The 144,179-nt window shown below is 39.1% G+C and overlaps 9 protein-coding genes and 1 non-coding gene across 10 annotated transcripts; 5 read left to right on the plus strand and 5 right to left on the minus strand.

The window, feature by feature from the left end:
• Window positions 1–28,381: 28,381 nt before the first annotated feature.
• Window positions 28,382–29,008, plus strand: LOC141614646 (uncharacterized). Its single transcript, XM_074433393.1, has one exon. The coding sequence runs from the start codon at window positions 28,382–28,384 to the stop codon at window positions 29,006–29,008; it is 627 nt and encodes a 208-aa protein (XP_074289494.1).
• A 39,379-nt stretch (window positions 29,009–68,387) lies between these two features.
• Window positions 68,388–69,961, minus strand: LOC141614647 (transcription factor ORG2-like). Its single transcript, XM_074433394.1, has 3 exons — window positions 69,611–69,961; window positions 69,143–69,520; window positions 68,388–68,483 (listed from the first exon to the last, which is right to left on the minus strand). The coding sequence occupies exons 1-3, from the start codon at window positions 69,959–69,961 to the stop codon at window positions 68,388–68,390; spliced, it is 825 nt and encodes a 274-aa protein (XP_074289495.1).
• Window positions 69,962–72,420: 2,459 nt separating this feature from the next.
• TRNAL-AAG (transfer RNA leucine (anticodon AAG)) lies at window positions 72,421–72,501 on the minus strand. Its single transcript has one exon. It is a non-coding gene; the product is annotated as a tRNA-Leu (tRNA).
• Window positions 72,502–74,550: 2,049 nt separating this feature from the next.
• LOC141614648 (uncharacterized) lies at window positions 74,551–77,753 on the plus strand. Its single transcript, XM_074433395.1, has 11 exons — window positions 74,551–74,715; window positions 74,802–75,069; window positions 75,152–75,236; window positions 75,332–75,462; window positions 75,556–75,640; window positions 76,429–76,502; window positions 76,736–76,826; window positions 76,901–77,024; window positions 77,101–77,283; window positions 77,380–77,457; window positions 77,571–77,753. The coding sequence occupies exons 1-11, from the start codon at window positions 74,551–74,553 to the stop codon at window positions 77,751–77,753; spliced, it is 1,467 nt and encodes a 488-aa protein (XP_074289496.1).
• A 5,708-nt stretch (window positions 77,754–83,461) lies between these two features.
• Window positions 83,462–87,686, plus strand: LOC141614650 (uncharacterized). Its single transcript, XM_074433396.1, has 10 exons — window positions 83,462–83,558; window positions 83,647–83,748; window positions 83,889–84,017; window positions 84,128–84,200; window positions 84,681–85,078; window positions 85,180–85,617; window positions 85,715–86,261; window positions 86,352–86,905; window positions 87,042–87,299; window positions 87,418–87,686. The coding sequence occupies exons 1-10, from the start codon at window positions 83,462–83,464 to the stop codon at window positions 87,684–87,686; spliced, it is 2,865 nt and encodes a 954-aa protein (XP_074289497.1).
• A 245-nt stretch (window positions 87,687–87,931) lies between these two features.
• Window positions 87,932–88,318, plus strand: LOC141614651 (uncharacterized). Its single transcript, XM_074433397.1, has one exon. It carries the CDS (start codon window positions 87,932–87,934, stop codon window positions 88,316–88,318), a length of 387 nt encoding a protein of 128 aa, XP_074289498.1.
• Window positions 88,319–90,140: 1,822 nt separating this feature from the next.
• Window positions 90,141–102,131, plus strand: LOC141612288 (uncharacterized). The gene is made up of 10 exons (XM_074431027.1): window positions 90,141–91,798; window positions 92,293–92,742; window positions 92,839–93,140; window positions 95,285–96,019; window positions 96,412–96,690; window positions 96,800–96,961; window positions 97,066–98,007; window positions 98,108–98,323; window positions 99,040–99,300; window positions 101,445–102,131. The coding sequence occupies exons 1-10, from the start codon at window positions 90,340–90,342 to the stop codon at window positions 101,799–101,801; spliced, it is 5,163 nt and encodes a 1,720-aa protein (XP_074287128.1). The 5' UTR covers window positions 90,141–90,339; the 3' UTR covers window positions 101,802–102,131.
• A 384-nt stretch (window positions 102,132–102,515) lies between these two features.
• On the minus strand, window positions 102,516–104,407 carry LOC141612291 (putative glycosyltransferase At5g25310). The gene is made up of 3 exons (XM_074431029.1): window positions 104,253–104,407; window positions 103,749–104,100; window positions 102,516–103,277 (listed from the first exon to the last, which is right to left on the minus strand). The coding sequence occupies exons 1-3, from the start codon at window positions 104,372–104,374 to the stop codon at window positions 102,612–102,614; spliced, it is 1,140 nt and encodes a 379-aa protein (XP_074287130.1). The 5' UTR covers window positions 104,375–104,407; the 3' UTR covers window positions 102,516–102,611.
• A 1,088-nt stretch (window positions 104,408–105,495) lies between these two features.
• On the minus strand, window positions 105,496–110,713 carry LOC141612289 (putative glycosyltransferase At5g25310). The gene is made up of 4 exons (XM_074431028.1): window positions 110,409–110,713; window positions 109,285–109,463; window positions 106,753–107,104; window positions 105,496–106,337 (listed from the first exon to the last, which is right to left on the minus strand). Exons 1-4 carry the CDS (start codon window positions 110,640–110,642, stop codon window positions 105,672–105,674), a joined length of 1,431 nt encoding a protein of 476 aa, XP_074287129.1. The 5' UTR covers window positions 110,643–110,713; the 3' UTR covers window positions 105,496–105,671.
• A 4,076-nt stretch (window positions 110,714–114,789) lies between these two features.
• Window positions 114,790–120,525, minus strand: LOC141612292 (RNA-dependent RNA polymerase 6). Its single transcript, XM_074431030.1, has 3 exons — window positions 120,387–120,525; window positions 116,759–119,552; window positions 114,790–115,897 (listed from the first exon to the last, which is right to left on the minus strand). Exons 2-3 carry the CDS (start codon window positions 119,471–119,473, stop codon window positions 115,007–115,009), a joined length of 3,606 nt encoding a protein of 1,201 aa, XP_074287131.1. The 5' UTR covers window positions 119,474–119,552; window positions 120,387–120,525; the 3' UTR covers window positions 114,790–115,006.
• Window positions 120,526–144,179: the final 23,654 nt, after the last annotated feature.

A 144,179-nucleotide genomic window follows, 5' to 3' on the forward strand; every position in this document is an offset into this window, starting at 1 on the left:
GCTTGTTTTGCTCATCTCTCCATGCATGACGAGTTGACGACCTGTCAAAAGCTTACCGATACCATGAATCCGGTCCAAGTCGGAAATCCAACTCCTTAGAATCAAAAATTTAGATGAACCGAAGCAAACTCGACCCCACCTTTAAGTCCGGAATTTAGGTGAACTAAACCAGCTTTGATTGTTCCAACTCGCACCTGACCTAACACGACCCCTGACTTGATATTGTTGACTCAATTCACTCGATGACTGATAACCAAAATTAGCTTACAACTTATAAGACCAAATTACCCTTATCTTAGTTGTTTTCACTTTAAAAGTAAAATAAATACATTTACGACAGCCTGGTTCGATATAACCAATAATTAGCTTATAAGGCCAAATTACCCTAACTTCAGGTAAATTGTAATGACTTATTACTTCCAAGGTAAATTATACCCATAGTTACTTATATGTTCTTTCATATTTGACGGTTTTATATGCTTGTTGGCAAGGGGGGCTACAGAATAGTAAAGGCTGGTAACACTCCCAATCCAAATTCAAAAAAGTAATCAAAATTATCGATTTCTGCTACCCGATTGATTATGAACTTGAGGCTAACAAAGGTATAATATTACGAGAAGAAAGTTTGTCACCCCAAATTTTCATTTATTTACCGCTCGCTCTCGATCTCTCTTGTTACAATTTTAGTAAGTGTATTATTCACGTTAGACGTGGGAGACCTAGAGTATTAGACTAGTAGACTATGTGAGTATGTGACTATGTAGGTCCATGGAATTGTATTTGTTTGGTCTTATAAAGCGTAATAAAGTAAGTTTACATGCATGCATGGTATCAAAATTTGCCGTTATAAATGAAGAATTTTAACTGATTCACCTAACTACAGCTGGAACAGTAAAATTACGCAGCTTCATTTGCTTGTCCAGTGTATGTAATTAAGACTTATTAAGAACTATATTTGGTTTCATTGTCTTGGACATAGCACCCACATATGTGGTGTTGGATAGCAATAGCTTCATTTAATGTACTCCATCTATTGCTCGAAATTGTAATCGTTAAATCGTCTCAGGATATAATGTGATTCCGTAATTAGAAGAAAATATAAAAAAAATCTAAAGACGAGAAATGAAGATGATTTAAATTACGACAATAAAATATATAGTGTTAAAATAAACTCCTTTGTCCCGGTCAATTGTTGTCCTTTGGTTTTGCCACAAAGATTAGGAAGAGGGTCAATTATCAGATGACAAGTGGACCAATTTGAGTGTGAAGAATCAAATTGCTCTTCAAATGCATTTCTAAAATAGAAAGGACAACAATTAAAATAAAAAAGGACAACAAATGACCAGGACGGAGGCATATTGAATAATATTGAAGTTAATAAACCATGATAGATTGATAGCTAGGACCAGTAGTGGATTCAAAAAAAAAAATTCTATGAATTCCCTTGGAAAAAATAAAATTAAATGCCTAATTCTACTTGAAAATATAATTTTACTCTATTTTTACCTAAAAATTTCCGTTTGCGGTGTCCCGGGAGTCCAGGATCCCAGAATGAGGCCCCTGGCTCCGCCACTAGATAGGATGTTGCCGATAGTAATGACAGTCTGGGCTCCTTATTGTTACCACCCTCTCAAATGCCCTTATTGTAGAATCCATCATATTAAAGAACTATACACATTATACGTAAGAGGGTGATACAGTAGTAGAGTAGGTACGGAGATTTGATACTGTGACACTTTCTCATTTTCCAAAATATAATTTGAGACAACAATTCTAACGTACACCATTTTTGTACAACACAAATACACAATAATGTTGCACTAATTAATTAAGTATTTAGAAAAAAAGATGGATCATGTGGAAATTTATTGTAAGAGGGATCACATGCAAAAGAGAAAAGAAGAGCGAAAAGAAGCACCGGAAGAAAGAGGAAAGGCAACGGTGGCGGAGGAAGCGGTGGCAGAAACAACGGAAGCATCGTCAACGACGCCGTGACAAACACCATAACTATCACCATTAGTGCACTTGTCTTGCTAATTCTCCTACAAATATACATTTGCCAATAACTATGTGTTATTCTTCGACGAGATTGTCGTTCGACGTAGTTTTGTGTCGTCTTTACGGTTTCCTTCATTTGTCTTAGATTATTCTTTTGCATCTTCTTTGTATTTATTGTATTTATGGTGATTTTTTAAGTGAGAGAATAGGGATGATGGACTTATATATACTTATACAAACTTTGGAAAATACGTGTATATTATATTGCTAGTAGTAAAATACTCCGTACCTTGTAATAATAAGTATAGGTGCATTTGTGCACATAATAATGCTCACGTTCAAACACATTTAATAACGGCGCGATGTATTTGTGCATATACGGAGTAGTTAATTGTATACGTGAATTAAAATGAGATGACGCTGTCAGGTGCTACCAAGTCACAATAACACAATCTCGTTTAATTGTGTGATTAAGACAAATAAATGTACTTGGAATATTAGGTCGTAGGTATAATATTCGATTGGTCTTCTTTTATATTATACTGCTATTGCGACTCATTTGAGCCAAAAATCAAATATTAATCAGAAAATACAGCATTATTATTAGATTGATCAGGGAGTTTGTTAGGCATGCAAGCAAGTATTGCTAGAAGCACAAGAAGTATGAGAGGAACAAAAAGGACGTAAGACGGTGGCGGTGGTGAAACGGTCGGAAAAATGAGCGGTACACCTAATATAAAGGCAGCCACAGCCACCAAAAAACATGGTTGAACTCCAACCCAAGTGTAGATTATTAATACTCTTATTGTTGTTTTCGTTTTTTACCGTCATTTGATCAAAAAAAAAAAAAATACCAAATACAAGTATTATATTGTAAATTTTTCAATAACTCTTTTTTTTGTCATAGGCAATTGATAGTAAAATAACTTTAAACCAAACTATTAGTAAATATTGTTATATATTTGTATATATCCTTTAGATATATTGTTTCCTTAGTTGAGTTATTCACTCCTTGTAATTAGGCAATAGGTTAGCTCTTTGTAACTATATATATTGCATAATGAAATCATACCCATTCAGGGATTTATATTATTTACATGGTATCAGTGATTTGGTAACCTACTGCGTCTCTTGCTCACGGCATCGTCGCAGTCCCTGGTATCCTCGTCCAAAGCCTAGCCTCACGCTACAATGGCCCCGGACCCCAAAACTGACAATCCTAAATCGTCCCTTCATCCTGTGTACACGGTAACCAACATACAAAATAAGGTTCGTGTCCTCGATGGTCTTAAGGTCTCCTACTCCTTGTGGGTCGATCTATTTACGCTACATGCTCGCGGATATAAGGTTCTGCATCACATCGACGGCACCGCTGCTCCGCACTCGTCGGATCCGCTGTATGAGACGTGGTCCGAGGTTGATGCCATTGTTTTACAATGGATTTATGGCACCATGTCAGACGACCTCCTTCCCCGTGTTCTTGACCGAAACTCCACTGCTCGTCAAGCCTGGATTAGGGTCGAGAATATCTTTCTCAACAACAAAGGCGCGCGTGCTGCAAGTCTCGAGCATGAGTTTATAAATCTCAAACTCGGTAAGTTTCCAAATTTTGATGCATATTGTCAAAGGCTAAAAGAATTGTCAATTGCACTTTCGGATGTCGACGCCGCTGTTTCTGATAAGCGTCTGGTATTACAATTGGTCCGTGGTTTACCCAAAGACTATGACACGGTTGCGGCCTATATAAACCAAACCCTTCCAAACTTCGAAACAGCCCGTAGCATGATCGAGCTTGAGAACCACCGCCAAGATAGCCGTGAGGAACCCACGGCCTTGGTGGCTCCCACTACCCCCCCTGACAATCGGACATGGGATGATGCACCCAAGTCCAACCAGCCTCGTAGCAACCGTCCTCACGGAAATAAACGCGGGCATAAGGGAGGGGGAAATAAGCAACAAAAACAGCAGCAGTCCACGCAGTCCGCACAACCAGCTGCGTGGGGACCCATGCCCGGGTGGCCTCAGTGGACACCCCCACCTTGCCCGTACCCAACTTACCCAGGGTGGACCCCCCAATGGCCACCGTGGCCTGCTCAGCAGGCGCCTAGTTCTCGGTCTTTCTCTCGGAACACGAACAGCGGTAGTCGAGCTTCGCAATCTGGTTATGGACAAGCTCATGTCGCTGCAAATGAAGATGCTCAAATGACTGATCTCGGGCAGGCTTTTAATGCATTCAATCTCCAGCCCTATGGTCACGGTCCCTTCTACATGGATACAGGAGCATCGTCTCATCTGAGTGCGGACGCAGGTATGTTCCATTCTCCTCTCAATTCTAGTGCGATTCGTTCTATTTATGTCGGGAATGGTGCTAGTATTCCAGTACACGGTTCTGGTCACACAAACCTTGCCACACCCAATCGAACCCTTCACCTTCATAATGTCTTATATACCCCGAAAATTATTAAAAATCTCATATCCGTAAGACAATTCACCAAAGATAATCATGTTTCAGTTGAATTTGACCCACGTGGTTTTTCTGTGAAGGATTTAGCGAATGGGAATCTGATTCTGAGGAGCAACAGTGATGGCGACCTCTATCCCGTGTCAGCCGTGTCAGCCGCGTCAAAATCCACCGAGTCAAGCCCCACCTTACTTGCGTTTTCATCTGATGTTTGGCATTCCCGTTTAGGTCATCCGGGTGCCTCTGTTTTCAATTTATTAAAGTCCAATTCTCGTATTGATTGTAATAGCAAATCGAATTCTACTTTATGTCATTCCTGTCAGATAAGTAAGCATAAAAGATTGCCTTTTTTCCGATTCTTTATCATCTACTCTTGCCCCATTCGATATAATCCATAGTGACTTGTGGACATCTCCGGTTAAAAGTAAGGCAGGCTACAAATATTACCTCATTTTAATTGATAATTTTACACAATTTGTTTGGGTATATCCCCTTAAATTTAAATCCGAAACCTTCTCCAAATTCATTAACTTCCAACGATATGTCACTACACAATTTAATCGTCCAATCAAGAGTTTCCAATGTGACTTAGGCCGTGAATTCGACAATAATGACTTCAAAAATTTTGCCGCCAACCATGGTCTTGTGTTTCGATTCTCGTGCCCTCAAACATCGTCCCAAAATGGTAAAGCTGAACGCATGATCCGTCGCATAAATGAAATCGTGTTAGCTCTCCTACACCACGCGTCCGTGCCACTTGAATACTGGGTCGATGCTTTACACACAGCCGTTCATCTCCATAACATATTGCCCACCAAAATCCTCCACTTCCGCACACCCACTTCCGCTCTTTTTCACAAAAATCCCTCTTACTCACATCTTCGAGTCTTCGGTTGTGTCTGTTACCCCAACTTGTCCGCCAAAGTACCCCACAAGTTAGCCACTCGGTCTACTAAATGTGTCTTCCTAGGCTATCCCCAAGAATTTCGTGGTTACAAGTGTCTTGAGTTGTCCACTGGTAAACTTATAATCTCTCGTCATGTCACCTTCGATGAGTCCGTTCTCCCATTCGCTCAACCCTCCACTACACCAACCCGTGACCAGTCCACCTCCCAACTTAGCCCCACCCTCATCGACGCCTTCCTCAACACTCCTCATACCACCATCGATAACCCCACAACCCAACCCACATCACCCCGTACTCCATCCCCTACGACCAGCCAACCCAACTCACCCCATATTCCCCTGACCAACTCACCCCGAACCCCTGCCAACCCCCCTGTTTCGAATCCTACCACCCCACCCACACCCGCCACAGACCTCACTAGCCAACCTCAACCCTCACAATCCCCACCACAGCCGAGCCCAAGCCCTCACCATCACTCCCCTGACCCGCCACCATCATCCTTTCGGGATCACCGCATGACCACTCGAGCAATGAACGGGATATTTAAGCCTCGTGTCCTTGCCACTACCCATACCCCACCCATTTCCCCTCTTCCCAAAAACCCTCATGCCGCCCTACAGGACCGTCACTGGAATAGTGCCATGAACGACGAGTTTCGCGCTTTAATTGATAATAATACATGGGAACTTGTACCCCGTCCCGCTAGTGCTCCTGTTATTCGATGTATGTGGCTATATCGTCACAAATTTAAGTCCGACGGCACTCTTCAGCGATATAAGGCTCGCCTTGTGGTAAATGGCAAATGTCAGCAAGTCGGAATCGATTGCAATGAAACTTTCAGCCCGGTAGTAAAACCGACGACAATACGTACTGTTCTTAGCCTGGCTGTTTCTCGGTCTTGGCCTATTCATCAATTGGATGTGAAAAATGCTTTTTTACATGGGGACTTACTTGAAACAGTTTATATGCATCAACCCCCTGGTTTTGTCGATCCCAAGTTGCCATCTCACGTTTGTCGACTCCGTAAATCACTCTATGGCCTAAAGCAAGCCCCACGGGCTTGGTATCAACGGTTCGCAAACTTCATTATTTCCAAAGGTTTTTATAGCAGTGTTTCTGATCCGTCACTGTTCATTTATAAACATGGCACTGATATGGCATACATGCTCTTATACGTTGATGACATCGTCCTTACTGCCTCTAGCACTTCCTTGCTTCGTCGCATAATTGTTGATTTATCAAAGGAATTTGCAATGTCAGACCTTGGGAAATTACATCACTTTCTCGGGATTCAGGTCACTCGGTCTCGTAATGGGTTGTTCTTATCTCAGACTCAATATGCCCGGGACATATTAAGCCGTGCCTCCATGTCCTCCTGTAACCCCGTCGCCACGCCTGTCGAAGCTGGGTCAAAACTGAGCTCCACCGCGGGTCCTCTGCTAGCTGACGCGGTACTGTACCGTAGCCTAGCCGGGGCTTTGCAATATCTTACGATAACTCGACCCGACATCACATATGCAGTTCAACAGGTTTGTTTATTTATGCATGCCCCTCGTGAGCCTCATTTTCAATTTCTAAAGCGTATATTACGCTATGTTAAAGGGACACTTGAATATGGTCTTACCCTCACTAAATCGGTCACCCATCAGCTCACGGCTTATTCTGACGCTGATTGGGGTGGGTGTCCCGACTCACGACGATCCACTTCCGGCTATTGTGTTTTTCTTGGTGATAACTTGGTGTCTTGGTCCGCCAAACGTCAAGCCACTGTCTCTAAATCCAGCGCGGAAGCGGAATACCGGGGTGTTGCTAATGCAGTTGCCGAAACGAGTTGGCTACGGAATTTGCTGTTCGAGCTTCATGCCCCTATTTCCACCGCCAGCTTAATCTATTGTGACAATGTATCTGCTGTCTACATGTCCGGCAATCCAGTTCAACATCAGCGAACCAAGCATATTGAGATTGACATTCATTTTGTTCGCGATCAGGTTCGCATTGGGAAAGTCCGTGTCCTTCATGTTCCGGCCGAATATCAATACGCCGACATTTTTACCAAAGGTCTTCCCAAACATCTTTTTACACGGTTTCGCTCTAGCCTCAGCGTCCGTGCTTCTCCCGCTTAGACTATGGGGGAGTATTAGTAAATATTGTTATATATTTGTATATATCCTTTAGATATATTGTTTCCTTAGTTGAGTTATTCACTCCTTGTAATTAGGCAATAGGTTAGCTCTTTGTAACTATATATATTGCATAATGAAATCATACCCATTCAGGGATTTATATTATTTACACAAACCTTGGTAAAAATAATAATGAGTTACTGTTTGTAAGAGAAGATGAAAGGGGTTTATATATTGTAATTTTTTTCAATATTAATTGTTTTAAGCAAACCAACGTTCATCATAGACTATGCATGCATAGGTCGTAACCCATAGCCCAATTGAGCCATGCTCGGGCTTGATGGAAACCTACATATGATAGACAATTGTTACAGGTTTTAAATTCGGTTTTCTAAGAATGCAATCGTGTTAAAATTTAAGACGAAGAGCTTTATCATTTTATAGTCTAACTAGTATAGATACCGTGCTAAAGCACGGTGTTTTTTAAGTTGTATTGTTCGAGAATTAACTATTTATTAAAGAATTAAAATTTAAATGCCCTTTTTATCTTTAACATTTATAATTTCAGACGTGTAGTATGATGAGCAAGAATAGATAAAATTTGACAATCTTACCAGGAATAAAATTGACACTTTAACTAAAACTATTTTTGTGAAAATGAAAAGTTGTTACTGTAATTAAAACAACTTTTCATTCTTTTTTATCCATATAAAATCTTCTAGTGAATTATTATAATTTTTATTATACTACAGAGTAACTAATATAAAAATTTTGATTTTCAATTCCTTTTTGAATTCAGTCCGCTCATACAATTCCTTTTTCCTTGTTTTTGGCTTTTTTGCTGTTATTATGGATTCCGACTACAAAGAACAACATGCGCGCATGTAATTTCATGAATCCTTTGCTTTTTAGGTTTTTCGTTCTTCGATTTCATGTTTCATTGATGTTAAATTGATGTCGCTTTGCAGTTTCAGTCGATGTTTTTTATTCCTACTATTAAGTTTCAATTATCATTAAGAATCGTGTGACATAGTGTGCAATTCTGTTATTTAAACTCGAGATTACGCTTTTTCGCTTATTCGCACCAGATCTAGGCTTTTTGCTTGTTCGTATGCAATGTTTGGATTGAATTTATGTAGGTCAATCAATTCAAGCTCACTCCCGCTACATGGATCAAGATGGAACATCAAGACAAGCTTCTCGGGTCCAAGGATGGATTCCAAACTTGTATTTATTGTTCATTTTGATAGGATAGGCCACACTAGGACTTTTACTGTTTTTTACGTTTTTCATTATTATTGCGTTTCATTCACATGTTAGTAATTGCATCATTTTCCGCCTAAAACCAAACCACCTACTACTAAAATGCATGAAAATTGACTCATATAGGTTGTATGTTAGTTTTCATGGACATGCAGATGTCACAGACTTTAAGCCATCACTTTAGTTTAATCATTCTCGCATGCTAGATTATAGTTCACTTAAAATGAATTTAAATAAAGTTGATGGGATCTTCCTCTAAAACGGAAATTGAGATTAGTCTTTATAAGGGCAAACATCTATGAATCCCTTCTTCGTCGGTAGGCCTAATATGACCCCTTCTACGTTGGGTAAGTAGTTGTGTTGACTTAGTTTACCTCAACATCATAGTCCGAAGAGTTTCTCGTGATTATGATGGACTAAAGATAATATTTACAGAAATTTATCGACCAAGAATTCTAACGGTAGAATTAGCTAAAATGTTAGCTTATCAGTTTACAGAGAATTGAGTCTTGGGGTCATTTATATAATTCTTGAGGGAGGTCAATTGTATAAATGTTTTGAGTCTTCGCGTTATGACATTAATTCATTAGACTTAAAATAAAAATGATGCACATGCTTATTATTTTATTCTTCTTTCGCAGTGTAGAACACGTTTATTATCAATAATACTTTATTACAACAAATGGCCGGAAATAACGCAATCCCAATGCCTAGTGCCACACTAGATCGTTCGTCCTGGCTTAAAATGTTCATGGACCAAATGAATCAGTCCACTCGATCAAGAATGATGGGTCCAATTTTGCGGATCGGGAGGCGGCACTACGGAATGCGCCACCTGCGACGGTAAGCTCAAGTATTTAACCGAGCCAATACCGGTCAACCCAGGCCCAAATGCAGGAGCCAACGAGTCACTCGCTTATAGTGATTTCGTTATGGAAGCGGGTGCGATAAAGAACGTACTCATCTTTGCAATGGAAACCAATTTGCAGAGACGCTTCATTGCCCAAGGTGCAAACAAGATTTTCACCACGCTCACTAACGAGTTCTCAAAGGCACCGAGAATCGTTACATGTGAGCATACCTGTCGCTTCTTTGATGCGAAACTCCAGAAGGGCCAACCGGTTAGCCCACACATTCTTCACATGATTGAGAATGTTGAGAAACTGGAGGCACTGAATTGTAAAATCAGTGAGAGCATTGTCATTGACCGAATGCTTCATTCTCTTCACGATGGTTTTGCCCTTTTCAGGGCGAACTACTATATGAATGACTTGAAAATGAGTCCTCATGAGCTACACTCCCTTCTCGTACAGACCGGGAAGGATATGAAATTGAGTGGGAGCGTGAAGCAGGATGTTCTCACGATTTACAACAAAGGTAAAGGTAAGGGCAAGGCTCATGGCGACCTAGCTGTAGGTAAGCCAAAGTTTAAGAAGCCAGGAAACGGTAAGAGTGCGCCTGGTGAGACTAGTGGCTCACAGGGCAAGACAAAGAGCAAGGGCGGTGACATAGAGTGCCACCATTGTCACAAGACTGGACATTGGAGGAGGAACTGTCCCGTCTACCGTAAGGACATCAAGGCAGGCTGCGTCGTTCCTGTTGGTATGTCATCTTATATTCATATGATTGAGATTAACCATGCAAGTTTCGAAACTTGGGTACTAAATACTGGTTGTGGTTCTCATCTGTGTAATCATTTGCAGGGCCCAAAGAACATCATACCTCTCGAAAAAGGTGATGTGGACCTGCGAGTCGAGAATGGAGCACGAGTTGCTGCTGCCTCGAAGGGAACATATGTAATCCAACTCCCTAGTGGTTTTGAGTTATCTTTAAATAACTGTTACTATGTACCCAGTTTATCTAAGAATATTATTTCTGTTTCCGTACTTGCTAAAGACGGTTTTACATTTTCAATAAAGGATAATAGTTGTATTTTCTCTTTTAATGAAATGATTTATGGCAAAGCAGTTTCCATGAATGGAATTTATATCTTAGATCAAACCACGGAAGTATTACACATGAATAATAAGAAATTAAAGGTTGGTGACAAAGATCAAACCTATCTATGGCATTGTCGAATGGGACACATAAATGAGAAACGCGTGAAGAAACTCGTCGATAATGGGACTATTCCCACATTCGGATTTTCTACATATGGCACGTGTGAATCATGTCTCATTGGCAAGATGATTAGAATTTCCTTCAAAGGTGTTGGAATGCGCGCTAGTGACCTATTAGGACTCATACATACGGACGTATGTGGAACTATGTCAATTACCGCTAGAGATGGCTATAGATATTTTATCACTTTCACGGACGACTTGAGTAGATACGGATATGTCTACTTAATGAAGCATAAAAGTGAGTCCTTTGAGAAATTCAAAGAATACCAGAATAGGGTACAGAACCAACTGGGTAGAAAGATTAAAGCACTCCGTTCAGATCGGGGTGGCGAATATCTTTCAAATGAGTTTGATCAACACCTGAAAGACTGTGGAATCGTTTTGCAGTTAACTCCACCTGGAACACCTCAATTGAATAGTGTGTCCGAACGGAGAAATCGAACCTTACTTGATATGGTTCGATCCATGATGAGTCACACGGTAGTGCCTGATTCATTATGGGGTTATGCTCTTTTGTCAGCCGCTCTTATACTTAACCGAAGTCCGTCTAAAGCTGTCGACAAGACTCCATATGAAATGTGGAAGGGAACGGTCCCTAACTTGTCCTTTATTCGGGTTTGGGGCTGCGAGGCTTATGTCAAGTGGAGACACGAGGATAAGCTCGGCCCGCGATCGGTCTAGACATACTTTATAGGTTATCCAAAAGGAACATTTGGTCATTACTTCTATTCGCCTACCGAACATCGAGTTTTTATTGCGGCTAGTGCGACGTTCTTAGAGAAAGAATTTCTCGAGAACAAGTCGAGTAATAGAACCTTCGAGCTGTCGGAGATTCCAGAACAAACAACCGAAGAACAGATGGAGAAAGCTGTACCTCCAACTGATGATACGGTTAATATTCCTGAGGAACCTAGGAGGTCGGGTAGAGACTCTCATCCTCCGGACAGATACATTGGTATGGTCGAAGAGAATGATATTTTACTTCTAGAAAGTAATGAACCCGCAACCTATAAAGGTGTTATGGCCTGTTCCGACTCAAAGCTATGGCTCGAAGCCATGCAATCCGAGATGGACTCCATGTATGAGAATAACGTATGGGATCTAGTTGATTTACCTAATAAGGTAAAACCTCTACAGTGCAAATGGCTTTACAAAATAAAGCGTTCTGTAGACGCGCAACCAGATATCTATAAGGCATGACTTGTGGCAAAAGGTTTCACTCAAGTGCAAGGATTGCATTATGATGAGATTTGTGCACCTGTAGTCATGTTACGTTCCATTCGGATAATCTTAGCGATTGCCGCATTTCATGATTATGAGATATGGCAAATGGATGTGAAAACCGCCTTCTTAAACGGTTATTTGGAGGAAGAGTTGTACATGGTGCAACCCGAAGGTTTCATAGATCCTAAACATCCTAAGAAAGTATGCAAACTTAAGCGTTCCATTTATGGACTTAAGCAAGCTTCTCGGAGTTGGAATCATCGTTTCGACCAAGTGATAAAAGAGTATGGTTTCACTCGATCGGTCGAAGAACCATGCTTGTATATCAAGTCGAGTGGGAGCAAGATTGTATTCTTGATATTGTATGTCGATGACATACTCTTGATTGGGAATGACATTCCTCTCCTATCTTCGGTTAAAGAATGGTTGAAGAACCATTTCCAGATGAAAGATCTGGGTGAGGCACAGCGCATTTTGGGAATCCGTATCTACCGAGATAGATCACGACGGACGTTATCACTTAGTCAGGAGTCTTATTTGGATAAGATTATTGAGAGGTTCAGCATGACCAACTCCAAGAAGCGGAACCTTCCAATGACGTCTGGGATGCAGTTGAGTAAGTCTCAGTCACCCACGACGCCTGAAGGGGTTGAACGCATGAGTCGTATTCCTTATGCATCTGCAATAGGATCGATCATGTATGCCATGATATGCACACGTCCAAACATGGCATATGCATAGAGTATGACGAGTCGGTACCAAAAGAATCCAGGTACCTACGGAGGACTATGGATTGGGTATTGACTTATGGAGGAGATACTAAGCTATGCGCAACCGGTTACGCAGATGCTAGCTTCCAAACAGATCTCATTCCGGGTTCGTCTTCAGTCTTAGTGTTTTGTAGCAGATTCTACTACTGAATCGTTGAATTATGATAAGCATGTAGGGCATGTTATTTCCATGGGAATTAAACGTGTTCCTGAGTTATGGTACTTGATTATCAATTTGATACATTATCGTTTTCATATACTATTTATAACTTCATCGTTTAATATATAATATTTTGTTTTCATGTGGATTGTACTGACAACATTGAACGCCACAAAGTGAACTGAATTACATTATATTTGTTTTGGTCCGTAATCGCCAATGTGAGCTGATAACTCCGGCTATTATATTATGCAGTTGATTGATGGTGGGTTCAATGAGCCATAAGTCAAACGGTTGACTGATCGATCACAGATGCGAGATTATGACGATACCTCGTAGGACAACTTTTTGTGACAACGTAATGGAGTCCTAAATGTTTAATAAACATTCGGTGCCAGGTCGTGGATAGGACATCCATTGTGTTCCTAGAGTCGATTATTTCGACTATCGACTGTCTCTTGAGATTAAGGCAGTTTTTGGGTGACTTTGGTTTCTTTCTCACGGTCTGCCGTAACTGGAGGCTAAGTAGATTTTTTCTGGGTCATTTCATACTGTGCTTACATCTGCAGGATTCGAGTTGAGGAAAATATCCAACCCTTATCAGGTATAGTTATTTCTCAGGGCCACTCGAGGAGTTGTAACTGAAATGCATGGCCATGCTCGAATGTTGATTCGTTTATCAGTGAAGTTGCTCTGTAGTCGGGGAAACCACTCTTGATATTGATCGCTTGTAAAATACGACCTTTGTGAATTCGGATTTGCAAATTGTTTTACATTGAGTGGGAGAAATTTTATAGGATATGAGAATCGGTTATCGCACATACACTTGTGAGGACAAGTGGGAGTTTGTTGGAGCTTGTGTCCTCCACAAATTAGTGTGATAACATTTGTAAATCTCTTACAGGTTCACAAGGGTATACTTCGTATATTTAATCAGTTGATTAACATTTACCTAATAACGGTTGGCTTGCTAGAAAGTTTGACGTTATTATCATACAGATGGCGGTGATCAACTGGTCCCTAAAGGTCACACCTATAGGACGTGTTTGAGAAATGTGGTTATAGAAATATAATCACATTGATGCCCAAAATGACTAAAAGTTAGTCAATGTGTTGATGAGATAATTATTTAATAAAATTAAATAATATTAAGTTGAGACGAATTAACTGTCAATTCGTAAATTAAATATAATAAGTTATAATTAGTTAAATATATTTAATGTTAGCTTGGACGAATTAATCTGTTAATTCGTAATTAAATATAATCAGTTATGTTTAATATCAACAAGATGAATGTGTCATAGTGGTAATAGTGAGGGTACACAAACCAAGAGGTCATGGGTTCGATCCTCACTAGATGACAATTCAACACACTTTATATATTTTTGGAAAGACCAAAAATAAGGAGAATAATCTCCTTATTTCGGTCATTTGGCGAATTAGGAAAGACTTTTCTTTCCTAATTGACTCCAAAATTTCGGTCTGTATAAAAAGAAAAGGTAGAGAATTATTTCTACCCTAATGCTTTTTCTTGACCTTGCCTCCTCTCTCTCATCACAAGAACACAAAAACAACTAAATTTTACAGAAAATTTTAGATCGATTTCTAGCATAATCAAAGGACATATCTCATATCGTCTTGGGTGCAACTAATAGGCGAATATCAATTTTGATATTGTTCTTAGGCCAATTTTGCTAGGACCGAAGGTTAATTCTAAATCCTTTATACTTTGTTTATGTATTTTGTTTATGACTATTGATCATCATTGTTAAATCGTTATAATCCTTCTAAATTAAGGGAAGTATACAGATTATTTCCCACACTTCCTGTGCCACCTTCCGCCAAGAAATCCAAGAAGACCAACCCTCTTGGGTCCAATATCATTAAACGTGATGGAAAAACCCTTCCTGGATTGCTCTCGCCTCCTCGCTCCACATGGTAGTGAAGAAATAAATGTCCTCGAAGACGAAGATATCCAAAATGGAATGCTCATGCTTTCCATGGCCTTCAAAAATAAATTTTCTAAATAGAGGGAGCTATTGATAGCCTAAACTCTCGGCTTTCCAACATAGAAAACCAGTTCGCCGAAATGGGTAAGAAGCTTGATGCCCAACCTCTCAAAATAAAAAGTGTCCAGACAAACTCTCAACTTGATAGTCCTAAGGAGAAAGCAACAAATGGACAATCTATTCTTAGTTCTTATCATCGAGGAACCAAAATAAATAAAGGCATCCTCATGGATCCTTCGTCAAATAAACCTAACAACCCTCCAAGGTCATTTACAAAGGCTTCCGAAAATAAGGGCACACCTCCTAGGAAATTTACCAACATTGGTATTAGATACGCCGATGCCTTTCAGAGACTCATGGAACAACGAATGTTGAAGCCTATAGGACCTACACCCGAACCAGAAAGGAAATCCAAGTTCTGGGACGAGAACTCATACTGCGAGTACCATAGAGGCAAAGGGCATGATACAGAGAAATGTTACAAATTAAAAAACGGCATTCAGGATATGATCGAAAATGGGAGGTTGTCCCTCTCAACCTTTAACCCACAAGGTAGCTTAGGCAATCCTCATGGATGTACCACTTGTCAAGAAACTTTTCTTGACTATTACCCTTTCAGTGTTTCCAATGATGAGGACGAGGTGCTCAAATGGGTGAATGCTCAAAGTCAGATGCCGAAGCCAGTTGCTGGAAGGGAAAATGCTCAAGCATGGGTCGATGATTACGAGTCTAGGTCTAAGATCGCGTCAAAGTCCGGGTCCGAGTCCGAGTCTTAGGCTTTCTATCCCATATTTTTTCTAGTATTTTTCTTTGTGTCCATTTCATTCCTAGTGATAACCTGGGGGCTGTCCCATGAGTCACGTGTCTTCTCATATCTATGTTAAATACATTTATTATCCATTTCAATAAAAGCACACTTTTCAATCCACATATTCTATCATATCTCTTCCTCTACCCTTTTCCTGTGACAACAAGAATTGGTTTGAGACATTTTTAAAATGACAATAACAACACATGACAGTCAATGTGAGTGCACTTATATGATGTTCCATTCAAAGTTGTAGAGGACCTGAAACTCCGTGTTCTTTTCTTACCTATTCCATGTCTGGCAATAGAAACCACAATATAACCCTAGTCTAGGACGAGCATATCTCAAGAGATTCTAGGACGAATCCAAACCATCTCCCTTGTTAGCGATCCATGACGGAAGGCAAGCCCATTCCCCACAATAAACAACCCGTGTTACTAAAGACCAACCCGTTTCACACTAAAGGTGCTAGTCTGACCCAAGTCCATCCAAGACGATGCGAGCCATGATCAAAGACAAAAGGCTCAATCAAGAGAAATGAACCAAGATCAATATCCAAGACAAAAGAGACAAAAGAAGAAGGCTCAATCAAGCAAGTCAAGTCAATATCCAAAGTTAAAGTCAATGTTATCCTCAAAAACCTGATCAAAAAAATCTGAGCAAAAATTCGAGATATATTTTAGACCAAGAATCTGAGTCTGATTCAAGAATAAGCCTGGAATCAAATGCTATACAGAATACTGCTGAAGTCTAGGTAGAATCAAGACACCAATCAAGATGGTCATCTAGCAACTCACTTAGCCTTTCACACATCACACACCCTAAGTCCTTCTCGAAACCGTACAGGGAGATAGTTGGGAATTTTGAGAATCTTCTCAAGCTTGTCAAATATACCCATCCTTTAGGGCCAAGACATGGAAAATTTGAACCCACGTCATTTAAACCTACCTTTATATGCTCAGGCTACATCAAGCCAAGAGACTCCATTTCCAAGCCACATTACAAGCCATAATCCCATCGAGCCTTAACTCCACAAAATCAAGCTCTAGAGATTTGTTCATCAAAGCCTCTTATTACCGAGCTCCACATTCCAAATATCCAATCCAGTTTCTCCTTGACCCATACACGGAGTCTTCAAATACTTTGCTAGCTAGAACGGGATATACCCAATTCATCCTTAGGGTCCACTTTTAGGTATGCTCACATGACAAGGAAATTTTTACAAAATTAGTTACACCTCTTTGGTCTTTGATCAAAGGGAGTTATCTCAAATCAATTCTTCGAGTCACCAAAGGAATATTACCCTTGTGACCCCTGCACTTTAAGGTCCTAACAACATAGCTTAGGCATACACTTGAACAACGAGCATGGTTTGATTTCACCTTTTCAGGTGGATACGTAGGCAGTCCTTTCTTACACAAGAAGGATACAACCACAACACCCAAACAAAATTAACCAAACCTCAGAACTACAATCTGGTTTGATTTCACCTCACGTGAATACGTAGGCAGTCCTCAAGGACACAACCATCTCAACCATCACAATTTTCAACCTTCCAACCTCAATTAACATCCCTTCCACAACCAACACCTCTATACTGGGGGCTCCTCATTGTCGCCCAGTCTCTTTTTTACCAAATTCCAAAGTCATATTCTCATCCTGGGGGCTTCTCTTCCGAGATGCCACCCTTCCTTTATTCCTCTCTTATTTTAAGCCAAGTTAGTACTCGGTCCGGACAATGACAAGGGTCTTAGATCGATTCTCCGATTTATCGTGCCTCAAGAGGGGTCTTTTTACAGCAAACGGTGGTGAATGATGTCCAAGTAGACAGATGATCCATGGCTTATGCCTTACCTTTATATGCCTTCATCATTCTTGCAATTCTTATACTTTTGGAACCGATACGCATTGTCACCCACACTTGACTAGGGTTGCGCATACTTAAACAAAGTCTGTCAAAGTCATCCCTGTGTCGCATCAAATCTAAGTTAGTGTCGCGTCAGTCCAACCTAAGTCAGTGTTTCATTTCGCGTCCGTATAAGGTCTATGCCGCGTCAGTCACATGTCTAGAGCCCATTGAATATGCATAACGCATTACAAACGACAAACTTCTTTGAACAAGTTTTAAACGACTTTGAAAAAGAAACAACTTTTGCAAAACCTATATGTTTCCTCATTCGAGGTCCATGTGATAATTGCTTACGTGCATATATTAGATTACATTCTTGTGTGGCTACTAACCATGTAGGTAAGTATCAGAAGTAGTACTTTATCAAGACCTCGCTTGCCACAACGAGCGAATACTCTTTGACAGGTGTTTCGACACACCTCTATTCTGTTCCCCCAATGAGAGTACACGGACAGACTTTCCCTTTCGAGACATGGAGATCAGTTCCCAAGATTTATTCCCCAACGAGAGTTTGCTTGAGGACAGAAACATGCAGATTCCCTAGAGTAATCACCCAACGAGAGTTTGCTTGAGGACAGAAACATGCAGATTCCCCAAAATCATCGTTTTATTCCCCAGTGAGAGTTTGCTTGAGGACAGAGAGAGGCAGATACCACCAGGTGATCCTTCATATATTTAGGTAACCCTTTTCAGGATAAACCCTCATATTTTTCAGGTAACCCTTTTTCAGATAAACCCTTCGAGATCTTTCGAAACTTACCTTCATATCCTTCGACAACCCTTCGATGACCCTTTGGGATAATCCTTCCTTGAGCCTTCCTCCCTTCAGATAATCCTTTATTTCTTCAGACACTTCAGGATAATCCTTTCAGTAACCTTCAGATAACTCCTTTTCAGTTAAGTCCCCTTTCAGCCTTCCCTTTAGAGAGAATTATCCTTTCAGCCTTCCCTTTAGAGAGAACTATCCCTTCAGTCCTTCCCTTTAGAGAGAGATATCCTTCAGAGTTAGCCTTCAGAAGTATTAAGAAGTTTCTTCATAATCCATGTGACCCCTAATGCCTTCAGACACCAAGTTATCTTCAGACCAAAGAGTTTTGCCGAAGCGTCTTCAGTTCCGTTTCACCCAGGGGTATCTCAGGTATGGTCTCTTCTTATGGCTGGCGAGCTTCCTTACGTAGTCTAATGGACTTTAAACGACCTTCCCCAATAGTCGACAGACTCTAAAATGTTCCCGACAACAGGTCCTTGGTTCAGACCCCTTGAACCGCCTCGCGTCGTCAGGTTGTAATCTTCGATTGACCTGATGGCTATACTTTGACTTTCGCCTTGTCCAAGCCTCAGTCAAAGTGGGGGGTCTGTAGACACCTCATTTCTGCACCTCCCGCAAACACCCGGTGATGATTGGGCCGCATGTTTGGTACGCGGAACGATTTGTGACAGTTCGTAAGATTATCGTCAAGTGATTGCTCAAATATTAATGTATACCTCTTAGTTGTCATCTACGTGCCGATACGGTCGTTTTGACAGTAATTAGAGTACATTTGGAGTCCGAGTCTAAAACCGTCTCCATTTTCTGATAATCATTAAATCCCGAGTCAGAATGTTCTGGAATGTTCCGGATATTTCTATTCCATATTTTAATAAATATTTCACAATCTTTATCTTTTGGTAAACAATTTCCCGTAATATTCATATAAAGTATAAGGAAAACCAAATTATTCCGTCCTACCATAACTCAAACACGGAAATCTTTCTTCCGCAGGAGGAAACCACTTGGGAACAGACGTAGCAGGTGTTGCGCCTCTTCCAAGAGACGCAGTGCTTGCTGCGCCTCTTCCCAAGTCCTATTCTGCGTAGTTTTCGTATCTTTTTCATATCTTTCTGAGATTCACTTCCAAAGACTCTCCGAATACCCTATTCCTTCACGTGATTAGTATAAATAGGAGCCTTCGCTCCTCATATTTCTCACGCGAGTGTCCGCCCTTCTCTTCTCCCTTTGCATTCTAGACTTTTGTTCTTACTTTTTGGCGTCTACGTGCTTGATCTTTCGACCACGTAAGCTCGGATCCTTCTGAGTACCAGCCTCGTTTGCATGACCAACCAATTTGACCAACTCCACATCAATCAACATAATTAATCTAATCATTTTCCTCTTACGAGGGCACTTTCATTACATTCGCGTCGAGCATCACTAATCGATATCTTAGTCCTTCTCGTTTCGTCAAACATGTAAGTCTGAGGGTGTAAAACTCTCTTTATTTATTGTTATTTACTTTTTGTATAATCATCAATTGTAAGGTTTATGTCGAAAATACCTTGTTAAAACCGATTTATAAAACCTTATCTAAAAACCCTTTTTTACGGATTTCCAGTAGACAGACGTTGAGAAAGGACGTAGCAACTGTTGCGCCTCGTCGAAGGAGCGCAGTTCCTGCTGCGCCTCTTCGTGAGGCTGCCGCAGTTCCTGCTTCCTTTCTTCTTCCTTCGTCTTCTGTAATTCGTCAAATTCTTATTTGTTTTCGTTTGTTTGTTAATTCTGCGTCGTAATATCATAATAATTCACATGTATATTGTTTATCATTCATTAGCATGTAATTTATCATTAAATTCGACTTAAACCCCAAGTAATCAATATTTGCGGGTTTTCGTCACTAAATTCAATACGAGTTGTAGAAATTCGATTTGTTCATATTGAGTTTCTGTAATTCGATCCTTTGATATATTTTCATCTGTCTATTGTCATATTCGTCATTAATTTGTCGTTAATCCATCATGTTTAGTTTATTTCATTCACCCATGTCACTAATTAATCGTTTGTTCATGTAATTAATTCGTTTAATATTCCGTCTCATCCATGTTTTATCGCTTTCATGACCCTTAATCACATGTAATTAATCCATTAATCACTTTCATCCGAGTAAATAATTTAATCAATCATTAAATTCACCAACGAGTATTAACAACACGCAATTCCGGCTTCACAGCCAGAATTCAGGTCAGGAACAGACGCAGCAGCTGCTGCGCCTATTCCAAGAGACGCAGCTCTGTTGCGCCTGTTCCGGGTTGAATTCTGTCCCTGAACTCCGTTTTTGCCTTGACTTAGTTAATTAGCTTACGTATTAATTAACTATTACTCGTATTATCACCTTCTGTTTTGTTCGTTAATTCTTTCTTTATTCTTTTTCTCAAATTATCCGTTTTAAAGGTACTTTCGACATAAATCGCTAAACCCATTGTAATTATTGTAATCTTCATTATTGTAATTTTATTTATTTTATTTATCATATTTCTTGTATCATTTGTATGCCTTCACATGTAATTTAACTTAAATCCTACTTCGACATTAATTGTATGCTAAATTATGTGTTAACCGACTTAGTCTAATCTTCACATGCTAGGATTAAAACTTGGATGTTGCATTGCATGCATATAATCGAGGATATATCAAGTATAGATGATGTCCCTAATCATTAGTAGAGGCCGCTATCGAGGCGGACGGGATTAGGTGTTCGATCAAATGAGCTTCCTAATACGTACCCTCACCCCTTACTCCAGATCTCCGTGAACACCCGTGTTCATTGGCATCCACGAGAGTCATTCTAGACATAGAATGCTAAGGGTAACGATTGCTTAGTGTTCATGTCTCTAGTTTATGTCTTGACATGACACGAGGTATTCGAACGGTTCCAATTTTCCATAAAAATTGGTGGCGACTCCACAAATGCAAACGCTTGTTTCCCAAGCGCCCCCGTGGCCCATTGTCCACAGTTTGGCGATTCTGTTGGGGATAATACACTTACGTTTAGCCAAGGGTGAAACTTGAACAAGGTTAGGGAATAGTTTGTACAAGACAATTGTCGGTTTTCATAACTCGGTCTTCCTAGATCGTTTCACTCGGCCTTCCTAGGCCCAACCCAACCCATTCGACCAATCGTCCCGTCTACACGGTCCTAATTCTTATTTGGGCCTAAGGATGGATAGCGATTAACGTCATCCATATCATGGTACTTACTCTTGTTTGTATCAAGGACTTTCACTACTTGAGGAAATGGACTAGGAATCGGCCTTACTCTTGTTTGGTACGAGCCTCTCCACAGACTTCGGGTTTGATTGTTCGGTATGGCAACCCACCCTTTAAACCAAAACCCATTTAAATGCACTCAGCATCCCGTTATAATGCTTGTATGAATGTTTGTACCTTACGTGATCACCATTTCTAAACGAAACCATGACGATTTTTGTAAAAATCAAAACCCATTTTCAAATGAAAACTTCGAAAAGGCCATTAATTAGCGCAAAACCCAGTCAAAACTCTGTCCGTTTGTCGAGTCAAAACTTCGGGCCTCAAACCCATTTCAAAACCCGTGTAAAAAAAACGAAAAAAGAGTCCGAAAAAAAAAGAAAAAAAAGAAAAAAAAAGAAAAAAAAGGAAGAAAAAAAAACAAAATATTTTCAACCATGTAAATGTAAATATGTAAATTCAATTGGGCTAAGTTAGAGTCAAAGTTCAAACCGACTATGTCCTAGTCGAAACTCTGTCAAATCATAAACTCGTCTTCCTTTAGATTTTGGGTCTTTTCAAATTCAAGTCAAGTCCTAAGGCGTCACGCCGTCATTTTGGACTCCCTACCCTAATTCAGTTAGGATCTAATCATTTTCGACACATCGAGTCACACGTTTTGAGGCTCTACACACGAGTCTCAATGGGCCTCGTATTTGAGTCTAAACTACAATAGTCTTCTTAACACCTATAAGCAAACCTCGAGTCCAGAATCAACATGTGTCATCAATAAAGTCAATCATATTAGGGTCACTCCGTCAGAGTCAACACTCGAGTCTAAAATCGAGGTCAAACACCGTGAATCCAAACACGAGAAGTCACTCACAACATTTCCTGGATTCACAAGTCAAGAGTCTAGCCATCTCGTCTCGTCGTGTATCCTTTGTTTGTTGCTCTAGTATGCGTGATCCCATGTCAAATCAAGTTGTAATGCGCATCATTTTCTTCTCGGTAGGAATTCCGCAATTTCCAATGAAAGTGTTCAAGAACGTTTATCTGTCGTCATCGAGGGACTAAGTACTGCAGTCATTAAGCTTCAGGCCATCATCGAAGACTTGAGCGCTCGTGTCATCAATATGGAAGACAAGATAGATATGATGAAACCTTTACCATCTTCTCATACCCCAAGGCCAGGGCATAGCTTCAACACAACTAACCCATCTAAGAAGGCCAATGAAGACAAGGGAGTTAACCTCTTGGAAACTCCACCCAGAAGGCTGGGACGAGCTTATAGGGAATTCGTTGACCTCGGAACCACATATGAAGTAGCTCTACGAAGACTGGTTTCCCAGGGAAAACTTCATCCAATCGGACCAACCCCAGACACCACGAAAAGATATTCCCTAGATGGAAGGGCGATTCATATTGTCAGTACCATCAAGGTAGGGGACACGATACGGAGGAATGCTTTTGTCTAAAGCATATTATTCAGGATATGATCGAAGATGGCAAGCTTCCTGTTGGAGCTTGTGTCCTACACAAATTAGTGTGATAACATTTGTAAATCTCTTACAGGTTCACAAAGGTATACTTCGTATATTTAATCAGTTGATTAACGTTTACCTAATAACGGTTGGCTTGCTAGAAAGTTTGACGTTATTATCATACAGATGGCGGTGATCAACTGGTCCCTAAAGGTCACACCTATAGGACGTGTTTGAGAAATGTGGTTATAGAAATATAATCACATTGATGCCCAAAATGACTAAAAGGTTAGTCAATGTGTTGATGAGATAATTATTTAATAAAATTAAATAATATTAAGTTGAGGCGAATTAACTGTCAATTCGTAAATTAAATATAATAAGTTATATTTAGTTAAATATATTTAATGTTAGCTTGGACGAATTAATCTGTTAATTCGTAATTAAATATAATCAGTTATGTTTAATATCAACAAGATGAATGTGTCATAGTGGTAATAGTGAGGGTACACAAACCAAGAGGTCATGGGTTCGATCCTCACTAGATGACAATTCAACACACTTTATATATTTTTGGAAAGACCAAAAATAAGGAGAATAATCTCCTTATTTCGGTCAGTTTGGCCGAAATTAGGAAAGACTTTCCTAATTGACTCCAAAATTTCGGTCTGTATAAAAAGAAAAGGTAGAGAATTATTTCTACCCTAATGCTTTTTCTTGACCTTGCCTCCTCTCTCTCATCACAAGAACACAAAACAACTAAATTTTACAGAAAATTTTAGATCGATTTCTAGCATAATCAAAGGACATATCTCATATCGTCTTGGGTGCAACTAATAGGCGAATATCAATTTTGATATTGTTCTTAGGCCAATTTTGCTAGGACCGAAGGTTAATTCTAAATCTTTTATACTTTGTTTATGTATTTTGTTTATGACCATTGATCATCATTGTTAAATCGTTATAATCCTTCTAAATTAAGGGAAGTATTCAGATTATTTCCCACAAGTGGTATCAAAGCATTAGGCCACGATTTTATTTTTGATGATTTTCATAAAATATGTATGTAAACAATAGGGATTTTGAAAAAAATATTTTTAGGGTTTTCGGCTGAATTTTTTTTTGTGCCGAGAGAAGTTTTTTTTCGGCCTGTTTTTCCTTTGTTGATGATTTATTTCCATTTGATTCATATGAATTATTGTTTTAATATGTTAAGATGATAATAAAATGAATTTTTAGATACCTTGATTTAATTCGGATTAAATTAAATTGTTAATGGAATAATCATGTCGATGAGACAAGAACTTGTTTTTGCTATATAGTTTTAGCATATAAGATTAATCATGTTCATTAATTCACTTGCTAAAAAAGTGACTTCAGCATCAAAATTCAATGAGTCTCTCTCTAAGATTTCTAGAGAGCTAAACTCTCCAGGAGAGCTTTTTTTCCTACTGTAGCTAGCTTTTAATTGATCCTCACCTAAATCCCTCTTTTTCGTTTCCCAAAATCTTAATCAGTTCTCTTTTTTGATCTATTGGGTATTCCCTTATCTGAATTCTCCTAACTACTAGTTCATTATTACCCAGCTACCCTACTAAAGTTGATAATCATTTGAATTAGGCGTTTTGGATTGGGGCTCGAAACCCTAATTTTGCTACCTGCATTTCCTCTGCATTCTGATTTTATTCTTTTTTTCGTTTGATCTTCCCAAATTTGCAATCATTCTGGATAGAGTGTATTAATTGGTAGTTCATTTATTAGAGTGGCTCGAGGATTTATTCGAGCGTTGGTTGGGTCTGAGTTTTCGCTGATTTGAAACGTCAGGGATTCTTGGCACTCTGCTACGAATTCCAATAGTTTTCTTCTTAGTTAAATAGCTGGTATGGCTGTAGGAATTTCACCTCACTCATCACACTTCATTGATCTTCTTAGCCACAAGATAAAATCTCGCCACAAAGTACAAAATCAAGAGTCCTTTACAAAAACACATTTTCAAACAAAACAACCTTCTACCAGAAGGATGGAGACTGATTATGATATGCATAACTCTTCAAACTCTCACCAAAACTTTCATCAATCTCACCCTTCTGCGGCCTTTAACCCTATGAACCCTTTACACGCTAATTTGTGGAGGTACCCTAGATCTGGGGGAGTGATCAACATTGATCCAGCTGAACTGGGGCAATCTAAAGCCTTCTGGAGCTGCTGCGTGTTGGGTTTCCTTGTTGATTATCGGCTTTTTGAGGCGGAGCTGATTAATGAAGTGATTAGAAAGAAGTGGACTACAAAGGGAATCATCACTGCTTTTAGGATGGGTGAAGTCTATGTATTTCATTGTACTGAAGCTGATGATATGGAAGGATTATTGCAAAGAACTACTGCAACAGTTGATGGTGCTGTCATGGTATTTTCGAAATGGTTCCCTGATTGTGTTCCGCGTACTGTTAGGTTTCCGTATGCTGAACTCTGGGTGCGTATCTGTGGGCTACCTTTTGAATACCTAACAATGTCAGTGGCCCATATTGCTGGTAAGCTTCTTAGCCATAATTATCAAGTTGAGCCGTTCCACCTCGTACCAGATAATGATTACTTGAGGGTTAAGGTGCGTGTTCAACTCAATGAGCCTCTGATGCCTGGCTTCTTCCTGGCTATGGAAGGGGGATATCTTTTATGGGTCCAGTTTAGATATGAGGAAATTTTCAAATATTGTATCAAGTGTGGAAAAGTTGGCCATAAGGGGGCTCAGTGTAGAGAGCCTCTTATGGCTGTGGTGGCTGGTATAAATGGTATGCTTGATCGATCAGTGGAGAATGGCTTCCCAGTTTTTCAGACTAACAGTACTCACACCATGTTTAATCTTGACTTACGTGCTACCCCATCTACCACCAAATTTATTTCCTCTAGAGTCAGACTTGGTAGGGCTAGGGGTCTTAATAGAAGAAGGAGACGGTGGGAGTCCCCAGAGAGAGCTGTGGACTTTGATTTGGGAATTACACCGGGGGGGGAGGGTCCTACCTGGTATGTCTTTTTTGCAGTCACAGCACAACCTTTTGCAGGACCCGTTGTTTTTCAGGTTGGCAATGGCATGGACCACAGTGGCATGGGAATGGGACAGGCTGGGGGTGATGTTAATACTGGGGGGGTGCTGGTAACAATTCTGGAATACAGAATGAGGGGAGGGATGCTGAGATGACAGAAGTACAGGTTTTGGGAGATGTAGGGACTATTGGAAATAATAATGATGCCCCCCTCTTAATCAGGATGTGGAGATGGGGTTGGTTAACCATCCACACCCGGGGGCAGGAGGGTGGTTAGATGAAGGGGAACCAGAAAATGAAATGTTTCACAGTGCAGGTGAAGAATTGGAAGTCCAGGAGGATCTGAACATGCTGCAACAGGGGGTTCTGGCTCAGATTCAAGCAGAGGATCCGTATGTCATTTACCCTAATCATGACACTCTTTTTGGTGCTTTGGATCGTGATCAGAGGCATCAGGCAGCTATTCAGAATAGAATTGAAGGGGACCTAGACTGGGCTCATATGGAGGATGAGCATAGGGGATACAACCAGACTTTTAACCCCCCTGCTGAGGGGTGGATTTCAGTGTACCATTATCCTGATGGGTCTACTAGACAGGTGGGCCAGAGTTCTAGGCAAGGGGAACAAGGCTTAGGACAGGCGGTTGGAGCTGAGGATGAGGCAGCTGGTCAGATGATTGTGGCCATGGAGGAGGAGACAGCTGAATCTGAGGGTGAGCAAACTGCCCAGACTGCTGCTGGGGAATCACAGGAATCAGAACCAGCTATGCCAGGGGAATCTCAGAATCAGTGGCTCTCTGATCCAGCCTCAAGTGACCCTGATTTACCTTCTGAGAGCTGGCCTGAGGAAGAGATCATCGTGATTTCATCAGATAAGTCAACAGCAGTCACTAATACTTTACAGCTTGCAACAGGTGATGGGGTTTTCAATGGTCAGTCTTTGCTTTGTTCTCAAGAAGCTACTGGTGATGACTTGATGAATCAGAAATCCAAACCCTCTTTCTTTTCTGAGGGGATTGTCAGGAAAGGGCATGAATTAGATGAGGGGTCCTCCAACCTGATACCTCTGGCGAGGATTGTGCAGATGAAGACTGATGAGGAACTCAGAATGCTGAAGGGCAAGATGCCAGTGAAGAGTTCTGAAAACAATCTTTTTGACATACCTGAAGTGGGAGCAAGAGCAAGGTTAATTGCTGAGTTACCAGTGGGTAACAATTCTGATAGTTGTATGGGTCTAATTGATGTGTACAGGTTCTCTGAATTTAAGGATGAATACAAGGAGGAGATTAGAGGTGCAAGGAAAAGGAAATGCTGTACAGATGCAGGGGAGTATATCATCCCAGAAGTGGCTAAAACATCTGTTGAGAAAGCTAAGGAGTATTTAAGGCTGATGGCAAAAAGGTTTTGCGGGGAGGGGATCCAGAAGACAGAGGTGACTCCTAAACCAACATGGGGTTTTAGGGTCAACGTTGAAGATGTGGTGATGTTGGAAACCAGTGATTCGTCTCTCCCATCCGTGAATGGGGGAGGAACAGTTCCTGATGATGATGGTTTTGCGGAGGTTGGGCCGTCACAACCTCCTCTTTCACCATGATGGGCCTAGTGTGGAATTGTAGGGGTCTTAATAATACGCTCGCCCCTACAATTCCCAAAATAAGAGCGTTATTAGGTAGTAAGTATTATGATTTTCTTTTTTTAATCGAAACAAAATGTAATGCGTCTCGTATTTTCCCAATGTTTAGACCACTAGGTTTTGTGAAGTGTTTTGGTGTTGATGCCGTGGGGGCTTCGGGTGGTCTATGGGTAGGATGGCGCAAGGAATCGCATATGGAGTTGGTCAAGGCTTGTAATAATTTTATTATCCTCTTAGTGAAGAAATATAATGGTCTTTTATGGTATTTGGTCCTTGTCTATGGAGCCCCATGTGTGAGTTCACGCGCCTCAGTCCTACGAGATATTGAGGAATGGAGTAAGTCTTGTAAATACCCTTTTCTTATGGTTGGCGATTTTAACCAAGTTGAATATAGGAGTGATAAGTTGAGTAGGAGTCAAAGAACTATAGGGGGGCTGATGATTTTAGTTTATGGAAAATAAGAAATGAGTTAATGGATATTCCTTTCAAGGGACCACGGTTCACGTGGTGCAATAACAGGAAGGGTGATAAACGGGTTTATGAGCGCATTGATAAAGCATATGGGTCAAAGGATTGGTTTACTCTGTTCCCAAATACCGGTATTAAACATTATCCCATCCAAATATCGGATCATGCGCCAATAGAAGTGGATTTAAATCTTGTGGGAACTTCTGGCAGTAAACCTTTTAAGTTGGACGCTTGGGTCTTGGATCATGAGGCGTGTATGGAAAAGATTCAGAATGCGTGGAATACGGAGGATCTGGGCTCTCCGGCCTTCCGTGTTACCAGGAAGTTATCTAGAGTTAGGACGTGCGTCAAAAAGTGGACCTTAGATAAACGAGCTGAATGGCACGGCAAATGGGATGTTTTTGATCAAAGGTTGGAACATGGTATGGATTTAGCCATTACTGGTAGTGGGGAGGAGGAGTATTCAAGAGTAAATGAGGAAGTAACTGATTTTGCCAAAGCCACGGCTATTTTCTGGAAACAGCGTGCCAAATTGAAGCTCCGGGGCCGGATGGCATTCCAGCGGTTTTTTACCAACGATGTTGGTCCATGGTTAAACGGGATTTCACGAAAGCTGTTCTGTCCATTCTGAACTCAGGAAGGCTCCTAAAGGAGGTAAACCGTACTTTTATTACTCTTATTCCTAAAAAGGAGAGTCCGGAGGGAGTGTCTGATTACCGACCTATCAGCTTGTGTAACGTCATGATGCGGGTTGTCTCCAAATGCATTGCAAATAGGTTGGCAAAAGTCATGAACTCCTTGGTCGGGGAGACGCAAAATGCGTTTCTCCCGGGAAGGAGCATTAGCGATAACATCCTAGTGGCTCATGAGGCAATTCATAAAATATCCAGCCATAAAAAGGGGAGGGCTGGTGTAGGAGTTTTTAAAGCAGATATGAGTAAGGCCTATGATCGTATTCGATGGGATTTCTTAGAGGCGGTCTTGGAAAAATTCGGGTTCCCTCAGCATTTGAGGAAGTTGGTCATGAACTGTGTCACATCGGTTAGCTATGAAATCCTTGTAAATGGAGTTCCACTTCCCCAGTTTCGGCCCCGATGTGGTCTACGGCAGGGAGACCCTCTGTCACCTTATCTGTTTATTCTGTGCATGGAGGTTCTAGCCAGTAATGTCGATCATGCTCATGACCTGAATATGATTCATGGAGTTCAACTTGTTAGGGGTACTCGGCCTATTACTCATCTCTTCTTCGCAGATGACTCGGTCTTCTTTTTCAAGGATAAGGGAGACACTGTCCAACATCTCATGGGACTTATTCTCGACTATTGCGAGGCCTCAGGACAACAATTAAACCTCGATAAATCTGGGATTTTATTCAGCCCTAATACAACCTTGGCTAAGGCACAAAGGATGTTGCAGATCTTCAGGATCACTAAGAATAAGGGCATTGGTAAGTACTTGGGGATTCCGGCAGAGTTTACAGAATCCAAAAAAGGTATTTTTACTGCTCTTATTGAACATGTCACCAAACGTATCTCTTCTTGGAACGGAATTTTTCTATCACCAGCGGGTCGCCTTACCTTAATTTCATCGGTTCTATCCAATCTTTCAAATTATGTTCTATCGGTTTTTAAAATTCCGGTAAGTGTGGCAAAAAAGATTAATTCTCTTTTGACACAATTTTGGTGGACGGGATGTAAGATGGGTAATAACATCCACTGGTGTAGCAAAAACTTTCTGAGCTTATTTAAGAGTGCGGGAGGGCTCGGAATCAGGAATGTCGAGTGTCTTAACCAGGCCTTGTTGGCCAAACATGGATGGAGGCTTGTCTCTGGGGAAAACTCTTTATTCTGCAGGATTTTCAGGCAAAAGGTGTTTGGGTCTCAGGTTTTCCAGCACGATTTGCACCCCATCAGAGGGACTGGGAGTTCGTGGGGTATTCGTAGCATTCTACATGGGCTGTCTTTTATCCTAGATAATTTTGGTTGGAAAATTGGGAAGGGTTCGAGGTTGAATGTGTGGACCGCTCGATGGGTGGGGGGGCAAACAACCGGAACCAAAGGATATGTGGCTTGATCTGAACAATAGCCACTTGGCAAGTTTGCAAGTAAGTGATCTTTTTGACCAAAATGGTAAGTGGAATGCTAATTTAATTAGCACAGTTTTCAAGGAAGAGTGGTCAAGTCACATTCTTGCCATCCCACCTTGCGAGCTTAGGGTGAGGGATAAGGTTTACTGGCCGTTTACTAAGAATGGAGCTTTTACGGTTAAGAGTGGCTACGGACTTATTTTTCATAACTATATGGCCGCAAGAAGCTCCATTAAAGACAGGTCAAGAATTAATGACAGAGGGAGAGAGTTCTGTAGGAAAACGTTATGGAAATTACCCGTTCCGGAGGTTTGGAAAATTCTTCTCTGGAAGATTATTGTAAAGGCTCTGCCTATTGGTAGTGAGTTCCTGAAGCGTAAGCTCGACATCGAACCTTTCTGTGGCATGTGTGGAGAGGGTCTGAAATGTGTGGAATCCATGGAACATATTTTTCGTGATTGTAGTCTTGTTCAACGACTATGGGCGACCTCGGATTTGGGAATCCGGGTGGAAAGTGCCGAGGGGCTATCGGTCACGGAATGGATTTATGACTGTATGCGATACTTCTTAAAAAGTGAAGGGGGCGAGGCCAAGATGATTACTTTTATGGCCATCCTGTGGGGTGTGTGGTCGTTAAGAAACAGGGTCATTTTTCAGGATTTGGATCTAAATCCGATTACTATTACCGGGTGTTTCTTTAGTTCAATCCGGAGAAACATTCAGGTACTAAGTAATTCCCATCCTACACATTCAGCCCAGGCAAAGCTCCAAAGCTCTGTGGAAATCTCGTCACAAGAGGATCGTGAAGCCATCCGTATTGGTCAACCTGTCAATCTCATTGGAAACACCAACGCTTGTGGGGTGGTTAGGATCAAAGTGGATGCTAGCTGGCTACGGAACTTTGAAGCGGCGGTCGGTTGGATTGCTTTAGATCAAACAGGTAAGGAAATCGCGAGGAGACAAGTGCACACCAGGGCTGAATCAGCTCTACAAGCAGAAGCACTCGGGGTCAGGGACGTCGTGTCATGGGCGCAAGATCAGAGAATTCTCCATCTGGCCGTTCTGTCCGACTGTCTACAGTTGATCAATCAGGTAGCGGGGATCGAAAAGGAAGATCACTTGATTGCCGGTATCCTGGAGGATGTTCGTGATCGCTTCAGTTTCTTTCATTGCTTGAGTCTAAGTTTTATTCCTAGGAGTCTAAATAGTATAGCGCATGGTTTGGCTAAACAAGCCTTGCGTCTGTAGAACTCTTATTTTACAGCTGTCAAAAAAAAAAAAAAAAAAAATTAATTCACTTGCTAAATCACGTTCTATATGGCAACTGTAAACATTTTCTTCATCGGTTTTGTTTTAGGGCAATTCTTGCCGCAAGTTCTTTTTGTGACGGTTGTTTTATTTTATTTTTGCCGTTGTTGTTTTTTTTTTTTCGTTCGGTACTGTTCACCGTGAAGAGTGTTCATTAAAAAAAAAAAAAAAAAAAAAAAAAAAAAAAAAACTGTTTTTTGGGTTATTTTTCTTTTTGCCGAATCTAAAAGAAAAAGAAAAGGAAAGTTTTTCTTTCCTTGTTTTTGCCTTATTTCCGAAAAAAAAAAATATTTATTGGCTGTTTTTTTTAGCCGTGAGCAGCTGATATATAAAAAAAAAATAAGTTTTTGTTTTTTTTCAGCCGAGACCAAAATAACAATTGGATTTTGTTTTTTTTTTTATTTTGGCCAATTAGTTATTGTGAATCGGTTCACAATTTAAATGATACCGAGTTATTTTAAAGCAGTTTAAAATTTTGACGGATAGAATTCATATTACAAGTTTAATATGGATTAAGAATGAAATTAATGTGATTAAATTGCGGAATTGTCACTTAATTTAATTTAAATAGTTGGTTTGGATAAATTAATCAACATAATTAAAGAATTGTGTAATGTATGTTTAATTTATTTTAGTTGATGCTTTTAATTTTGTTGAATGAATCGAATGAATGAATTTTTTTTTACGTATTTAATTTTGCAATCGGTTGTAATTTGTAATACTTAGTGTGGCCTTAGTCAAATTATGTTTTCGTAATGAAGGAAACATGATTTTTATGTAATTATGAGATCTCGAATCTCCTTTATTTTAGTTTTGGGTTTTGAAATTAGAATGTAATAAATAGGTCAATTATGTAATTTTATTTAATGTAATTTCAAAGAAGACTAAAGATGAAGATTCAAGCTCACTCCCGCTACATGGATCAAGATGGAACATCAAGACAAACTTCTCGGGTCCAAGGATGGATTCCAAACTTGTATTTATTGTTCATTTTGATAGGATAGGCCACACTAGGACTTTTACTGTTTTTTACGTTTTTCATTATTATTGCGTTTCATTCACATGTTAGTAATTGCATCATTTTCCGCCTAAAACCAAACCACCTACTACTAAAATGCATGAAAATTGACTCATATAGGTTGTATGTTAGTTTTCATGGACATGCAGATGTCACAGACTTTAAGCCATCACTTTAGTTTAATCATTCTCGCATGCTAGATTATAGTTCACTTAAAATGAATTTAAATAAAGTTGATGGGATCTTCCTCTAAAACGGAAATTGAGATTAGTCTTTATAAGGGCAAACATCTATGAATCCCTTCTTCGTCGGTAGGCCTAATATGACCCCTTCTACGTTGGGTAAGTAGTTGTGTTGACTTAGTTTACCTCAACATCATAGTCCGAAGAGTTTCTCGTGATTATGATGGACTAAAGATAATATTTACAGAAATTTATCGACCAAGAATTCTAACGGTAGAATTAGCTAAAATGTTAGCTTATCGGTTCTGAGAATTGAGTCTTGGGGTCATTTATATAATTCTTGAGGGAGGTCAATTGTATAAATGTTTTGAGTCTTCGCGTTATGACATTAATTCATTAGACTTAAAATAAAAATGATGCACATGCTTATTATTTTATTCTTCTTTCGCAGTGTAGAACACGTTTATTATCAATAATACTGTTACAACAAATGGCTGGAAATAACGCAATCCCAATGCCTAGTGCCACACTAGATCGTTCGTCCTGGCTTAAAATGTTCATGGACCAAATGAATCAGTCCACTCGATCAAGAATGATGGGTCCAATTTTGCGGACCGGGAGGCGGCACTACGGAATGTCGCCATCTGACGACGTAAGCTCAAGTATTTAACTGAGCCAATACCGGTCAACCCAGGCCCAAATGCAGGAGTCAACGAGTCACTCGCTTATAGTGATTTCGTTATGGAAGCGGGTGCGATAAAGAACGTACTCATCTTTGCAATGGAAACCAATTTGCAGAGACGCTTCATTGCCCAAGGTGCAAACAAGATTTTCACCACGCTCACTAACGAGTTCTCAAAGGAACCGAGAATCGTTACATGTGAGCATACCTGTCGCTTCTTTGATGCGAAACTCCAGAAGGGCCAACCGGTTAGCCCACACATTCTTCACATGATTGAGAATGTCAAGAAACTGGAGGCACTGAATTGTAAAATCAGTTAGAGCATTATCATTGACCGAATTCTTCATTCTCTTCACGATGGTTTTGCCCTTTTCAGGGCGAACTACTATATGAATGACTTGAAAAGGAGTCCTCATGAGCTACACTCCCTTCTTGTACAGACCGGGAAGGATATGAAATTGAGTGGGAGCGTGAAGCAGGATGTTCTCACGATTTACAACAAAAGTAAAGGTAAGGGCAAGGCTCATGGCGACCTAGCTGTAGGTAAGCCAAAGTTTAAGAAGCCAGGAAACGGTAAGAGTGCGCCTGGTGAGACTAGTGGCTCACAGGGCAAGGGCGGTGACATAGAGTGCCACCATTGTCACAAGACTGGACATTGGAGGAGGAACTGTCCCGTCTACCGTAAGGACATCAAGGCAGGCTGCGTCGTTCCTGTTGGTATGTCATCTTATATTCATATGATTGAGATTAACCATGCAAGTTTCGAAACTTGGGTACTAAATACTGGTTGTAGTTCTCATCTGTGTAATCATTTGCAAGGCCCAAAGAACATCATACCTCTCGAAAAAGGTGATGTGGACCTGCGAGTCGAGAATGGAGCACGAGTTGCTGCTGCCTCGAAGGGAACATATTTAATCCAACTCCCTAGTGGTTTTGAGTTATCTTTAAATAACTGTTACTATGTACCCAGTTTATCTAAGAATATTATTTCTGTTTCCGTACTTGCTAAAGACGGTTTTACATTTTCAATAAAGGATAATAGTTGTATTTTCTCTTTTAATGAAATGATTTATGGCAAAGCAGTTTCCATGAATGGAATTTATATCTTAGATCAAACCACGGAAGTATTACACATGAATAATAAGAAATTAAAGGTTGGTGACAAAGATCAAACCTATCTATGGCATTGTCGAATGGGACACATAAATGAGAAACGCGTGAAGAAACTCGTCAATAATGGGACTATTCCCACATTCGGATTTTCTACATATGGCACGTGTGAATCATGTCTCATTGGCAAGATGACTCGAATTTCCTTCAAAGGTGTTGGAATGTGCGCTAGTGACCTATTAGGACTCATACATACGGACGTATGTGTACCTATGTCAATTACCGCTAGAGATGGCTATAGATATTTTATCACTTTCACGGACGACTTGAGTAGATACGGATATGTCTACTTAATGAAGCATAAAAGTGAGTCCTTTGAGAAATTCAAAGAATACCAGAATAGGGTACAGAACCAACTGGGTAGAAAGATTAAAGCACTCCGTTCAGATCGGGGTGGCGAATATCTTTCAAATGAGTTTGATCAACACCTGAAAGACCGTGGAATCGTTTTGCAGTTAACTCCACCTGGAACACCTCAATTGAATAGTGTGTCCGAACGGAGAAATCGAACCTTACTTGATATGGTTCGATCCATGATGAGTCACACGGTAGTGCCTGATTCATTATGGGGTTATGCTCTTTTGTCAGCCGCTCTTATACTTAACCGAAGTCCGTCTAAAGCTGTCGACAAGACTCCATATGAAATGTGGAAGGGAACGGTCCCTAACTTGTCCTTTATTCGGGTTTGGGGCTGCGAGGCTTATGTCAAGTGGAGACACGAGGATAAGCTCGGCCCGCCGACATACTTTATAGGTTATCCAAAAGGAACATTTGGTCATTACTTCTATTCGCCTACCGAACATCGAGTTTTTGTTGCGGCTAGTGCGACGTTCTTAGAGAAAGAATTTCTCGAGAACAAGTCGAGTAATAGAACCTTCGAGCTGTCGGAGATTCCAGAACCAACAACCGAGGAACAGATGGAGAAAGTTGTACCTCCAACTGATGATACGGTTAATATTCCTGAGGAACCTAGGAGGTCGGGTAGAGACTCTCATCCTCTTGACAGATACATTGGTATGGTCGAGGAGAATGATGTTTTACTTCTAGAAAGTAATGAACCCGCAACCTATAAAGGTGTTATGGCTTGTTCCGACTCAAAGCTATGGCTCGAAGCCATGCAATCCGAGATGGACTCCATGTATGAGAATAACGTATGGGATCTAGTTGATTTACCTAATAAGGTAAAACCTCTACAGTGCAAATGGCTTTACAAAATAAAGCGTTCTGTAGACGCGCAACCAGATATCTATAAGGCACGACTTGTGGCAAAAGGTTTCACTCAAGTGCAAGGATTGCATTATGATGAGATTTTCGCACCTGTAGTCATGTTACGTTCCATTCGGATAATCTTAGCGATTGCCGCATTTCATGATTATGAGATATGGCAAATGTATGTGAAAACCGCCTTCTTAAACGATTATTTGGAGGAAGAGTTGTACATGGTGCAACCCGAAGGTTTCATAGATCCTAAACATCCTAAGAAAGTATGCAAACTTAAGCGTTCCATTTATGGACTTAAGCAAGCTTCTCGGAGTTGGAATCATCGTTTCGACCAAGTGATAAAAGAGTATGGTTTCACTCGATCGGTCGAAGAACCATGCTTGTATATCAAGTCGAGTGGGAGCAAGATTGTATTCTTGATATTGTATGTCAATGACATACTCTTGATTGGTAAGGACATTCCTCTCCTATCTTCGGTTAAAGAATGGTTGAAGAACCATTTCCAGATGAAAGATCTGGGTGAGGCACAGCGCATTTTGGGAATCCGTATCTACCGAGATAGATCACGACGGACGTTATCACTTAGTCAGGAGTCTTATTTGGATAAGATTATTGAGAGGTTCAGCATGACCAACTCCAAGAAGGGGAACCTTCCAATGACGTCTGGGATGTAGTTGAGTAAGTCTCAGTCACCCACGACGCCTGAAGGGGTTGAACGCATGAGTCGTATTCCTTATGCATCTGCAATAGGATCGATCATGTATGCCATGATATGCACACGTCCAAACATGGCATATGCATAGAGTATGACGAGTTGGTACCAAAAGAATCCAGGTACCTACGAAGGACTATGGATTGGGTATTGACTTATGGAGGAGATACTAAGCTATGCGCAACCGGTTACGCAGATGCTAGCTTCCAAACAGATCTCAGTCCGGGTTCGTCTTCACTCTTAGTGTGTTGTAGCAGATTCTACTACTGAATCTTTGAATTATGATAAGCATGTTGGGCACGTTATTTCCATGGGAATTAAACGTGTTCCTAAGTTATGGTACTTGATTATCAATTTGATACATTATCGTTTTCATATACTATTTATAACTTCATCGTTTAATATATAATATTTTGTTTTCATGTGGATTGTACTGACAACATTGAACGCCACAAAGTGAACTGAATTACATTATATTTGTTTTGGTCCGTAATCGCCAATGTGAGCTGATAATTCCGGCTATTATATTGTGCAGTCGATTGATGGTGGGTTCAACGAGCCATAAGTCAAACGGTTGACTGATCGATCACAGATGCGAGATTATGACGATACCTCGTAGGACAACTTTTTGTGACAACGTAATGGAGTCCTAAATGTTTAATAAACATTCGGTGCCAGGTCGTGGATAGGACATCCATTGTGTTCCTAGAGTCGATTATTTTTACTATCGACTGTCTCTTGAGATTAAGGCAGTTTTTGGGTGACTTTGGTTTCTTTCTCACGGTCTGCCGTAACTGGAGGCTAAGTAGATTTTTTCTGGGTCATTTCATACTGTGCTTACATATGCAGGATTCGAGTTGAGGAAAATATCCAACCCTTATCAGGTATAGTTATTTCTCAGGGCCACTCGAGGAGTTGTAACTGAAATGCATGGCCATGCTCGAATGTTGATTCGTTTATCAGTTAAGTTACTCTCTAGTCGGGGAAACCACTCTTGATATTGATCGCTTGTAAAATACGACCTTTGTGAATTCGGACTTGCAAATTGTTTTACATTGAGTGGGAGAAATTTTATAGGATATGAGAATCGGTTATCGCACATACACTTGTGAGGACACGTGGGATTTTGTTGGAGCTTGTGTCCTCCACAAATTAGTGTGATAACATTTGTAAATCTCTTACAGGTTCACAAGGGTATACTTCGTATATTTAATCAGTTGATTAACGTTTACCTAATAACGGTTGTCTTGCTAGAAAGTTTGACGTTATTATCATACAGATGGCGGTGATCAACTGGTCCCTAAAGGTCACACCTATAGGACGTGTTTGAGAAATGTGGTTATAGAAATATAATCACATTGATGTCCAAAATGACTAAAAAGTTAGTCAATGTGTTGATGAGATAATTATTTAATAAAATTAAATAATATTAAGTTGAGACGAATTAACTGTCAATTCGTAAATTAAATATAATAAGTTATATTTAGTTAAATATATTTAATGTTAGCTTGGACGAATTAATCTGTTAATTCGTAATTAAATATAATCAGTTATGTTTAATATCAACAAGATGAATGTGTCATAGTGGTAATAGTGAGGGTACACAAACCAAGAGGTCATGGGTTCGATCCTCACTAGATGACAATTCAACACACTTTATATATTTTTGGAAAGACCAAAAATAAGGAGAATAATCTCCTTATTTCGGTCAGTTTGGACGAAATTAGGAAAGACTTTTCTTTCCTAATTGACTCCAAAATTTCGATCTGTATAAAAAGAAAAGGTAGAGAATTATTTCTACCCTAATGCTTTTTCTTGACCTTGCCTCCTCTCTCTCATCACAAGAACACAAAAACAACTAAATTTTACAGAAAATTTTAGATCGATTTCTAGCATAATCAAAGGACATATCTCATATCGTCTTGGGTGCAACTAATAGGCGAATATCAATTTTGATATTGTTCTTAGGCCAATTTTGCTAGGACCGAAGGTTAATTCTAAATCCTTTATACTTTGTTTATGTATTTTGTTTATGACCATTGATCATCATTGTTAAATCGTTATAATCCTTCTAAATTAAGGGAAGTATACAGATTATTTCCCACACTTCCTGTGCCAGCTTCCGCCAAGAAATCCAAGAAGACCAACCCTCTTGGGTCCAATATCATTAAACGTGATGAAAAACCCTTCCTGGATTGCTCTCGCCTCCTCGCTCCACATGGTAGTGAAGAAATAAATGTCCTCGAAGACGAAGATATCCAAAATGGAATGCTCATGCTTTCCATGGCCTTCAACAATAAATTTTCTAAAATAGAGGGAGCTATTGATAGCCTAAACTCTCGGCTTTCCAACATAGAAAACCAGTTCGCCGAAATGGGTAAGAAGCTTGATGCCTAACCTCTCAAAATGAAAAGTGTCCAGACAAACCCTCAACTTGACAGTCCTAAGGAGAAAGCAACAAATGGACAATCTATTCTTAGTTCTTATCATCGAGGAACCAAAATCAATAAAGGCATCCTCATGGATCCTTCGTCAAAGAAACCTAACAACCCTCCAAGGTCATTTACAAAGGCTTCCGAAAATAAGGGCACACCTCCTAGGAAATTTACCAACATTGGTATTAGATACGCCGATGCCTTTCGGAGACTCATGGAACAACGAATGTTGAAGCCTATAGGACCTACACCCGAACCAGAAAGGAAATCCAAGTTCTGGGACGAGAACTCATACTGCGAGTACCATAGAGGCAAAGGGCATGATACAGAGAAATGTTACAAATTAAAAAACGTCATTCAGGATATGATCGAAAATGGGAGGTTGTCCCTCTCAACCTTTAACCCACAAGGTAGCTTAGGCAATCCTCATGGATGTACCACTTGTCAAGAAACGTTTCTTGACTATTACCCTTTCAGTGTTTCTAATGATGAGGACGAGGTGCTCAAATGGGTGAATGCTCAAAGTTAGATGCCGAAGCCAGTTGCTGGAAGGGAAAATGCTCAAGCATGGGTCGATGATTACGAGTCTAGGTCTAAGATCGCGTCAAAGTCCGGGTCCGAGTCCGAGTCTTAGGCTTTCTATCCCATATTTTTTCTAGTATCTTTCTTTGTGTCCATTTCATTCCTAGTGACAACCTGGGGGTTGTCCCATGAGTCACGTGTCTTCTCATATCTATGTTAAATACATTTATTATCCATTTCAATAAAAGCACACTTTTCAATCCACATATTCTATCATATCTCTTCCTCTACCCTTTTCCTGTGACAACAAGAATTGGTTTGAGACATTTTTAAAATGACAATAACAACACATGACAGTCAATGTGAGTGCACTTATATGATGTTCCATTCAAAGTTGTAGAGGACCTGAAACTCCGTGTTCTTTTCTTACCTATTCCATGTCTGGCAATAGAAACCACAATATAACCCTAGTCTAGGACGAGCATATCTCAAGAGATTCTAGGACGAATCCAAACCATCTCCCTTGTTAGCGATCCATGACGGAAGGCAAGCCCATTCCCCACAATAAACAACCCGTGTTACTAAAGACCAACCCGTTTCACACTAAAGGTGCTAGTCTGACCCAAGTCCATCCAAGACGATGCGAGCCATGATCAAAGACAAAAGGCTCAATCAAGAGAAATGAACCAAGATCAATATCCAAGACAAAAGAGACAAAAGAAGAAGGCTCAATCAAGCAAGTCAAGTCAATATCCAAAGTTAAAGTCAATGTTATCCTCAAAAACCTGATCAAAAAAATCTGAGCAAATATTCGAGATATATTTTAGACCAAGAATCTGAGTCTGATTCAAGAATAAGCCTGGAATCAAATGCTATACAGAATACTGCTGAAGTCTAGGTAGAATCAAGACACCAATCAAGATGGTCATCTAGCAACTCACTTAGCCTTTCACACATCACACACCCTAAGTCCTTCTCGAAACCGTACAGGGAGATAGTTGGGAATTTTGAGAATCTTCTCAAGCTTGTCAAATATACCCATCCTTTAGGGCCAAGACATGGAAAATTTGAACCCACGTCATTTCAACCTACCTTTATGTGCTCAGGCTACATCAAGCCAAGAGACTCCATTTCCAAGCCACATTACAAGCCATAATCCCATCGAGCCTTAACTCCACAAAATCAAGCTCTAGAGATTTGTTCATCAAAGCCTCTTATTACCGAGCTCCACATTCCAAATATCCAATCCAGTTTCTCCTTGACCCATACACGGAGTCTTCAAATACTTTGCTAGCTAGAACGGGATATACCCAATTCATCCTTAGGGTCCACTTTTAGGTATGCTCACATGACAAGGAAATTTTTACAAAATTAGTTACACCTCTTTGGTCTATGATCAAAGGGAGTTATCTCAAATCAATTCTTCGAGTCACCAAAGGAATATTACCCTTGTGACCCCTGCACTTTAAGGTCCTAACAACATAGCTTAGGCACACACTTGAACTACGAGCATGGTTTGATTTCACCTTTTCAGGTGGATACGTAGGCAGTCCTTTCTTACACAAGAAGGATACAACCACAACACCCAAACAAAATTAACCAAACCTCAGAACTACGATCTGGTTTGATTTCACCTCACGTGAATACGTAGGCAGTCCTCAAGGACACAACCATCTCAACCATCACAATTTTCAACCTTCCAACCTCAATTAACATCCCTTCCACAACCAACACCTCTATACTGGGGGCTCCTCATTGTCGCCCAGACTCTTTTTTACCAAATTCCAGAGTCATATTCTCATCCTGGGGGCTTCTCTTCCAAGATGCCACCCTTCCTTTATTCCTCTCTTATTTTAAGCCAAGTTAGTACTCGGTCCGGACAATGACAAGGGTCTTAGATCGATTCTCCGATTTATCGTGCCTCAAGAGGGGTCTTTTTACAGCAAACGGTGGTGAATGATGTCCAAGTAGACAGATGATCCATGGCTTATGCCTTACCTTTATATGCCTTCATCATTCTTGCAATTCTTATACTTTTGGAACCGATACGCATTGTCACCCACACTTGGCTAGGGTTGCGCATACTTAAACAAAGTCTGTCAAAGTCATCCCTGTGTCGCATCAAATCTAAGTTAGTGTCGCGTCAGTCCAACCTAAGTCAGTGTTTCATTTTGCGTCCGTATAAGGTCTACGCCGCGTCAGTCACATGTCTAGAGCCCATTGAATATGCATAACGCATTACAAACGACAAACTTCTTTGAACAAGTTTTAAACGACTTTTAAAAAGAAACAACTTTTGCAAAACCTATATATTTCCTCATTCGAGGTCCATGTGATAATTGCTTACGTGCATATATTAGATTGCATTCTTGTGTGGCTACTAACCATGTAGGTAAGTATCAGAAGCAGTACTTTATCAAGACCTCGCTTGCCACAACGAGCGAATACTCTTTGACAGGTGTTTCGACACACCTCTATTCTGTTCCCCCAACGAGAGTACACGGACAGACTTTCCCTTTCGAGACATGGAGATCAGTTCCCAAGATTTATTCCCCAACGAGAGTTTGCTTGAGGACAGAAACATGCAGATTCCCTAGAGTAATCACCCAACGAGAGTTTGCTTGAGGACAGAAACATGCAGATTCCCCAAAATCATCGTTTTATTCCCCAGTGAGAGTTTGCTTGAGGACAGAGAGAGGCAGATACCACCAGGTGATCCTTCATATATTTAGGTAACCCTTTTCAGGATAAACCCTCATATGTTTCAGGTAACCCTTTTTCAGGATAAACCCTTCAGATCTTTCAGAAACTTACCTTCATATCCTTCAGACAACCCTTCACATGACCCTTTGGGATAATCCTTCCTTGAGCCTTCCTCCCTTCAGATAATCCTTTATTTCTTCAGACACTTCAGGATAATCCTTTCAGTAACCTTCAGATAACTCCTTTTCAGTTAAGTCCCATTTCAGCCTTCCCTTTAGAGAGAATTATCCTTTCAGCCTTCCCTTTAGAGAGAACTATCCCTTCAGTCCTTCCCTTTAGAGAGAGATATCCTTCATAGTTAGCCTTCAGAAGTATTAAGAAGTTTCTTCATAATCCATGTGACCCCTAATGCCTTCAGACACCAAGTTATCTTCAGACCAAAGAGTTTTGCCGAAGCGTCTTCAGTTCCGTTTCACCCAGGGGTATCTCAGGTATGGTCTCTTCTTATGGCTGGCGAACTTCCTTACGTAGTCTAATGGACTTTAAACGACCTTCCCGATAGTCGACGACTCTAAAATGTTCCCGACAACAGTCCTTGGTTCGACCCCTTGAACCGCCTCGCGTCGTCGAGGTTGTAATCTTCGATTGACCTGATGGCTATACTTTGACTTTCGCCTTGTCCAAGCCTCAGTCAAAGTGGGGGGGTCTGTAGACACCTCATTTCTGCACCTCCCGCAAACACCCGGTGATGATTGGGCCGCATGTTTGGTACGCGGAACGATTTGTGACAGTTCGTAATATTATCGTCAAGTGATTGCTCAAATATTAATGTATACCTCTTAGTTGTCATCTACGTGCCGATACGGTCGTTTTGACAGTAATTAGAGTACATTTGGAGTCCGAGTCTAAAACCGTCTCCATTTTCTCGATAATCATTAAATCCCGAGTCGAATGTTCGAATGTTCCTGATATTTCTATTCCATATTTTAATAAATATTTCACAATCTTTATCTTTTGGTAAACAATTTCCCGTAATATTCATATAAAGTATAAGGAAAACCAAATTATTCCGTCCTACCATAACTCAAACACGGAAATCTTTCTTCCGCAGAGGAAAACCACTTGGGAACAGACGTGGCAGTCTTTGCCTCTTCCAAGAGACGCAGTGCTTGCTGCGCCTCTTCCCAAGTCCTATTCTGCGTAGTTTTCGTATCTTTTTCATATCTTTCTGAGATTCACTTCCAAAGACTCTCCGAATACCCTATTCCTTCACGTGATTAGTATAAATAGGAGCCTTCGCTCCTCATATTTCTCACGCGAGTGTCCGCCCTTCTCTTCTCCCTTTGCATTCTAGACTTTTGTTCTTACTTTTTGGCGTCTACGTGCTTGATCTTTCGACCACGTAAGCTCGGATCCTTCTGAGTACCAACCTCGTTTGCATGACCAACCAATTTGACCAACTCCACATCAATCAACATAATTAATCTAATCATTTTCCTCTTACGAGGGCACTTTCATTACATTCGCGTCGAGCATCACTAATCGATATCTTAGTCCTTCTCGTTTCGTCAAACATGTAAGTCTGAGGGTTTAAATCTCTCTTTATTTATTGTTATTTACTATTTGTATAATCATCAATTGTAAGGTTTATGTCGAAAATACCTTGTTAAAACCGATTTATAAAACCTTGTCTAAAAACCCTTTTTTACGGATTTCCAGTAGACAGACGTTGAGAAAGGACGCAGCAACTGCTGCGCCTCTTCGAAGGAGCGCAGTTCCTGCTGCGCCTCTTCGTGAGGCTGCCGCAGTTCCTGCTTCCTTTCTTCTTCCTTCGTCTTCTGTAATTCGTCAAATTCTTATTTGTTTTCGTTTGTTTGTTAATTTTGCGTCGTAATATCATAATAATTCACATGTATATTGTTTATCATTCATTAGCACGTAATTTATCATTAAATTCGACTTAAACCCCAAGTAATCAATATTTGCGGGTTTTCATCACTAAATTCAATACGGGTTGTAGAAATTCGATTTGTTCATATTGAGTTTCTGTAATTCGATCCTTTGATATATTTTCAACTGTCTATTGTCATATTCGTCATTAATTTGTCGTTAATCCATCATGTTTAGTTTATTTCATTCACCCATGTCACTAATTAATCGTTTGTTCATGTAATTAATTCGTTTAATATTCCGTCTCATCCATGTTTTATCGCTTTCATGACCCTTAATCACATGTAATTAATCCATTAATCACTTTCATCCGAGTAAATAATTTAATCAATCATTAAATTCACCAACGAGTATTAACAACACGCAATTCCGGCTTCACATCCAGAATTCAGGTCAGGAACAGACGCAGCAGCTGCTGCGCCTATTCCAAGAGACGCAGCTCTGTTGCGCCTGTTCCGGGTTGAATTCTGTCCCTGAACTCCGTTTTTGCCTTGACTTAGTTAATTATCTTACGTAGTAATTAACTATTACTCGTATTATCACCTTCTGTTTTGTTCCTTAATTCTTTCTTTATTCTTTTTCTCAAATTATCCGTTTTAAAGGTATTTTCGACATAAATCGCTAAACCCATTGTAATTATTGTAATCTTCATTATTGTAATTTTATTTATTTTATTTATCATATTTCTTGTATCATTTGAATGCCTTCACATGTAATTGAACTTAAATCCTACTTCGACATTAATTGTATGCTAAATTATGTGTTAACCGACTTAGTCTAATCTTCACATGCTAGGATTAAAACTTGGATGTTTCATTGCATGCATATAATCGACGATATATCAAGTATAGATGATGTCCCTAATCATTAGTAGAGGCCGCTATCGAGGTGGCGGGATTAGGTGTTCGATCAAAAGAGCTTCCTAATACGTACCCTCACCCCTTACTCCAGATCTCCTTGAACACCCGTGTTCATTGGCATCCACGAGAGTCATTCTAGACGTAGAATGCTAAGGGTAACGATTGCTTAGTGTTCATGTCTCTACTTTGTGTCTTGACATGACACGAGGTATTCGAACGGTTCCAATTTCCCATAAAAATTGGTGGCGACTCCACAAATGCAAACGCTTGTTTCCCAAGCGTCCCCGTGGCCCATTGTCCACAATAAGACGCAACAGCAGGGGCATCATGTGGAATCCTATCAAAACATAAAGCAAAGGAATCATCAAAAGTAGGATCAAGAGCATTAATCATATGACAAGAAGCTTTTAAATAAGGAGGACGTGATGCTTTGTCAAGACCAAAAGTGATAGTATCATCTCCAATGTTGAACGTAAGACTCTCATGCTTAACATCTATAACTGCCCCTGAAGTATGCAAGAATGGTCGTCCTAGAATATTAGGAACACGAGAATCTTCAGCTATATCTATCACTACAAAGTCGACTGGAATGAAAAAATTTCCTATCTTCACTGGCACATCTTCTAAGATACCCATAGGGTGCTTAATAGACCTATCAACCAATTGAATAGTCATGTTAGTACATTTAAGCTTAGTCATGTTTAATTGATTGCAAATTTTATACGGCATGACACTGGCACTTGCTCCTAAATCACATAAAGCATTGTCAATAGATAAAGGGCCTATAGTTCAAGGAATACAAAAACTCCCTGGATCCTTAAGCTTAGGTGGAGAATTGGCTTGTAATGCGGCGTAGCATTCATGAGTGAATGTGACAGTCTCCACTTCAACAAAAGACCGCTTCTTTGACAAAATTTCTCTCAAAAACTTAGCATAAACCAGCACTTGAGTTACCAATTCATTAAATGGCACTGTCACTTGAAGATTCTTTACTACCTCCATAAACCTCCCAAATTGTTGTTCAAGCTTGGATTTCTGCAATCTTTGGGGAAAAGGTAGTTGAATTTTGATTAGCTCGGCTTCTTTTGCATTAGGAGTACGTTTGGAAACATTATCGTCAGTTACAGGAGTGCCTCGATCGAGTCCAGTATTCACTCGATCGAGGAACCTATTTTTGTCCAATGCCGTAGCTGAAACACGCGAAAAATCACCTTCAAGGGGTTCCTCGATCGAGCCCGGGGTGAAATCAATCGAGTAAAGGTGATCCTCGATCGAGCCCGTGTTTACTTGATCGAGGAACCATGCTTTGCATCCTCTTTTTGCTTTTCGTCAAATCCCGTGTTTCAGTTTCGTTAATTTCTTTTTCATCGTCACTTAGCTCCAATTTTCCCAATCCCTTAGGATGCATGTAGGGAACCTCATCTTCATTAATGGGCGTGTCCGGACCTTGATAGGAAGTACCGCTCCTTAAATAAATAACATTAACGTGCTCATGAGCTTGTTTACCTTGAGGAGGAAGACCGGACTGTTTTGAAGGATTTTGAACCGCCATTTGTGCAACTTGAGTATCCAACATCTTGTTATGACACACAAGTTCGGATATTTGAGTCGTTTGCTTTTGTTGCATTGACAAAGTTTGTTGTAAAAGAGCTCTCAACTCTGCCATCTCATTATTTGGACCTTGAGGAGGAGGTTGAATTTGTTGAAAACCTCCTTGATTTTGCCGAACAAAATTTTCTTGTGGTTGGTTACCACGATATAGGCACCTTGCGGCGGAGTTTGAGCAAAAGCATTCTGACTCCTTTCAGGGAAGAAGTTAGAATAAGGAGTACATTACTTGAAAGATTGGAAGGCATGAACTTGTTCAATAGTACTCATACAGTTGGTCGCAGTGTGGTCATCCATCCCACATCTCCCGCAGGACACTTCTTGTTGAACCATATGGACTGTTTCTTGCTTTCCCAAAGACTGAGTAGTCTTCAACTCGGCTATTTGAGCAAGTATACTATCTAATTGTTCCACGACAGCACTATCCGAACCACTTCCTCTCTTACTACCTCTGGGGTTACCATACTCAGCTGTGTGAGTAGCTATCTGATCAATCATCTTCCAAGCGTTACCGTCAGTAGTATTATCTTGGAATCTCCTATTAGCAGCTCAATCAAGTAAGGATCTATGATCGCCATACAACCCGTTGTAAAAGTGGTTGCAAAGGAACCAAATTTCGAAACCATGGTGAGGGACGGACCGAACTAGCCGTTTAAAACGAATCCAAGCCTCATTAAAGTCTTCAGTGGGACCCTACTGAAAACTTGTAATCTGACTTCTCAATGCATTAGTTTTCTGTGGTGGAAAATACCTCTTGTAGAATGAAACAGCTAATGAAATCCTGTTGGTAATTGCGTCGGTCTCCATATCTAAATCCTGTTACCACTCAGCTACATCATCGCTCAAAGAGAAAGGAAAGAGAGTTTGTTTCACTTGATCTTGAGTCACCCCAGCTGTCAAAGGAATAGAACAGCAATAAGTAACAAACTTCTCCATATGCTTTGCGGGGTCCTCTCCTGCTTTTCCTCCAAACATGTTTCTCTCCACTAAGCTTATATAGGAAGGCTTAATCTCAAAAGTCCCCTTATCAGTGGTAGGGAGCTTGAAGCCTTTAGGAATAGAAGCAACCGTGGGTTTGGAATGACTTGCCAATGTCGGCATCTTTGATGTTGTAGAAATAACTGGTGCAGAAATAAGAGTGTCCTCTTCTAAGGATGAATCTTCTGCAAAAGTATACCGCTCGTAGTCAGTGTAACCAAGTCTTCCACCTGACTTACTTCTCTTTCAAATTTTCGTCTGTACCGAAAAGTCTTTTCTGGCTCGGGATCAAAAGGAATAATCTCTAACTTGTTAGACCTGGGCATACACCAAAACAACAAGGAAAGATAAAACTGTCTCAAGGAATTGATACTCCCTGAGACAAAAGACAAAAATAAACAAAAACAAACAGAAAAATTGTTGCCTCCCCGGCAACGACGCCGAATTTGATAAGGCTAAAGTCGTGTCACCTTAATCAAAGTAAACTTAAATTACTAATAACTAATAGCTAGCGGTAAGAAGGGCCGAATCCACAGAGAGGCGAGGTAATTATTCTAGTTTGTTAATATTTAAGTCTGTCAAGTAACCAATTTTGGGGGTTTTGATTGTATGATTTCTAGCAACTAATAACAATGTAAATAAATAAGACGAATTCAATAATATTTAAAAGGTCTAGGGATTAGGTTCACTAGGTGGTTATTCGGGGGTGAGATTTAACTTGTTGATAGAGCAATTTATATTATTTAGGTCATAAGATCGGTCGATTCTAATATGCCCTTTAGATCTAATCTAACATGCAATCGCTATTATTAAATTAGTTCTATTCAGTTGTCGTAGCCTTGACTAGTCTTAAGCCGATCGGTGAAAATCCTAGTTTATGCAATACTAAATAATTAACCCTGCAGAAGCTAATCAACTAGATTCAAGTTAAGACTAGTAAAGCCTACGACAATTGAATAGAACTAATTTAATAATAGCGATTGCATGTTATATTAGATCTAAAGGACATATTAGAATCGATCGATCTTATGACTTTAAATAATATAAATTGCTCTATCAACAAGTTAAATCTCACCCCCTGAATAACTACCTAGATCCCCATTCACCCTAGATAAGAGAATTAGCTACTCATATTAAAAGGAAGAACAACAACAATAATAATAATAAGAAACATGATGAACAATAATAAAGAATGAATAAAGATTAAATAATAATAAGTAAAGAAAGATTAGAACAATACCGTAAATAGCTTAGATCCGGAAGTAAGAACAATAATTAAACTAAACTAAGTATTCTAAGAGAGTTTTAGAGGAATTCTACGAAACTAACGGAAAATAAGACGTAAATAAACTAGGGTACGGTTTTAGGTATTTATAATAAAACATAACTGACTTAAGAAAATTTGCGGAAATTACTGGAAACACTGGTTCCTCGATCGAGCCGAGATCAAGTTGATCAAGGCATCAATTGTTTCTGCTCTTTTCTTCGTGTTTTCTTCTTAACTTCTCTTCCTTCATTCTTATGGATTATTGATAGGCTATCGCACACCTATGCAAAAATAAATACCCTAGATACAAATTAATGTAGTACGTAGGGGTCGAATCCACAGAGAGACGGTAGTTGTAAATTAGTTGTTATGGAGTGAATTTTATCTTGAGTCGATGAGGTTGATTGATTTGATTTATGTTGATGTATAAACGATAATAAAGAAAGAGTTTAGGGAAGTCGGGTCACACATGCAAATATATGTAAATGCTTTATGTAAAACTCGGATTAGATAGTGTTCCGAGTGTAATTCCAGAGCAAGTATAGTTACCACCCGTGGCTTGTTGAATGATGTCTTGAGTTGGATTCTCCTTTGGTCTTAATCGTTCCTCTCGGCCTCTCCTGCAACAATGAACGAACTGAGGGCTTGGCTTTGTGCCAAGCGTACTCACTCCGACGCTCAAGTCAGTAAACTTAAAGGATAAGTTGTTACTTGGCTGAATGTGTATTGTAGAGAGATAAGGAAGATATTACCAGATGAATAGTGTATTTAGGTTTAGTTGTGTATATGTTGGGATCCTTTCCTCAATGAAGGTTGAGGAGTATTTATAGGCTTTCACCTTTTGTCACGTAGTGGCCAAGTGGCCAAGTGGCTAGCAGGTGGAAAGACTGATCTACCCCTCGGCCGAGGGACCTATGGCAGGCCGGCGGGCCTTGTTGACCCACCGCCGAGGGGTCTTGGATGTGAGTACGCGGGTATGTGTCCCGGCTGGCAGGTTGCCATGCCGAGACCCAGGCTGACAGGCCGATGGGCTGCATCGGCTAGGCTGCATAAGTCGTTGAATATGCCCCATCAATTTGCCCCCAGCGTAGTCTATGCCGTGGTATGGGCTCCGATGTACGTTTGAGCGTATATTCTGCGTAAGTAATTTGCGGAAAATTTCTGCATCGGCTTCTTCTGCGGCGGCTTATTTTACCTCGGCCTGGTCTTTCTTAGGCCGTACTATATCCCCCCTCCACATGGATGTGTAAAGGGCATCCGATGTGGAAAAGAAAGTGACGCTGGCCGAGACCAGGATTGAGTGTGCCGGTTGTTTTTGATTGCCCCGTGCGCTACTTAGCTTGGTTGACCATGTGGCCGGCGGAGAACGGATGCTTGGGAATTTGTTGAGGAAGGTGAATAGGCAAGGAGATATGAATAGGCGTGTTGAAGACGCTTGTTCTTGTTGCATTGATTGACGTCTAACTGTTGCAACGATTGACATTCCGTAATTGCATGCCCGACACGTGTCTGCGCATGCTTTGATTGGTTGACGCCTCATGGGTCATTCGATTGGTCCTTCTTTATGGGCTTTTCCCTATAAATAGGGCGTTTATCCCGTGAAATTGGCCACCAATTTCATTCTCCAAAATTTTCCTCTAAACTTTCAAAGGCTTCTTTGTCTTCGATTTCTCAGAGTTGTTACTCCGGCGATTATTTTTCTTCAAGGTAAACAAAGAAATTTCTTCACTCCTTATTTTAAATAATTATTGCTATTATGTCTTCTGTTGAGGCCGGGACTAGCACTTATGCGGCGGGGGGTTCCCCGTCGCGTCTTGATGGGGAGGGGATACTAGACGCCATCCCGATAAGGTTTGGGGGCCCTAGGTCTCCGTCTCCCGTAGTCGATCCACCAATTTTGGAGGGACGGGAGGATGAGGATGACGATGCTGATGAGGATGAGGGGATTCCTTCTGACGGTAGGAGGCTGCCTATCCCGGATCATGGCGAGCCCTGCACGACTGGTCTTGACCGTGCTTGGTCCCATAAGTTCGCCAGTTGTTCCGGCGAAACATTTTTCGGAGGCCATTTCTCCTTCGGTGAGGGGTACAAGATCGTTATCCCTAAGAAGGGTCAGGCGGTCTGTTGCCCTCCACCGGGTCACACCGGCGTGTACATCGAGCACTGGAATATGGGCTCCGGTTTCCTTTGAATGAACACGTCGCGGCCATTATCAAAGCTATGAACGTTGCCTTGGCCCAACTGCATCCGTTGGCCATGAGGACGGTAGTCGGCTTTGTGTGGCTCTGTCTCTTTAAGGGGGATACTCCTTCAGTCAACTTGTTCCGCCGACTTCATAGTCTTCGGCCGTCGATCGCCGGTAAAGTGGGATGGTACAGCGTGCAGACGGAGCCAGGCTATGCCTCTGTGAACAAGCTTACTTCTTGCAAAGACTGGCAACGGCGATGGGTGTACGTCCAAGTGCCGGAGGACTACCCTTTGCCTCGGTCTTTCCAGAGCCCTGTTCACTTTCGGTGTGAGAGCCGGGAAGAGTACGATAAATGTATCTCCCGGGGTAAGGCTAAGATGGATGCTTCGATGGTCCTTCTTGCGAGGATGAGAAGCGGGCGTCTGTTGTTTGACGCCGAGAAGGGATGGCTGCCCTCGACTCGGTTATTCTTCAGGATGAGCTGCTTGCCACGTCGGCCTCATACCGCCCTCGGCCCGGGGTGAGTGGGGTCGGTGTGAGGCCCATCTTTGCACGTTATGCTCCTGTTTTTAGAGCTATGTTTTATTTCTTTCATGTAATTCTTATTTGGTTTCTTGCAGATCGGTTTGGCCAGGATCTGTCCGAGAGTACCTTGAAGAGGATAGGCCTTGATAAAGACGGGAAGGTCGTTGAGCAGCATCCTACGGCTGAAAAAAGTGATCGTAGACCGTCCCCCAACGAACTCATGGATAAGGAGATGAAGTCGCTGGATCCGGCGGCGGCCCAGGCAAGGGTTCTCGGGGGCGTGCCAAAGAGAACAAAGAAAGCGTCGTCCGAGGTTGGCGGCGGCGTCGGGCCGGCTACCTCTTCGACCCCGGTGGTTCGGGAGCTGTGGAGGTTATTGATATTACTTTGGGGGTCGGTGACCGTCGCTAAGGAGCCACCGCTTGCTTCCACCGTTCTTGGGAGAAGAGGAAAGAGCCACCGTCTGCTTCCACCGTTGCCGGGGAGAAGACTGACTCAGCCGGCCCTCGAACGAAGAGGGTTCAAACTGGTACGGATCTAACTTATGGTTCGGATTTAGCTGGTTCTTTGGACATCCCAGATGACCGGCTTTCTGATGTGTCAATGCAAGGTGACATGGATGCTCTGTGTAAATTTTTTGTAGATCCTCCTTCGGCCGCTGCCGCTCTCACCGAACGGCAAATGGGGAAGCAGCCTGAGAAGGCTATTGAGAAGGCGGGTGGCGGAAATGTCATCGTTGACTCCTCGGCCAACAAATTTACGCCTCCGAGCTTGTGGCGGGGGTGTGAAATTGTATAAGAGGCTGGCGAGGTGGACCCAACAAGCCGGCTCCTATATCACGGAGCAGGAGAAAACCATGGCCCAAGCCGCGCCACTGATCGCGAAGCTTAAACTTGACCTCTCTGCCGCAAGGGGGGAAGCCGCGAAGGTTAAGCTGGATCTCTTCGCTGCCAAGAAGCGCGTGGAGGAATTTGAGAGGTTGCTAGCGGCCGAGAGGGCCAAGGTTGAGGAAGCTGACGCCGCCACCGCCAAAATGATGGGGGAGCGGGACAGGTACAAGGATGGTTACGACGCCGTGGTTGCCAAGGGGGAAAAGTGGAAGGATTTGTTCCACAACCAGGCGGAGGGGCTCAGGGACGCGCAGTCGCCCTTGCTCAAAAGGAGAAGGACATTGCAATGCTTCAAGATGATCTTCTCCCTAAAATGTGCGCCCAATTCCGGACCGAGGCCGAGGAGGCGACCAGGGAGGCAATAAGAAAGCTCGTCCCCGAGGGCTCTTTCCGTGGGATAAATTTGAGCGACTTTTGGACGAGATGGCCGAGGCTGCGGAGGCGCGGCTGCGGAGAAGACGGAGGCGGCGAAGGCGGCTCGGGTTCTTTGAGGACAAGGCGGCCTATGATGCAAAGGTGAAGGAGGGTGACAGGCTAAAGGCACTTGAGCATGTCGAGCCCTCTTCCGAGCCGACCACCGAGGCTACTCTGCTGCTGGCGATGGAGGACAAAGAACGAGGCATAGGGAGACGGGCGGTCGTCCCCGACTCTCACAGCGTCTCGGATAGCTTTAGCTGTTCGGGGCCAATTATTGAGCCTTCTCTCCCTGCCATCTTTTGGCGCTTCAAATCCCAAGTCTGTAACCTTTTGTTTTTTTGTTTCCTTGCTTTTTGTAAAGCTTTGGTAGGTAGAGTTTAGGCTATCCTTGTGGGGACGGTCGTCGTCTGTACTCTCCTTGCAATTATTTTCAGTAAAGTTTTATCTGTTCGGTTCTCGGCTTGGCCGGGACTTTGATCACGACCCTTTGCTTTTCTTGCGTTATTAATTGAGTGCCTTCGTTTTTACCGTCGGCATGGCCGAGGCGGTTAGAATACATATCTCAACCGTGTAACGTCTTTAGCATTTCTTCTAGCGTCACGGTCATTGTATCCCGTCGTCGCTTCGGCTAAGGCCGAGGTAATCGGGGTTATGGCTCGATAGCAATTCTTCTAGCGTACCGATCATTGTATCCCCGTCGCTCTCGGCTAAGGCCGAGGTAATCGGGGTTATGGCTCGATAGCAATTCTTCTAGCGTACCGGTCATTGTATCCCCGTCGCTCTCGGCTAAGGCCGAGGTAATCGGGGTTATGGCTCGATAGCAATTCTTCTAGCGTACGGTCATTGTATCCCGTCGCTCTCGGCTAAGGCCGAGGTAATCGGGGTTATGGCTCGATAGCAATTCTTCTAGCGTCCGGTCATTGTATCCCGTCGCTCTCGGCTAAGGCCGAGGTAATCGGGTTATGGCTCGATAGCAATTCTTCTAGCGTACGGTCATTGTATCCCGTCGCTCTCGGCTAAGGCCGAGGTAATCGGGTTATGGCTCGATAGCAATTCTTCTAGCGTCCGGTCATTGTATCCCGTCGCTCTCGGCTAAGGCCGAGGTAATCGGGGTTATGGCTCGATAGCAATTCTTCTAGCGTATCGGTCATTGTATCCCCGTCGCTCTCGGCTAAGGCCGAGGTAATCGGGGTTATGGCTCGATAGCAATTCTTCTAGCGTATCGGTCATTGTATCCCCGTCGCTCTCGGCTAAGGCCGAGGTAATCGGGGTTATGGCTCGATAGCAATTCTTCTAGCGTACCGGTCATTGTATCCCCGTCGCTCTCGGCTAAGGCCGAGGTAATCGGGGTTATGGCTCGATAGCAATTCTTCTAGTGACCGCCTGGTGGCAATTATGGAGAGGACAAACACTAATGGAAAACTTGGGTGATTCATTTGCTTGTCATGATCGCGCGTTGGGGTTGGACACCTCCGCCGCTATACAAAGTATTTCCTTAAGTTATCGGTGTTCCAATGGCTCATCAAAGGCACACCTTCCATGTCTGTCAGCCGGTATGTGCCCGGCCTCATCTCTTCCACCACTTTGTAGGGACCCTCCCAGTTGGCCGTCAGCTTACCATGAATATTTCCTTTGTTGGTGGCAGCCGACTTTCTTAGGACTAGGTCTCCCACTTTTAGGTCTCTTTTGTGGACTCTTCGGTTGTAGGCTCTTTTCATCCGGTTTTGATATCTTTGCCAAGTTGAGGCGTCTTTGTATCTCGGCTTTCTTCGACCAGTCTAAGGAAGCTCTCGGCCTTCCTCGTTTTCAATCGGGTTAAAGGTAGCCGTTACGAATGTTGGAACAAGTCGCTTCAATTGGTAGGACTGCTTCGGAACCGTAGACTAAGTGGAAGGGGGTGTACCCCGTTGCTTCTTTCTCCGTGGTCCGAAGGGACCACGGACACCGGCGATTCATCGGCCCACCTTCCCTTGAGGTCTTCGATTTGTCTTCTTCAAACCGTTGAGGATTGTTTTGTTGGCCGCCTCCGCCTGCCCGTTGCTCTGTGGGTGGCAGACGGAGGAGTACGCAAACTTGATGCCAAGCTCTTCTAACCGTTCATTATCGTCGCTCCAAAACTCCCGTCCGTGGTCAAATACCATAACTTGGGGTAATCCGAAGCGGGTTATAATATTTTCCCAGTTACCTTTCGACGGCGCTGTGGTCTTCGGCCGGTATCTTGCTACGACTTCAACCCATTTGGTGAAGTAATCAACGGCGACGATCAAGAACTTCCTTCCTCCGGAGGCCGTTGGGAACGGCCCTAGCATGTCCATCCCCCACGGTGCGAAAGGAAGGGGACTAAGCACCGGTTGTAGGTCTCGGAGGGTGCGTGTATCACCGGGCATGCATCGACGGTTCGTGCACTTCTTGGTCTTTGTTCGGAATCTTGAAGCATGGTGGGCCGAGTAGCCAGCGCGGAGAGCTTTGTGGGCTAGTGTTCTTGCCCCCATGTGGTGTCCACGAGATGCCTTCGTGAATCTCTGTCGATGCTCGGCTCTGCGTCGGACCGACACACTTCAAGAGTGGTCTTATTACGGATCTTCCGTACGCTTCCCCATCGAACACCAAGTATCCGCGGCGATCCTTTTTATTTTGGCCGAGGGATTGCGGCCCTCTGGCAATTCACCTGTAAGTTTGTATTTCATTATCGGAGTCATCCACGTTGTCTCGGCCTCTATGTTTCCCACCATGCCGACGGTCTCAGTGATGCTCTTCGCATTCCTGATATCTACCAAAGACGGTTGGTGACATTCTTGATGGTTGGTGGCAAGTTTGGAGAGAGCGTCGGCCCGGTTGTTCTCGGATCTGGGAACGCATTGGATTTGGAAAGATTTCAATTTTGCTATGTCGGCCTTTACCCTCTCTAGGTACCTTACCATTCCGTCGTCCCGAGCCTCAAACTCCCCTCTCGATTTGGTTAGTAACCAACGGTGAGTCTGTCTTCAACACAATGTGTTCCGCTCCGGCACCCTAGCTAGCTCGACTCCGGTTATCACCGCCTCGTATTCGGATTCGTTGTTCGAGGCCGAGAAGGTGAATTTCAAGGCGTACTCAAACTCGTCCCCGTTTGGGCTGATGATAAGGATGCCGGCTCCTGAGCTGTTCGTCGTGGAGGAGCCGTCGGTGTAAACCTCCCATACGCCCTGGTTTGGCTTTTCTTGATATGCACATTCGGCCAGGAAATCTGCAAGTGCTTGCCCCTTTATCGAAGGCCTTGGTTTGTCTTGAATGCCGAAGCCAGAGTTCTACGGCCCATTTGATGAGCTGCTTGGGATTGTTCGAATTTTTCCAAAGCTTTCTCCAATGGCTGATCGGTTAGGACCGTCACGGGGTGTGCGTCGAAGTAGGGTTTTAACTTCCTCGTGGCAACGACGACGGCGAAGGCTGCTTTTTCAATTAGTGGGTAATTTCTCTCGGCGGGTAACAGCGTATGGCTGACAAAGTAGATTGGGTCTTGTTGCTTGTCCTCTTCTCGACGATCATTTGCACCGACCGTGGCCGAGGTAATCTGCTATGTATAGGTATAGCGTCTCCCCGATGTCGGCCGGACAGAGTTGGGAGGGTCGAAGGTGAGCTTTCGATTGCACTGAAAGCCGTGCTCTTTCCTCCCCCACCGAAGTCTTTATTCCCCTTCAACACTTTGAAGAATGGGGTGCTCTTGTCGGCTGACCGAGAGATGAAACGGGCGAGAGCCGCCATTCTCCCGGTTAGCATCATAACCTCTTTTCGATTCCTTGGTTCCGGCAGGTCTAGGATTGCTTGGATTTTGTCTGGATTTGCATCAATGCCCCAGCACCGACAAGTACACCGAGGAATTTACCCGGACCGACACCGGTTGCATTTCATTGGGTTGAGCTTCATCTTGTATTTCCTTAGTGAACAAAATGTTTCGTGTAAATCGGCCAGTGCTGTTGGGACTTGCTTTTCACAATAGCATCGTCGACGTAGGCCTCAATGTTTCGCCCTTTTTGATTTTGAAACACTTTGTCCACCAGCCTTGTATACGTTGCGCCGGCGTTTTTCAAACCAAACGGCATCATTTTGTACATGTATGTGCCGTTAGCGGTGATGAATGCGCATTTAGGCATGTCTTCCTCAGCCATGAATACCTGGTGATACCCCGAGAAGGCGTCTAGCAGGCTTAGCATGGTGTATCCTGCCGTGGCGTCGATCAAGCTATCTATTCGAGGCAAAGGGTAACAATCTTTGGGGCATGCTTTGTTAAGTTGGGTAAAGTCTACACACATTCTCCATGCCCCCGATGATTTCTTTACCATCACAACATTGGCTAACCACTCAGGGTAAGTGCAAGGCATAATAAAGCCCGTCGTGAGTAGTTTATCTACCTCGGCTTTGATGGCCTCATCTTTCTCGACTGAGGAGTTCCTCATCCTTTGCTTGACAGGGCGAGCGGTGGGGAGTACGTTCAGCTTGTGAATAATTACCTCCCGGCTCACGCCTGGCATCTCGGCCGCTGAGTAGGCGAAGACGTCCTTATTCTTCCTTAGCGAGTCCGGAGTTCGGCTCTGAATTTTGGTTCCGAGTTGTTGACACCGACGGTCACGGTGCGGCCTGGGTCAATCTCCACCTCCTCTGTCTCTGCTCCCTCAACCGTGCTGATGGTTCGGTCGTTCTCGGACCTGGGAGTGTGCTGTATCTGGAAGGATTTTAATTTTTAAGCGACGGCTCTCACCCTCTCTAGATACCTTGTCGTCCTATGGTCCCGAGCCTTGTGCTCTCCTTTGATCTGGTTGGTCAATAAGAGCGAATCTGTTTTCACCACGACATGCTCCGCCCGGCGGTTCGCTAGCGACTCCGGTTATCACTGCCTCGTACTTGGATTCGTTGTTTGAGTTCAGGGAGGTAAGCTTCAAGGCGTGCTCGAACACGTCTCCGTTTGGGCTAAGAATAACGATGCTGGCCTTCGAGCTATCCATCGTGGGAGGGCCGTTGGTGTGTATCTCCCATACGCCGGGTTCCTTCTCGGTCTTCGAGGCGAGCTTATGTGCTTCCCCCCGGTCCGAGACGTATATCAATGTCAAGGCCCGGATGGAAATTACGGCGTCGGTTTCACTCAAAGTGACCCGGCCTATGAGCACGTTGTGGGCGGACGTGCCGTCGATAACTATAAATTCGGACACATAACATTCCTGGCTGCAGTTCCCTCGCCGAACCTCACCGGCGATCGGCCACCGACCCGGGGTACCAGGCCGACCCAGAAAAGGCGTACGGCGGGTTGGTGCAATGGCTCAAATCTTCGACTCTCGACCGAGGTGAGAAAGCATTCTCTGTACATAATGTTTGTGTAGGCGCCTGTGTCAATCAGGCACCTCTTCACCAAGTGGTTGGCTATGTCCAGGTGGACCGTAAGTGGGTCGCTGTGAAGAGCGACGACTCCCTCGTAGTCCTTCTTCCCAATGGTCATATTGGGGATATTGGAAGCGGGGGTGGCTGTGTTGGGCACAAAGTTGATGGTCTGACACGGTTCATTCAGGTGCCGTTTGTGCCCATGAGCGGACCCACCATTCTCGTTGCCCTCGATGATAGCATGGATTACTCCTATCCGTTCGAAGACGGACTTGCTACGCGACCCGCCGGCATCTGGTTTTTGGCCACCGGCAACATATTTGCCGAGGCACCCCTTTCGGATCAGTTCCTCAATGGCATTCTTCAGATGTCGGCAGTCGTTGGTTAGGTGACCGGTGTGGTCGTGGTACTCACAGTACTGGCTCGTGTCACCGTCACTCCTCGGCCTAGGGGGTCTTTCCCACTTCTGGCCCTCGTTCTTGCTCAACGCGAAGACCTCGGCGGCCGATACGACTAGGGGGGTGTGGTCATCGTACCGTTTTTTGTAATACGTCCCCGAGCTCCCCCCGGCATCCGCCGAGTTCTGTTTCCTGGCAGATTTGTCCGACCGTGACCTATTATTCTCACGGCGTCTTTCGTCGGATCGTGACCCGTTGTTGTCGCGGCGTCTCTCATCCGGGTTGTCCTCCCGGTGACTCTTCTTTTCTGAGTGCTCGGCCTCGCTGGGGCCTGCCCAGGTCTTGTGATAGTCCTCTACCTTGATGGCCTGGTCGGCCATCTTCCTAGCGGCGTCCAAGTTCAGGCCTCCGCACTTGATGAGCTCATTTTTCAAGTCTCCCCTTGGGAGGCCTTTCATCAGCGCGAAGGCCGCCAATTCGGGATTAATTTCTCGAATCTGCTGGACCTTTCCGTCGAACCTCTTCACATAGCTTCGCAGAGACTCGCCCCCCTCCTGTTTGATAGTTAGGAGGTCCGATGTCTCCATGGCCCTTCTCTTGTTGCAAGAGTACTGGGCTAGAAAGGCGTCTCTTAGGTCGGCGTAGTAGTATACCGAGCCGTCGGGAAGCCCTTTGTACCAACTTTGAGCCATCCCATGCAAAGTTGTTGGGAAGACTCGGCACCAGACCTCATCAGGCTGCTCCCATACCGACATGTAAGACTCGAAAGCCTCAGCGTGGTCGGCTGGATCACTATCTCCTTTGTATGATAGGGGCGGCAACTTGAGTTTAGTTGGCACCTGGACCTCTAGGACGTAGGCGTTGAGGGGCTGTCTGACCACATGTCGAACCACACGCGGCGATCGGCTCCTCGCATGCCTAATCCGGCTCCTCTCCTCGTAGCGGGAAGGACTTCTTCTTCGACTCGGACTTCTTCTCCAACTCTGCTGAGTCGGACTCCTCTGGTTCCTTTGGGGTAAGCCTCGTTCGTGTTGCGGGGACGCTGTCCTCCCATGAGTGCGGGGAGGACTTAGGTCTACCACGCCCACTTTGGGCTCCCCCGGCGACTTGGCTGGGTCAGCTTCTCCCAGTGCTCCGTTCAAATTTCTCGGAGTCACGTTTTGGGCCCTGGTCTCCTGGGCGGTTTCCGCCGCTCTTGTCGGCGTGACAGTGTGAGCAGGCGTATTACTAATTAGGTCCAGGACCATTTTCAGTTTTGCTATGTCAACCACGTGTCCCATGATGGTGACCTGGTTGGCTGGCAGCGGCGTGTCCGGCATTACTGGCATCCCGAACTCCGGTTGGATTACTCCGCCGGTGGAGGGCTGCACGACTCCAGAATTGTTGAAAGTGTCATCGTGGTAGAATGCGGTTTCGTCGGTCACGACTGCGTCTTGTTGTTTTGACATCTTAGCTTTTTGGGTGGGTTTTTGTTGTTTTTTTTTGTTGTTTGGGAATGAATGTGACTAGCTTCTAGTGTCTTTTCCCACAGACGGCGCCAATTGTTCCGGGTGTAATTCCAGAGCAAGTATAGTTACCACCCGTGGCTTATTGAATGATGTCTTGAGTTGGATTCTCCTTTGGTCTTAATCGTTCCTCTCGGCCTCTCCTGCAACAATGAACGAACTGAGGGCTTGGCTTTGTGCCAAGCGTACTCACTCCGACGCTCAAGTCAGTAAACTTAAAGGATAAGTTGTTACTTGGCTGAATGTGTATTGTAGAGAGATAAGGAAGATATTACCAGATGAATAGTGTATTTAGGTTTAGTTGTGTATATGTTGGGATCCTTTCCTCAATGAAGGTTGAGGAGTATTTATAGGCTTTCACCTTTTGTCACGTAGTGGCCAAGTGGCCAAGTGGCTAGCAGGTGGAAAGACTGATCTACCCCTCGGCCGAGGGACCTATGGCAGGCCGGCGGGCCTTGTTGACCCACCGCCGAGGGGTCTTGGATGTGAGTACGCGGGTATGTGTCCCGGCTGGCAGGTTGCCATGCCGAGACCCAGGCTGACAGGCCGATGGGCTGCATCGGTTAGGCTGTCTAAGTCGTTGACTTGTTGTGGATATCTTTGACCTTGCTCAGTATGTTGACTTGGTCAGCGGTGCAGAATATGCCCCATCAGATAGTAATGATAACTGTTTAGGCTTAAAGACACCCACCTCACGATATTAGCGTCAACCATAGACCGGGTCCTAGAGAAACTCTAGTTTATTACTAGGTCGTCCTACTACACATGCTTAGTCTAATTCATTTTCGTGCCTCTCGACTTATAAAAACGAATTAACAAATTTAATTAAAGAGTGTGATCAAGAATCAAATATTAACAATAAGGTACAAGCATGTTATGGAAACTATTATGTGATCACTAAGCATCATAATTTATCATGTTACAAATACTTTTTATGCATGGCTCCCTATCCCCTAGACAAGATATACTACTCTTGCATTATGTAAATTAAGCTAGTGATGAACAAAATGATAAACATAATGATAAAGAAATAATACTAGAAATAAATTACCTCAACAATGGAAATGGAAATGGAATTGGAATTGAAGAACAATGCAAAAGGAAATAACTTGGAAATAAAATTGTAATTTGCAATACTTAAAGGAAATAATAACAAACTAATGAAAACTAAACTACACTAAGCTAATCTAACTACTGAAGTTTAAAGAGAATTTTATGTGGAAAATGTGTGGAAAAAGGTGTATCAGAAGTGTGTTGATCAACACCCTTTATATAAGAATAAGGGAGTAAAATTTGTAAATGAATCCAAAATGGCATCCTAAGCACACTCTTAATTTTCCTTCAATTCTTGAGTAATTGCCAAGGAGGTCCAATGTGAGCCATTAATCCCATCTTTAAGTCTTCGGTTAATCACACAATTTAGCATCCCATGACCATCCAAAGTTGAGCATCCCATGAGCATCCAAAGTTGAGCATCCCATGTTGAGTTTGTGTCTTAATTTGGGCTTCATTTGTGCATCAACCCACTTCACAATTCTTCATACTTGGACTTGTCCTTTCCATAATATCCTACCATGGTTCATCTTGATTCCACACTTAGCCTTGACTCTTTTTTTTTAGAAAAGATCATTATCATTAATAAAAAGTCATACGACATCTACAACATATGCCAAGCTCAATCGGATACAAATCGATTACAACCATAGGAAATAAATTCTTGTTCAAAGAATGGAACACTGCAACAGAGTCTCTATCATTGATTCGCCGCAAAAGGCTTTCATCCATAAGAGGGTCTCCGAATCTTCCTTGACGAGTATCCATTTCTTTTGACGTGATTGATTGTAGCCATGAATCGGACAAAATATGCAAAACCATATAACGATCTATAACAACGCTGATCTTATGCTGACTTATTAGAAAATTGCAAACGAACCATAAAACGAAAGCTCTTAAACTGAGAGAAGGACACCACCGATAGACGGGGACAGAGCCCTCAGAAAGAGAGATGAAACAAAAACGAAAGCGGAAATTAAATAAAAACATAAAGGAAATAAAGCGGAACACAGGAAAAAAACGGAAGCCACCGCCTCCCTACCAACCCACAACACCGCCAGATCTAAGCACCATCCTGCCACACCACCTCAAAAAACTCGTCCGATAAGACCCGAACATCCCACATACACCACGCAGACCGAGAGGAACGGGCAGACTCGTACGATCCAGAACCGGGTGTGGGTAATAAAGGGGAGGAGGGTTAATCGGAAGAGAGGAGACGGGTCGCCGGAAAAAGGTCTTGAGAGACCCCATCCCCGGCGACATGGTAGGGGGTTGCTGGGTGGCGGTGGGAGGAAGGAGGAAGGAGGAGAACGGCGGCAGCAAAGGGGGAGGATTTAGGGTATTGTTTTTTAGAGAGAAGGAGGATTTAGAGTGCTTTTTCATTTAGCCTTGATTCTAAAAGCTCCTACAAAATGTGACAAACCAGCAAAAACAACTAGAATACAATATTAGCTCATAAAATCACTAAGGTTAGTGCAATAATCAAATATATTAGAGCTAAAATAAGGAGACAAAGTCTATATAAAATGGACTTATCAATTTCCGTGACATGCTTCGTGTGTTCCTTCATGCCTATTTCGCGATGCCCATTTCATTCCTTTGCTCCTCAAATGCATCATTCCTGCATTAAACATCAAAAAACGGAAGTATCGACATTCTAACATAAAAGGCATGTAATTAATATAATTTAGCACGAAAACCGTATCAAAAGCAATTAAGGGGAGGCATAAATGTGTATATAATTATGACTCATCATTAACCTTATATTTTACCGTTGTCCTCTCCTGTCTGGTGCCAGGCTCGGGCTACCCTGACAATCCTGCCTTGATTGTCAGGCTAGGGTTGAACTTGACCCTGAAGATGATGTGGGAGTCTAGGCTTGGTGATTGGTGCCAAACTTGAATCATTCTTTCTGACCTACCCTGACTGTCAGGTCAGGGTAGTATCATGTCCTGTCAGTAGTGCAAATTTCGAGGCCTAACATTTGCCCCTTATCTCCTTATTATCGCTGGGTCAGGCCAGAAATAAGGAGATAACTTTCAATTAAGGTAACTTGCTTGTGACGGTTAAGAAAAGCCTAATCATCTCATGTAACGGCTAGTTGGCAATTAAGGCGACAATTGTTGAAATTACTGCGCAGTTTTCTCATCATTACACTGCAACCTGCAGTTAAAACCCTAGATTCACCCGCTATAAATAGTGTTTAACTTCTTCAATTAACCTTCACCAAAAACCAATCTTCTTCTCTTAAAAATCTTCTTTTCTGAAAATCTTCTTCTCTGAAAATCTTCTTCTTCAACCTCTACCCAATTCCCAGAATTTTTATGAAATTTTTAATCGTGGTTGCGAGAAATAAAACATCTAGGGATGCAATAACTTCAAGTACCCCATATGTCGCGCCTCCCGACGAGTCTGTTTCTGAGAGTCAACCTAAACCTTCCATGGTTGAATCAAGTTCTACTTAAAATCCATCTGCTCCTCCTCTCGAGATGATCTCTATTTTTCATAAAAATTTCGAGTTCAAACCATCCAAAGCTCTGAATGATCAACAGTCTTTCCCTAACCGTCTCAAACCCGAGTTTGAGAAGCACTTGAAGGAAAAGGGGGTCATCCCTACTGATTCTGAAGTATGAGTCCCTGAAGATTCTCCTATCAGGGCTGACTGGTACTGTCCTGGTTGGTTTTGCATCCACGATTGGGCTTTCAGGACTGGTTGCAAGTTCCCTCTTTCTCCTTTGATGACTGAAGTGATTAAAGAAATTGGCGTCCCTCCTTATCAACTCATGCCTATGGTCTTGAAGGTGGTTTGTTCCATCGAAGTTTTGTGCAATAAGCATAATATGACTTTCTCCCTAGGGGATCTGAAGGCCTGTTATATCCTCAGGACTAATAGTCCTGGTAGGATCAGTCTTAAGGCTAGGCCCTCAACTGTTCCTCTTCTCAGCAACCTAGACAGTGGCCATGACAAGAATTGGGCTACTGGCTATATGTTTATCAGAACCAATTCTATTGGACCTGACTTGGCATACTTCAATTATGAAGCCTTTGTTTGGAAACCAAATAAGAGTAGAGGGAAATGAAAGGGGAGGAATTGTTTCTTTTTAATCATCGGATTCGTTATATCTTATTATGCAGTGGTTTCTACTGAAAAAAAGTCGGGGAGATGTTATGTTGTATACCGCTAAAAACGTATTCCATGATGAATATCATTCAACAATTCTTTGTACCTGCAGACGATTATTGTGCGCCACACTTTACAAACATTGTGACATTTAGTGGAAATAATAGGTGGTAAAAGATTAAAATTTCGAAAATTATATCAACCGGTAAAAGAAAATTTATATCTATATTCATTTTTAAAACGTTTTTGGTATTAAAAATGGAGAATTGGGCAATTATTGTGTGAAAGAATGAAGTTGCAAATTGTGTCACGTTAATGAATACAAATGTGTTTTTGAGTATTGCGTTAGAAAAAAAAATGGAGAACTTAACTTCTAGAAAGATAAATTAGGAGGTACACAGACGTGTTAGGAAAAAATGGAGAAGCTTAACTTAACCTTCAGGGAAATGAAATGTGAAACTTCTAGGGAGATAAACCAGGAGGTACACACAGGAGAGTTTTATTGATGTTTTGAGATTGTTTTTGCTGGGGTTGATGCCAGGTCATCGATCCGTGTGAGGGCGTGCTACTTTTCTTTGACGTACAGCTTGTTGAGACCTTACATTTCCACAGTATATTGTTGGAAAACGGAGAATTAAAGAACACTAGTTTTAAACCCGTGTAAAAAATGCACGGATCGTAATAGCAATCGCTATCATTATCGCTATAATAAATGAGGGGGATTAAACTTGCAATGCTGTGACAATATAAATAATCCACAATTGAATATTGGTCGTACATATAATTTAAGTTGCTAATAACTAACATGCTATACAAATTATCTTACAACTAGGAAATTGCCTTCTTTTGTTTATTGTTATCGCAAAACAAACGGCAATAGGAAATTGCCTTCTTTTGAAGCAGATTGAAAATTTACTATAATTTGAATGCGTGAGTATAATGCGGGCAATATGCACTCTATCACCTTTATAGCTATCAGTCAAAACTATAAACCTAATTATGTAGAGGAGAGTTTTATTGATGTTTTGAGAATGTTTTTCTTAGGGCTGATGCTAGGTCATCGATCCGTGTGAGGGTGCGCTACCTTCTCACATACAATGTAGACTCTACACTATAGAGAGATGAGAATTGTGTAGAATTTACATCGTTCATGTCAAAGTGTAGCACTGATCGAAACTAATACAGTAAGTTAGCCCCGAACCCGTAATTAAGTAGATTATATCGTATACAAAAACAAAGTTTTACCATAATTTGACGACATCTTACTAGAATAATTAATCTCATTAATAAAGTTACACACTAGATATCATCATATTACTTATTTTTATTCTTCAACAAAATATTAATCATGAAATTCAACATTAGTTTTATCATGGAGTTCTGATGGCATTAAAGCAAGGTGGACAATAAGCAAAAGAAGTATAACTGGGACAAATAGGACGTATGACGGTGGCGGTGGCGGAACCTCCGATAAAATGAGAGGTGTCACCAACATAAAGACCGCCAATGCCACCAAAAACATGATTGAACCCCTACCCAAGTACAAGGTGTTGTTATTGTTGTTGTTTTTGTTATTTATAGTCATTTGATTTTTGAAACACCACCTAAACTAAAGTTTTTCACTAGTATTTTTTTTCTATAGGCTTAGTAATAATGTACTTAAACTAAAGCTTAGTGAAAATTATATGAGTCACTATTTACATGAGAAAATAAAATGGTTTTATATAGACAAGATATGGGTGCATGGATTGTACTAGGATAACAAATATTTAATTAAAGAAAAAGAAGTTATACATGAAGTAGAAAAAGGTTGGATCTTGTGTCTCAGTCACATGTTTCATACTTTGTTACAATAGATACAATCACTAAATCGGTAGTTTGTTTGTTCCAATTATTTATTTAATTTTGATTAAAAGACTCTCACAATTAATGTAAACAGTAAACAAATGACTGAGAGAAAAAGAGTCATTGTTTGTTGATTTTATTTCTATATTGTGTTAAAATTGAAGAAACGGGACAAAGGACGATCGAGATGCCAAATTGGACACAAAATCCTCATTGTATCTACAAAACATTTATGCGAAATATGGATACAACATACATAAAATTTACGAGTACAATTTTGAAAAGAGTGATAAAACGACAAACGAAATTTGTCGATTGTGTATATAATATGTTAATAAGTTGTCGTGTGTACAATATCTTTCATCCAGTTAATAAATTATCGTGTATACAAATTCGTCGTGTATATATATACTTTAATTAAGATATATAATTAACGAATATGATGTAATTTCTTCAAAACAAATATTTGTTTCAATATGAAAAATAGTCACAAATAGCCATCTCTTATCCCCTAGATGTGCTAAAAACAAAGGTAAACAAATATTTAGGAGAACGAAATTATACTTCGTATCTTATAACTGATTATTAATGAAATTTGAATTGGGGGGTGTTTGGTAAACAGTAGTTGGTAAATTTTCAGCATATTCAAGTCTTTAAGCATGTTTGACTAACCAATCTACTAATTTACGTGTTTGGTAAATGGCATATTAAAACACTAGATTGAGCTTCAATCTACTGTTTTCCAATGTGTTGCTCCACCCACCATATTTACATTAATAGATTGAGAAAATTGAATCTGTCAACCATTTTCATATAGATACAACAATTTATTAAACTAAATCCGCTAATTACCAAACACGTTTATTAAATCTGATAATTGAAACATACTAGTCAAACCTGTCAAATCAATCTGTCATTTATAATCTACTTGACCAACTACTTGCTTCTGCTATTATTAATTATTTACAGTAACAGGACCTTGATCTTTTACTTAAAAAAACTTCTTATTACGAAATATTGTTATATTTTCATCCAAAAACACTTATTGGAAGCTTTCTCTCGTGCCACTTTTTCCTTTCCTCCCTATTTTTGTGTCTCGACAGATAGGATAAAAGGTATCACATTTAAAGTTTTATGGTAGATCACTCACACTCACTATTGTCAGTTTCACTTTGTTATCCATGAGAGCGGATTCTCTGTTCCATTTGATATTTCATCTTTTGTCCATCTATCCGTTCTTATGACAGATCATTAACTTAATAAAAATAATTACTATTTTTATTACGTGACTGATGATGTGTCGAAGGATAAAAGCGATGGACAAGTGATAGAACACAAAAGTGAAACAGAGGATCTCAACTCACTATCTATTTGAATATTAAATCAATAATAATAAATAAAAAATTCGATATGCCCTATATTCCTGATCCAAACTCGACCCGAATAACCGACTACCAACTTTAAATTTTTAATAAACCACTTGTACATGAAAATATAGGTTATTATGCAAAAACATGTTCATCGATCTAGCAATAGTACTATAAAGAGTATGTTTAGGTATAATAACATGAAAAGTTCCTGTGTCTTTCGGGAGGACCGTCCTCCTTATACCTGAACATTGCTTGATGATTGCGATGATTATGCCTTCATAAAGAGAGTGAATAGCATTCGACAGGAACCCTAATTACTAATAAGCTTGTCAACTTTTTCATTAGAAGAAGTTGCCAAAAGACCTCAAATCAAAGGATTTAACTAAAAATCACACTATTTTCGAAGTTTTATGTCATAATCTATAAATGTTGACTTAAGCTCAACATACAGTATCATCAATTAGTTTCTTGTAAAACCGTTAAGGTTAATTACACCGCGTACAACGATTTTAAATATTATACACCTCATTTAATAATAATAGTAATAAACGAGATACATAAACAGTTACTCCGTGCTCCATAAGACACGTACGAGTCGTATTCGAGAATTTATACAACATGATCTATATTTAATTCCTCTTCTTCTATTGGTATGCATGGTACATCAAGTTCTGTTTTTGAATAAAAGATGGTAACTCTTCATTCAACTTGTCGCAATTCACAATAGTGGCTCCATCAATCTGTTACATAAACCACACACATATAATTTGTTAATTCAATAGTTTACGTATGATGGTATACATATAAGTTGAATATTATCATAGTATACTTTTGCTATCATACAATTAAATATACTCCGTATATATATATAGTATCATCTTTTTGTAAAATAAACGAATTTAGTGAATCGTTACGTAGTCTTTAGCATCTAAGTATATTCTCTTACTTTACGACGAAAAAAAAAATTAATTTCTATGTATGCTTAGTTAGGTATAGGTTGAAACATCACTTATGCTTTTATACCCTTGATAAAATTTATTATATGGTGGTGACGATGGTATCGAAATTGGTTGAATAATATATGAATATGACCTAATTTGATAGAGAAGATTCTCATTTTATAATAAATTGATATATTTTGTTCAAGATGAGAAGAATAACCAAGTTGACCCGAGTCATTGACAATGTGCAATTTTAGAGTCGCGAACTAAAACAACAACTAAATACGAAGTACTAGTTCAAATATGAATTGATGGCGTTGTACCAAAGCTTAACCTTTTTTATTTCATGAATTTAAATATATATTTATATATGAAGTTTATAATTGGAGGAAATAAAGCATAAAATATGAAAATAGTGATTAATAATAAATTGATGAATGAAGAAAAAGAATACTAACCCATAAATGTAAATTATAGAAAGTGCTTCCTCCAAAGGTTCGGAAAGATGAAACATCGAGGACTCGAAGGCCATCCGTCTCAAGCTTAAGAATCAATTCAGGCAACAATATGTTGTCTAAACTTGATATTTGGATCATAATTTCTTTATCTCCTAATTTACTTGTCGAAATTGAGCATGAATGTTTGTTCTTTGAGGCGTTTTCTACTTTTAATTGCGACTTTTGCTCCTGATTAAACTCACTTGTTGTTATTCCTTGCAATAGTGAAAGCTTGGATAAAAGATTGTCTTTTTTATGAATTAGATCGTCCACTTCCTTTTGTAAGCCCGGTATGTACTTCAAAACCCGACCTACTGTGGCAGGAATGCTTAGCTTTTTCTGTAATAATCGAAACAATGTACATGGTTAAAAAATATACGTAAAATATACGTGAAATGATCTAATTATGCAACATAAATAGATAATTACCGTATGATCATTAGTCGGAAGCAAAGAACGAAGAGTAGAATACAAGTAATTAATCTTCTTTCTACGATCTCTCTCGCTTGCATTATGATTAAGTTTCTTAGCCAACACGGTTCCACAAAAATGATCCTTGGAACTTACATTCCTTGGTGATTCACTTCTCTTCATAACTCCATGATTTTGAACATTATAATCATGATTATTATTATTATCTTGAACTAGAGATGTTGATAAATTAGGAAGAACAAGAGAATCCAAATTCCAATTATCCATATTAATCAATTGTTGTGTCCCTATTTCCATAGGGTACTCCCATCCTAAATTAGGGAATAACAAAGGAGACATTGCCAACATTTTTTTTTCCCTTGTAATTAGCTAAAGTCAAGGAGGGTTAAGTTAATATTAGATACTAATTATGGTTATGAAGATGTGTAAATGGTTCAAATGAGTATTTATGTTGGTGATTATGTTTTTTTTTGTTCCTCAACTACTATACTTTTATACTTATAAGTTATAATCTAGTGAAGTATTAAGAAGTAATTAAAAAAGTGAAGAAAGATACTCAGCTCCCTCCGTCCCGATCATTTCTTGTCATATTCCATTTTTGAATGTCTCAGTCAATTGTTGTCATTTCTATTTTAATAATGCGTTTGATGAGCAATTTGATCATTAACATTCAATTTAATCCACTTGTTATCTAACAATTGGCTCCCTCCTTTTTCCTTAATTTTTTTACGAAAATCAAAGGCTAACAATTGATCAAGACAGATGGAGTAATAATGCCTAATTTTTAATTAGATCGTCTTTACTCGCTCTTGCTATTTGATTATGTGATAAATTCGTAACAAGAAGACGACGTTTTTGTTTAATATGTAGTTGGATGTGTGTGTATGCTCGTGCTTTGCTTAAGGTAGCATATGGAGTATTTTAATCACCTATCAACTTGTAAACACATGAGTACAAAGTAAATTTAGATTTACTATGTTAATAACATGGATGGTAGGGTATAGTGATTAAAACTTAGATAAAACTGTAAAACGTCTCAGGTTCAAGCTTCATTAATGGCAATTTTACGGCCTAAAAAGGCCTGGGGCTATGCCTTTTAAACTTCAACCCTTCATCCCCTAAATCAGTTAATCTTAAGCTTACTTCATTGACTTTAATTGATGAGGAAATAAAATAAAACAATAAAAAAAAAGTTAAAAACAAAGCACGCCTGCTCATGTAGGAAATGTGGTTATTTGTAGGGCTGAGCAAAATTATACGATACGGTTTTATTATACGTATTCGATACGCTATATGAATTTAATTATACGGATATCCGATACGAATTTCCAGATATCTGATACGGTTCCTTAAAAACCGTATCGGATAAGAATCGGCAAAATATGAAACCGGATATACGGTATCCGATACGGTTGCCTTTTTTCTAGAATAAAATATTAAAATATATATATATACATAAATTACAAACTATCCAATATGTTGGTGATTAAACTTTATTAGTATTAGTATTAAACTTTATAAGTTTTTTACTCTTATAACTTTTTAAAATACTTTTAAATTACGAAAAAAAAAAAACAATCACACATAGAAAAGAAAAAAAATATATTAAATTACACAAGTGAGGCTGGAAACCGGATACCGGATATACGGTTTCCGAATACACGAAAAAACTGGATATACGTTTTCCGTATATACGGAAAAACCCGTATCGGATAAGGATACTGGAGATTTAAAAAACCGGATATCCGATACGGTTTCCAAAACCGTATCGGGTATCCGGTTTTGCTCACCCCTAGCTATTTGGGTGAAACAGCTTGTTTTGCTGATCGGTCCATGCATGAAGTGATGAAGAGCTGTCAAAAGCTGACGGATACGATGAATCCAATCCGACTCCATAGAATCAGAAATTTAGGTGAACCGAAGCAGACTCGACCCCACCGTTTAGTCCGAAATTTAGGTGAACCGAAGCAGCTCTAATTGTTCCAACTCTAACCTCACCTGACGTGACCCGTGACTCAATATTGACTCAATTTGCGCACCAACCTGGTTTATTCCTCAATTTTAAAATCGTATGTTTAACTGATAGGGGTTTTGGAAGTTAATTATAATCACTCTTCTATGTGAGATTTTCAATCAATATTATATTTCCTTCACAAAGAAATAGCAACATCTGTCTTATAGGCAGTGATAGATCAACGAGGTCTAACTGTCTGGTCTAGCTACTAACCTACAAAACGACTTGCAATAGTGGGAAGTGCTGCAGCCAGCAGCGAAGAGATTAGCAGCTGGTCGACATCCGCTCAGGGTCTTTTGTTGCCGTTTTAAATCAGTGTACCTCCCCACTTTCAGAATTAGACTCAATTAAAACAACTAAGTATGCAATTTCGGTCTGTCACTGCAGTTTTTCAACTACAAACTTAACAATTCATTACTTAGTCGGCTAGCCGCTATCTCCTCCAAAAATCAATGCATTACCAACTACTAACACTAGTCTAACTACAAAATCCGACATATACTACGTAGTATATTACATATAACTAGATTATTATACAGCATATGAAGCGTCAAAATCCAAGTTTTCTTTACTACATGTCTACATGATTCTCAAATATATAATGGTGCACAAACTAGATTAAATACTGCATGATCAATGATGGCTGGCGTCTGGTGAGCGCACGAAATCTAACAATTTTCCAGCTTAATTATCAGAACTAGGGACAAAGTTAAACTCAAGTGGAAACCTTTCCCATTAGATAGTGCAAGTGTAATAGTGCAGGTAGAAGAATAGAAGTATAAAATAAAAATAATGTTGAGAGTGGGATTTGAACCCACGCCCTTTCGGACCAGAACCTTAATCTGGCGCCTTAGACCAACTCGGCCATCTCAACTTGTTGATGTCTATTCCCATAATTATATTAAAGTAAGTTAAAGAAGCGTAAGAACAAGTGAACAAGACTACAGTAATCATATTCATTTGCATCTTGGGACGGCTAATCAGTGTAAATCGACAGTGCAAATCACCACATCCGGGTCAATTAAGAATTTATAACTGTTCTGTCGATATTTAGATTCGTTGAAATAATTAATTTGGAAGTAAGAACATATTGTTGTCGATGGATTTTAATAAGTTATCATCTACACAGTCAACACGGATATTGAATTGAGATTTACTAAAACAAATCTTATTTATATTAAATCTTAATATCGAATCCAAGATCATATTCAAATTTGTATGAATATTCACGAACTCGTAAATTTTTATCCGTGGACACATTCATTAGCACCTCCCCAGATTTTAGAACTTTATACATTAATAATAGATAATGATACGGCGCCACACATATTTGGCATGTACCCATTATTATTGGGACCCTCACTTATTGCATGTGAGAGGGTGGCGCCGAGATTGGGCGCCACCGGGTAACGCTAACTCATTTTTTAATAATATATGTTGCTTTCTTTAAAAAATTGGAGGTAGGCTTTTATGGTCTACATTCCGCCTTTCCTTTCTACGTCCTTGTGGCGTAAGTGCACTTTGTTTACTCTTGATGGGTCAAGGGTCTCGTTGGTTTCGAGATAATATGTATCATAGCCAAGGAGATGAATCTCCGAGACACATTTTTGTGTCTTGTTGCAGGTATTTCTCTGAAGCTCAATTGATTAAGATGAATAATTATTTGTTTGATCTTTTGGCCACCCGTGATCGTCACTTCAAGAAGGCTGTAGTTGATTCTCATATTCAGCCGTTCGTTCGCCATCACATACTTGTGTAGTTGTGTTACTCGATGTAGTCACTTTGTTGTTTTAGTTTATGGTATTACTAAAATAAGTGCATTTGACCAAATGAGTCAAATACCATCTGTATAAAAACTCTTTATTTAAAGCTGCCAACAAAAAAATAGACCATTAGAGTAACTAAAATTGCTTTTTTTCATTAAGGTATTCTAAACTGATTGTCGTATATAACCACAAATTATTTAATATTTACAATTCATAGTTAATAAAAGACACTCGAAAATAGTCAGTCATCAATACTACTCATCATCGCGCATTTACACATTATAAAAATCGGAAAATTTACCTACTTTAATCCTATTCATTAAAAGAACAACCACAGTGCTGAGTTGTCAGCACGTGGTTGTTCCTTTGACTTTTCAATGCAAATATGTAAACCCTTATTTTCAGGAACCACTAAGTATTTCTGAATTAATTACACAGCCTTGCTTTTATTAACATAACGTACAATACAAATTACATCACCTTTTTTTTAAAGTACAATGTTCTATTAAATACAAAAATACAAATACAAACTCTACAATACAAATTATATCACTTTTTTTAGAAATTTTCAGTATTCAATTTAAATAATATAAAATTACAGCAGCATAATATAAATTACAGCAGCAATATAATATAAGTCTAAATAATATTACATTAATTTCCAATTCAATATAATATAAATATTAATAATAATATAATATTACATAATATATAATATAATAATAAAATAAAGGGCCCCTCAGATCTGGATAGAGAGCCAATCATCATCGGGGCAATACTTGGAGCAAAAAATACGGCAACTACTATCAAGCAACAACCCGCTTTTGAATTGTAGCAATAACAGGCTACCCGGTAGAATCACAATGGACCCAAATCACTATGGATAACAGACTAACATCCCCATAAAATATCAGTGATCCATTAATGAACCCTAATAAACCCTCATGTTTTTTAGGCACTTGAACACATGATTCCACAACTCCTAAAACTGCCTCCATAACCCTTCACCACATTCTTTTCAACCAACTTTCACATATTATTTTATATATTATAGATATTATATCTTTCTTCATTTCATCTGCTAAAAAAACAAAAACGTAAAATTTGTCAAAAAAACAAAAACGTGAAATTTGTCAAAAAAAAAAAAGGAAAATACTATGGCAACAATTATGGTACCAACAAGAGTGAAAGCGATGGAAGCATACAAAAAGACATATGAAGTCACGGTTCGGGTTCTTAGAAAATGGATTCGAGATTCCGATGAACAAGATGTTACGAAAAGAACAGTGTATGGAATGGAGTTCATTTGTATAGACAGTGAGGTAAATTTCTTTTACGATTTCAATATTTTCGTTTCCACTAAATAATGACGACCGTCTTTAAACTTAACAAATTTAATATCGTTTAGGGTGAGCTTATTCAAGTTACTGTAGCAAACACACTTGTGCGGATTTTCAAACCAATGATGCACGAAGGAAAAATTTACACTATTTCAAAGTTTCTGACGGAAAACAATATTGGAAAGGACAGAGCAACTTTTCACAAATGTAGGATTGTGATGCAATTTACAACAAGAGTGAAAGAAGTTGATGGCCACGAAATACCATCTCAAGCCTTCACATTCGTAAGCATCGAAGATATTATTCATGGGAATGTCGAAAATGAATACTACATAGGTGAACAAACTCACTACTTTTTTATTTATGCAACCAAAAAAATAATCTAACAAGAATAACAAATGTTTATTTTCATGTGAAGATGTTATCGGTGTTTTAACTCAATTTCATGAGTTTGAAGAAATAAAGGGATACAAGAAATTGTGCATTGACCTAATGGACGAACAGTGAGCTTTTATAACATAGATCCCTTTTTTAATCTTATAATCTTAATCATGTAATCATTTCTCATTATTTAAATTTAAATTACAAACATTTACAGGAAAAGGAGAATAAAGCTAACTGTTTGGGAACGCTACTTTCCCGAGATAGCGAAGCTACAAGAACAATGCAAGTACTTGGATGAGAAACCAATTTTGGTCCTCAAATGTGTCCAAAGGAAAGAATGGTTTGGTAAGTATCAATTCACCCAATTTCCAAACAATCAGAATATATTTACATTTAAATTTATTTCCTTCCACCTTATAAATTTTCTTTTTACAACAGGTAACGTGTCGCTTTCAACAACAAGAGGGGCGACAAAATTTGAACTCAATCCAAATATTCCACAAGTAGAGGAGTTCAAAAACAGGTTTCATAATCTGTTTACAAAAAGCTTTACTTTTAAATTTCACTTCTATCCTGGTGTATAAAAGTTAGTCGTTACAGAACCTTTAAAACGGTTATGTCCATGCAATGTTAAATCCCTACAATTTTTAACTTACACATTTTGACATAACTATGACATAATATGTGTATAGTTTGATGATGATAACAAAATAAAACACTGAACTTCATGTTTAGATTATCTAAATATTTGAATCCGCCAAAAAAAAGCCAATGAATGGTTTATATTTAAAACTATTGTTACACTAGGAAGGAAATTATCCGTTGTTTTTTTATGACATATAATGTGTATAGTTTGATGATGATAACAAAAGTAAAACACTGAACTTCATGTTTAGATTATCTACTTATCTGAATCTACCAAAAAACAGCCAATGAATGGTTTATATTTAAGACTATTGTTACACTAGGAAGGAAATTTTCAGTTGTTTGTTATAGAAGCACTGTTTTGCCTGCAATATTTTCACTTTTTATAACAGAAACACTACTATATTTACAACTACAACAAGAACACCATTTTTCGCACCTTCCAAAATGACCCAAACTCGAATACAAATCACACAGCCCTTTCACCGGTGACTGGCCGGAGAGTGCCGTTTATATTATGATTATAATAATTTGTGAAACTCGGTCGTTGGTGTATGTTTTACTCGATATTTAACCCATTAGATTATTATAATATTCTAAGTAGCATAAATCAGTCACATACCTTTTATAATTTGATGACAACTTCATTATAATGCGACTTTGAAGGATCAAGGCCATATCAAATGATGCTATTTCTGGTCCAATTGGGAAAGCATCCAAGGAAAGTAACATCTTCGCAGGTGCAAAAAATAAAATCATTAGCATCAATCCAAGGAACAAATAAGGTAAAGATTTTCTACTTAACATTCTGAACTTTTAAACAAACTCATAAGTCGATGTTTTTATTTAATAACACTTAAATGAATCAACTTTCTTTTTTAATTATAGGCCGGATACTATGTGACAGTAGTCTACATTGAAGAAATGAACTTATCTGTTCATTGGTATTTTAACTCCTGCGGCAAATGCCTAGGAAAGGTTACTCAAGAAGCTGATCAACTATGGTATTGCAAAAAACCCGGTTGTAAAGTAGAAAATATTGGGGTTCCCAAGGCATACCCAAGGTAATTTAAAATCTAAAACGAAATTATAGCTACAACTAACAACTACTAATATTTTTAAACGATTTAAAATACAGATTCCAACTAAAAGTCGAGGCAAGTGATGGGGATCAGGTTAGGGCACAACTTATGTTGTGGGACTCCCCAATCTCTAAAATTGTAGGCAAACAAGCATCAACAATACTAGAGGCACAAGAAAGGGTACAATATCCTTGATTTAAAATATGTCTTCATTTTTATTGCATGTGGAACTTGACTAACTCATGTGAAAAAACAGGAAGGAGACAAAGAGGCGGTGCCCCTTGAATTTCGTGAGATTATGGATCGTGAGTTTATCGCCAAAATCTTGGTCGACCAAGAGTACAATATACGTCAAAAATCAATTTGCTACAAAGCAACCCAATTGTGTGGCGACAAGGATGTGATAGCCAAATGGAAAGAACTAGAAGAATGCGGAAAGGTACTTTTATTATCACTTACAAGACGAAAAATTATTCCAAAATTCAATTCATAAGACTAACAACTATGACGAACACCTACTATTCTGAAAATAAAGGCAACGGAAAGCAGCGGAAAAAATTCAGCAATAACAATCTCTGGAAGTGAGATAAGCAACACAGAACTCATGCTATTGGTAAGTAAATCCATTCATTGATATTTTGGATAACACATATATAGATTACACATATATGCTTAGACCATTTTAAAGACCAATTTTAAATGATGTTACTATTATTGTACTACCAGGAAAACGTGAAGACGTATGACGAGGAGGAGATAGAAAACACACCAATTAGCAAATTGCCTCAAAAGCGAGCATGGTTGGAAGATGACGGCTTCGAAATAACTGAAGTAAGAGAAATGTCAGCGGATCAAGGGTCATCAAGCAAAGCAACTATTCCAATCAAGAATATCAAAATCGAGAAGTAGTCGTGCTCTTTGTTTTGTTACGAGAGCCTTATCTTGAATTATGCTTTTCAGTTTACGTTTGAAGACTTTTTAGTACTTTTCGTATTTGTTTACGTTTTGAACAATTTGTATGACGTTTGAAGTTTGTTTGTTTTTATAAGTGCAGTGGTGCTTTCGTATTTTAGTTGAACATTGTTTGTTAAACAGTTAATTCACAAAATATAAAGAAGGGAACTTATCTTAACAATCTTCAACCAAAGATTTCCACTTGCTATGATTTAAGCATTACGATTAATATACAATATAAAAACAAAGGACTGTTAGGTTTAAAATAAGACAATATTAAAAGCTAAAGAAGGAAAACATGACAAAAAAAATTGCAAAATAAATATAAGAACCATCAAATTATACAACGAAAAATAACTTCAAATTATACCTACTACGGAAAACTGACATAAATGAGCAAAAAATATCACAGACAGTCGATTTATGAATTGGGTTAGACGAGTTGCACGGTTCCAACAAAAATACCACGAAAAATAACTTCAAGTTATACCTACTAATAGCAGCAAGTATTTCTGCAACTGTTCCAACAAAATTTTTAAGATGAAAACCGACAACTACTAAAATAATACTAATCATATTGAGATGTTACGAAAATATATCACCATTCACCTATAATTTTCCCCTAAATTTCAAATAAATATGTTGTTATTCATACAACAAAGAGTATCAAGGATCGATTTAAGAATTGGGTTAGCACGAGTTGCACGGTGTTAACACCAGCTTTAAAGACCAGTTCACATATGGCACGGAAAACAGAATTACAAGCAGTTTATATCTTTCCATGAGTCCTAAGCTAACAGTCGTCAATTTTAGTTACTAATTTCATTGATAAATAAAATATTGCAGTTACCAGGATTTATACAATTACAACTGACAACTACAACCAGTACTACCAAAACTAGATTTATACTATTAAAACTGACAACTATTACCACTACTACCAAAACTGACAGCAGTTAAGAACAATAATATAAAAAGATGCAGCACAACATAATAGAAATATCAGATATTATAAAACGAAAACATAAACCCCTAAAAAATTTCAATCCAATTTCTTTTGGCTTCCGAATTTAGAATGATCCTAAATTGAAGAAAATATAACGTTGAAGATCATGGAAAACAAAGAAACAAGGAAAAACAGGAGAAGAAGTATAGGTAACTTCGGTACTTATCTGTATTTGGTTGTATTGAGATGGGAATAATCGATCTGCTCACCATGAATTATATAAACAAAATCCTTCAATTCCTCAGGAAAACAAAATAATCTGCAAAAAGTATACAAAATGTAAATTGTTAAGTACTAACATCAACAATGTCCATATAAATTAAGGAAAACAAAGATGCAAACTATTTTAATATTAATGGTTTATTAATTGAAAACGATTGAGATCAATTTATAGTGAAGAGTATTTATTAACATGGAAAAACGATTTGTATTATACAAATAAATCAATTTATTAACATCGACAATCTCCATGTTAATAAAAGGATTTAATGTTTGCAAACGATTTAAATCGTTAATAATACGGAAATTTACCCGTTAAATTTCCAAACGATTTCGACAAGTTTGTATGATCATTTAATATTTGCAAACGATTTAAAATTTTTATGCAATTTACAAACAATTTAAAATTTGTACAATTTTAGAACGAAATACAATTATATGATCACATCTGATAATTGTTCGCCTACATTTTCAACCATTTTTTGTTTACAACAATCTATTAATCATTTGTTGCATTGTCGTGTTGTTCTAAGTCGGCCATAACATACATTCGTCTTTGCCTATTGAAAATATTATTTATCATTTATACTCGAATAAATAAACCAAAAATGTAAAACAATTAATTAGGAAAATTAATCATATATTTACCTTATATTCACTAGATCTAAGAGTTTAGATCAAATAAAATTAACACTGAAGTAACAATCTAAAAAAAATGACACTCGAATAAATTCCGATAAATTAGGGAAACCCATTTCTTTATAAATGGATTCACATGCAAAACCCCAAAAAAGGAGTACCTTTTATATATAATCAAATTGATTGACACCGTTATGAAAAATCAGAAAATTTGTGAAATTTGAGTAATTAAAACGAAATATTGAAAAAATCGCCTAGGATTCATGTGTTACCTCCATGCAAATCACAGATCTTTGTGTAACTTAATACTTCAGTTTCAACTATTCTGACAAAGCTAGCCTCGGACATGGCTCATACGGCCATAACTTGGATTCGGCTCTGCATGTTCAAAATATAATTAATCATTTATCATTTGTACTTGAATAAATGAACATAAAAATAAAACACGAAAAATGTAAAACAATTAATCAGAAAAATTAATAGTATATGCACCTTATATTCAGTAGATCTTGGAGTATAAGATCAAACGAAATGAACAACCAAGTATCAATCTAGAAATATTTTACTTTCTCAAAAAAAAAAAATGAAACAATTGAATTGAATACATACTGAAAAAATAAGGAAAACCCATTTGTCTATAGATGAATACATATGTAATCTTCCAAAAAAAATGAGTACTTTTACTATGTAATCAAATGGATTAACACCCATATTAACAAATCAGGAAATTTGGGAACTTAATAAACCCAAAAAAAAATTTAAAAAAAAAAAGAAGCCTATGATTTAATACTCACTAGATCTAATAGTTTATGATCAAATTAAAATAAAAACCAAACGGACAATGTATAAAAATATTTGTTTCCCAAAAAAATAAGAATATACTTGAATAAATTCCGGAAAAAATAGGAAACCCATTTGTTTAGAGCGGAATACACATGCAATACTCCAAAAAGGAGTAATTTCTCAATGTAATAATATGGATTAACAGCCTTATTTACAGATCAGAAAAAAGGAGCACTTAAAAACGCAACATTGAAAAAAATCGCATCCGATTTCATATTCACTAGATCTATTGGTTTAAGATCAAATGAACATGAAAACCAAAAGAACAATCTATAAAAAATTTACTATCTCAAAAAAAAAATATTAGATACTTGATTAAATACCGAACAATTTAATGAAACTCACATTTTTAGAGATTAATACACATGTATTTCTCCAAAAACGGAAAAATTGAAAAATATCGCCTTAGATCCGGCTACTTTGTTATATTAAACATTGTTATAATAAGAACTGTAAAAATGATCCGGCGAGAGTGATAACAATGATCCGGTGACGGAAATGATGATCGGAATGTTAGAGGAGGACGGACAGAGTTGTTTATAAGAGAGGAGTATAGGAGGACGGACAGAGTTGAGAGGATTATTGTTAGAAAGTGATAAAATCGCAGATTATGATCGAAAATATGAAAACTTTGATGATGAACAACTACTAGGTGAATGAAAATGGTGATCGGAAGTGTTGAGGGTGAGGGAGATTGGTGAGTATGATGGTAGAGAGTTGGGAGAGCGGCAGTGAGGATGAGTGCTAGAGTGAGAGTGAGAGTGAGAGTGATGAGTGGGTAAGAGTTGTAATACAATTAGGGTTTAGGATAAGGTCTATATATATCCTAGGTTTAGTTAGGGTTTTTTGGCCGTTTAATTGGACTGTCATTTGTCATTGTAGTTGATTTGGGCCATTTAAATTTTGTTATTTTACTTGATTTAAATGTTGGGCCGGCTTAGTGGACAGTTATGTTAGGTCTATATCAGACTTTCATTTGCCATTTAAATTTTGTCATTTTAGTTGATTTGGGCCGTCTTAGTGTACGATCAACTATGGTCATGTATTACTTAATGGATTATCCATTTGGGCCATCTAAGTGCACGATTACTTTAGTAATCGATTAACCCGTTTGCTTTTAGTTTGGGTCGCATCTTATCTTCTTATTAAGGCTCTGTTCTTTTGGACTTAATTTCGATTCTAATCGATTCGATTCGATTCATTCACTCCATTCGATTCGATTCGATTCGATTCATTCATTCAATTGATTCGATTGATTCGATTCGATTGATTCGATTCGATTCGATTGATTGATTGATTCATTCAACATTACTATTATTATTCTTATTGATATTCTTATTATTATTTTTATATTAATGTGTTTACTATTTTTTTTATTATTATATTATTATTTTTATATTTATTATATTACTATTATATTTATTAATAATTAATTCGTATTGTTTATATTATTATATTTATATTTAATACATTTATTATTATTATTATTATTATTATTATCATTATCATTATTATTATTATTATTATATTATATTTATTATTTTATTAACATATTTATTATTATTAATATTATTCATAACATATTTATTATTATTATTATATTTAATATTATTATATTAATAAGTTATTATTTATTATTTATTATTTTATTAATATACTCAATATTAATATTGTTAATCACATATTTATTATTATTATTATTATTATTATTATTATTATTATTATTATTATATTTAATATTATTATGTTAATAAGTTATTATATTAGACCTATTATTATTATTATTATTATTATTATTATATTATTTATTTTTTAGTTATTATTATTAATATATTATATTATTATTAATAATGTTATCATTATTATAACTAATATATTATTATTATTATTACTTTATTTATTATTATATTAATATTTTATTATTTATATATCTTATTAGATTATTACTCCCTCCTATTCACCATTTTCTTCCCCTTTCCTTTTTGCACAAGAAATAAGAAATTGAATTTGGACCACATAAAACACACTACCCCACATGCTATTGAATTTGGACCACACAAATCAACCCAAAAAAGGAAATAGGGAAGAAAACATGAATAATCCGTAAAAGGAAACAGGGAAGAAAATGGTGAATAGGAGGGAGTATTATTATATTATATTAATATATTATTATTAATGAATAATATTATAATAATATTTATTATTAGTATTAGTATTATTTTTATTATAATATTTATTATTATTATTATTATTATTATTATTATTATTAATATAATCTTTTTATTATTATTTCAGTTCAGTTCAGATCAGTTCAGTTCAGTTCAGTTCAGCTCCATTAAGTTCAGTTCAGTTCAGTTCAGCTCCATTCAGTTCAGTTCAGTTCAGTTCAGTTCAGTTCAGACAATTTCAGTCCAAAAGAACAGGGCCTAAGTCTTTTATTTCGGTCTATTGTGTTTCTAATTCATTTGTGTCCGAACATGTAGCTAATAACAATCAGTCCGAATCTGTATCTAATTCAACAACGCAAGATTCGAGATACAGTAATCGTGTTCCATTGTCCGATATTAGCAATGGTAATTTTCTTATTTACCTTAATCGTATATTACTTTTTTTATTTACTGGCACGGTATGAGATAATATGATTTTATTTACATTTGTATATTTGTATAATTGCACGGGCAATATGAGATAATTTGATTTTATTTACTAATCTGATATTTTTATTGTTCAAACATAGACAATGTCAAAACTGTCTTTAATTCCTAATGGGGTTTTCATTTATTCACATATTCTATAATGTGTTTTCTTTTAAGCCACCCGGGTGACAGGAGAAGCTAGCAACTCAAACCACGGTAACAAAAGGACATATCGAACTACACTGACTACTCGGCCAGTTATAACTCCAACACCATCTACGGAAAATGATTACAACTTACCTTCGTCATTACTTTCAAAGATGGCAAGAGTTAATAGAAAAGAATTACATGTCAATAAGAAGAGTAGGAATGGTTCATCTGGTAGTTCGATTACACTGTCAAGTTGTACAACCCCGGGTTAGTTACGTTATTTTTAACGATTTCTGGTGTTCTTCAAGTATTTTGTACGTCTATATTAAAGTAATGTTGATGTTATTTTTCTTAGGTACCAGTAGTTCTCGACCAAGTTGTCCGAGTCAAAAAGAACCTGATCCTGTAACAAGATTAGTCAATGAATTGATCAGCGACTTAAGTCCAACCAATGGAGGTTCATCGAGTTGTGTTTTTTCACAAGAAGGTTTAACTTCATATTTTATGTTATGTTATCTAATTGAAGGGATGTTGTAGTTCTTCAATAGGTATGTGGTGTTGCCAAAGTGTTTGTCAATGTTTAAGTTGATTTTTTAGGCACCAGTTCCCGACCAAGCTCTTCAGTTCAACACGCTCTCGACCCTATGGCTAGATTGGTCAGTGATTTGGTTAGAAATTTAAGCGAAGAATATGACGATCCATCAAGTAGGGGAGCTAACGAAGAAGGTTTAAGTTTTTAAAATTACATATTCTTTATTATTACTGTTACGCTAATTGTTTATAAATCTTAAATATCGTCCCTTTTTTTCAAAATTCTTTAATTATTTAATTTTTAGATGTAGATCTTGAAGGATATTGGGATATTGGAGACCCCGATGTTTCATGTAACAAATGCGGTGCAATGATGTGGTACTTAGAACGAGTACGTAAGGATAGGAATACATTACATCCTACATTCTCATTGTGTTGTTCTGATGGCAAAATTACACTTCCACTTCTTAAACAACCACCTAAATTGTTGTTGGAACTTTTAAGTCAGCGACACCCTCTAAGCAACCACTTTATTGATAATATTCGGGCTTACAATATGATGTTTTCGTTCACGTCAATGGGAGGAAAAATTGATAATTCTGTAAATCAAGGTCGAGGACCATATACTTTTAGGATGGGTGGCCAAAACGTTCACCGCATCGGGAGTTTGTTACCGCCGGATCGAAATACTCCAAAGTTTTGCCAGCTTTATATATATGACACAGAAGAAGAAGTTCAAAACCGTAAGAACGCTCATAGGTATAACTGCAAATTATATATTATTGCGAATTTCATACAATATAGACTGCACCTCATGATAACCTTCCTGCGGAGTAATTATTCTTTTATATTTTGCAGCCCGAATAACCCGGAACGGTTTAATGATGACCTAATTTGTTTGTTGCAAAGAATGATCGATGAGGAAAATATATTAGCTATGCGATTCAGAATGGCGAGAGATAGATTATCAGATGATATAGAAATAGATGTCTCTATTCGGCTTATTTCAAGACGAGAAACTGATGGTAGAACATATAACCGTCCTACAGCTTCTGAGGTTGCCGTTCTTATTGAAGGAGACATTGGAAACGCCGTGGAAAAGAGGGATATTATTATTGAGAAGGAAAGTGGTGAACTTCAGCGTATATCCGAGTTGCACCCTTTATATTTAGCACTCCAATATCCTCTGTTGTTTCCGCATGGCGAAGACGGTTTGAGGCCGGGCATCCTACATAGCGAAGCTTCTCTCAACAAAAGTAAGAAAATAAACCACGAAATCAAGTAACAATGAGAGAGTGGCTTGCATTTCATCTCCAGGATAGATCTTCGTTCCTTCAATCTCCTATTCTTTTGTTAGCTGCTAAATTACTTCAACAATTTATTGTCGATGGTTATATGATGGTTGAGTCGCAGAGGTTGTCATTTCTTCGTCATAATCAGGGGTTGCTTCGTGTGGAAACGTATAAAAATCTTGCGAATGCGGTCAACCGTGGAGAAACCGAACCATCCTCTGCCGGGAGCCGTATTTTCATGTCTTCATCGGTTTTGCAATCAGATGGGTACACTATAGGTAATTTCCAAGATACTATGACCATTTGCAAGTGGTATGGGTATCCAGATTTGTTCATTACATTTACATGTAATCCAAAATGGCCAGAAATAATGAGATTTGTCTCTAAAAGAGGTTTGAGGCCGGAGGATCGACCTGATATTCTTAGTCGTGTTTTCAAGATGAAACTGGCGGAATTAATGAAAGATTTGAAAGACCGTCACATATTCGGACGTGTCATTGGAGGTGAGGTTACAAATAAATCTTTCGAGCACTACCATTCATGTTTCTTCCTAATGTCGTATGAATAAAAAACCTAAAACTGTTTTGGCTAATATTTCAGGCACGTACACTATTGAATTTCAAAAACGTGGATTGCCACATGCTCATATTCTAATATTCCTTCATCGTGATGACAAATTCCCGGAGGCCGCAAATGTAGATAAAATTATTAGTGCCGAGATACCCGATCTTGATGAAAATCCTTTGTTATATGCTCTTGTGAAGGAGAATATGATACACTGTCCATGTGGCAAAGACTTCCCTACTTGCCCGTGTATGGTTGCATCTAAGTGCTCCAGAAACTTTCCGAAGAGGTGCATCGAAAGCACAACGGTTGACGACGACGGGTATCCTGTATATAAGAAGAGGGAGAAGGGATTTACCGTGGTGAAGAGTGGACGGAAACTCGGCAATGAGTGGGTAGTTCCATATAATGCGCAATTATTGTTAAAATATCGTGCCCACATAAATGTCGAATGTTGTAATCAAGCTCGATCAATCAAGTATTTGTTCAAGTACATAAATAAGGGACCTGATCGAGCCACAATGCAATCTTCTTATCGTCGTCGAAACGAGGAGAATCCCGACCAAATAGATGAGATACAGAGGTTCCATGATTGTCGTTATATCTCAGCATGCGAAGCTGTGTGGAGAATCTTTGGCTTTGAAATCCATTAAGGGACTCCTCTTGTTGAAAGATTGCGCTTTCACCTTCCTGATGAGCAAAGCGTTGTTTTTAACGACGAAGACCCTATTGATGACTCAAAGTTCTTGGCTTGGATGGATTGTAATAAATCTAGCGAGGAGGCACAACAACTATTATATAGCCAGTTCCCGACGAAATTCGTGTGGAAACAAGAAGAACGTGCTTGGCATCCTAGAAAAAGTGGTTTTGCTCTTGGAAGAATGCATAATGTTTCCCCTAATTGTGGTGAACTATATTATATGAGAACTCTATTAAATTTCATCAAGGGTCCTAAATCTTATGAGGATTTAAGGTGGTTTGATGATGTTTTGCATCCTACATTCAGAGGTGCATGTTATGCGCGCGGGCTGCTTGGAGATGATAAGGAGTACATTGACGCTATAGAGGAAGCAAGCCGTTGGGGTTCCGGGTCTTATTTAAGAAACCTCTTTGTCACTTTATTGTTGTCTGCTGCTATAGCAATGCCAAGTAAAGTGTGGGAGAAAACTTGGAAGCATCTTTCAGATGACATCCTATATCAACAACGTAATGCGCTTCAAAACCAAGGTTAGTTGTTAAATGAGCATTTTGTGATTACTGTAAATTCATATAATATTATACTAACTCCCCTTTTATTTAAGCACTACCGTGTAATAATTGCTTAATATACTTTTAAAATGGTGTGCGCCTATTAAATTCACAGCGTTGCGATTAACGGAGGATGAACTTAAGAATTATGCATTGCTAGATATTAAAGCATGTCTTCAACGCAACGGCAGTAGCTTACGTAGGTTTGAAGACATGCCTTTTCCCGAATCATCCACACCTCATCCCGTGAACACGTTAGTATCCGACGAGCTATCTTATGACAGAGTTTCTTTAGGGGAAGAACATGTGCACCTTTTATCTTCCATGACTAACGAGCAAATGGCTGTCTACAATGAGATAATGGACGCAGTCCGTAATAATCGCGGATGTGTTTTTTTTTGTATATGGATATGGAGGGACGGGTAAAACTTTTATTTGGCGAACCTTATGTGCGGCATTGAGAAGTAGAGGACAAATTGTGCTTCCTGTAGCATCCAGCGGCATTGCAGCTACCTTACTTCCCGGTGGAATAACTGCTCATTCGAGACTTAGTATCCCACTCAATGTAGTTGAAAATTCTACGTGTTCAAGGATTAAACCAGGAAGTGATTTAGCCGAACTCTTAATTAGGACAAAGCTTATTATATGGGACGAAGCACCAATGACGCACAAATATGCTTTCGAGGTCATTGTGACAGAGTTTAAGAGATGTCATGCGTTTTTCGAACGACGGAGATATCAATCAACCATTTGGTGGTAAGGTTGTCGTATTTGGAGGTGATTTTCGACAAATACTTCCCATTATCCCTAAAGGCAGCAGATCGGAAATCGTGAATGCGTCACTATGTGCTTCAAATTTGTGGTCTGCTTGCAAGGTACGAAAAAAAAATGCACGTTTTGAATTAACTTTTCTATATGTAACGGTTAAAAATTTATTTACTCTATATAACCTCATAAATTACATATTTTTTTATTCATACAAGGTGCTGAAATTGACAAAAAAACATGCGCCTTCGAGGCGGAGATTCGTGTTCCGAACTTGCTCAGATAAAAGAGTTTTCAGAATGGATACTAAAAGTTGGAGACGGGGAAGCTGGAGATCCGAATGATGGGGAAGTTGAATTAGAGTTGCCGAATGACATTTTGATTCAGCACACTGGAGATCCTATCGCTTCGATTGTAGATGCCATTTACCCATCCCTCAAGAATCAACTATCAAATCCCGAGTATCTTCAGGAGAGGGCCATCCTTGCACCTACACATGAGATCGTTGATTTGGTTAATGACTATGTATTATCTCGAATAGACGCAACAGAGAAAATTTACTTCAGCTCAGACGAGGTTAGTAAAGATGAGAGTAATATTGGGGTCCGTGATTTGTACACCACATAATTTCTTAACTATATTAAGTGCTCGGGGCTTCCAAATCACGAATTAAAGCTGAAGGTTGGTGCTATAGTTATGCTTCTTCGAAACATTGACCAATCTCGCGGATTGTGCAATGGCACTCGACTGATAGTGACAGATTTGGGATCACGTGTGATTAGAGCAACAGTTTTATCGGGTAGTCATAAGGGCGATAAAGTGCATATTGCCCGTATTACACTTACTCCATCCGATTCCGTAAGTTTCCTGATGCGATTTGAAAGACAATTCCCTGTTGCGGTATGTTTTGCAATGACGATAAATAAGAGCCAAGGACAGACACTAGCACATGTTGGGCTTTATCTTCCAAGGTCGGTGTTTACGCACGGTCAGCTCTATGTCGCTATTTCAAGAGTGACAAGCAAAAAGGGATTGAAGGTTCTGATTTGCGATAATGATAAACGCGTGTCCAATAGAACAAACAACGTAGTGTATAAAGAAGTTTTTGAGACGCTATAGTTTAATTCACTTATGATTGTACCCCGTAACAGTTTTTTGTTGTACTTATTTCTTTGCAATTTGTCTACTTTTGTTAACTCTTATAATTTTGAGATTTTTTTTTCTGTAATTCTAGAATTCCAAAATTAATACTACCATGAAAGAGCATCTCCTATTAACAAACCTACTTCTCAACCCTACACGACAACCCCGTGCAATTTGCACGAGTATAAAACTAGTAACAACAACAAAATATCACCTGGTAATGATATTCATAAAGTGAATCCATAACCCATAACATAAACATAAAGACCCTATTTGGTAAATAACATATTGAGCGAAATTAGTAGATTCCGGCCTAATTAATAGTTTGACCAAGCAATCTACTATTTTCATGTGTTTGGTAAACGACGTATTCTGATAGCATATTGGTCAGAATCAATTGTTTTTGATAATAGCAGCATATTGCATTAGAATATTGAATTTATTCATGAAATCATTCTAGTTATCTTAAAATCTCCTATTTACCAAACACAATTTTCTAATTTTGATGAGTTGTTTGATAGTCAAACCTGCTATTGAAATCTGCTAACCGTATTCTACTAACGTTATCCGCTATCATGAATCTATTTCTACTATTTGTCAAACAGAGCAAAAAAATCACAGAATGCTATTAATCCTTCTACATAAAAAAAACATGAATCCATGGTAAAAATAACTAACTCACTATACCTTATTTTTGAACTCATAGAAATGGGGCATCATGCATGAAAACGGGTCAACTGGGTTGGGACAGTTCAGATCCCGTCAGTTTCGGATTTGCAAAATTTAAGGTTAGATCGGGCCGACTTACTTTGCGTTCTGATTTATTTGAGTCAATTAAGTTAAGAGATAATGATCAGTGAAATAATAAACATTCAGGTTACATGTCAATCTCACTTTTTCATTTTTAATCGTCGAATTAGGTACATGTTATGTTATTTGGGTTGTATCATTTGGATTAGGTCAATTTTATTAAGGACTAATGAAGTATGATGCACCCTAATTCCCGATTCATCCCATTATTCAACTCCTTACTCCAACCTTTCTACCCTTATCTTCTCACATACTTTCATTAATCGATTTATTCAATTTTAAGTCTAAAAACAAGTGATACAATAAATTTTTCTATTTCTAAATACACAAATTCTCAAAGACATTCGGATAGTGTACCTCACATAAAATGAGAGTGAATAATGCAGGTAGGTGCGAAATAGATACCCCCACTTACCTACCCTCTTACTTACATTTTGTGAGAGAGTCATTATCCGTCTACAACTTTAAACAATTACAGATAATATCCGTCTATAATGAGACGGATTGTTCTAGATACAACAACAAAAAATAATCTCACATTTGAAAAGGAAAAGAGAAAGGGAAATGGTAGAATTGAAGAAACAACATAGGTAGAAATTGTAGAAATAGAAAGAAAGAAAAGAGGAAAAAGCGGAAGTAAAATAACAAGAAAACCTAAACCTAAGCTAAACAAACAAACAAAAAACATAACAAAAATGAAGCACCACCACGGCCACCACCACCACAACAACAACCAATCATCATCATCCACGTCATCATCATCCGACCCCACCACCACAACCACATCATCCCCCACCACAACCACGTCACCACCTTCCGAACCGCCGTCATCAGCAATGACATCATCCGACGACCCCACAACCTCCACATCATCCTCCACAACAATCGGCCAAGAATCAATCTCCATCGAAACACGTGGCGCACACGCGGTCACGTGCCGATGGACAGTCGCACACTTCCCGAAGCTCAAAGCACGTGCGCTATGGAGTAAGTATTTCGAAGTCGGAGGTTATGACTGTCGTTTGCTAGTTTACCCTAAAGGTGACTCACAGGCATTACCTGGTTATATTTCCGTTTATCTTCAGGTTGTGGACCCCAGTAATTCTAGTAAATGGGATTGTTTTGCAAGTTACCGTCTTTCGCTTGTTAATTTTGTTGATGATTCTAAAACTGTTGTTAGAGATTCTTGGCATAGGTTTTCAGGGAAGAAGAAATCTCATGGTTGGTGTGATTTTACGCCGTCTAATATCGTTCTTGATCCGAAAGCCGGTTTCTTTTTTAATTCTGACTCGGTTTTGATTGTTGCTGATATTTTGATTTTGAATGAGACTGTTTGTTTTACTAAGGATATTACTGTCAATAGTAGCAGCAACGGGAATAGTAATAGTAATAGTAGTAGTAGTAGTAGCGGGAATGGGAACGGGAATGGGAGTGGGAGTAGTGGTGAGATTGTAGGTAGTAGTAATGTGGAGGTATTGAGTGGGAAGTTTTCGTGGAAGGTGCATAATTTTAGTTTGTTTAAGGATATGATTAAGACGCAGAAGATAATGAGTCCGGGGTTTCAGGCAGGAGAGTGTAATTTGAGGATTAGTGTGTATCAGAGTACGGTGAATGGGGTGGATTATTTGTCTATGTGTTTGGAGAGTAAGGATACGGAGAAGGTGAGTGGTGGGACGGGGTCATCAACGGGAGTGTTAGGGTTGGATAGGAGTTGTTGGTGTTTGTTTAGGATATCGGTGTTGAATCAGAGGCAAGGGTTGAATCATATGCAGAGGGATTCCTATGGGAGGTTTGCTGCGGATAATAAGAGTGGGGATAATACGAGTTTGGGGTGGAATGATTATATGAAGATGTCGGATTTTGTTGGGGAGGAGGCTGGATTTTTGGTGGATGATACAGCGGTTTTTAGTACGTCGTTTCATGTGATTAAGGAGTCTAGTAATTTTTCGAAGAATGGGGCTCTTCCTGGGGTAAGGTCGGGGATTGGTGGTCCGAAGAAATTTGATGCCCACAGTGGGAAATTCACTTGGAGGATCGATAATTTCACTCGGTTGAAGGACCTTCTCAAAAAGCGTAAGATTACTGGATTGTGCATTAAGAGCAGGAGGTTTCAGATTGGCAACCGGGATTGCCGCCTCATTGTTTATCCCAGAGGTATGCAGAAGCTCTATTTTTTCCATTAATTTGCCTCTTTTTTATGAGATTGCCAGTTCCATTTCCATTTCCATTTCCATTTCCTATGAAGTCTAGCAACTCAGAACTATGTGGCTTTGGAATCTATGATAAAATAAAAGAAAGTGACTCGTTAAAGTGGTTGCACTTCTTATATTTTGTGGTAGCAACTGATTGTTCAATCCTAGGTTATGCTTATACAGGAAACAATCTGTTTGTGTTTTCGAATAGAGGTATTAGGTAACGCTGCATACATCAAATCCCTATTGACATATGCTGACATGCTATTCATGCACACTGGGATACTGCATTGGGGGTTAATGTTGTTATTGTTGTAACTCTGTTTGATGAGCTAAGTGGATATTACTGGCTTTCTCCGAAAATTGATTTGTGTTCCTTGGAGGATAAGCTCTACCTTATTTTCAAATGTTTTTTTGTTACTTTTCCGACAATACCTTATTTTCTTATTCTACCAGGGCAGTCTCAGCCTCCATGTCACCTCTCTGTGTTTCTCGAGGTTACGGACTCCCGAAATACTTCCAGTGATTGGAGTTGCTTTGTTAGCCATAAATTGTCCGTACTGAACCAGAAACTTGAGGAGAAGTCTGTGACAAAAGAATCACAAAACCGCTACTCCAAAGCAGCCAAGGATTGGGGATGGCGTGAATTTGTTACACTGACTAGCCTCTTTGATCAAGACTCGGGGTTCCTTGTCCAGGATAGTGTTATTTTCTCAGCCGAAGTACTAATTTTAAAGGAAACCTCAATAATGGAGGACTTCTCTGAAAGTAATGCCGAGATTGATGGGGGAAAGAAGAGTTCTTTCACATGGAAAGTCGAAAACTTCTTGTCATTTAAGGAAATTATGGAAACTCGAAAAATCTTCAGCAAATTCTTCCAGGCTGGTGGTTGTGAGCTACGCATTGGTAGGTGTATGTTCTTTAACATTCTCTTACCTTATTCATGGTCGCAGCTTCGTTGTATAATGGTTTTTTACTGATGCCTTACCTTTCTTGGTACAGGAGTTTACGAGTCCTTTGACACAATATGTATATATTTGGAGAGTGATCAATCAGCTGGAACTGATCCAGATAAGAACTTTTGGGTGAGATATAAGATGGCGGTGGTGAATCAGAAAAATCCCGCCAAGACTGTTTGGAAGGAGTCCTCCATTTGCACAAAGACTTGGAACAATTCTGTTCTCCAGTTCATGAAGGTCTCTGATGTGCTAGAACCAGAAGCTGGGTTCATCTTGCGAGATACAGTCGTTTTTGTTTGTGAAATATTGGACTGCTGTCCTTGGTTTGAGTTCTCTGACTTGGAGGTTAGTAGGCATCTAGAGAATGTTTCTTGTTGTCTTGTCCCGTGCACAAATTTTGATATTTGTTTGCTGAAATCCTTCCTTTGTTTTTCGCTTCACCGGGGGTTGGGGGATCTTGAAGCAATGAAAGCGATAGTTTTTAACCTCACCTGTGGTAGAGGAATCTCGAAGCAATAAAAGATACTAGTAGACAAGCATGAAGAGCTATAGGTGGAGATTGGTCAGTGTTATCCCTACCCAACACGTGCCTCATCTCAGGATGGAAATGGAAATAACAGAAATAGCACACTAGCTCCACTTGGAGCTATTTTCTGCTGTATAATTTTTCAGGTTTCATCAAAATGTGTAGCATAATGATCTACTCGGAGGAAATATAGTAGGTGGGTACGTGATTTGTAAGCAAATTCTTCCCTAAGTTTACTAGCTAGACGTCTGTGATTCTTTTCTGAAACATTAAAACTATAACCGAATCGCCACACACCGGTGGTAAGGTGATTGTAGGTCCCAACTCCTAAGTCTTAAGGCATACATCCTTATAACTAATAACCACAGAGTAAACCAGGAAACATATATTCTTGTGACACGAATGAATGTGCAGAATTTGTAATACATAGCAAACAATGACATACTTACTTTTGTAATCTTTCACTGAAATAACTGCAGTTGATTTTTAAGGATCTTGCGGCTTAAGTTGAGAACTTGAGGCACTTATCTGTCTCATCTCGACAGCCTCTACTATTTTTGGTTTGTAGTATGCCTTTATGGTTTCCATTTTTAATGAAGTCATAGACTTGGTAATATTGTGGTTCTAGATTATGATGCAATTAAATGAAGTAGCATTCATTTGATGTGCAATTCTCCATGCCGTTTTCATTATGTGTCATCAGGAAATAGTCTCCTTGTGCTATTAACACACTGATGAGGCTGCGCACATTTGACCCCCTTACCCCGTCATTTGTGGGAGCCCTTGAGTGTCTTTGTAATGTTGTTCTTGTATGGCTTTGTGATTTATTGTTATGGACTTCTTGTGTAGCCTACAGTACTGTCTTTGATGAATATAGTCTTTTTTTTTTTTTTTTGCTTTATTTGGGTTTGAGTCCACTTGGTGATTCTGATTGATTCTGATTCCAAGTTGTCTAATATGCTACACCATGATTTAGAGGAGTTGCTTTCTTCATTAAATTCCATTGATTTCGAGGATCTCTTAGATAAGAAAACTGGACCGAAGTCCTTGTTTTCAAATTTTCTGTAGCCTTCTATTTGACAGCAGCAAACAAAAATGGTGTGCTATGACAAATATGAAATATCCAAATATGTGAGCCATTTAAGGGAGTAAGGATCCCCTCCATTTCTTAGCAATGGTCAAATGGAGGTCCATTACCTTTTCAATGGCCCGGATTAACTTTGGGCCCGATCTGATGGTTGTAAATTTACTTGGGAATGAAAAAGGTAAACGAGTGCAAGTAGAATATATAATATAATAATTCCTGTGAGAGGAAATGGACAAAAAGGAAATAGAGAGGATCCTTTTTCCATTTAAGGTCTATTCAATCTGTAATGCTTTCTCTTCCAATAATATACCATGAATCTGTGAGTAGGATATTTCCCGTAGAAGGGAGTGATAGATGTGCATTACAGTAGATTTAAAGGTTAATGGTTTTTACTTTTAGCAACTGAGCAACTCAGCCTAGAACTTATAGGATACTTATTCTATGGCAGTAAAAAAAAGGCGTGACTCTTGGTCACCATGCTAAGTTTTGTCAAATTTATGGTTGAGTTTTTTAGTTACATTAAATAAATTTTCAGTTTATTGTGTGCTGCTTTTATCATTTGTTACCAAATAAGGCGAAAACGTTTTTGCATTTGCATGCTATTAAGTTGTAATCTTACTTCATGTTAATTTAGTGCTTAGTTGTCATTTAAGATTCTCACTCGTTGCAATGCATACCTTGTGCTGAAAAGGCTGTAAAAGTAATTAGATTTTGGAGATAATAAATACGTTTGATCTTCCTCTGTGTAAGTGGGGGCCTGACAAACTATTAAGCAGATAACAGTCGTACTTTGCTTTGCTGTCCAATTATTGCTGTAAATTTATCTGAATTACATTCGTATATCGTCTTGAAATTGTCCTGCTTCATTGTTGTCAGTTTCTTGCATCTGAAGATGACCAAGATGCCTTGACAACTGATCCTGATGAACTTATGGACTCTGAAGATAGTGAGGGAATTAGTGGTGATGAAGAGGACATTTTTAGAAATCTATTGTCGCAAGCAGGGTTCCATCTAAGCTATGGAGATAATCCTTCACAACCACAGGTCACTTTAAGAGAAAAGCTTTTAATGGATGCGGGTGCTATAGCTGGCTTTCTGACTGGACTGCGCGTTTATCTTGATGATCCGGCCAAAGTGAAGCGCTTGCTCCTTCCCACTAAGCTTTCTGGTACTAGTGATGGGAAGAAGACTTCTAAGTCTGATGAGTCATCTCCTAGTTTGATGAATTTGTTGATGGGAGTGAAAGTATTGCAACAAGCAATTATTGATTTACTTTTGGACATAATGGTCGAGTGTTGTCAGCCTTCGGAACCAAGTTCTAACGATGATGTATATGATGCAACCTCAAAGGCTTCTCAGGAGTGTAGTGCAAGTACTTCTTCCCTGCAGCTAGAGACGGAGAATGGAGCGACTGAGCAAATCAAACATCCTTTATTTGAGAGACTTGATACTGAGGTCAGCGAGAGTGTCAGTGTGGCTGTTCAAAGCATGAAGGTAAGCACACGTACAAGTGACACTCAAGTGCTTGAACAAGTTGTTCCTGGACAGCCAACCTGCTCACCTGAGACTTTTGCTGAAGGATTGTCTGAAGAAGCTTCTCTTCGCTCAAAGGTACTCTGTCCTATACACAAGGATTTTTCTATTTTTTCTTGTGTGGCTAATTCACATTGAATTTCCACCATTTCTTTCCTTTTTCTTGTATTTGAAATGACTATTGTCCAAATCCAGATGAAGATTCCAATATTACCTGAAATGCCATTAAAAGGCCATCTGTATCCATTATTGGCATTTATATGATTATAATAATCCCACTTACCGAACTTCGTTTCAATAATCCCCCTATCAGATCCTATATTTTCTTAACAATATATTTCTTAAGTGTTGCGCTAATCAAACTCAAAAATCATTGTGAACGGGCAGGACTAATATCTGTTGCTTACCACACTGTTTCAATCAGAGGTTGATGGCCATCTATTTGATTTCTTTGCCTCTTTTTTCTCTAGACTAAATGGCCAGAGCAATCTGAGGAATTGTTAGGGTTAATAGTGAACTCTTTACGAGCTCTGGATGGAGTTGTCCCACAAGGCTGCCCAGAGCCAAGACGAAGACCTCAATCAGCACAAAAGATTACTCTTGTTATGGATAAAGCGCCTAAGCATTTACAGCCTGATCTTGTTGCTCTAGTTCCGAAATTAGTTGAGCCTTCAGAGCATCCTCTTGCAGCTGCTGCTCTTCTTGGTAGACTTCAGAAGGCCGATGCTGAACCGGCATTAAGGATACCTGTAAGACACCAGTCTTAGAATGCTGTAGTTCTTTAATTGTGGCAGATTATACTTTACTTAGTAGACACTTTCTTACATGTATAGCTTCTCATATTTTAATCTATCATAGGTGTTCGGTGCTTTAAGTCAATTGGAGTGCAGCAGTGAAGTCTGGGAAGGTGTTTTATTTCAGTCTGTTGCTCTTCTAGCGGACTCAAATGATGAACCACTGGCCGCAACAATCAATTTCATATTCAAGGCCGCAACTCAGTGCCAACATCTTCCTGAAGCAGTAAGTATCATCTTCATTTATAACTTTTCCTGGCCTTTTACTTACATGATATGCTTAATAATTGGTTTTTGTATATATCCGTGTATGCTTTCTCCTATCTGTAGGTTAGATCTGTACGCGTAAGGCTAAAGCAATTGGGTCCGGAGGTGTCTCCTTGTGTCCTTGATTTTTTGACTAGGACTGTACATAATTGGGCAGATGCTTCAGAAGCTATACTGAGGGATATTGATTCAGATGATGATTGTGGTGTAAACTGTTCTTCATTGTCTGATGGGGTTTTCTTTTTTGGTGAAAATGGTCCCCCTTCTGAAATCTTAAATGTGGTCAATGAACATTCATTTTGTGGTAGTCATCATTTTTCTGATATCTACCTGCTCATGGAAATGTTGTCCATACCTTGCCTTGCCGTTGATGCTTCACAAACCTTTGAGAAAGCTGTATCTCGTGGGGCTATTTTGGCTCCTTGTGTAGCGATGGTCTTGGAGAGACGACATACTCAGAGAACTGCCTGTAATAATGCGAGCTTTGATGCTGAAGCAGTGCAGCATACAGATACTGCTGTACAGGGAGAGGTCAGCGATCAGCTTAGAGCTATTCATGATGACTTTACTATGCTTCTTGGTCTAGCTGAGACATTGGCACTTTCAGCAGATCCTCGTGTTAGGGGTTTTGTTAATCTACTTTATACTATATTGTTTAAATGGTATGCTGATGATTCTTGTCGTGGGAGGCTTTTGAAGCGTCTGGTAGATCGTGCAACTAGCTGTACAGATAATACACAAGAATTAGATTTTCATATGGAAATTCTGGTACTTCTTCTTAGTGAAGAGCAAGAAATCATTAGACCTGTATTGAGCATGATGCGGGAGGCTGTGGAGCTAGCAAATGTGGATCGTGCAGCCCTTTGGCATCAGTTATGTGCTAGTGAAGATGAAATTATCAGGCTTCGTGAAGAACAAAAAGCTGAGGTTTCTAAATTGGTTGAAGAGAAGGCTCTTGTATCACAAAAGTTGGTCGACACAGAGTCTATAAATAGTCGTCTTAAGGTACATTTGCTTAGGTCAATTATCTGTTTGGTATTGTTTTTTAAATTATTTGAGTCAACATTCTCTAGTTTATGATATACCTATTCCATAAAAATGCCAGTCTGATATGAAGACAGAAGTGGACCGATTTGCTCGTGAAAAGAAGGAACTTGCTGAACAATTACAGGAAATTGAAAGGCAACTTGAATGGCTTCGTGCTGAGCGAGGTGAGGAGACTGCAAAACTAACAGCTGAAAAAAGGTCACTGCAAGATCGTCTACATGATGCTGAGGTACAGCTAGCTCAGTTGAAGACTCGGAAACGTGATGAATTGAAGGTGTGATGCTGCCTTTTTATTTTGGCACTGAAAATGAGATTCATTTTTATAATGTTGCTGTAGGCTATTATCTCTGTTAATAAAGATCAATTGATATCAATAGCTACTATCTGACATGAGTAATGACAGAAGATCAAACAATTTTTGGTAAACCGTTCTACATCAGGCCCTGACATTATGGTGAAACTGTTGTGCTTGAACCATTTTCTAAATACTTAAATGCCTCAAGTGTCTTGAAATAGTGTATTGAGTTGTCTGTAAATGAGACCTAGGAGTAGCCGAACCTGTTTAGTGCATTGCCTTTTTTTTTTAAGTGGGGCAATACCCCCTCCCTTCAACAAAATGGCCTTAACAATATGAAGAAAAACTTAGGAGCAGAGCGTGTCTACAGATGTGAACAAGTAATATCGATGTGACTAATTTTCATTTATTTAAGGAATAATGTCAGCACTTATTTGAGCATGCCAAGGATCAAGGTGTTTCTGTAGCTATTTCTGTGCCGACACCCAATTGGTGGATTGTATATCCTGGCAGGGGCGCTGGGTTGATTTGATAGCTTATGTGAATATATTTGGCATAGGATCAATTTTTTATTTTAGTCTGGATGTTATCATTTTGAGTGTCGTGCTCATCCTTTCCTGCCATGAGTAAAATAGTATATTGCTTTCTTGTTATCACTTGTGGTCTCTTATAACCGTTACTTTTGTAATCACCAGAAAATAATGAAGGAGAAAAATGTGCTTGCTGAGAGATTAAAGAATGCAGAAGCTGCTAGGAAACGATTTGATGAAGAGTTGAAACGAAATGCTACAGAGAATGTGACAAGAGAGGAGATTAGGAAGTCTTTAGAGGATGAAGTGCGAAGGCTAACTAAGACAGTTGGGCAAACTGAAGGGGAGAAGCGAGAAAAGGAAGAGCAAGTTGCTCGATGTGAAGCTTACATCGATGGGATGGAGTCGAAGTTGGAGGCTTGTCAGGTATATATCTATTGACCTAAATGATTAATTAGTAACTGTCTTTAAAACCATTTACTACTTTGTAGTAGTTGTCTGTACCTTATTTCAGAATTCACAATCAGTTAGAGCAATTATGTGCCTTCTCCCCGTCAATCTTCTTTCCAACCTTCTCCTCTCACATATGCATAAAATAGTACTCCTTCCGTCCCAATCATTTGTTTACCTTTTATATTCGTTGTGAGGGGTATTTTAGTCAAAGGTAAACAAATGAATGGGACAAAGGGAATTTACCTCTTGGATGGCTGGTAAAATTTACCAGAATAATATAATTGTTTATGTTTATGTCAGAGGAGAAGGTGGTAGAAGGTTGGAAAGAGAAGGTTGATAGCAGAACTCTAATCAGTTATCTATAAACTAAAGATCAAGTTTTGAGAACTAAACATACGAATTCTCATTAGTTTTATGACTAGGGGAAGAACCACTAGTTTAAGTTCAACATGGAAAAAGAAACCTGTATTCACAAGAATCTAAAATTGAAATCACATCTGTAGCATCTGGCAACGATATTGATAATCGAACAGGCGGGCTGCTGTTCACTATTTTTGCATAGACCGAATAGCATTAACATTGGTAGATTGTTGAATCAATAAATTGGGCTGCCTCTGTTCATGTTTTTAAATCTTGTCCTGACACAAACCAAGTCATGAAGACTATCATGATCACATGGTGGCTTGTGCTGAATTTATGACACGTAAACCGATGTTAGGCTGGCATGACTGATTCCCAGATCAATTGTTGTATCGAGATTTAATACCACGCATGTGTTAGCTTTTGGATGTTTATCATGATCACTTGGAGGGATTGTTATGCTTAAACAAATAACGACGAATTGTGTAAATTGCAAGACACAGTGTCGAGCTTGGTGGCAGATGTTCATGAATGTATTCTTTAGGGGTTCGATTTTAATTAAAGTGCTGGGCAAAAGAGAATTTACTCCACAGTGTGACCTCATCTGTGTCTTTTTAGGTACAAAAGTCTGAAATCTGTTGATAGTTGTTTTGCTGGGCAATTCACTGAATTTTTATGATTTGTGTTTGGGGAAATTACCATAGAAAGTATTAAGGGGCACAACACCTTGATGATTTGTGTTTGGGCAATTCACTGAATTTTTATGATTTGTGAAATTACCCTCCCCTAACACAACACCTTTTCCCAAGTTGTTATTTCTGTTTAGGGGCACTCTTGTCAGTTCACAAGTTTATTTTCTCAAAAAAAAATGGGGAGAATGCAATGATATCGCCTGAAGTGAAAGTGTTACGATCAGAGAATTAGAGGGAAATAAGAAATTAGCAATTTAAGTGATTGTTTGGTTACCTTTGAAAACCATGGGAATAAGGAATTGGAAGTAACCATGGAAAAATAAGGCTGTTGGTTGTCATTATGCTTTCTGTAAAATCTGAACTGTCTATGCTCATGAATTTGCAATTCATGCAAAAAAGAGAACGGAAGGTAATTGGATATGTACATGAAATGAATTTTGGGATATTCTCTCGTGTACCTCTAAACTTTTTCGTTTTCTAAGGTGTACCCCTCGTTTTTCACAAAAAAACTTTGACCGATAATAATTCTCTGTTACGAGTTTAGTATTTTTTTTTTCAAACCAATTATCTCGTCAAGGCCTTGAATTTGAAAAAAAATTCACCGCTTTTTGAACTCGTAGCGTGTAGTTATGGTTGGTCAAAGTTTTTTTAACGAATAAACTTTGACCGACCATAATTCCCGACTACGAGTTGAGATGTCGGTGAATTCTTTTTCAAACTGAAGACCTCTTAAAGACGGTCAATTTGAAAAAAAAGTTTATTGTATTCTGAACTTGTAGCTAAAAATTATTGACGGTCAAAGTTTTTTTGCAAGAAAAGAATGGTACACCTTAGAAAATGAAAAAGTTCAGGGGTACATGAGAGAATATCCCATGAATTTTTATATGGTCGAACCGAACGCTGGTCATTTCTCATGAATTTGTGGGAAGTAATTTCTTTAGAATTAAGATTACATAATTACATAAGATTTGCCTTCGAAGGCTCTGAAATGAAATTTTTCAGCGTTGGTGTTGCTGGCAGAAAAACTACTATTTGGAATGACTAATTTCTTCATTTCCAATGCAGCAATATATCCATACACTCGAGGGTTCACTTCAGGAAGAAATGTCCCGACATGCTCCTCTATATGGTGCTGGCTTGGAAGCCCTTTCAATGAAGGAGCTCGAGACCTTGGCTCGTATCCATGAAGATGGACTACGTCAGATTCATGCCCTACAACACCAACGCAAGGGTCCACCTTCTGGTACTCCTCTTGTTAGCTCACACGCTCTTCCACATGGATTTTATCCAAATTCTCTGCCACACGTATCACTACCCCCAGCATCAATGGCTTTGCCTCATAATCTTATCAATAATGGTTCTGGAATGCACAACAATGGCCATGCGAATGGTGCGGTGGGGCCCTGGTTTAATCCTTCTTAGAAATCTTGGGGTTTTCAGTTTTCGTGCCTGGCTCTCGTTTTTGGGGCAAATTGGTTGATCTCGGAAGGCTTCTCTTCAGTTTTGTTTTGAGGGTCATACTTTTATGCCTTAGTTATTACTCGAATTGACTGCTGGAAATTTGAGAGAACTCTATAAAGGGTAAATACTAAATAGTGCCAATATGGTAAAAATGTGGAGCTGGATTTTGTATTTGAATATGTATGGGAGCAGAGGCGGAGTCCCAAACAATATTAGCAGTTGCGAACTATAATTTGGTTCGTCTATTTTACATCACAAGGTTATATCAAAAGGCTTCGGAAATTTTTGCAAGCTTCTTGTTACTGTGTTACATCGTTCTGTTGCCCTTGCACTAGTAAGTTTTGATTTCTGACACAAACACCTGCGGCGTAAACTTATTTTCATCCTTTTGTGTTAAATTCATTGGTATTTTTTTTTTTCCGTTTTTGTTTAAAACGTGTGTGATGTCAGATGTCCGGAAAGGGTGGCCATTAGAAGTTTAGAACTGTCAAAGAAATGTTCAATATGCTCATCCTTTAACCGCCTAGAATGGGGAACAATCTGTGTTCTGTACTCTGCCCCATACACGTCAAGTCATTGAGGCGCTGGGTAATGTAAAAACTTGAGGCGCTCGGTGATGAAAATTTCGGACCAAGTACAGGAAATTGATTCAACTAAGTAAACACTTGTGTACTCTTTCTGAACTATCTATTGTGTGTAGGTGAAAACGGTGTTAAAACTCCGTCTATGATTTGGTATTACCTATGAATCTACAAGATATAGGAGAAATATTTACTCAAGTTTCAGATTTAACCTTCTGAGCCAAACTGAGTGAAGGATCATATGAAACGCATCGAACTTTTTTGCAGGTCTATTCAGAACAAAATGCCTTCTAACAGCTCGAATTCCTTTAATCAAACTTGCGTAATTCTCATCTGAAACCGCTGTTAAAATCTCTTTTAGTCTCGGTATTTCTTCAACTTCCACTTGTATAGAAAACGCCTCCCATTTAAGGACATCACTGAAGGGCAAAACATAGTTTTCTGACAATATTACCGGTACACATTCTGCATAAACGGCCTCGACAACTCGCGGGCTAGCCACTTCATAGCCACTAGGACAGAGGCAAAACTTAGACTGAAGCATCATACTGTAGTAGTCTATTCCTTTAGGAAGGTACTCATGGACTTGAATTTCTGGGTCGCGGTTCTTCCAATGTTCAAGTAGAATTTGGCGAATTGGTCCATGAAGCCCACCTGCGAAGAAAGCGAGTTTTGGGCGGGGAGTGGTAGATGGGGGGACTGATAACAGTTTAGGAGAAATGTTGCCATCATAGAGGTAGATTTCTGGTAAGCTTACATCCTTTTGTGGGTTGAACCCCTCAGAAGAATTGGCATTGCAGAGCGCCCTGATTGATTTATTGTACAGGTTCGAATTACCCTCGGATGCATAACTACCCTGCAAAAAGGTTAACTATCAGCTATTTTTGAACATTTCTTTAGCAAACCACTGGTACGACTAGGCCTGGCAAATGGGTCATTCGGGTTAGGCTCGCGTCGGGTCACATTGGATCGGGTCATTTTCGGGTTAATAATTTATCAGGTCACTTTTGGGTCGGGTTATTGTTGGGTCGGGTCAATCTGGGTCATGATTTTGCCTTAATTAAGTCATTTTGGGTAATCTTGGGTCAATCGGGTCATTTTGGGTCACTTAAATTGGGTCACTTTGGGTCGGGTTATTTTCCGGGTTGGGTCACTTCGGGTCTCTTGGGTCACTTTCGGGTGATGCATTTCGGGTCATTTTCGGATCTCGGGTCAGCTTCGCCAGGTCGGGGTACGACCAACTGAAATTCTTGTACAATTAGCGGGTAGCCAGATACTGTGGCGGATTATAGGCACAGTAAAATTTCGAGCAAAAGAGGGTTCATACCCAATCATGACAAGCGAGCATGAAATGATCAGAGCCCTGTGTTGTATTCCAGAACGGATACTTGGTGGAAATGACGTCAACATAATCCGAGGTAAACTGTCTGAGAGGGGTGACATTGTAACTCCCAGGGTTATAAAGGTACTTGACCATCCTTGTAACACTGAAGGGCATGAAGTAAACATGGGCATGACTTGGGTCTCTGGTTCGAAATTTACTCGGCCCATGCTCGATCTCATGGATAAATCTGCCCTCGATTGTGTAAAGGTTCTTGCAAGGACCGTCGTGCATAATTGGCAGCTCTCCTTCATCGTATACATACACTTTCAGCCTACGCTCCATTTCTAAGTAACTCCTGAAATAGATGGGCAGGCCAATGTCAAGGTATGGACATTCACGAAAGTTAATTTTTTTTTCTTTTACTTAAACGGTCCTGCATTTTAAAAAAATAATATGAGAGAAGTAGAGAATAATCAAATAGATGGAGAGAAAGGAAAGTTAAATTACTGGTAAAAGGCGTGGGGGTTCCGATAGACGAAGGAGTTGGAATCAACATTATCGAAGCTTAATGATCGGTTGCCTGAATCCCAAACCGCGGCTTTTCTTATTGCTGCTCTTGCTCTCGCCATTCCTTCTTCTACCTCTCCCCTTTTACTTCTCTTCACTTTCTTGCGTTTTTGATGATTCAGAACATGTAAAACCGTCTTATACATTAAAACGAATTAAAAGAAGTAGAAGCATAACGAAAGTAGGATGTTATAAACATGTAAAACCATTTACATAATGCTTGTCGAAAATTTATTATAAACATGAATCGTGTAGAATTTATCGGTCGCAAACAACGATAGCAACGCTTTACATTAATTTTTATGTCAACGAAGAATGAATACGTCTTTTACGAGACAATACTGCATTTTAAGATGATACAGTATAATACTATTAAACATAATATATATTGAAAGATTTTACAATAAACTTATGCAAAAAACCGTCTCATATATGAATTTTCAATAAAAAGTCAACGAAGAAAAATAGAAAATATAAGACCTGTTTCACTCACGCTTCGACTCGTTAGTTATTTGAAAAGCTCAAGACAGTTGAAAATTTGCGTAACCGAACAACAAACGTATCAAAGAATAAATTGAATTCAAATTTCAAAGGTGGTACATACCAGAGACGAGCTGGAGACGGAAGCAATACTGTGTAACTGAACCACGGGAACGACAGCGGATTGAAGAAACCTATTAGTATCATTAGAGCTCGAAACGAGGACAACAGCTGCATTGCGGCTGTTTCGGAAACTTAGCGTGGAGCAGAAGAAGAAAATGACTAGCAGCAATGTAACAGTAATGATCATTGGCAAAGTAACTAATTTCGACATTTTCTGCTGCAAACTCTCCATCTTCATTTTACGATGAATGGCGGTTACTGCAGCTAGTTTACGCTTTCTCCACCACGTCAACGCCAAGATGAAGCGATAGAGACGGTAGCGTCAGAGGCGAGAAATAAGTAGAGATGATGCAAGTATTAGCAGAGGAAGACTACCATTCTCGAGTTTTATAGAATTGGTCACGTGCTAATACGAGTACTGCGCAAGTCAACTGTTAACATTAAATGTACAAGTAATTAATTAATGACAATCTTCAGATAACGTCGGTAACAATCAAATTTTTTTTTTTTTTTTTATCATTTCTTTACATTTCTACGAGCAATTCTAAGTTACATCTCACATCGTAATTCGTAAACCTTAACAAATAAGAAAATTATAAAATTAATTAGCGTATAGATGAAATCATTTTAGTAAACTGGTCATTCCGATTTCAGACTAACTAACTATACATGTAGATGAACGTAAAAATTCCGTCGATTTTACTATACGGCGCCCTATACCCCTATGAATCTACAAGAAGTAGGACGGAAAAATATTTACTCAGGTTTCAGATTCAGCCTCCTGAGCCAAATTGAGTGAAGGATCATATGAAACACATCAAACCTTTTTGCGGGTCTGTTTAGAATAAAATGCTTTCTGACAGCTCGAATCCCTTTAATCAAACTTGCGTACTTCTCGTCTGAAACCGCTGTTAAAATCTCCTTCAATCTCGGTATATCTTCAACCTCAACTTGTATAGAAAACGCGTCCCATTTGAGGACATCACTGAATGGCAACACATAGTTTTTAGACAAAATAACTGGTACGCATTCTGCGTAAATGGCCTCGACAAGTCGTGGGCTAGCCACTTCGTGACCACTAGGACAGAGGCAGAACTTAGACTGAAGCATTAAACTGTAGTAGTCTGCATCTTTAGGAAGGTACTCATGGACTTGGATATCCGGATCCTGGCTCTTCCAGTGTTTAAGTAGAATTGGGCGAATTGGACCATGGAGCCCACCTGCGAAAAAGGCGAGTTTTGGGCGAGGAGTGGTAGATTGGGGGACTGATAGTAGCTTCGGAGAAATGTTGCCATCATAGAGGTGGATTTCTGGTAAACTCACATCCTTTTGTGGGTTAAAACCCTCGGAAGAATTGGCATTGCAGAGGACCCTGATTGATTTATTGTACAGATTTGAATTACCCTGAGATGCATGAGGACCCTGCAAGGAAAAATAATAAATTTAATCAGATGTGTGGTTTTCTATTGAATGCTTCCAAGGGATAAAACAGTAGGAACCCTGTCTGTCATGTACTGACTGCATTGGGCAAGTATTGGTTATATATCACAGCGAGCTGTTTTCGAACAATCCTTTACATATCGCAAGCCACTGGTACGACAAACTGAAAATCATAGACAAATGACCTGATAGCTGGATACAATGGCTGGTTAATGGTTTTACGTAGGGGATTTGTCCCTGCAGACGTTTTAAATTCATATACATTTCACTGCATGATTTATGACTTTGCCCTCGACTCAATAGCTAATCGGCTAATATTTCAGACCTTGGGTCTCATGATGCCTGAAAAACAGTACATATAATAACAGAGGCAAATTGAGGAGAAAAAGAAGTATACCCAATCATGACAAGCAAGCATGAAGTGATCAGAGCCCTGTGTTCTATTCCAGAATGGATACTTGGTGGAAATAACATCAACATAATCTGAGACAAACTGTTTTAAAGGGGTGACATTGTAAGTCATGGGCTTGTAAAGGTACTTGACCATCCTTGTAACACTGAAGGGCATGAAGTAAACATGGGCATGACTCGGGTCTCTGGTTCGAAATTGACCTGCCCCATGCTCAATCTCATGGATAAATCTCCCCTCAATTGTGTAGATGTCCTTGCATGGACCGTCGTGCACAATTGGTAGCTCGCCCTCATCGTATACATACACTTTCAGCCTACGCTCCATTTCTAAGTAACTCCTGTAAAAAAGGCGGTGCCAATTGTCAGTTCTTCCTGGAAAATGTATATGAACATTCAGGATTGATTCGAACACTATACATGATACTGTCTGTAACAGAGAAGAACAGCTAATTAGTCACGCTCGTCATACAAGAAACACAGAATTGCTAATAACAATCATGAATAAGTCTCCGATTGACTTTAGACAGTCTCAAAAATGCGTGTTTCTGATAGTAATTGGAACAAGACGTTTTCTCTTGAAAGCAAACTACCATTGCCAATGTAAAATGCGGCGAACAAATTAATTTACCAAAAATGTACATAGGGCCTTTTGAAGGACTGTTTAATTGATCTCGCTCTAGTGTTGAATGATGGTTTAAATTAATTATGACGACTTCATCATTAAGCTTAATAGTGACTGATCAATTTCATGGACGGCTTTTCCTAAATAATACGAGTAACAAAATAGGCAGTAATACGAAGTACTCCGTAACCAATTACCCTAAAGACACCTATGTATAACGAGGTAAGTGATTAAATGTACGCAATTTTGTCCCTACGCGAATTGATGGGCATTACCCAAAACCCATGGTAACCTGAATTGATGGGCACTAGCCTGCCATTATACCTCATGATGTGTTTATAAGAAGACTCTAATACACACAAATATTTACATGATGATTCTCTTAAAGGAGGAAAGATGATGGAAGGCTCTTGGTGACTTCTAAGCAAAGTAGTCCTCAAAAAAGGTTAATTTTTCCCAAGGTAATCCAAAACAAGTGCAAAATAAGTAACTTTCAACAAGGACCTTAGGGTGCCCATGTAAATATGTAATGTGGTCCTATATATGTCCCTATTAAAGTCTTACTAATGCACATACAATGTCATGAATCCGACATGCCATTACTTTTAATTTTACAGTTGATGCTGAGTTTTAATCATTTGCCTGCGTTTTTCAACTAACATGTGATATGCGCCTCTTCTAGCTACGATTGTGACTAAGTAGCACATTTGAGCTATGAGTCTATGACAGTTATTCTTGCTTGTGACGAAAAAGGGCTTGTGATATCTCACAACCATCTTTCCTTTTTGTCATTATTTAAAACGGTTGTAAAAAGTCGCAAACTTGTGACGTGTCACAAATGAGAATTTGTCAATAAATAAAAGCGGTATTATAAGAAAAACACTTTATTTGTCTAAAAAGCTTATGTAAATTTATGCAAATGTTATGTGACTAAATGAGATAACGCAAATTCCTGTTTAATACGGGCATATTCGTCTTAAACTTATTGGTTCAAATAAATAAATGAGACAAAATAGAATGCTTACAGACGAGCAAAAATTTTGTCTCATCTATCTAAATGAGTTAAAATATCGGAGTAATATGTTTTAAACGAAAGACTCTTATATTCGTCTTAAAGAGCCCAACAAAGTGGAAAATTTGTGAGCATGCATACTCACTTGAATTCATGTACACAAGCTCAAGAACGTCAATTTTTACCTAGCTAGGGGACTTCATAGTTCCCACTTAAATCGCAACATTTTGATGAAAAGTAGAACTACACACGCTAGTAGTGGTTACCTTCATAGTTTTCAATATATGCCGCCACACTAACACGTGACTGAGTCATAAAGATTTTGGAGTTTAATACAACCATATTTTATAGCATTTTAAGGCAATATTCATCACATTTAGCGAGATTAGGCCACGACAACCAATATTGCGACCATGATCATGACCAAAACTGATGATTAATACTATGCTTATTATAGTTCACGGATGGAGTAAATCAATTCTATTTTCGAAAATTTGAAGGTACGAAATGGGAGATTCAAAATCAGTTTTGATTTGTCAAACACTACCTAAAACCGAATGCTAACATTGTTTAAGAACTACATTACCGACATAGAGAAATTCTTGTTTATTACCGCGTTGTACTTGTATAAGTATACGACGGTCTAATCCTATGTAATATACAACGTTGTTTATCACTATTATTAAATGAGTTGTAGTAGGCGATCATGTTATACGACATTTTATTCTTATAACAGATGTTAATGTTAAGCTATTTAACCAATGATGAGGACTAATAAAAGCCAAAAAAAGTCTCTTAAATTAAACAAAATAAATCAAAGCAAAATAGCAAATATGACGAAATAATCAAATTTAACGAGACGAAAGAAAGAGAGAGTTAATTACTGGTAAAAGGCCCGGGGGTTATGATACACGAAGGAGTTGGAATCAACAGTATTGACACTTAACGATCTGTTAGGTGAACTCGAAGCGACCGCTCTCCGTATTGCCGCTCTTGCTCTCGCCATTCCTTCTTCTACTTCTCCCTTCCTAATTATTCTCTTCACTTTCTTCTTGCCTTTTTCCTAAATTACAATACATAAAACCGTCTTATACAAATATTCTCAATTGTACGGAGTATCGCAAACATAGTTAACCGGAATTAAAAGAAGAAGAAACTAGTTAGATGAGTACATTAGCGGTTAATGGAATTTAAAAAGTATTCTCAATATTGTTGGCGCGAAAAATTAGTACGCCTAATTAAACGGCGATTTCAATTGTTCAAAAATCAATGCATGTTACATTGAATTTAAGTCCAAATTTTACCAAAAATTCAGTGACGTATAATTCAAGATTAGTTTTTATTTAAATCGATGATTAATAAATGAAGATATAGTATCATTAAATTCTGGAGCGATTAATAATATTCATCATTATATGCTCCAGAAATTCATGAATGCTTCGAAAATTGTCGAATTATAATTCATCAATCGCAAACAACGAGATAAATTTAATTCTCAAAAAAAGTAGATTATAATTCAGACAATAGTTTTAAAGTCAATGTGGAAAATTAAATTGCCGTTTTAGTTACGTTTCGACTGTTATTATTCCAAAAACAACTACACAAGACAGTTCAATTTGCGTAACAATTCAACAGAGGTATCAAACATTGAATTCAACAACACTTAATTTAAAAGAAAATCGCGATTCCGATTTCCGAAGCTAAAAATTGTACTGTAGTAAGCTTTCAAATTCGAAATAACAACAAAAAATTGATACAACTCCAGAATTATAGATGATCATGAATTTTTAGAAACTGTGATTTCGAAGCTTAAAAAATCAAGTTTAATTAATGCTGTAAGAAATTGTAGCTATCAAATTCATAATAACATCAAGAAATCAAACGAAACGCGATTTTGGAAGCTATATATAATTCATCAAGTTTTAGCTAATATTGTTTAAATTTGAAATTCAGCGACATAAAACTTCTAATAATTCAGGAGAACTTTTAAGTGATAGTACGCAAGTACCAGAGATGAGCTGGAAACGGAAGCAACGCTATGCAATCGAACGACCGGAACAACGGGGAATTGAAGAAGCGTAGTTGTTGAATGATTAAAGCTCGAAACTAGGACGACAGTTTCATTGCCGTTGTTTCGGAAAGTTAGCGTGGCGATGAAGAAGAAGAAAGTGAGGAGTAATGTAACAGTTGTGATAGTCGTCGAAGTAACTGATTTAAATATTTTCTGTTGCCAGTTTTCCATCTTCGTTTACGATATATTGCGGAAACGATGGCGGAGTATTGGCAGAGTTATTAGTTATATAAGGGTAAGATATACGGAGTAATAAGGACAAGATGATTTCCCCGACGTTAGAATGGAGTATTTATAGCGCACCAAAAAAGAAGAACGTGGTATTTATTTTCTTTATAATAAGGATACGAAGTATTTATTTAATTATTTTATACTCTCTCCCATTCAAATCAAAGGTTATATTTGACTTTTTGGTACTATTCATGATTGTAAAGAATCTTTGATATTACTAGTAATCTATAAGATAAAACATAGTCATGCGAGATCTTGTTTGATTCATCGGTCATAAATGCTATAAGAATATCAAGTTTTTATAATTTTTAATAATGTGTAAGTAAAGATATTCACGTGGCAAAACGCGTCTCAACAAGCGTAATAAAGTTAAATGTAACCTTTGATTTGGATGTGAGGGAGTAATTTGAAACTTATAAAATTTTGGGTGCTGGGCTACTGATGGTAGAAGTTGGATTAGCTTAGTTAGTACTGTAAGTCTGTAACCATTTTAATCATAAACTTTTTTATTGTTTGTTTGATTTTAATTAACCGTAAATATGTTAAGGGGTCGTTTGGTCTGAAGTATTAGAATGGTATGGAATGGATTATGATACCATAGTGGTATGAAGTTAGAACCCCATACTTACTCATGATTGTTTGGTTCGACCCTGAAATGGGTATAGAGGTAGTAATAATATGAAATGGAGTTAAAAACTTGAATGGAACATGGGTATGAGATTCCAATGGGTTGGAATGGAGTTAGAATCCATTGGGTATCTAACTCCATCCCAAAAACCTCCAACCAAACACTAAAATAAATTGAATCCATTCCAAGTAATTCCAAAAGCTCCAACTAAACACCCCAGTTATGACGGTAACCATTAACCATATATTTATATAGTACAGCTTGTATCTCGTTAGAGTTGGTTGATTTAAATAGTAAGATAAAATTATTCTCATTTCTTAAATACTTTCTCGTTTTGGCCATTTGTTTACCTTTTCCATTTCACAAATTCTCATTTAATACGGACACTATCTTAAGCTTAAGACAGGTCAAATACATACCACATCACATGGTAAATTGAATAGGAAAAGCCAAATTTTCTGTCTTTATTACCAAGTTGTAGTATTTGACCCATTTTAAGCTTAAGACGGATAGTACCCGTCTTAAGCAAGACCTACTGTTTCCATTTTGGGTATCCTAGTCAATTGTTTACCCTTCTATTTTGGGAATACTAGCGCTTTTAATGAAAATTTTGATCCTCCACACATAATTTGGTCCATTTGTCATTAAATAATTAACCGTTAAAACCAAAATGTATAAACAAATGACCGGGACGGATGAAGTGTAATTTTAAGTTTGATTTTTTCTTGTATTTAGATGATCCAAGGAAAGATGGTGAATAGTAAGGCAAAGATGTGAAATAAACATACTCAAGTGTGAGTAATTTAGAAGCAGATACGAAGTAGTATTTATTCTTTTAGTCTACTTGAATCATGATTAGATTACCTAATCTAAAAGACACTCCAGTATATATGCTTATGCTTTTCTTTTTGCTTCGGACATAGCACATAGGTCAGTTCGTTCTCCCTTACTAGACATAAATAAAAAGTTCACCGTTACAATAATGATAACTTATTCTACACGTACATACGTGTAACCCAATCAACCAAGATGTTCAAGATTAAGCTTTTGCATGTAGCCTTAGTTGTTTTTGTTTCTTGCACCTGTGGAATTAAGATTTGAACTCCGTAATTTACGGGGATGAATAATTATTTTTGTAGTATAGAGGAAATTTAAAGAAATCGAAAATTTAACTAAAAATTTTGAAATTTTCATTTCTCATGGACGAGCACCCCGCCCATTAGAGCCGGTTTTGACTTTTGAGGGTCGTTTATAGGGCGGCAGTCTAGGGTTCAAGCTTAAAAGATGCTCAATCGTCTAGATTTTTTTTTTCGATTACACATTTGTATATTTTCACAAATTGGTATATGGGACCATTTAATATGACTAGCCCAATAAACAAAACAAAAACCCAGTTAATACTCACTTTACATCTTATTGTTCTACCCATTTACTTTATATACGGTTTCCTAGACGGTACTTTGACCATCTTTTTATTCATTTATATGTATTTTTTTTGGGGATGAAAATAAAAAAATTTAAAAGAGTTTTATAACAAAGTTAACCATGTAAATATCATGTTATAAAATATTATATTTTTATACTTTATTAATGGTCAAAGTTTCTAAAAGTTGACCTCTAAAAAAACAAATAGGTAGAACAATAAGATGCGGAGGGAATATAAGACTAGCCTGAATGACCACATATAAGTCGTTTAGACTAATTTAGCTTTAATCTTTAGACCAAATAACCAACATCACATTTCAGAATTAAAACGAATCTTGATCCACATTTCCACCCACTAGCAGGTCAAATGCAATGTCAACTTTGCCCATTTAAAACGTTGGGATTTCATTTTACGAGGTACAAATATGTAAACCTGGTAAATGAGGTTACTCGGATTAGGTTCGGTTTGGGTCATTTTCAGGTCAATAATTATCGAGTTATTTATCAGATCGGGTCATTTGGGTTTAGGCCGTTTTGGTCATTTCGGGTCAATATTTTTCTTAAAACTTGTCAATTCGGGTCATTTTTTGTCTATTGGGTTATTTCGGATCACTCCAAATCGTGTAATTTCGATTCGGGTGACTTTTGGGTCGGGGCAAGTAAGGATTACACTTTTTGGGTCATGGGTAAGTCTTACCATGTCGGGTCATTCGGATCGGATTAGCTTTAGCAAGTAAAGTCTACAAGTATGGACCAAAATGGGTTGATGAACCATCTTGTACTGCACTTCACACAAAACATGCAAAGTTGCACATGAATTTATAGGGAAGTCTTCGTTAGGCGGTATGGCAATGCTAACAATGCTAATGCCTACCACAAGAATTTCGTAGACATGCAGGGCGATATGGTGCTCTAGGAATTTAGGACCATTCTCTAACATGAAATAAATTGGTCACACAACAAATTCTAGTACTCACAAATTATTGACGGAGTATTAAGATTCTTTGTACAAACACAAATTAACAAGCATTTACTTGGGAGGAAAAGTAAAATACATTTTCGGCGTGAAATACTACTTATAACGCTATGTTAATATATGTTCTTTCTGGAAAATTATCCGATAATCTTTACACCAAATTACTGTTAAGTCTGTTACGGAGTGTTACCCCATGAGAAATCGGCATATACTAAAGGAGAATAAGTAAAAAACAATTTCGGGGTGAAAATTCTACTTTTAACGTTAGATGTTCTTTCTGGAAAATTATCTGATAATCTTTATACCACATTACTGTTAGTGTTACCCCATGAGAAATCGGCATATAATGATAAATACAGCCCTAAGGGCTGTATTTAAGGTTCCAAAAAAGGAATGAAAACCTTAAATCAAGCATTAATGACATCAATTTACGCGTTATTGTGTCATAAATTCCTAATTTAATTCCATTTTGGGAAGTAATTTAGTTCTTAAATTTATCATTACCGTATACTAAAAGCAAAAATAAATTTAAGACCGTTTCACATGAAAATTTGTGTTGTCACCCTCTTATAAAAACACTATACCTTAGTAATTCGATTTAGAAAAGTCGGGAAAGTTGCAAAAATATAAAAACATCAGGCTGGTATAAAACCACTTGGAAACAAAGAATTGCAATCGGGGAGGCCAGAAATACTCCCTCAGTCAAAACAAATTGTTCATGTTATACACCACAACACCACATCTTTGCTCTTCATTTCTCTCATCGACTTTTTAAGAGCTCCGAGGCACATAGGTTATGTAAAAAGCTCTACAGTATGTTGCAAGTAAAAACATGTTTAAAAACGGAAAACAAAGAATTAACCGAGACATAAAAAAAATGCCAAGAATACCGAGACAAAAGGAGTGCCAAGTTATTTATAGTAGGTAGGTAGTTTACGTAGTCATACCATGGGATACTTCAAACCAAGTCGGACTAACACGGGTTAAAGCAGACCCACTAAGACATGCCTTGCCTAAAATAAAGTGTCAACTAAAAAAACAAGATGAAAACTCAAGACTTTAAGATCACAAAGTCATCTGCAATAGAAGAGTAGCATTTCAATTCAAACAAACAAGTCACCTGCCATGATGACCTTCTTAGACAGTAAGATCACAAATTAAGGTTGAATTATAGTATTAAAAAGTAGACAGGAAAAGAAAAAACAACTTACTAGCAAAAATATAATTGGCAGAGCGGCCTTGCAGCCGGATCATAATCGACAAACATCACACGAGCTACGATAGCTCCAACCTCTCGGCAAGGTAATTAGCGAGAGAATCTATTGGCTTGTGCAGGTGTTCACGGTCTCTCCTTCTCCCTCGTCTTACCTTAATACGAGCCAGGTAATCAGAAGGAATCCATGCAAAGCTTAGAATGGGGTCCGCATGTCTCTGCCCATCTGGGCCTTGAAGATCCATGGACCGTTTGACCCATTCAGAATGGTAACTAACCCGGTACCAAGCGGACGCCTTCTTCTCATAAACCTCATTCTTCTCTTCATCACCTAGCTCGTCAACTGAGGGGCCTAGCCTATTGAAATGTTGGCGGAATTCTCTTCTTAGACAATTGTAGGCATGCTTAAGTTTCTCTTTGAGCTCGCCAGTCTTCCTGCTACTGTATTTTGGAATGGACCATACATGCCCCGTTACAATCTCAGCTTCCTTGCTGACTTTGTACTGTGCGAGAAGACCATAAACTTGGCCCACGTAGGAGCATTTCAGGCCCCATGCCTCGCTGATGAATTCATCAGCACCCGGAACATCAAGATCTGTGTCATAGACGACATCTCGAGGACCGAAGTCCAGCTCAGAAGAGGTGAATGGTTTTTCATCATACACGTCCATAATCCGCCGGTATAATCTACCCAAGATCTTCTCGGACTTGTAACTCTGATTTTCGGGTTTTCCCATGAAGTCCGGGTACATCTTGGGTTTTAAATCATTCGGCATGGTCACAACTTTCCCCGTCTTTGGGAAGTCAACAGCTAATGCTGCTAGTTCTGCTAGTTTCAGACATTTATCATCTAGAGCCCCATAAGGACTGCTGTCAGCATGAACTACATGAGCATTGCAGATGATACCCAGGTTCTCATTTACCATGTTCTTTGTGAAAAAATCTATTATTTCCTGCAAATTCAGTAAACAAAAATATATCAGAAGAGTTGTTTAATCATACAAACCCAAATCAACATTCTGAACAAGTACAACTCATCATATTCAGCTATGTAGTTTGCACCTGCTAAAAGTACACTGCAAGTACCGGTGGTGGCTGGACAACAAGAAATTGTTTAGATTTTAAATGTTTTCGAAATCAAATTTGGGCAAACTGCGCACAACAGCTTTGTTTTACGGTGTCCCAGGAACCCATGTCACTACACATGCATCTGCCACTGGCACACGTACTCTTCTCCTCATAACTCAGCTATCTCTTTAACATAGATGAAGTATCAAGAGCAGGAATAGAAATCTGAGTTTCAATTGTTTGACACGAGTACTTGAAGACAAAATAAAGCGCACAAGCAACATAGATGGTCAGATCCAATTTTACTTCTCACTAAAATTAGCCTTTATACACTACAAACTTTCAGCATAAATTTAAAGGCTTAATGTCTATCACAGTTTGGGCACTCTCTAAATCATCAGAACGAAGGAATGGTGTCTCACGGAACTATTCTCAGATATATAGTTTGCTAAAGGACTTATAGTGATGAAAAATGTAAGATGGCACATTTTAAAATGTTTCATGACATTCTAAAAAGTATTGCATCACCAATGACCAGGAGGATTTTTGATTGCAATGACCAGTTTGAACAGAAACCAGTATAAAATGTTTGCAATGTCAAGATGGAGGCAGTACCCTGATCGTTTTAAACCAGAGAAGCCTCCTAAGTTACAACTTGCAAGATGAAATGTTAGCCTTTCTGGAAACAAGTCACCTATCAACCAAACCAGCACATGGAATAATAAGCAACTATAAAAGTTAATTACCACATGAGTAACTTGACGGTTTTGTTCTCTCACTGGAGCAGGAGTATACTCCATTGGCGGCCAGCTACGTTTGCCCGGCGGAATGAGCACGTCTTCCCAAGCAACAAAATACAGATCACCATCCAGATCACTTCCAGAAGCTTCATCTGTATGTGGTCGTTCTCCCTTTTGCGGGAAGACAACACAGTCCGTGAGATGATGTAACCCAGGTGCATCAACTGCTTCCAAAACCCGTATGTCTCCTGGATGGAGACAAGGATTTTTACCAACAATAACAATCCCCTTGACAACTTGCAAGTTCTTGGTTTCTGAAAAGCGAGGTCCGTGCTTGGAGAAGCAATTTTCAAGGCATGGATAGGAGACTTGAACAAAGCATTGACCCTGTTCAAGAACACCCAACTCGTCTAGGCACCCCATCAACCACCTGCCAGACGGGACAAAGATTCGGGACTTCTCTCTTAGATCTGCCAGTTGTGCTGCCCTTATACATGTGAGCATGCTCCTTAGATGGGGTTCCGTTTGTGGTCGGAAACCCGCGCTCAACATGATGGCGCCCGTGTTGCCTTCATCAGCACAAGATGCTGTCAATATATCGAATGCTACGTCAGCATCCTCGATCATCTTGTCAAGATTGGAAACCATAGCCTCCTGCATTTTCCAAAAAATGTTGGCTGGAACCCCCAATGCTGACAGCAATAATATTATTTGCCTGTTCAAAAAGCCTGGCTGAAATCTGGTCCATGAACAAACTTCCACAATTTTGTGTTCTGATTGGAACTTATTCATGCTTGGCCTAAGATGAAGTTTGATTTTATCGTCTTTTGTTGGCCAGCAAGCAACAACACCTTTACAGCCAGCAAATCGAATCTGATATGCACAGGGTGGGTTGTCTGTCAATTGCAACTTTGCTGCAACTTGCATGGCAAGATCTTTAGATATGATGCCTATTCCATCAGAAAAGACGTAATTGTTTCTTTTAACATCAGGATAGTCAAAGTCAACCTCACCCCGTGACACTTCAACAGTGGCATAAGTAGACGAGAAGCATTGGCCCATCCGGGCAGCACACTTGGCGACATTCCTGTTTGTGAACTTCCCCATCCAGCTTCTAATTTTAAAGACAGTTAAATTCTGATCTTCAGCAAAAAACCAAGCAGAACGATCCCTCAACTGGTTAGCCGAGAATGCTAAAAAGGTGTACTTTCGACCACATAGGTAAAAATCATCTCGGAGAATTGATTTCACCCGGTTGAATACTAATGTTCTTTGAAGAAATGAATTTTTTGTGATTATCTTTAGTATGGGAGCACCATAACATGAAAGGACACTAGAGTTCAACATTTGCAATCCTTCATCCATGAAAGTCACCCTAAGGAACCTATCGGAGACGTGGTTATACTCCCTAAGAACTCGGTTAGAGAGTTCGATTTCTGGAGGAAGACAATATGCTTTCGTCGGGGTGATTATTATTCGTCTGACTTCTACAGTGTCAGACAATTTTGTTTGGTCTCTCAGAAGCTTCGGGTTCTTCAAAAGCCATTCATGAACAAGCTTAAGCCTCTTGCAAGCATCAAAAACTGGGTGCTTATAGGAAGAGATGTGTCTTAAAGCAGCCACATTCATCTCCTTGGTTTGGCTTCTAATCACGTCAAAGAACTCGTCAGATAATTGGTGTTGGTTAAAAATCCCTTTGTGAATGACAGAATTGAGCATGAATCTCACATCAAAAGGTACATCTCTTTCATATTGCACACAGAAAAAAGGATCTAACATTGGCATCCCAAAATGCGGTTCATCATTGACCCTTAGTTTATTTATGGGGTCATCGACCGGGACTCGGTGTTCCATGAGATACTTTAAGGCCCTGTTAACACTAGGACCATTACGGGGTGGGATCACAATCCTGTATGAACTGCACCTACCTATTGAACCGCTATAAGTGAAATCTGTGGTTCTTATCCAAGGGTCATCATCATCCAAAAGATCAAAAGGGACAGTTGTATAGATATCATCATCCGCTGTTCTGTAGTATACCAATGGAGAAGACGATAGTTGTAGCAAAATAACTAAGGCTGAATAGTCAGTGTACCTTTTGACCTCAGTAATATCTCTGACAAGGAATTCAACCCTAAAATCACACTCAATCACAGCTTTTTTATTTTCACCCTTGAAAGCAAAAGCAGTTTTCTTTTTGAAAAAAAATTTGCACGTTCTGTCAAAAGGATCCACAGAAAAAGTGATACCCCGAGTGGGTCCTCTCCAGCTAACAAGCAACTCATCCCGACTAACCAAAGTTCCCACATCAAGACAAACATTAGTAAGCTTGAATGGAATTACTTCCCTTCTCCTTTGGTTCATGCGAAAAGGGTTTGTAGGACCCTTGCTAACTTGTAGAGGTTTCCCAAACAATATAAGGTCGCCACGTCCAACGGCATCTTGAACTGAGCGCACCGATTCACTACTTCCAAAGTGAACAAAAGCGTGAGGCTCTACTTTCTCATAGTCATTTGTATTAGTCAATTCTTCGACGTTTATTTGGAAGTCCGGAAATGACTCTGGAGGAGTCCATGATTTCTTCAATCTACACCTCCAAACAAGCACCCCAGTTTCTTCTTCCAAGAAATCTACCAGCTCTTTGGCAGTGATATTATTGTCAAACCCACCAAAACTGAGTTGAGTGAGCACCAACTCATGGTCATTATTTTTCGACCCCATTCTCTCTTAGAATTAGTTCTCTTAACTAGCACAAGTTATATCACTCAGAACTTTAGACAAAATCTATGCCAGGATTGTACTGCATAAACACAAAAGAAAACATTAGTTTTTTTTTTTTTTTTTTTTTTTTTTGAAATCAAGAAACCATTAGTTAATATGTAGTATTGTAGTGTAATTTCATAGTTTGCAGTTTGCACTTTCTATCATCGAAAGATTAAAAGCCCAATTTTCTCGGACATTTGAAACTTTGAAAGTGTAGATAGATATCAAAGAATATGGTGATTGCTAGCAAGATCGTTCTACACGTAAAACCGTTTTACACAAGACCAACCCGAACACAACATAGTGGGAAACAACTTACAGATAAGAAAACACACCTCATTACAACAGGGCAAAAAAAAAAACCATTAGAAACCCTAATATTTTGAATGGCCAAAATCATACAGTGAGGACAAAGCTGTTTAGGGTAATCAAAATTTCACACAGTTTCAATCTTTCACCTAAATTCTTATGTAAAAGGGTTAAATTGATGATTAATTCATAAATATGATGCAACTAAAGAACTACCCACCATTAAAAGTTCACAAAGTTTTAATCTTTCACCTAAATTCTTTTGTAAAAAGGTTAAATTGAAGATGAGTTAATAAATTTGATGCAACTACAGAACTACCCACCACTCAAAATAAAAAATAGAAATAAAGCGAAGAGATTTGCCAATCATATATGTTCAATGCTCAAATTATTAGTATAACATTCAACAAACAAATTAAACCCAGAAAAAGATCCGTAAAATTAAAGGGTAATCATACAAACATTAGAATCAAACAAAGAAAATATGGGACAATTGCAGTTAAAAACGCTTACAAATACGAGTAACTGTTAAAAAGTACTTGAACATGAAGAAATTACTAACCTTTAATGGATTGTATTGTTCTTAAGAAAGGGGATTTGGAGCAAATGTGTAGTGTAGAAGTGCAGATGAGAAGAAGATTAATCGAGGAAAAGGCTTTGAAAATTGAATAAAGTGAAGTGTACTTTTGACTGAATACACTAAGGAGGGTTTGTTTCGAGATATGCTATATCACACACCCGGTTTTACTTGTTACGCCCCCTATTTTTTCATTTATTCCTTTTATACCCTTGGACTTTAAAAACAATTTAATGTGAAAATATAATTCTCGCTTTTTAGTTTATGAATTTCGGAAACGGCTTTTAACAAAATAAAAAGCGGGGACGGTTTTGTTAAAGTATTGTTTTATAGTTATTGGATTTTGGTGATGTTATTTACACTTACTAATTATTGTATTATCGTAAATGATTTTCGTTTACGATTTCTATTATATCCAATAACCGCTTTGTCGTAAATGAGTTTTAAGACGGTTTTAAAAAAAAAAAGTAATTTAATATGTACACGTTCCTAAAAAACGTATTTTCACCCACCATCACATTTACTCAAAAAATCATTCAACTCCCTCCTTCATCATTCATCTGTAACTTTTCTATCTTCTTCTAAATCAATTTTCACATTTTTTTTTAAAAAATGTAAATTCCAAACAATCCAACAATCAACAAATCAGTGGAACTCAACACAAGTATAAGGTATGCATCTTTCTTGCTTTGATTTTGTTAATTTTGTTTTTTAATTAGATTAGAATTTTTTCAATTGAAGTTAGATTAGTTTTGTTAGGTGGAGATTAAGTTCGATTATTGTTGTTTAAAGCCAATTAGTGTTGGATAATTGGTGTTTACACCTAATTAGGATATCGTTTATGTTGTAATTTTGCTGCGTTTTTGTCATGTAATCGAAAAAAAAATTGAAAAAAATGGCCTTGTCGTGTGAAATAGACGACGCAGCCATGGAAGTGTCATGTGAAATAGACGACGCAGCCATGGCCTTGTCGTCTCATTTACACGACAGTACGAAGGATGTGTCGTGTGGTTTACACGACGGGTCCTTGGCGTTGTCTTGTGGTTTACACGACGGCTCCTTGGCCATGTCTTGTAACCCACTTGACGGCTCGTAGGCCGTGTCTTGTAACCTACACGACATGTCCAAATTTCCTTTTTTTTTTCCAAATCTTGTTTTTATCAACCCTTTTTTATTATTTAAAGATATTAAAATGTCTTGAAACAATATTATTAAATAATATTGAATTGCGGTCCATTAGCGTAATAATCATTGTTAAACTGCGAACCATGACCATTATCGGGAGTAAATAAATAATTAAAAAATACATTCTCGGGATCGTCGCTAGAATCCATTATTAGTAATGAGGTAATAATATAACAGTTATTTTTTTAAGAGAGATAAGATAGTAGGAGTAAATGAAGATGTTAGTAGAAAGTAAGAAAAAGTTAGGGTAAAGTACATTATTAAATTAATTATTATAAAAACCGTCTTCAAAATTCATTTGCGTTAAAACGATATTTAATTTTTAGTAAAATTAATTTGAAAGTCTAAGAGCAAAATAGGAATAAATGAAAAAATAGGGGGCGTAACAAGTAAAACAGGGGGCGTGATATAGTAATTTTGTTTGTTTCGTGCGGAATTAATCATTATATCCGGGTGTTATGGGTTTGGAACTTATTCCTCAATTTTTTTTTTTTTTTTTTTTTTAATGGTATGGGTAGAGGTGGTAATTGGGTCTGGGTTTGGGTTGGGTGAAGACGGGTCGGGTCATGTTGGGTTCGGGTCGTCTCGGATCAGCATACCCTTTTGGATCGGGTCGGATTCGGGTCATTACCGGGTCGGATCATTTCGGGTCAAATGAAGTGTAGGGCCGGGTCATTATCGGGTCTAGCAATTTTATCGCATTACTCCAATTTTTGACCATTAAAATTATTTTTTCGACCATTTTTTGCTTAATTAGTTCATAATTAAGTCAAAGATATCAAACTAAACATTAAATCGCTTTCAATCTGATCAATATTAAGCTTAATAATTGTCAGATTATCATTTTAGTCGGGTTGTTATCGGACCGGGTCAATATCGGGTCTGGGTCGAGTTCAGGCCAATGATCATCGAGTCGTGTCGGGTAACGAGCCGTCATAGGGTCGGGTCGGTTTCGGGTCGCAATATTTTCGGGTCCTGTCTGATCGGGTTTGCTCGGGTACGGGTCGGGTCAGACTTGACAGCACTAGTTATGGGTTTAAACCTCAATTAAGTTTAAAATGCTTATATTAAATATTGTAAATAATAATTTTCAATATTATAAAATCATGAAAATGATTATTTAATAAAATAAATATATAAAAAATTGGATTTACAATATGTTATAATTTATTTTTTTCATATTTTTGGTCTATTTAATTTGATATCCATGGGTATCAATCTCATAAACCCCCCCCCCCCCCCCCCTCCCTCCTTGGATATGAGAAACTCATACCTCGTGGCTTTGAGGAATGGGTATGAATCCTTGTATTTGTCAAACAAACACTTGGTAGGTTTGGTTCATTCCAAATTCATATCTCATACGTTTTTTCTGTGAACCAAATACCCACAAATAGGATCCTACATCCAGTTGTATAATGCTCATTATACAACTGGCTAGAATTTGAGCTAATATATAAAGAACTCGAGCTATATTTTAAGCTTATGTTTACCCGTTCCAACATTTCTTCATATTTTTAGTATAGATTTCGAGTTCTTGGCATTACATCTACTAATGGTTCAACAACATTTTAATTACATGAGATTTTGAGTCTATATAAAGTCTTTTGATTCTAATTGTAATGTAGAGTTTTTTGTTGAAAGTTTATATACAAACTAGTTTTAAGTTACTTGTATATCCTTATTGATCTGTTGCTGAACAGTATGATATTAAACATGACTTGTCAATTATATTTATCAAGGCTTCTGCAAGTTATCTAAGAAGTTGAGCTATTACCCATAATACATGTGTTATTGAACATAGACCTCGAGCTTATATAAAAAAAAATTCGAGCCATCAGTCGTTAGCCATTGACGCTCCACCTGATGCGTGACTTGCCAATTGAATTTCCCAAGGCTTTTGCAAGTCATCTAAGAAGTCGAGCTATTACACATACCAGATGCGTTATTGACAATAGAACTCGAGCTTAAATATGAAGAATTCGAGCCACCAGTCATCAATCATTGATAGTAAAAATTGATTTCGATTGAAGAAAGAGAGTTATAAAAGTTGATTAAATAAATTAGAGGGAGATGATGATTAAGTAAGGCACAATGAAAAAAGATGGATATATAAAGAATTCGAGCCATCGGTCATCAGCCAATAAAGCTCTGTCCACCATTGATGGTAAAAATTGATTAATTTCTTAATGTTTTTGATTGAAGAATGAGAGTTGTAATAGTTGATTGAATAATTTCGAGGGAGAAGATGATTAATTTGTATAAAGGAAGAAGATGGAGATCAGTAGTTAGAATAGGGAAGTAGTTATGGAAAAGAGGAATTACGTTTGATTTGTTTTAGGTTTGTTATTTTAGGATTTAATAATTGTATTAGAGAAAGACTAAAATAACCCTGGATGTACAATAACATTGTACATCCAGGTGTATAGTCTATGAACTGCCAAATACCCACTAACTCTGTGTTGCCGCGTAGCATGCACTATCAATCAATTGTGAGTGAGCGAGTCCATGTTATTTTGGACTGAAATTATCTGAATTGAACTGAAGTGAATTTAATGGAGTTAAAATGAACTAAACTGAACTGAATTGAAGGGATCTAAACTGAAATAAAATGAGTTAAAATTAACTCCATAAGAACAACATGACCTAAAAGAAGTATATATGTAAAACAAATCTCTCAATTATATAGGCATTGATAATTTTTAAAATATATGGAATTTTTAAATTCGGCCAAAATTGACAACGACTAAACACCTTCTAATTTTTAAGTGACGACAAGTAAATGTATTATTATAGGTAATTTAAGGAAGCACAAGTGTGTTTCGGCCAAAATAACCACTCAGACACGTCCCCAGCCGTGTGCTGCTGCTCCGTCCATCCTCGTTTTGCGTGCTTGCTTCATCTCGTCAACCCGTAATTTATTAGTTATTATATTTTATTTCGGAATTATTTTAATCTAATTTTATTCGTGATTCCCGTCAGTTTTATTAAAAAATTTACCCCCCATCTACACGTATCAGTTGCCTAGTGGTTTACCACCCCTGAGGGCATTGAGCATCACATAGACCTTGTGCCTAGTTCTGTACTCCCTAACAGGCCAGCTTACAGATGTGATCCCACAACAACCAAGGAACTGCATCATCAGATTGAAGAGTTAATGACAAAGGGATTTGTGAGGGAATCATTGAGTCCATGTGCAGTGCCTGCTTTACTAGTGCCTAAGAAAGATGGAACTTGGAGAATGTGTACTGATAGCAGGGCTATAAACAACATCACATTCAAATACAGGTTCCCTATTCCAAGGCTAGATGACATGTTAGATGAGCTCAGTGGGGCTCAGATCTTTTCAAAGATAGATCTCAGGCAAGGGTATCATCAGGTGAGGATAAGAGAAGGTGATGAATTGAAAACAACTTTCAAAAACCAAACATGGCCTGTATGAGTGGCTTGTCATGCCATTTGGTTTATCTAATGCTCCAAGCACCTTCATGAGGCTCATGACTAAAGTTCTAAGGCCTTGCCTTGGAAAGTTTGCTGTAGTGTACTTCGATGATATACTCATCTACAGCAACAGTCCATCTGAACATCTATTACATTTGGAGGCAATTTTTAGAATACTCAGGGAACAGAAGCTGTATGGGAAGCTCGAGAAATGTACCTTCATGGTCAATGAGGTTGCATTTCTGGGATATATTATATCAGGAAGAGGGATATCAGTTGATCAGGAGAAGATTAAGGCTATGCAAACATGGCCAGTCCCACAAACAATCACAGAAGTAAGGGGATTTCATGGTCTAGCATCGTTTTACAAGAGGTTCATTAAGAATTTCAGCTCAATTGTTGCACCAATCACTGAGTACATGAGAAAGGGAGACTTCCAATGGACTGAAGCTGCTCAGCAGTCTTTTGAGAAAATCAAAAAGCTAATGTGTGAGACTCCCATTCTAAAGCTGCCTGACTTTGAACAACTGTTTGAAGTAAAGTGTGATGCCAGTGGAGTTGGAATAGGAGCTGTCCTAATCCAAGGCCAGAGACCCGTGGCCTATTTCAGTGAGAAGTTAAATGGAGCCAAGCTGAAATATTCAATTTATGACAAGGAGTTCTATGCAATCATAAGGGGTTTTACACATTGGAGTCATTACCTGAAGCCTAAGCCATTTGTGTTGCATTCTGATCATGAGGCCCTAAAATACATCAATGGCCAACACAAGCTGAGCCATAAACATGCTAAGTGGGTAGAATTCCTACAAGCTTTCAACTTTTCAAGCAAATATAAGGAAGGGAAGCAGAATGTGGTAGTTGATGCCTTGTCAATGAGGCATTCTTTGTTGACTGTCATAAGTAACAAGGTCCTTGGGTTTGAATTCATGAAGGAGATGTATAAGGAGGACCCTGACTTCTCTGAGGAGTGGGTTGATTGTAACACCCCCATACTCCAAGTGCCTTACCAGGACCACTCAGGTATGAAGACATTACCATCTCGGTTACCCGAGGCAATGATAATCAAACAACAATAAAGAAACAACGTTTATTATAAATAGTTTAGCGAATAGTTACAATCCTCAAAACCAAACCAAAAGTACAATACATTATTTCAAAATGACTGTTCTAACTGAAATGTAAATGAACTAAAGGCTACAATGAAGACTCCTATCATCATGTCGTGGCATCCCAGCTATCCCCGTACTCATCTCAATACCTGCTCAATATCTGCTCACCATCCCCGAATGGATCACCGCAGGTTTACAAAACAACACCGGGGTCAGTACTAATCACACAACCAATATGTATAACGACAATAAGATGAACATACACCTAACATCACACACACACACAAACCAACCAACTTCCATCATCTCAATCTTGTTGTCCACCGGACCACCCACAGATGGGGGACCGCAGCCGTACCCACCAAATCCCCGCTCCACATAGTGAGCGATAAACCCTGTTCATTAATGTGCACATCCCCTTTCGTGGCGGGTTCCACAAAGGGCGAAACTAGGGCGTGAAGTCGATCCCCGCAAGTGACCCCACTCGGTAGAGGCCACGCCTCGCGAACCATCAACAAAGAATCACAACCACAAGCACAATACAATTATTATATCAAACAACCAAATACAACACATCAACCAATATCCCATTATGGGACTAATACGAGTAGAAATCCTACAGGTATGCACACAATCGACGGTCTCTCTTCTTTGAGTCAAAAAGCCTCTTCTATGAACCCTCCTCCTATCATATAACACATAGAGGCTACACATCACATACTACACATAAAAACCCCCAATCTCTAAATTAGGGTTTAACCAAATCAAGGGAAAAACAATAAAAAGGGTACGTGGCAAGGAACTCAACGATACGAATAACGACAAGAACTGACCGTCTGAACTCCGGGAATTGCTAAGAATGCGATTAGGAAGATGAACTTGTTGCTTTCTCTCTTAAACAGGGTTTTAGGTTTTGTAAAAGTGATTTAAAACAATGACGACGATACTTAAATACCTTAATCGCATAATTAACAAAACCCGAGAAAACTCCCCGTAAAACCGGACACTCGATCGAGTACCCAAGGTACTCGATCGAGTACCCCCTTACTCGATCGAGTACCCCAGCTACTCGATCGAGTACCCAACAGTCGAAACTATTTTATTTCGCAACTTACCCTTACTCGACAGAGTAAGGGCTACTCGATAGAGTACCCCAAGACTTATAAATACGGAGTATTACAGTCTTCCCTCCTTAAAAGGAACTTCGTCCCCGAAGTTCAAACCACTACTAACCAAAGTTACTCCCACAACATTCCCGACTCAAAAGCCAAACAAAATTCAACATAAAACATGATACTAACCCAACTCATCCCGACAAACATCCCGACACAAAATATAAAAGGGGTATAAAACTCTTAAAAACTGCTCGCGATCATCTCCTACCCCCCTAAAAGAAACAAGGTTACGTCCCCGTAACCATACATACCTGATCAAAAGGAAAGGGTAACGCTCTTTCATAGCTTCCTCTGGCTCCCATGTAGCTTCCTCGGTCTCGTGGTTAGACCACAGGATCTTAAGCAAAACTGTCTCACCACTCCTAGTCTTTCTAACCTTTCGGTCTAGAATCGCTTAGGCACCTCCGGATATGATAAGGACTCATCTAGCTCTAAGCTCTCTGCCTCCAACACATGTGACGGATCACTCACATACTTCCGCAAATTGCGATACATGGAACACATTATGCACTCTTTCTAACGCAGCTGGTAAAGCCGGACGATAAGCAACTTCCCCAACTCGCTCTAAGATCTCATAAGGCCCTATAAACTTCCGACTTAGCTTGCCTTTCTTCCCAAATCTCATAACCCCACGCATAGGAGACACTTTCAAAAGAACTTTGTCCCCACTTGAAACTCTATGTCCCGATGATGTAGATCTCGCATAACTCTTTTGTCGATCCGGGCTGCTCTCATCCGTTCCCCGATCATCTTAATCTGTTCCACCATCTCATGCACCATCTCTGGTCCTAAAACCACTTTGCCTCGACTATCGTCCCAACAGATTGGACTTCTACACCTCCTCCCATACAAAGCCTCAAACGGTGCCATACCATACCTATTATCTTTGGTGTGATAAGCTGTTATTGTAAGAAAATTCTATCAAGTCCAGCCTCTGCTCCCAGTTACCACCAAAATCCATCACACAAGCTCGCAACATATCCTCAAGTGTCTTGATTGTTCTCTCAGTCTACCCGTCTGTCGCGGGATGAAATGCTGTACTCATCTTCAAAGTTGTTCCCAAAGATTCCTGAAACTCCTTCCAAAACCTCGATATAAACCTCGCATCTCTGTCAGACACTATGTCCTTAGGGACTCCATGTAACTTAAGCACGTTCTTTCGATAGGCCATAGCCAATTGTGCCTTAGTCCATGTATCTTTCATTGGAACAAAGTGAGCTGACTTGGTCAGACGATCCACTATCACCCAAATCATGTTGTTACCTTGTTGACTCTTTGGCAAACCCACAATGAAATCCATGGAAATGGATTCCCACTTCCACTCAGGCACCTCTAAAGACTGAATCTTACCTTGTGATCGTCGCTGTTCACCCTTAACTCTCTGGCATGTCAAACAACGGGACACAAACTCAGCTGTCTCTTTCTTCATCCCAGGCCACCAAAACGTTTTCTTCAAATCCTTGTATAGCTTGTCTCCACCTGGATGAACTGAATATGGTGTGCAATGCGCCTCTGTCATGATTGTCTTTTTCAACTCCTCGTCATTAGGAACACACCACCTACCATCAAACCTCAAGCTACCATCTGTATGAATAGAAAATCGGGACACTGTCCCTTTCTCTACTCCAGCTCTCCACTCCACTATCTTAGGATCCAAAGCCTGCTTATCCCGAATATCATCATAAAACTCCAGATGTACTGTCATATCACCCATGGCATCTCCTTTCTGCATCATATGTATCCCAAAACTCGCTACCTCATCCCTCAGCCTCATCAAAGATAGAGTTGTACACAAGGAATGTACACTCTTCCTACTCAAAGCATCAGCAACAACATTGGCCTTCCCTTCATGGTAGATAATCTCCATGTCGTAATCGCCAATCAACTCCATCCACCTCCTCTGTCTCATGTTCAACTCCTTCTGCGTGAAGATGTACTTGAGACTCTTGTGATCAGAAAATACCTTAAAGATTGCTCCATAAAGGTAATGTCTCCAAATCTTGAGAGCAAACACCACTGCACCCAACTCCAGATCATGAGTAGGGTAGTTCTCCTCATAAGGCTTCAATTGCCTAGAAGCATAGGCAATCACTTTGACATTCTGCATCAACACACATCCCAGCCCATTCTTCGAGGCATCTGTATAAACCTCAAAGTTCTCGCTCCCTTCAGGTAATGCTAAGACAGGAGCTGTGGTCAAACGCTCCTTTAGTGTTTGGAACGCCGTCTCACAACTCTCATCCCAACGAAACCTGTTCTCTTTCCTCATCAACGCTGTCATCGGTCTGGCTATCTTGGAGAAATCTTTCACGAACCGTCTGTAGTATCCAGCTAAACCCAAGAAACTCCTAACCTCAGCAACATTCTTCGGTGCTTCCCACTTTGTCACTGCCTCAATCTTCGCCGGATCCACAGCTACCCCATCTTTAGAGATTACATGCCCCAGAAAAGCAACTTTCTCTAACCAGAACTCACACTTGGACAGCTTAGCATACAACTCATGATCCCTCAAAGTCTGCAACACGATCCTCAGATGCTCCTCATGCTCCTCCTTAGTCTTAGAGTAGACTAAGATATCATCGATAAACACCACTACAAACTGGTCCAAGAACTGTCTGAAGATTCTATTCATCAAATCCATAAACACTGCCGGCGCATTAGACAACCCAAACGGCATCACCACATACTCATAATGGCCATACCTTGACGTGAAAGTTGTCTTTGGTATGTCCACCTCTCTAATCTTCACCTGATGGTACCCCGACCTCAAATCAATCTTAGAAAAGACTGTTGCACCGCTCAACTGATCAAACAGGTCATCTATCCTTGGCAAAGGATACTTGTTCTTTATCGTCACACGGTTCAGCTCCCTGTAATCTATGCATAACCTCAAACTCCCATCTTTCTTCTTCACGAAAAGAACTGGTGCTCCCCACGGCGATACACTTGGTCTAATGTATCCCTTCTCTATCAGATCATCCAACTGTTTCCTAAGTTCCTCCATCTCCTTAGGACCCATACGGTACGGTGCCTTAGAGATTGTCCCCGTCTCTGGCTTCAACTCAACGGTGAAATCTATCTCCCTCTTCGGTGGTAACCCCGGAATCTCCTCTGGAAAAACATCTGCAAATTCCCCCACCACTGGTATCTCATCAACTGCCGGGCTCTCTATCCGATCATCTCTCACATGGCACAAGATCAGCGGACATCCCTTCCTCAGATAAGACTTCAAGGTGACAGCTGCAATCAACTTAACTTTGGGTTTGACTAGAAACCCACGATAAGACACACTAACACCCTTAGGACCTCTTAAAGACACTTTCTTTTGATGACAGTCTATCTTAGCTTTATACTTTCCTAACCAATCTATCCCAACTATCATCTCAAAACCGTTAAAAGGAAATTCTAGCAAGTCTACAGGGAAATCAACTTGCCCAACTATCAAAGATACATCCCTGAAAAATCTCCCACACGATACAGACTCACCCGAAGGTATGAAAACTTGCTCACTAACAGACTCGTATACTCTCAAACCCAACTGTTTTACATGACTCGAAGACACAAACGACTGAGAAGCCCCCGAATCAAACAAAACAAAGGTAGGAATACCATTAACAAGGAATGTACTGGGTGATAACGTGCGCATCTTCCTCAGCTGCTTTCTTCTCCATCATGAATAACTTGCCACTGGTCTTCTGCCCACCTCCCTGGACAGTGCTAGCTGATGCGGTCGGCTTAGCACCCGACCCTTGATTGTTGTTGTTGTTGTTCGCTGGTGTTTTCGATAAAATTACCGCCGTTGCGGTTGCCTCCACTCTGGTAACTCGACTCCCGGTTTGGCCATGATCCGGCCCGGTCCATTTGCTCGCGAAGCTCGCGCGGTCTCCGAAAGATCCCGGTGCACTTGTGCACTCATGTCTCTTGTGGCCTACACCACCACAATAGCGAGTAACTCCCCAACTATTACTCACACTCCCACGGCCACGCCCAAAGGAAGCCCCACACTAAACTCGGACCCGGAAGAAAATCCCTTAGGCTGATTGTGGTTGCCTTTCTTGTGATTCGATTGGCCACCACCCTCACTCTCGGACTTCCTCTTCTCGCCACCTAACCTCTCCCGAGCCATCTCCACCACCTCTCGGCTCTCCCGGCTCTCTCATAAGCTTCCTTAACATCTGTAAGGATTCCCACGGGTAACTTATCCATAATCTTAGGGGTCAACCCCTCTCAAACCTCAATGCCGATTCTCCTCACTCAAACCCATATCCTCGGCATACCTCGACTTCTCATTGAACGACTGTAGTACTCGCCACAGACATCTCAGCGATCATCTTAAAACCATCAAACTCTTCTCTCATCTTACTCCTCACATGTTCCGGTACAAACTCCTTCCTCACCACCCTACGAAACTCCTCCCAAGGTATAGCAGGTAAGCCTTGGCTTGTATATATCTCCTTAGCACTCACTTTCACCTGAATCCCACCACTTGCCTGCTTTGCCTCCCTTAGATAGAACGCGGCTTGTTCCACTCTCATCTCATCGGGACAATGAACCAAGTCTAAGATGTTCTCCATCTCTCTCAGCCAACTATCAAGAAGGTTAGGTTCCCCAACCCCCTTGTATTCTTTCGGGTTAAACCTCGCAATGTAAAGGCTGATTTTTGAATGATCAACCTCCTTCTCCTTATCCTTATTCTTGTCTTCATTCACTTTCTTTAGGGTCTCGATAAGAGCATCCTGGTGCTCTAACATCTTAACGATGTCATCCACGGTCATAAGCTCAGCTCTCGCATACAAAGCAGTTCTCTTGGGCGGCATCTTGAAACTATACATATATAAGAAAGGGTAGACATGAACATACGTACTAAACCTCAAAACACGAAAACACGCCACCCAGAACCCACTCGATCGAGTTCCCAAACACACTCGATCGAGTAACAGGCTACTCGATCGAGTGCCCCACGTACTCGATCGAGTACCCAAACATCAGACCCCAAACAGACCTTCTGATCTCTTACCTACTCGATCGAGTATCCAGGCTACTCGATCGAGTGACCCCCTACTCGATCGAGTACCCCTAGTTACTCGATCGAGTGCCCCAAAACTCGATTCTGGACTCAAAATCGCCAAAAACCCACCCGATCGAGTCAGTCCCACTCGATCGAGTAACACTAATTCGTAAGAGCTACCCGCATGTTACGTCATATGCTAACATGCTAAACTTTATGAACCACATTATATCATAATAAACATGCTACGCATCTTTTCTACTATCTATGAAATCATTTCATCATATTATTAAATGCCACATTGTAAATCATCCAACATGTTATCATTTCATCAACAAATTCCCACATATCACCATTTTCTTTCACATGCCCAACTTCCTACTTCAACACCCAACAATTAACACTTTTCACCACATCCGTACACAAGCTAACCAAACACACATACGACTCGACAAACACTTCCCCCATGTGACCGGTTCAAAGTTGTAGGGCGACCCCTGCGACTTTAAGACGTCTCCCAAGCCTTTGCACTAGCTCCTACAACTTTTACCCCGAGTTCATTTTAATTGACTCCCTATGTTCATTAGGTTCATTAGTTACAGGTTTTAGGATCGTCGCTCTGATACCATTTGTAACACCCCCATACTCCAAGTGCCTTACCAGGACCACTCAGGTATGAAGACATTACCATCTCGGTTACCCGAGGCAATGATAATCAAACAACAATAAAGAAACAACGTTTATTATAAATAGTTTAGCGAATAGTTACAATCCTCAAAACCAAACCAAAAGTACAATACATTATTTCAAAATGACTGTTCTAACTGAAATGTAAATGAACTAAAGGCTACAGCGGAAGACTCCTATCATCATGTCGTGGCATCCCAGCTATCCCCGTACTCATCTCAATACCTGCTCAATATCTGCTCACCATCCCCGAATGGATCACCGCAGGTTTACAAAACAACACCGGGGTCAGTACTAATCACACAACCAATATGTATAACGACAATAAGATGAACATACAGCCTAACTGTCACACACACACACAACCAACCAACTTCCATCATCTCAATACTGACTGTCCACTAGACCAGCCCTGCCAGTGGGGGACCGCAGCCGTACCCACCAAATCCCCGCTCCACATAGTGAGCGATAAACCCTGTCCATTAATGTGCACATCCCCTTTCGTGGCGGGTTCCACGAAGGGCGAAACTAGGGCGTGAAGTCGATCCATAGTGACCCCACTCAGCCGAGGCCACGCCTCGCGAACCATCAACAGCAATCACAACCACAAGCACAGTACAATTATTATATCAAACAACCAAATACAACACATCAACCAATATCCCATTATGGGACTAATACTGAGTAGGAAATCCTACCTGGTATGCACACAATCGACGGTCTCTCTCCTTTGAGTCAAAAAGCCTCTTCTATGAACCCTCCTCCTATCATATAACACATAGAGGCTACACATCACATACTACACATAAAAACCCCCAATCTCTAAATTAGGGTTTAACCAAATCAAGGGAAAAACAATAAAAAGGGTACGTGGCAAGGAACTCAACGATACGAATAACGACAAGAACTGACCGTCTGAACTCCGGGAATTGCTAAGAATGCGATTAGGAAGATGAACTTGTTGCTTTCTCTCTTAAACAGGGTTTTAGGTTTTGTAAAAGTGATTTAAAACAATGACGACGATACTTAAATACCTTAATCGCATAATTAACAAAACCCGAGAAAACTCCCCGTAAAACCGGACACTCGATCGAGTACCCAAGGTACTCGATCGAGTACCCAAGGTACTCGATCGAGTACCCCCTTACTCGATCGAGTACCCCAGCTACTCGATCGAGTACCCAACAGGTCAGAAACTATTTTATTTCGCAACTTACCCTTACTCGACAGAGTAAGGGCTACTCGATAGAGTACCCCAAGACTTATAAATACGGAGTATTACATTGATCTCACAGAGGGAGGCTCAACTCAGGGTAAGATATATATGATGCAAGAAGGGTTTCTGTTTCATGGTAACAAGTTGTGTGTGCCAGGGGGATCCTACAGGGATTTAATGATAAGGGAAGTCCATTCAGAAGGATTAGGGGGACGTTTTGGTGTTCAGAAAACCCTAGAGATCTTACAGGATCAGTTCTATTGGCCTAGAATGATGGGTGATGTTCAGGCAGTCCTTAGAAGGTGCTCAGCTTGCCAGAAAGCCAAGAGCTCCTTCCAAGCAGGACCCTACACTCCACTGCCTGTCCCTGATAAGCCTTGGGAAGATGTGAGCCTTGATTTCATTGTGGCACTACCTAGGACATAGAGAGGCAAAGACTCAATCATGGTGGTTGTGGATAGGTTCAGTAAAATGGCTCACTTCATAGCCTGCAAGAAAACTGAGGATGCTGCTAGTGTAGCTGAGCTATATCTCAAGGAGATTGTGAGACTCCATGGGATTCCTAAGACAATTGTATCAGACAGGGATACAAAATTTATGAGCTACTTCTGGAAGACCCTATGGAAGCTGCTGAAGACAAAGCTTTTGTTCAGTATCTCCCACCATCCACAGAAAGATGGCCAAACTGAGGTCACTAACAAAACTTTGGGGAACATTCTAAGATGCATAGTTAGTAAGACTTTGAAGGATTGGGATTTAAAGCTAGCTGCAGCTGAATTTGCATTCAACAGAGCACCATCTACTGCTACTGGTCACAGTCCTTTTGAGATAGTCTATGGGGTTAATCCACTTATGCCCTTGGACTTGTCTTCTGTCCCAAGGGAAGAGATCAGTGCTGATGCCAAGAGAACAGCTGAACAACTGCTGAAGCTGCATGAGATTGTAAGGAAACAAATTGAAAGGTCCAATGAGCTGTATAAGAAACAATCCAAGAAGCCTAGGAAGAAGAAGGAGTTTGAGGCAGGAGATCTGGTTTGGCTACACCTCAGAAAAGAAAGGTTCCCTTCCAAAAGAAAGAACAAGCTTATGCCTAGAGCAGATGGGCCATTTGAGGTCTTGGTAAGAATTGGTCCAACTGCTTATAGAATTGACTTGCCAGGGGACTATGAGGTTCATGGTACATTCAATGTGGGTGACCCAAGTCCATTCTATGAAGATTCTGAGGGAGAGGAGGATCCAGGCTTGAGGTCAAGCCCTGTTCAACCAGGGGGGTTGCAGCAGGAGCTGGTAACCTGGCTAAAAAATTTTTTGTGACTGATCAGGCACAAGCAAAGCACCCTCATGTTCCTCCAGAGATGCCAGGCACAATTCAAACCAGTAATATCACTCAGGCAACCTCAACTGCCAGTCCAGCTTTATCAGGCCACAAGAACAGCAGCCAGGCTAGCCACCAGCAGCTACCTTGGCCAGCTGAATCCTTGTTCAACTAGACACAAATTAATCCTAAGGAGCCAGGCCAAATTCCTACAGCATTGCACAAAAATTCAGGCTGAAAAGATAGTTGCAGGAGGGTAAATCAGATAAAGTAAAGTTGCCATTTTTGGCCAAACAAGGGAAAAAACTCTCAACCAAGAAGATCTTGGCCTGTTCAGCATTCATTTTATAGAGCCTTGAGCCACAGAAGATGCCTGCACCAAAGCCATTTGACCTTCAACAACCAGCCAAAGGTTTCAGCAGCCAAGGACAACATGTCACTATCAACCTGCAGCTTTTTTTGTTCTTGTTCAGTTTGCTTTAACTTCTTTTGTATCCGTTGTAAAATAAGTCCACCACTCTTGTTTGCTTTCTAAATTTAATCCTGGCCCTTAGATGGAGTTGTCTAGGGTTTATCATGTACTGAAAACTTCACAGGAAGGCCTATATAAGGACCATTCCTCAGTCTGTTTTACTCAGACTTTGATTAATGAAAAACCTTGAGATTTCTCTCAAAATTTGCAAATCTTATTAACTTTGCCGAGTCTTAGTTGTAAGTCAGACTTAATATCTTCTTGTACTTACTTAGAAGGTGATTAAGGATCTGTGGTGCTACTTAGAATAGGTATGTGCTTGCTTGAGCTATTTTAAGTGCATTGTCTGGTTAAGCTTGAATTGATTCTGTGCTTGCTTGAACAATTCAGTCTTAATCTCCCTAAATTATTAAGTTTAATCTAAGTGCTTTCTTGAGAATAAATTTGATAATTATATCCCCCAGTGTGTCCAGAAAATATCACAAAAACAGTCACAAGAGTCTTTTAGAGGAAACTGTCTGAGATTCCAATTATTTCAGTCTGGTTTCCTATTTATTTAAAATACTTAGAGTGTAAGTAAAATTCTGAGATTTGGTACAGTTTGAGTATGTCCTCTTAATTAAATTGTCACCAAGTTTCATAATTTTTCAAGACCATTTGCTAATTTTATCAAATTTCCCTAGTTTATTGCATTCCCTGAAAATCACTCTTTTGCCTGATTCAGGGTTTGCTCAAATTGTGTCTGTCCTCATAGTTTACACTGCAATTTGTCCTTGTTCATTAGTCATTGTGACTCGTTGGGTTGTTCTAGTTCATTAGTCATTGTGACTCGTTGTTTAAATCATTTATCCTTGTTCATTAGTCTTTTTGACTCGTTGTGTAATTCATTTGTCCTTATTAATTAGTGCTTGTGAATCGTTGTGTGAATCATTTGTCCTTGTTCATTAATCCGTGTGACTCATTGTGTGAATCATTTGTCCTTATTCATTAGTACCTTTGATTCCTTATATAAATCATTTGTCCTTGTTAATTAGTCCTTGTGACTCTTTGTGAACCATTTGTCCTTGTTCATTAGTCATTGTGACTCGTTGTGTAAATCATTTGTTCTAGTTCATTAGTCATTGTGACTCGTTGTTTAACTCATTTGTTATAGTTCATTAGTCATTGTGACTCGTTGTGTGAATCATTTGTCATTGTTAATTAGTCCTTGTGACTCGTTGTGTGAATCATTTGTCCTTGTTTATTAGTCCTTGTGACTCCTTGTGTAAATCATGTGTTCTAGTTCATTAGTCATTATGACTCGTTGTTTAAATCATTTATCCTTGTTCATTAGTCCCTTTGACTCGTAGTGTAAATCATTTGTCCTTATTAATTAGTCCTTGTGAATCGTTGTGTGAATTATTTGTCCTTGTTCATTAGTCCTTGTGACTCGTTGTGTGAATCATTTGTCCTTGTTCATTAGTACCTTTGATTCCTTGTGTAAATCATTTGTCCTTGTTAATTAGTCCTTGTTACTCGTTATGAACCATTTGTCCTTGTTAATTACTTATTGTGACTAGTTGTGTAAACCATTTGTCCTAGTTCATTAGTCATTATGACTCGTTGTTTAAATCATTTGTTCTAGTTCATTAGTCATTATGACTTGTTGTGTGAATCATTTGTCCTTGTTAATTAGTCCTTGTGACTCATTGTGTGAATCATTTGTCCTTGTTCATTAGTCCTTGTGACTCATTGTGTAAATCATTTGTTCTAGTTTATTAGTCATTGTGACTCGTTGTGTGAATCATTTGTCCTTGTTCATTAGACCTTGTGGATCATTGTGTGAATTATTTGTCGTTGTTCATTAGTACCTTTGACTCCTTGTGTAAATCATTTGTCCTTGTTAATTAGTCCTCGTGACTCGTTGTGAACCATTTATCCTTGTTCATTAGTCATTGTGACTCGTGTAAATAATTTGTTCTAGTTCATTAGTCATTATGACTCGTTGTTTAAATCATTTGTTCTAGTTCATTTGTCATTGTGACTCATTGTGTGAATCATTTGTCCTTTTTCATTAGTCCTTGTGACTCGTTGTTTAAATCATTAGTTCTAGTTCATTAGCCATTGTGACTCGTTGTGTGAATAATTTGTCCTTGTTCATTATTTCTTGTGACTCGTTGTGTAAATCATTTGTTGTATTTCATTAGTCATTGTGACTTGTTGTGTGAATCATTTGTCCTTGTTCATTATTTCTTGTGACTCATTGTGTAAATCATTTGTTCTAGTTCATTAGTCATTATGACTCGTTGTTTAAATCATTATCCTTGTTCATTAATCCCTTTGACTCGTTGTCTAAATCATTTGTCCATTATAATTAGTCCTTGTGACTCGTTGTGTGAATCATTTGTCCTTGTTCATTAATCCTTGTGACTCATTGTGTGAATCATTTGTCCTTGTTCATTAGTACCTTTGATTCCTTGTGTAAATTATTTGTCCTAGTTAATTAGTCCTTGTAACTCGTTGTGAACCACTAGCCCTTGTTCACTAGCCATTGTGACTCGTTCTGTAAATCATTTGTTCTAGTTCATTAGTCATTGTGACTCGTTGTTTAAATCATTTTTTCTAGTTCATTTGTCATTGTGACTCGTTGTGTGAATCATTTGTCCTTGTCAATTAGTCCTTGTGACTCGTTGTGTGAATCATTTGTCCTTGTTCATTAGTCCTTGTGACTCGTTGTGTAAATCATTTGTTCTAGTTCTTTAGTCCTTGTGACTCGTTGTTTAAATCATTTATCTTTGTTCATTAGTCCCTTTGACTCGTTGTGTAAATCATTTGTCCTTATTAATTCGTCCTTGTGAATTGTTGTGTGAATTGTTTGTCCTTGTTCAGTAGTCCTTGTGACTCGTTGTGTGAATCATTTGTCCTTGTTCATTAGTACCTTTGATTCCTTGTGTAAATCATTTGTCCTTGTTAATTAGTCCTTGTGACTCATTGTGAACCATTTGTCCTTGTTCATTAGTCATTGTGACTCGTTGTTTAAATCATTTGTTCTAGTTCATTAGTCATTATGACTCGTTGTGTGAATCATTTGCCCTTGTTCATTTGTCCTTGTGACTCGTTGTTTAGATCATTTGTTCTAGTTCATTAGTTTTGTGACTCGTTGTGTGAATCATTTGTCGTTGTTCATTATTTCTTGTGACTCATTGTGAAAATCATTTGTCCTTGTCTATTAGTCCCTTTGACTCCATATGTAAATAATTTGTCCTTATTAATTAGTCCTTGTGAATTGTTGTGAACCATTTGTCCTTGTTCATTAGTCATTGCGACTCGTTGTGTAAATAATTTGTTCTAGTTCATTAGTCATTGTGACTCGTTGTTTAAATCATTTGTTCAAGTTCATTAGTCACTGTGATTCGTTGTGTGAATCATTTGTACTTGTTCATTATTCCTTGTGACTCGTACTGTGAATCATTTGTTCTTATTAATTAGTCCTTGTGAATCGTTGTGTGAATCATTTGTCCATGTTAATTAGTCCTTGTGACTCGTTGTGTGAATCATTTGTCCTTGTTCAGTAGTACCTTTAATTCCATGTGTAAATCATTTGTCCTTGTTAATTAGTCCTTGTGACTCCTTGTGAACCATTTGTCCTTTTTCATTAGTCATTGTGACTCGTTGTGTAAATCATTTGTTCTAGTTCATTAGTCATTGTGACTCGTTGTTTAAATTATTTGTTCTAGTTCATTAGTCATTGTGACTCGTTGTGTGAATCATTTGTCCATGTTCATTAGTCATTGTGACTCGTTGTTTAAATCATTTATCCTTGTTCATTAATCCCTTTGACTCGTTGTGTAAATCACTTGTCCTTTATAATTAATCCTTGTGAGTCGTTGTGTGAATCATTTGTCCTTGTTCATTAATCCTTGTGACTCATTGTGTGAATCATTTGTCCTTGTTCATTAGTACCTTTGATTCCTTGTGTAAATCATTTGTCCTTGTTAATTAGTCCTTGTAACTTATTGTCAACCGTTTGTTCTTGTTCATTAGTCATTGTGACTCGTTGTGTAAATCATTTGTTCTTGTTCATTTGTCTTTGTGACTCGTTGTGTGAATCATTTGTCCGTGTTAATTAGTTCTTGTGACTCGTTGTGTGAATCATTTGTCCTTGTTCATTAGTCCTTCTGACTCGTTGTGTAAATCATTTGTTCTAGTTCATTAGTCATTGTGACTCGTTGTTTATATCATTTATCCTTGTTCATTAGTTCCTTTGACTCGTTGTGTAAATCATTTGTCCTTATTAATTAGTCCTTGTGAATCGTTGTGTGAATCATTGGTCCTTACTCATTAGTCCTTATGACTCGTTGTGTGAATCATTTGTCCTTGTTCATTAGTACCTTTGATTCCTTGTGTAAATCATTTGTCCTTGTTAATTAGTCCTTGTGACTCGTTGTGAACCATTAGTCCTTGTTCATTAGTCATTGTGACTCGTTGTTTAAATCATTTGTTCTAGTTCATTAGTCATTGTGACTCGTTGTGTGAATCATTTGTCCTTGTTCATTTGTCCTTGTGACTCGTTGTTTAAATCATATGTTCTAGTTCATTAGTTTTGTGACTCGTTGTGTGAATCATTTGTCGTTGTTCATTATTTTTTGTGACTCATTGTATGAATCATTTGTCCTTATCTATTAGTCCCTTTGACTCCATATGTAAATCATTTGTCCTTATTAATTAGTCCTTGTGAATTGTTGTGAACTATTTGTCCTTGTTCATTAGTCATTGTGACTCGTTGTGTAAATTTTTTGTTCTAGTTCATTAGTCATTGTGACTCGTTGTTTAAATCATTTGTTCTAGTTCATTAGTCATTGTGACTCGTTGTGTGAATCATTTGTACTTGTTAATTATTCCTTGTGACTCGTATTGTGAATCATTTGTTATTATTAATTAGTCCTTGTGAATCGTTGTGTGAATCATTTGTCCATGTTAACTAGTCCTTGTGACTCGTTATGTAAATCATTTGTCCTTGTTCATTAGTACCATTGATTCCATGTGTAAATCATTTGTCCTTGTTAATTAGTCCTTGTGACTCCTTGTGAACCATTTGTCCTTTTTCATTAGTCATTGTGACTCGTTGTGTAAATCATTTGTTCTAGTTCATTAGTCATTGTGACTCGTTGTTTAAATCATTTGTTCTAGTTCATTAGTCATTGTGACTCGTTGTGTGAATCATTTGTCCATGTTAATTAGTCATTGTGACTCGTTGTTTAAATCATTTATCCTTGTTCATTCATCCCTTTGACTCGTTGTGTAATTCATTTGTCCTTATTAATTAGTGCTTGTGAATCGTTGTGTGAATCATTTGTCCTTGTTCATTAATCCTTGTGACTCATTGTGTGAATCATTTGTCCTTGTTCATTAGTACCTTTGATTCCTTGTATAAATCATTTGTCCTTGTTAATTAGTCCTTGTGACTCGTTGTGAACCATTTGTCCTTGTTCATTAGTCATTTTAACTCGTTGTGTAAATCATTTGTTCTAGTTCATAAGTCATTGTGACTCGTTGTTTAAATCATTTGTTATAGTTCATTAGTCATTGTGACTCGTTGTTTAAATCTTTTATCTTTGTTCATTAGTATCTTTGACTCGTTGTTTAAATCATTTGTCCTTATTAATTAGTCCTTGTGAATCGTTGTGTGAATCATTTGTCCTTGTTCATTAGTCCTTGTGACTCGTTGTGTGAATCATTTGTCCTTTTTTATTAGTCCTTGTGACTCCTTGTGTAAATCATGTGTTCTAGTTCATTAGTCATTGTGACTCGTTGTTTAAATCATTTATGCTTGTTCATTTGTCCCTTTGACTCGTTGTGTAAATCATTTGTCCTTATTAATTAGTCCTTGTGAATCGTTGTGTGAATTATTTGTCCTTGTTCATTAGTCCTTGTGACTCGTTGTGTGAATCATTTGTCCTTGTTCATTAGTACCTTTGATTCCTTGTGTAAATCATTTGTCCTTGTTAATTAGTCCTTGTTACTCATTGTGAACCATTTGTCCTTGTTCATTACTTATTGTGACTCGTTGTGTAAACCATTTGTCCTAGTTCATTAGTCATTGTGACTCGTTGTTTAAATCATTTGTTCTAGTTCATTAGTCATTGTGACTCGTTGTGTGAATCATTTGTCCTTGTTAATTAGTCCTTGTGACTCGTTGTGTGAATCATTTGTACTTGTTCATTTTTCCTTGTGACTCGTACTGTGAATCATTTGTTCTTATTAATTAGTCCTTGTGAAACGTTGTGTGAATCATTTGTCCATGTTAATTAGTCCTCGTGACTCGTTGTGTGAATCATTTGTCCTTGTTCAGTAGTACCTTTGATTCCATGTGTAAATCATTTGTCCTTGTTAATTAGTCCTTGTGACTCCTTGTGAACCATTTGTCCATTTTCATTAGTCACTGTGACTCGTTGTGTAAATCATTAGTTCTATTTCATTAGTCATTGTGACTCGTTGTTTAAATCATTTGTTCTAGTTCATTAGTCATTGTGACTCGTTGTGTGAATCATTTGTCCATGTTAATTAGTCATTGTGACTCGTTGTTTAATTCATTTATCCTTGTTCATTAATCCCTTTGACTCGTTGTGTAAATCATTTGTCCTTTATAATTAATCCTTGTGAATCGTTATGTGAATCATTTGTCCTTGTTCATTAATCCTTATGACTCATTGTGTGAATCATTTGTCCTTGTTCATTAGTACCTTTGATTCCTTGTGTAAATCATTTGTCCTTGTTAATTAGTCCTTGTAACTTGTTGTGAACCGTTTGTCCTTGTTCATTAGTCATTGTGACTCGTTGTGTAAATCATTTGTTCTTGTTCATTTGTCATTGTGACTCGTTGTGTGAATCATTTGTCCTTGTTAATTAGTTCTTGTGACTCGTTGTGTGAATCTTTTGTCCTTGTTCATTAGTCCTTGTGACTCGTTGTGTAAATCATTTGTTCTAGTTCATTAGTCATTGTGACTTGTTGTTTAAATCTTTTATCCTTGTTCATTAGTATCTTTGACTCGTTGTTTAAATCATTTGTCCTTATTAATTAGTCCTTGTGAATCGTTGTGTGAATCATTTGTCCTTGTTCATTAGTCCTTGTGACTCGTTGTGTGAATCATTTGTCCTTGTTCATTAGTACCTTTGATTCCTTGTGTAAATTATTTGTCCTTGTTAATTAGTCCTTGTGACTCGTTGTGAACCATTTGTCCTTGTTTATTAGTCATTGTGACTCGTTGTGTAAATCATTTGTTCTAGTTCATTAGTCATTGTGACTCATTGTTTAAATCATTTGTTCTAGTTCATTAGTCACTGTGACTCATTGTGTGATTCATTTGTCCTTGTTGATTATTCATTGTGACTCGTTGTGTGAATCATTTGTCCTTGTTTATTAGTCCTTGTGACTCGTTGTGTGAATCATTTGTCCTTGTTCATTAGTCCCTGTGGCTTGTTGTGTGAATCATTTGTCGCTGTTCATTAGTACCTTTGACTCCTTGTGTAAATCATTTGTCCTTGTTAATTAGTCCTTGTGACTCGTTGTGAACCATTTATCCTTGTTCATTAGTCATTGTGACTCGTGTAAATTATTTGTTCTAGTTCATTAGTCATTATGACTCGTTGTTTAAATCATTTGTTCTAGTTCATTAGTTATTGTGACTCATTGTGTGAATCATTTGTCCTTGTTCATTAGTCCTTGTGACTCGTTGTTTAAATCATTTGTTCTAGTTCATTAGTCATTTGTGAATCGTTGTTTAAACCATTTGTTCTAGTTCATTAGTCATTGTGACTCGTTGTGTGAATCATTTGTCTTTGTTAATTAGTCCTTGTGACTCGTTGTGTGAATCATTTGTCCTTGTTCATTAGTCCTTGTGACTCGTTGTGTAAATCATTTGTTCTAGTTCATTAGTCATTGTGACTCGTTGTTTAAATCTTTTATCCTTGTTCATTAGTATCTTTGACTCGTTGTTTAAATCATTTGTCCTTATTAATTAGTCCTTGTGAATCGTTGTGTTAATCATTTGTCCTTGTTCATTAGTCCTTGTGACTCGTTGTGTGAATCATTTGTCCTTGTTCATTAGTACCTTTGATTCCTTGTGTAAATCATTTGTCCTTGTTAATTAGTCCTTGTGACTCGTTGTGAACCATTTGTCCTTGTTCATTAGTC

Source organism: Silene latifolia, chromosome 11, assembly GCF_048544455.1.
Source record: "Silene latifolia isolate original U9 population chromosome 11, ASM4854445v1, whole genome shotgun sequence".
In the NCBI taxonomy this organism is placed as follows: domain Eukaryota; kingdom Viridiplantae; phylum Streptophyta; class Magnoliopsida; order Caryophyllales; family Caryophyllaceae; genus Silene; species Silene latifolia.

Bases quoted from the DNA above. Each gene is read 5' to 3' on its own strand.
- LOC141614646 (XM_074433393.1), top strand. From the start codon at position 28,382: ATGGATATTCCTTTCAAGGGACCACGGTTCACGTGGTGCAATAACAGG.
- LOC141614647 (XM_074433394.1), bottom strand. From the start codon at position 69,961: ATGTTGGCAATGTCTCCTTTGTTATTCCCTAATTTAGGATGGGAGTAC. The intron at 69,521-69,610 runs GTAATTATCTAT...CGATTATTACAG, and splicing joins TTCCGACTAATGATCATACG to AAAAAGCTAAGCATTCCTGC. The intron at 68,484-69,142 runs GTTAGTATTCTT...TTTATGTAACAG, and splicing joins TCTATAATTTACATTTATGG to ATTGATGGAGCCACTATTGT.
- LOC141614648 (XM_074433395.1), top strand. From the start codon at position 74,551: ATGGCAACAATTATGGTACCAACAAGAGTGAAAGCGATGGAAGCATAC. The intron at 75,070-75,151 runs GTGAACAAACTC...TTTCATGTGAAG, and splicing joins CGAAAATGAATACTACATAG to ATGTTATCGGTGTTTTAACT. The intron at 75,641-76,428 runs GTTTCATAATCT...GCGACTTTGAAG, and splicing joins GTAGAGGAGTTCAAAAACAG to GATCAAGGCCATATCAAATG.
- LOC141614650 (XM_074433396.1), top strand. From the start codon at position 83,462: ATGGCAAGAGTTAATAGAAAAGAATTACATGTCAATAAGAAGAGTAGG. The intron at 84,201-84,680 runs GTACTTAGAACG...TATATTTTGCAG, and splicing joins AAATGCGGTGCAATGATGTG to CCCGAATAACCCGGAACGGT. The intron at 87,300-87,417 runs GTAATAATCGCG...TGCTTCCTGTAG, and splicing joins TGAGATAATGGACGCAGTCC to CATCCAGCGGCATTGCAGCT.
- LOC141614651 (XM_074433397.1), top strand. From the start codon at position 87,932: ATGCGCCTTCGAGGCGGAGATTCGTGTTCCGAACTTGCTCAGATAAAA.
- LOC141612288 (XM_074431027.1), top strand. From the start codon at position 90,340: ATGAAGCACCACCACGGCCACCACCACCACAACAACAACCAATCATCA. The intron at 96,020-96,411 runs GTACTCTGTCCT...TTTTTTCTCTAG, and splicing joins AAGCTTCTCTTCGCTCAAAG to ACTAAATGGCCAGAGCAATC. The intron at 96,691-96,799 runs GTAAGACACCAG...AATCTATCATAG, and splicing joins AACCGGCATTAAGGATACCT to GTGTTCGGTGCTTTAAGTCA.
- LOC141612291 (XM_074431029.1), bottom strand. From the start codon at position 104,374: ATGGCGAGAGCAAGAGCAGCAATAAGAAAAGCCGCGGTTTGGGATTCA. The intron at 104,101-104,252 runs GTAATTTAACTT...CATCTATTTCAG, and splicing joins AACCCCCACGCCTTTTACCA to GAGTTACTTAGAAATGGAGC. The intron at 103,278-103,748 runs GTATGAACCCTC...ACCTTTTTGCAG, and splicing joins TGCTCGCTTGTCATGATTGG to GGTAGTTATGCATCCGAGGG.
- LOC141612289 (XM_074431028.1), bottom strand. From the start codon at position 110,642: ATGGAAAACTGGCAACAGAAAATATTTAAATCAGTTACTTCGACGACT. The intron at 107,105-109,284 runs GTAATTAACTCT...CCTTTTTTACAG, and splicing joins AACCCCCGGGCCTTTTACCA to GAGTTACTTAGAAATGGAGC. The intron at 106,338-106,752 runs GTATACTTCTTT...TTTTCCTTGCAG, and splicing joins TGCTTGCTTGTCATGATTGG to GGTCCTCATGCATCTCAGGG.
- LOC141612292 (XM_074431030.1), bottom strand. From the start codon at position 119,473: ATGGGGTCGAAAAATAATGACCATGAGTTGGTGCTCACTCAACTCAGT. The intron at 115,898-116,758 runs GTAATTAACTTT...CTGAATTTGCAG, and splicing joins ACCGTCAAGTTACTCATGTG to GAAATAATAGATTTTTTCAC.